Raw genomic sequence first — 132,685 nt, forward strand, 5'->3', positions numbered from 1 at the left:
CACAGCCCTGCTGTGTGAACCGCGTATCGCTTGCGATTACCGCGGTGCACGCATCCTCGGGCTTGGACCCCTAAAAATGAAACCACTTTACAAACGTGGCAGTAGATGTCTAAGTCATCTTTGCTGGAGTGCAAACACGCGAAAGTACCTTATCTTGGTCAACAGTGGAATACTGAAAATCCATACAAAGCTAAAATTACACTTGTATGAATGAGTAATGCAAATACCTCCACAAGAAGAGAGAGAGAGAGAGAATGACATGACACGTAATTATGGTTGACATTTCAGTGATAAATTAAGATTATTTTAGCTCACACAAAAAAAGTCTGGCACGAGGATGTAAAAGGATGAAGACTAAAAGAGTAATTTATGCTCAATTATTCAAATGCAACTGATCTGTTTCTAAAGGTTGAAAATGAGGTGAGAGGTCACAGGGAGCTGTAATGCATTATGGGTAGGGTAGGAGCTGTGAATCCTAATGATTAGTTGTAGGTTATTTACGGTAGAATGATGTTCCTTATATCAGGCATGTATCACTTGCTCCAGGATCATTCTTCCAACAAGTACAACTGATTCAGAAAGTAGAGAAATTACAGTATCTCCCTGCACAACTCCTCCACAGGTTCAATGAGTTGATTTGTTTGGCTGCTGCACAGTTTCTTAGTTTAAAAAAAAAAACTAAGACATTAAAACGAATAATATTGACATAAAACGAAGTGCGTGCATAGCAGATATCCGGCATCGCGGCTCCCAACTGATTACATACATCAACAACATCACAGCAGAGTTTGGGGAGTGACAAGTATCTCACATTTCAATTAACCACACTGACCACTATTATGTGTATTAGTGCAAAATTAGAACTGTGCCATCTCCTTGACAACTAAGACAACTTCACCTGCCCATGGAGAGCATGAGACAAGGTGGAACACTCCAGAAAAATCTAGTGAACGGACCTTGAGTTAAGCCTGTTTTGTGAAGACTAGTTTTCCACTGTATTAATCAACAGCAAGAAACCCGCACATGCAAAATAACAAAATCACCACAAGACATTAATTCACAATAAACACTAACAAAAACTCGACACAAACGTAGGTGGTAGCGGAGTAGCAGAAAGTTGTAATCAGCAAAGTTATTACATCAACCATACTTATATCACCAATGCACACAAAACACACCTGAACAGAGCCAAAACACCAGGTCACATATATGTTAACACATGAAGGACATTTTGGAACTTACCTTGGGGAAGTATGACAGTGAGTTGACATCAAAGACAGGAAAATCCCACATTGGGCTTGAATTAAATGGCATCTCTTGCCCAGAGTAGAAGTAACAACAGCCAACCAAAAGAGTCAGGGAATATTAGCAACAGCATGGGTAGTGTGGCACAAACAAACAGTCGTTTTCTTTAAAAGCTTCCTCAAAGCCACATTATCAAAGATAAACACGTTATTTTATGGAATGCTATATTAGCAGCAGCAAATGTTTGCAACAGAGTTGGTAAGTGTGGCTCAAAAAAGTAGGCAGGGCACTGACAGCTTGAATAGACCGCCCTCTACTAAAGGGTGCGTTAGATATATGTTGCAGCAACTAGAGTATGTCATGTGAGTGTGAGCAGCACCAGTTTGCAGGCCATAAGACCCCACCAGAGTGCTGAAAGGCCTCTGCTTTAATAAAACTAAAAAAGTATATTTATGTCTTGCTAAATATATCTCTCAGTGTAATCTATTGCATATAGCAACAATTTACGAGTTTGTCTTACAAACATTGGTATTGACCTTGCTGATAATGATGGCTGTCTAGAAGCTTAGGATTTTTTCTTAAGTACGTTTTTGTCCCTTTGTGTTGAAGTGGAATTTGATGTCATGGCCTCTAAAGCCCATTGGTACATTGTGTGCGATATTGGGGTGTACAATGTAAGCTCAGTCAGATTAAACTGCAGTGAAATGACCATATCTGAAGCACCCTCCGCTTTTGTGCTGCTGGCTTGGTGTTTGCTGTGGGGTTGTACATGCTGCTCTGATTTCATTCATTCCCATCAGCCCTACCGCCCTCTGTCCTTGCTGCAATTTCCCCATCTTAACCCTGACTGACCTCAAGCAATACCACCCAACACACTAAGGGAAAGTAGGCACACATAAACTCTGGTGCGCTCACACAGCTTTTTGTCCTTTCTCCCTCCGATTCACCTTTCTTCGTCTCTCCTGCTTTCGAACACGCCCACGCAGGCACATACAAACAGAGTATCTTGACCCGCGGCATTTACTCTGTCATGAGATTGAGAATCAGTTGGGGTGTACTCTGACTCTGGGTGATACAGAAGACTCTTTACACCCCTCTACACACACACACACACGTATGCATGCATCTGTAGTGCATGTCCCATCTGGCCGGTTAAATCTTTAATGACATATTCTACTTGTCTGTCTCGTGGTGAATTAAGGGTTTTATGCTTTGAAGGCCACAATAGATCTACAGAATGCAATCCCATTCAGACCTATCAGAGGCAGCTGCTGCCTCCCTGTAGCCCGGCTCCCTGTCAGTGCGACACAGGCCAGCCAGCCGTGTTTCCAGGACTGGGGAGCTCCGGGTGACAGCGACAGGTCTTTGATCAGGGACTTGGATCCCTGTTTATGACAGTTCTGGGTTGTCTGGGCCATCTCCGGAGTGCCGTTGTTTATTTTTAGTGGTAGACCTAGATATATGTAAGCACAGGGAATATGTCGGCCAAATTTAGGGTCTCGTTGCTTTTGCAGCAACATACAGTAGGTTTTAAACCGCGCATGTACGTTTGTGTGTCGCTGTTCATTAGAGATCGTCCATTACCACTTTTTTCTTCCAATACCTGAACTTGCGTATTGGCTGATTCCAAGTACTGATCCGATACAGGTGTGTTATATATTTTAGTATGTTTTAACAGCTGTATACTACTATTCCTATACGAATGTGATATGATTCCTATCTTGGTTGTTGGTCTGGCTCAAGTTAAACTGTTTGTGAAACATAAACAAACAAACAATGAATGCCACAGAACTTTCTTTTATCATCCAGTTTGACAGTCAGTTGAAACGGAAAAAGAGCATAAATAAACTACCTTAAAGTAGATTTTCTTTAGGGCTTTATTACATGGTATTGGATTGGTGCATAAACACCAGTACTTCCCGATACCAGCATTTTAGGCGATACCAACACTGGCATTGGTATCGGAACATCTCTACTGTGCATTGTTCAGTCTCTTTTTTAATTTTGTTTTTATTTTCATTCCTGTTCTTTGTCTGTTTCAATCTCAGTTGTTGACATGCAGCCGCTCAAAGTTTCTACATACCCACCACTATTATCACCTTCACCCGCTTAAGTGTCCACCTCAAATGCTGTTGCTTAGGTGTCAAGCCCAGCATACACACACAATTATGTAAGAGGATACTTCAAAGAGAAGCTGATCTTGTGGTCTGCAGCCCACAACAACTGTCACAGAGCCAGTGCATGGATCAGAGTGGAAAAAGGGAAGAACAGAAAAAAGGATGAAAAATGAAAATCTCTGAAAAGCAAAACTGAATCTGCATTGATTATGGATTGCTAGAGAGTAGGGCTGTAACGATATGGAAAATAAAACCAAAATCGCGACACTCAGTTCCACGAACCTGTGGTAGAACCTGTGGTGGTAGAAGGCAGAATTGCAACACACCCAGAGTTATCCTTCTCGTCCAGATCCAGTGCTACCACATCTTTCAATTAGTCCAGCACGCTGCTGTGACCTAACCCGACACACACACTGAACATTGAAGGTGGGTTGTTTTTGATTCTCGGCATGTTGCCACAGCCAGAAGGCAAATTAGTTTCTAATGAACCTGGAGGCAGCAAAAAGAAAAACATGATGGATAAACTATTTACCGGATAAACATGGCGGCTTTTGTACAGACCTCAGCTTGTTTGGAACCTCAAGGTAGTACTGCAAAAAGTACCTGTTTGAAGGTACCAGGAACTTTTTTTTTGTTATAAAAAAGAAATGCCATTAGTTTCTTCTCTATGCGCCGGCCATTGCAATTTGGATGAGTGAGTGAGAAACACTGCACAGGAAACCTTAAAAAAAGGAAGGACATGCGTAGTGTTGTTGTGTTTCTTGTTGCCACAGAGGATCTGTGAACAACTAGAAACCTCTTAATACTCTGTCTGGCACACACATCTCTCCCCATTCACCTCTACAAATCATCCAGTGCTGTGCTCTACTCGAGAATCAAAATAATAGCATTGGTACTTAGTCCGACCTCCATATCTCCTTCAGGTATTGTAACTACTGTTGATAGGCAGACTTATTCCTATTCCTCATTTCCACCGGATCACTGGGAACTCCGGATTTAAAGGTCACTATTTCAGATTTAAAAATATGTTGTTTATTTCATTACATGACATGGAAAATGGACCTTGAGTAAAACTACAAACGTAACTTTTTTTTTTCATTTAGTAGGCATGTGTGACCATCAAGATTTCGAGGTGTCTTAGTTCATAAGACAAAGTCAGCTGTTATATAACCAGCTTTTTATTGGATATGTCAGTCTTTCTTTATGAGTCGGAATCAATTGCACCAAGTGTTTTTTTCAAAGGGCACAGCTGAACACAAGACAGGTGGCAGTGCAGGGTTGTTAAACACACACACACACACACACATATAAGCGTACAGCACACCTGGTAAGGGAGGCTTTTCTCTAACCTGTTGATGCAATAAAGCCGGTTTCCATGGCGATTGCAGGGGTTGGCATGGTGATGGTGTCATTGACCTGGAGATTAAGCATGACAATGAGTATTGACTTTTTCCCCTTCTTCTTTCCTTTCCACTCTTCCTCCAACCAGCAGTCTCAAATTCCCTCATTTAGAAAAACACTAAAACTTGATAAATGCCTCAAGGACGCATTTCGTCAGCATCCACTTCTTCTACTGCTTTTTTTCTACTTGCCGGGCCATGTAGCAGGTTTATTGTATGTAAAAAAGTAGTTGATGATAGTGTAGCTCTTATTTTCTCTCTTCTTCTCCTCCATTCACTTAACATGTTAAGTAACTGGTAACGTGATAGCCCGAACTAGCTGGTTCATCTCTTATGGAGATGGACAAATGTGTCTTATGGAAAATGTGTCTGTTTTTATCCTTGTACTAAGATTGCTCTAATTCAAGGGTTGTATTTTGGCCAATCTGGAGCTTTTTCGCAAATCCATACGGCATCTACGTATAAATTCTAACTTTTAACCTGTGTGCTGTGGACACAATAAAATGCACAATGAAAATGGAGGAGCTACTCATAGCTGCAAAATAAATTGGCAATGGTGGTGTGACTGCTCATGGAATATCATGGAAATTAGAAAAAACAAAACAAAAAAAACAATAGTAGTTATGACAAAAATTCTTATTTCTTCATCTTTTATGTTTAAAGGGCATTATTCTTTTTTAATTAATCCCATGAAAAGGCTGAAACCAACACAGTGTTTGTACATACAGTATATTCATACCTAATACTTGTCTGACTTCCTCACAGCCCTTTCATCCACAATCCCATTTGTTCCTTCTGAAGGTGTAAATCTTTGAGAGCATGGCATTTCATTTGTATAAAAGGTCCATTATTTCCTAAAACAGCTGGGCACTGTAGTTTAAAAAAAAAAAAACATTGAACAGGAGGAGATATGGAAAAGTTTCAGTTTTGGATTAATACGTATTTGCTGATCTTGTGAGTATTTACAGTAACAACACAATGTATATAAGAATGAGTAAATATGAGTAACATTTCACATCATTTCATGTTAATAAAAAACTGTTACTGTTATACTATGCCAATTAGAGCCTACTGCAGAATGTCAGTATGTGAGTGTGTGTACATGTCACTGGAAATTAAATATTTCTTTGATCAGATCATCGGTTTCCTTTTAGAAACATTTCTCCCTCTGCAGTGCCAACGCTTACACAGCAAATATCAGAACGGTTGAACAGTGTGTTTCATTGATTGGCCACGTGAGTGATTGATTTGTTGATTCATACTGTAGCTTTGTACAATATCTCAGTCGCCACTACCGACAATCATCAGAGAAAGTGCACTTAGCCAGAGTATAAAACCCTGTTCCAGGGATAAAAAACCAGAGCAGAGAGGAATGAGGAAGGAGTGCAGGTAAAAATGGATTCGCATTTGGCCACTTTCTGCTTTGCTATTGTCACTTTAGCCTCTTGTGTTTCTTGGACCTGCGGCTGCTGTAATAAGAACTACTACAACCCCTTATTCCCCTTTTCAAAGCAACACATGGACATACTGTGCATTTGCACACATACACACGCACACACACACACACACACACACACACACACACAGAAGAGTGAAGTTTTGGCTTGTCAGCTGCCATGCTATAATCCACTTTAGATGGCCTCATTCCAGGCCTGCTCTCTGGCTAACACAGGGATGTTAAAACCACCCGGCAAATATTTGGACATCTTTTATAGTTTAGCTTTGGTAAATTGAGTGGATGACAGAAGTGACAGTAGATTACGCGCAATGGTGGACGGCTGTGGATGTGTGTGTTAGCATTTGAACACCTTATTTTGTCATTTTGATAGGAAAGGAAACACTAGCACTAACACACACACACAGCCGAGGCAACCTGACAGAGACTTTGTCAGCAATTTGGAGAGGGACTGTCTCTCTTTCTCTCTCTCTCACATACACACACACACACACATACACACACACACACACGCAACACAAACACTATTTCTCTTAGCATTACAGCAGTTTAGCCCAGTGTCTCCATCCTTTAAGGATACATCCCTGCAACACAGTGAGTCATAGAAGGCCATCTAAAGAGGAGAGGAAAGGTGACCTTAGAAGATATAAGGTGTCTCTAAACAGTCAAATGTTCCCTATGTTATGTTATAATATAGGTAGATTTAATATTACATAAAAATTGTAGAATTTAAGTGTTCAATGCCAAATAGATTATCCGTGTAGAAAAACAAATAATTTACTTAACCTCTTCCTGAAAGAGCCACCATGAGTAGGCATGTCCGGCTAGCTCACTACAAAAGTAGTGACTTAACCCAGCGTTACTTCAAAGGCCAATAGGTGCGTCTCACACTGCATTCATTTGTTGGGTTACAGGTTACGTAAACAAAGTGTAGGCTTAGTTTGCTCTTTATTTGATTTAGGGATGTTTACCTTCACATAACACCAGCCAATGTTACCTGAGAAAGAAATGTTCTGCGATATATTGCAATTTTATTTATTATTCTCAATTTCAAATTATGTCCCCAAAAGGAAACATTGTCAACATCTGCTTTGTCTAAAAAGATACATTTCTCTGTTTGTTCATCTCACTTTCATTTTATTGCTGCAAAATGGGATTATCAAGCAGAAAAAAATGACAGCATATAATAATAGCTAGATACTTGGCTTTTGTGTATCGATTGTATCTCGCAATACAATCGATATCTTTCCCCACCCCTAGTCCTTAACATAACACAAGGTTTTTGTTTTAAAAAGAGTCTGAAACATTAATTGCTCGAAATGGCATTTTCAACCAACTCATGGCTGGCTTAATTAGCAAATTAGCTAGTCATAGTTGATAAAATCTGGTTGTACTGGCAGCCGGCAAAAATGAGAGGGCTGCGTTTGTGTACATCTGTCTGAAATCAAGGTGGCATTGTTTAAAAAATTACTCCAAATGGCAAGTGGTTAAAATGTCGATGATAGAAACTGCTTCTGTGCCAGATTGAAACGCTTGACAGGCGTGTAACTAAGGGGAGCAAGGTTTAAATTGATTACAAAACTCAGTATAACCGTTTCCTTTTCAAAAATAACAAAAAACAAATGATTTGAATCATAGGTTGTGTGTTGGTTCTGGTGAGAAAAGCAAAACTAAAATTGTATGCAGCTAATTAGTTTATTTTCTGACCTAAATCGTGCCCCTGTCACTTGAAACACTTTGGTCTTGAATGTAGCTCATGACCTTTCCAGACAATCACTGAAGATAGTGAGCAGCTTGCCCCAATTATCTATGAAACTCCTTATTTTGATGGGAAGAGAGCCCAGTTACACACAAGAGGTAATTCCTATTCTTTCTTCCTGTCTTACAGATGCTTGGCTCGTTTTACTATGGCTTCTTGTTTTACTGAATGTATTTGAATATTCCAGTCACAGGAGGGTTCATTTATTAGCATCTAGCTTCATTTAAAATTCAACCACCTTGTTTTATTGCTAATAGTTTTATATTCAGGGGATTTTTTAATCTTTTCTGGTGCAGGACACATACAAATAATGTATTGTTTCACTGAATAAGTGGGTCAGCCACCTGTTTATATAATGCAGATGCTGGGATTGGAGCCAAATCGCAATACCCAACCTTGAAAGTGAAACCCCTATTTCTTCCAAAACAGCTGCTACCCTACATGGAAACCAGCTTCTAAATCCAAAAGAAGCTCCAAAGTGAAGCTTTGCTATCATATTTGCAACGTCGCCACAAAACTGTACAAATGGAAATAAATCCACCACGGACATGTGTGGGTTTTTAGAGTAGGCCGTCCTGCAGACCATGCCACATGCCATTTTCTGATTCCGCTTGTTCTCTGCATCTGTTCCCACTGCGAATGCCAAGGGAACGAGGAGTCCAGCATGGAATGGCTTTGAAGCGTCATTGCCGTGAGCGCACCAGCGTAGTTTTCCTGCTCATCGTAGCTCACAGTCATTTGGCTTGCTCCTCACTCGCTCTGCGTCTTCGCCCTGAGGTATCAGCTGCATCTGAATTATGACACATGGAGTAGAGATCAGCTGAGGGGGTTTCTGAGGGGGTTTCCAGTGATTTCTTTTTTGTTTCTCCCATTGTCCTCGAATGTGACTGATAGAGCACATCAGGGATGGAGAAAGGAAATCGCCCTGATCATATCCAGTGGTATTGAACCGGCTGTCATTCAAAAGCATGTGCGTATATGCCGAGGGGAAGATTGGAGACTCATTGGAGCTTACAGTAGATATGCCATGTGGAGTGGGAGATAATAAAAAGGCTAATCTTTAATTTGATGATGCCTAATTATGAAGCTACTGTGTTAAGTGTTCTAGTTTCTTACTAAAAGATGGTGGAAAGCAATTGTCGGTATTGGCTTTGGTGTATAAGACTGATGATGTTGATAATAATGATAATGTCAGTGATCGGGACAATAACGACAGGAACTTACAGCACGAAAGCACAATAATGTGAAATTTCATAGTCATAAATTCTAACAAATCTACATTCCTCTATATTTCTATCAATCTCCATTTTATTTAAAACAGTACCATCTGTTCTATATACACTCACCTAAAGGATCATTAGGAACACCTATAGGTGAGTGTATATATGAAGCAAATCTTTTTATTTCACTATTACTACTGATTAATGAGCATCACAAAATCTGGCAAAGGATTTTTATCTAAATAACATTTAAACAGAACAAATCAGAATGTTCTTGCTGAAAACAATGAACTATGAGAAGGGATTGGTATTGCGTCTCCGTGCTTTTGAGGTACTGACTGTACCTCAAGTGCTGAAATGCTGAAAGCATAAAATGTTTGGTCTTGTTTACTTATTATTTCCTTATTTAAAATCTTAAATGTGTGTGTGTGTGTGTGTGTGTGTGTGTGTGTGTGTGTGTGTGTGAGATTAGAATGAAAATGGCAATGAGACAGATGGATGAGCATCTGTGCTTGAGTGGTTGTCTGAGTTGCTTCTGAGTAATCGCCACTCTAAAGAGTAACGGGGCGTAAAGGCAGCTCTGTTTTTTATGTGTAACAAAATTCAAACAGTAACAACTTAAACCTTTTCTTATTCTTATTGTTATGTTGTGATATCCATGTGCTAGTGTGTGACTTATGGCAGGCTGATTTTTCATCAAACAAGCCCGGTCTTTTCTCGATTGTGTGCGATTATTTTTAACACTTACTGTTCCATGACTGTTTCTACATGGGAAGAGATGTGCAACATTTTCTTATTTAAACTGTTTAATGTGGCTTTTCGATAAAGCAATTTCCATTTAAAAGAGAGCTGTCAATATGCACCATAAGGCTTACAGAGTGGGAATCGAGGTGGCAGCTACACCCCTGATGTCACAATGTGGCTGGTAGATGTCCCAACTGCAGCAGATTTGCGCCTGTGGCTCTAAAATTGCCTTAAATAAGTCACACTGTGTGCATCATTGACTCTAATATTCACCCTGCACCACTGAGCCAAAAAATAGAGCCCCATAACAGATTTAAGGACCATGATTATACACATTTCACGTCTCTCTCTTTTTCACTTTCCCTGCCCTTTATCTTTCTTTTCTTCCTTTCCTCTCTTCAGGGTCTGGTGGGAGAAAAGTACGGCAGCATCCGAGTGCCGGGGGAGGTAGAATCAGCTGAGTTTGAGATGATCTTGGATGCAGCTGTGGAGGCAGGACTGGACACACACATTTTGGAAGAGTGGTACTGCAGGGATGAAAACTCTGTGCCACCCGCATACTACCTCAAACCCAAAGCCCAAATGCTGAAGAACTACCAGAACTCTGTGAGTCCAGCTATCATGCTATCACTACAGGAGCAAAAAAAGGGATTTGTTAGTGGATGGTAGAGATTTTAACAGTACTGATAATGGATTATTTTGCCGTGAGATATGTGGATCATGGATTCAATTATCCTGGGGGAATATATTTTATATGCACGTACAGAAAAGAAAAGCAGGTTGGTTCTGAGCTTGTGACAAAGTATTTCCAACTCACGCAGCTCTGGAGCCCTTTCAAAGTTCTGTGCTTTACTGTTTGCCAAATTCTTTTTAGTATAGATGTAAATGGGCCCATAAAATTAATTTAACCAAAATTCTGTCATTCATTTTATATAAAACAGTTGAGCTTCTGAGTTCCACCTTCTTAAAAAAATATCTGAATGAGTTTTGTTAAAGAATTGGATGTTAATGTTGCTTTGAGTTTTACTTTAGTCATAAACTGTACACATAGCCAGTGAAACCCTTTAACACACTTTAGGATGCTAAAAACATTCAGATATGAAGGTTCCATACTTGGAGAATCTGTTAAAATATCTACTAGATAGAATCACAAAAAAATAGATTTTAACAGGTCATTTGAAAATAATTTGAAAAAAAATGCAGCAATCCAGCCCACATAAAGCACTCGTTTACAATATACCTTTTGTTGTGGTATGTTTCTGCACAGTACTTAAAGGATAACACTCGCCAAAATGCAACCTAGGGTCTTTTTGTAAATGTACCCAAGTCAAACTTTCGTTTAAACGCATAGGTAGGACGGAAGCGCCCCTTTTAAGATTCATACTTACTGTAGCTGTTGGTTGTCCGGCCGCAGTCCATCTCGCCAGTCACAAATAGTCGAGGGGAGGGGGGGGGAGTAAAGATGGAATGCTCCTACAGCTTAGTTCCATATACCTGTGAGCGGAAACAACAACAGCTAAGTGAGTTGTTCAAAATTCTTTTTTAGTAAACACTGTGTATACAATGATTGCGTTCATGTTTAGAGCCCCTGGTGATACTATGAGCAAAGTTTCATGTTGTGTCAAACTTTCTTGGTGTTTTAAAAATAGTGATTTTGAAGCAACGATAGAAGTGTCCCTACTTCTCCCATTCCAAAGGCCATTCAACGCCATTCAAAATTCCGTCTTAATTATGTTTTTAAACAGGAGTTTGACTCAGGTACATTCGCAGAAACACCCTAGGTTGACTTTTGGCGAGAGTTCCGCTTTAAGAAAACGTGAATAACCACATTCCCTCAGTACATGATGGGAGTCTCTGTCTAAAGTGTAAAGTCAACTGTCCTCTCCCTGGCCCCTGTCCTGCCTAGATGGAGTCAAGCAGCGCAGCCAAGACCAAGAATGACAAGGCCTGGAGGAATGTGTCTGAGGAGATCAAGAGGATCTTTCGAACAGCGGTGCTGCAGCTTCAGGAGAAGGGGACCATGAAGAGCGCTCAGGCCAAGAAATTCCTTTGCTCTGGTTAGTTTTTTTCTTTTCCATCTTTTCATGTCACATCTTTTGATAACTTCTTTTGAAGTTGGGAAAAGTCTCACTGTCCAATGGGAAGCTGACTTCTATCTCTCAGGGTTTCTGTTTGGTTTTTGAAAATACTTATTCATTTTTACATATAATAAAATAAAAATTTGACCTTTAATTTATTGACACATACGTAAAGCTCTGACTGCAAATAATATAGTTCTATGAAAAGCGACAACCACTGCAATCGACAAGTAACCTTGAACCAGCTTAGTGCGGTTCCTTTAATGCCAATTAAATGTGAAGTCTCTGTAATAGGATGCTTTGGTGAATAGTGTCGAACGAAGCGTTAAGCTCTAATAAGACAAGTACAGAGACGACTCCCTTGTCTGAAGCAATTAGAAGCTCCTTTGTAATTTCCACCAATGTCGTCTCTGTGCAATAATGCCCTCTAAATCCTGACTGAAAATCCTCAAATAAACTATTGTCATGTAGAAAGTCACATAACCTATTAGCGACTACCTTCTCAAGGATCTTACGTCAATCAGTCATTACTAAATTGGCTCCAATTAGTGCGGCATGCAGCCCCTCGTCTTTAAACTGGTACAAGAAAACGGGAACATGTAACACTTGTCTTGGCCTCTCTTCATCGGCTTCCTGTACATTTCATTGATTTCAAGATATTATTTCTTGTCTTCAAGGCATTAAATGGTTTGGCCCCTTTGTAACTGTCTTAACTTTTACATTGCTGTACACTAGTCAGAACACTGAGATCCACCAACCACTTGCTTTTTAGCTGTGCCAATAGCTAGGCTAAAAAGTACAAGGTGCTCCCATCTTCTGGAATAGCCTTCCATTGTTTATTCAAGATGTGCAGACTGTATACTTTTAAGTCCTTGCTAAAGACACATCTTTTTACTCTGGCCTTTGTCCCTAGCTGAGTGTAGACCTCTCAAATCGCGAGATGAACTCTCTTTTTGGCCTAGCAAACTTTGTTGTTGTTTTTTTACATGCTGTTGCAACGACTTGTAACATTAGAAAAACTACAACACCACACCGGATCTAGCTACACCAGAAACAAAACAACAGGCAAGCCACACACACTCGTTTGGGCTTGCGATCAAGCCAAAGAGTAGTAACGTTACGTTTTTAGTGGATGGCGAGCGGGAGTCGCTGAAATGAATGCCAATAACATTCTGAATGGAAGGTCTACTTTTGTTGTTAATGCCATTGTTGTTTTCAATAAAAAACATTTGCACAAAGAAAGCCAATCCACTTTTCCATGTTGATAAGAGCCTTAAAATGAGAAAAAATAATGGGTCAAAAAGAAATCAAGGGACATTTAGAATAGTTAACTATGACATTAATGCGATTAATCAGGATTAAATGTTGTAATGAAATTAAATGTAATAATTTAACAGCACTAATTATTACATGAGCATTTTTGTATTTGATATTCTGTTTTTTTCCGCATTTTTGTCATCCACAGTTGTTTAAATGGGCTACATAAATAAATTTGAAATGTACATTGACATTAGAGAGAAAGGGGAGATTAGATATAGGGTTATAGTAATGAAAATAATAATTAGTTGTAGCCCTAGTTTCTACAGTTGATCAAACAAGTAAAGGTGATATACAGTCAGTTTATTTCACCTAAACAAAATCTAACAAATCATACCTTTTCTCAAAAAGTATGTCTGATTGTAACATTGCGTTACGGTGTATATCTGGTTAAAATAATTATACATACATGCATAATATATGAGAAAAAAATACAGATTTGAAAAATATCTAACATTCACCTTCAGGAGGGGACATCACATGGTGGTGGCAATATATTGAATGAGGGGGGTTGTGTTGTAGACCGACAGCTTGTCACTTTTTAACAAGAGATGAGACGCAATCAAGATGTGTCAGACTTAGCTCAGCAGATGACAGTGATTGATCGATCACGTTGTATGTTCACATCTCAGTAATTCATCCAAACCGTGTTTTGCAATGACAGGTAAAAACAGAAAGTTTTTTTTTTTTCATTTACAGTGATTGCCAGGCTAATTATTGAGGAACTTGTGTTTTTATTATTTTCTATTCAACAGGGTTCTAAAGAATACTAGTTATTTTCCACCAAAGGAGCCAATCTGAACTCTCCTATTAAGATCAAACATCCAATGTGAATCAAGTAAATGCATCTAAACAGTTATTTGCAGATTGTTATAATTCTACTGATGTAAAAGGTACAGTTTGAGAAAAAGCCAAAGGTACAACTCCAATATTTTAACAAATCCTCCCACTCTTTTATTCTCACTGTGAGGTTGATTTTGCTCTAAAACAGCTCCTGTCTGTAAAAGACTGTTTGGGCATAACCCAGTTATTACTGAGTAACTGTTTGAACAACACTGAATTAATCTTTCAAGACATCTCTTGTTCTTTTCTCAGGCTGTCATTGTGGGAGATAATTTAAGCATAATTCAATAACAAGTCCTTTTTTTATACACCTCGCCCTGTTCTTATAGAGCAGTCACAACATGTAGCTTTTTTATGGTGATAATAAAGAACAATACAAACCAAAAAAGGCAAGTTAAGCAGGTACCATGTAATGGAATAAAACACCATTTATGTAGCTCATTTTTACAGCATAAAAGAAGTTGTGCTGTTTCCTGGAACTTTACTTTCACACTTTTCTCTCTCCCACCTAATTAGTAAGCTACCATGTGAACTGAACTACACAGTAGATGCTGGCAGAATTTCAGAATTTCAAAGAAAACTCTTTGTTGGGGAGCCTGTGATACAGTTCAGTAGTGCTGGCTTTTATCTACTTTATTTCTTCTTAAATAAGGCTCAAGAGAAATCTAATTGCAGACTAAAGGGTTTTCAAATCTGTTCAGCTTTGCTCCTGAAAGAAATTTAAATCCTACATCTGTTATAGACATTTACGTTTTACATTGTAATCCAGGTGGTGGAGCTTATCTGCATTAGGCCAAACACAATGCTGTAATCTAAGTTTTCCAAAGATGATTTCATATAGAGAGTTAGACTTCTAAGTTGTATTTTTTTGTCTTATTTCAGCCTTGGAAGATGAATTAGACTTTGCCCTTGGAAAACAAACTCCTGCCTTTCTCAGGAAATGTGTCTGCTACATTCGCAAGATCGCCAACTTTGACCGCTTTGCCAAAATCCCTGAGATGACCCGATACATGGACATCGTGGTCGGCAGCGATCGCGTCATGCGCAACCAGGAAGCCTACGAACGCCTTCTAAAAGTACGGGACGAATTCATCCCCACAGTTGTTGCTGCCTCCAACCTCCGTGTCTATTCTTCAGTCACTCACTGCGACATGAAGTTAGGCTACTCCCAAGAAGTGGAGAGCCACTATGTAGAAGGTCTGTGTAAACAGTTCTACGAGGACATGGTGGATATCATCCAAGCCACGGTCCAGCAGAACTTTGACACAGAGACTGACCCGCTGTACGATGAGATCCTGCAACACCTCTCCCTATGTAAAAGCTACGCAGCACTCTACGAGTTCAAGGCCGAGTCTTTGGATTATGTACAAGAGTACCTTCTGACGTCCAAGGGGAGCAGAATAAGCCCTCTGGTGGTGTACGGGGGACCTTGCACTGGGAAGACACTGCTGCTGTCTGAGGTGGCCAAACAGGTGAGACATGATAGAGAGAATATTAAAAATGACGTCCTCTTTCTCTTTGTGTGTGACTCCTGCCAGTCTTTCTCTCTTGCTTTGGCTGGCTCTCGCAGTGTGGTCACGCTTGTGCTCGACTGTCTGTCAGATCTGAGCATGTGTCCATCTTTGTACCGCACAGTATGAGGGGGCGTGTAACTGTTCATCTTTTATCATCAAACGCTCGCTTGACCGTCTGTGTGTCTGCCAAAAAACAGTCCAGTCCATTGCCATGCACATGTCTCTAATTTCCTGTGAAGCCATGCGCTTGTGTGTGCGTTCCTGCTAGTGTGTGTGTGTGTGTGTGTGTGTGTTTCCGTGCACATCTGTACATAGGTTTGCTTTTTTAGGCGTTTGTGCGATAACATCTGTTGAGATTTCTGCAATGTCTGTGTACATTTGTTTTTTAAAGTGAGCATGCGTGTAGCTCTGTGTGTGTGGACATGCGCCACATTCGGTGTTAACTCTCTGGCTTTGTTTGTGCCATCTGGCTGCCCGGTTACATTTGGATCACACCATAGCCAAGATCACACAGCACACACACACACACACACACACACACACACACACACAGACATCACATTGATACACTGATTTATTGTATGTCAAATCATCAGTCATATCATCCAAGTTCATTGTATAGTTGCAGTAAAAAGCAGTAACACAATGATCAGAGCCTAAAACCTCAGCATTGAAAATTACCAGGGTGTGTAAGAGTAAAAGTAAAACTACACTTAATGTACATTCACACTCTCATAAAGCAGAGCCTAATGATAGAGGTGACAAGTGAGGAAGGAGGAGTGTAAGAGAAAATGGTAAAGGATTAAGGAGGAAAATGAGAAAAAGTGATATGATACAGAAGCTTCACTGCTACAGCATCATGTGTCTTGTTTCCATCAGGGGAGTTTGCCTGTTTTTTTAGAACCTGTCCTGATTTTCGTGCCATAAACGTCTTTGTTCGTTCTTGTTTTTAATTCCAGGTGGATCTTTCAAAGACTTCCCTGTAACATGCTGACAATCACACTGTGTGAGAGTGGAAATACACTTTTGTAAAGAAAATCTGCTTCCTTGAATCATCAGACACATTTTTTGTTTTTAATTGATCTAGTAATTATCCTTAAAAAACTAACAAAAAAATATAAATTACAGAATGTTTAAACTCTCCAGTTAACATTTATTCCGGTTTTACACGTGAAACTGCAGACTTTACCATTTAATTAAAGGCTAAATAAAGGACTAGCTCATGAACTACACTCCCAAAACCACTAGATGTAGTTTAACCCAGATGTTGGATATTAATCAGAGCTTTAGCATGACAATTGTAGTTGTTGTCCTGTGCATTAATCTCCAGCCATTTAGCACTTTTAGCACTAGCAAGTTAAAACAAAACATGATAGTTTGAAATCCTATGTTGTCCTGGTGATTGAAGGTCCGGAGAGAGGGGTATTATTAGAGTTGGTCAAGACTAAAAGAGGTGCAGGGCTTTCCAAACAATTCAAAGGGGGAAGTGGTCTGGGGCCACTGTGCAACAACTCTGTGCTTAAGTCCAAAGGGTGTAATTTACGCCTAACCTGTTTGGTTTGATTTGTTGTATCTGAACCCCGGATTCTTTATCTTTAAGCTCAGACCACTCCAGATCTTTCATAAATACAGGTCCTGTGCTCCTCTGAGTGGACTGAGTTGTGGTCTGTTTGTTGCGTAATGCAGTACAGACACAGAAATCGTCGATAGTAGATATTCAAAGCTAAAAATTGACAAATTCATCGGTATTAATCTTCCCTGGTAACCATTTTCTTCATCATAATATAGTACAGTTTGTAGATATATAGACAATATTCATATTCTGCAGAAAAGCCAGTGTTAATCTGTACAACGGGAAAAAAAGTGCAAAAATTTAAAACCATTTAATCTTCTTTACTAACTACAAACAAGGACACTCAATGTGGTTAGTAAAGAAGATAAAAGTGACTCACAGGTTAACACACTCCTTTTTGTCTGGTATTTGATATATAATTCAAACCAGTCCACCGAGACAAGAGGAATCCAGGTCAGAATGTCATCAAACATTTGTGGGACTCAGGGCAGAGCTCTGTGTCTCACAGTGATCTGCCTTTCAGTCGCAATGAACTTTAAAAAAATGTTTGTGTGAAAAGACTATGTATATACAACTTTCTTACCAAATTAACAGTTACTCCTCGCCTTAGGCTGTGTACCAGATACCCGGGGTGTTGGGTTGCAAAACAGATTTTCATGTCATCAGCCAAATTGTTCTCAGTTGCAGAATAAGAATAATACATGTCGGATGATGAATTACAAAAGCTGTTAAATAGACTCTTATGGCAAAATATACAGCAGTTTGGAATTGGTTCCTGGCTGCTTTGGCACAGTTAGAGAATATTGCCAATCTTAAGGGAGCCTACAGAATTCCGGGCCCATTATAATGCCTGGCATTTACTGCAGATAAGAATCAGGTTAATTAAAGTTATGCAGAGTTTCCTTTATTTGATTGCAATGGTAGGTGTTTGGCATACAAATTCCCCAAAACTATGTATTGTAGCTGTATTTAATGTAACATGAAACATTATTTAAAACACACACACACACACACACACACACACACACACACACACACACACACACACACACACACACACACACACACACACACACACACACACACACACACACACACACACACACACACACACACACAGCAAAATGTGAAATAGGCATCATCACTATTGTCCTAAATGTGTCAAATACCATCTTTATGCCCCCCTTGAAATCTCATATGGGCCGTTTAAAAAATTAATTATAGTGGGAATATAATTTCAATGAGGCCTCTTAATTACTAGTGCTCATTCTTCAAACTTTGTGGATTTAATCTATGTATTATGTTGAGAATATTTAAGGGCATCGCAAATGAACATTACTGAGATTTACACCTTTTGCTATGCCCAAGAGAAGTGATACATTTGGGGAATCACAGATTCTGTACTAAGGTAAAAATGTACCAAACCTCTACTCCTTGCTGTGCTAATGAGCCATGCGTCAGTTGTTGGAATAGCAATTCATTAAATCCCTGTGCCCTCCCTGTAGGGCTTTTTATTATTCTAGTTGTTTAACAGTTGTTTGTTTGACCAGACCAGGCAGCATACAAGTGCTCACAGTAAATATAAAAAATATTCTCCATCTTAAGATATTTATTTTACAGATTTGGTTTGCCTATGCCTAAATGCTTTTCAAATATTCAAAAAACATGTAAAAAAAGATTACTTTATATTTTCTAACAATCATTTCTCAATGCTGTTTTTCCAGGCGTACACATGGCTGCAGAAAGAGATGGGCCCTGAAACCGACCCAGTGGTTATTGTCCGTTTTATTGGCTCCAGCCAGCTCTCCACAGACCTACGCACCCTCCTCCAGAGCATTTGTGAACAGATTGCAATAAACTACCGCTGCCTGATTCACTTTTTGCCTAACAAGATCCAGGAGATGAGGGAGCTCCTGATCAACCTTCTAGGAGAGTCTTCATTCCACAGGCCCTTGGTCATTGTCCTGGATGCACTGGAGCAGCTCTCAGATGCCGATGAAGTACGCAAGCTGTGGTGGCTCCCCATACATCTGCCTCGGACAGTCCGTATTGTAGTCTCAACGTTACCCAATAAACATGGCATCCTGCAAAAGCTTCGACAGCTCATTCATGATGAGGGGTATTATGTGGAATTAATTCAGAGGGAACGCAAAGTTTGCAGCCAAACATTAAAACAGCAGTTGCTGGGGGTTAAAAGAAAGGTCACCTCAGGCCAGCAGATCTATGTCAATGAGGCACTTGCCAAGTGTACATTGCCAATGTTTGTCAACCTCATCTACAGAGAAGTAGTTCATTGGAGGTCTCACAAAGATGTGGATGACAGGTCACTGTGCTCAACAGTGCATGAAAGCATAGAACAGCTTTTCTACTCCGTGGAGAACAAGTTGGGCCAACGATTTGTCGTCCGAGCATTGGGGTATATCACCATGGCCAAGGCTGGGCTGACAGAGGTTGAACTGGAAGATATTCTGTCCCTTGATAATATAGTTCTTGGTGATGTCATTGTGGCAACATACCTCAAAAACCCCTTGAGGATCTCATATGATTTGGTTGCAAGGCTTAAAGAGGAGCTGGATGGTTATCTGGTGGAACGCCAGGTACGTAACGTCACCTTGATGGTTTGGGCAAACAGACACCTGCATCTCATTGCCCAGAAGCTGTATCTAAGCAACGAGGAAGACGTCCATCAAATGCACAGCCTACTAGCCGAGTACTTCCTGGGGGCATGGTCAGGAGGCAGGAAGAAGATCTTCACTTATGATAACAACCATTTCACTTCCCTGAATATATCTCACCACAAAAACCCCCACCAGCAGCAGTCCCATGAAAAAACGTCCTCTGACAAGTACTCATATGACAGACAGACTCCAGAGCAGCCTTGGGTCTTCCAGTGCAATCTTTTGGAGCCTGACATTTTCTTTGTCAACCATAGAAAGATGACAGAGCTGGTGTACCACCTTACCAGGAGTGGGCGCACTGATGACCTCATGTTTGGTGTCATCATGAACTTCAGTTGGCTGTACACAATGATCAAGATTGGGCAATTTGAAAAGGCTTTATCAGATATTGACCTAGCTTACAGCTACACCCAAGAAAAAGAACTAAAATTCCTGGCCACCACTCTCCGTAGCATTAAAGCAAAAGTGCTGAATAGCCCAGCATCACTGTCTGCGGAGCTGCAGCAACGGCTTTTGCCGGTTGTTACCTCCCTCCCCAAGCTTAGACACCTCCTCCTTGAGTGTGACAAAGATGGCCCGAAGTACTGCTCCATTGTGCCTCTCCACTCCTCTATGGACGTCACATACAGTCCAGAGAGGCTTCCTCTGTGCTCTAGCTACATGCAGATTGTAGAGATCTTGCCCACTCTAGCACCAAACATAGTCCTTGTAGCCCTCGAAGATGGATCTGTCAGCACCTGGGATGTAGAGAGCAGACAACTTCAAAGGCAGATCGACACAGCCAAATCCGTTGTGCTTGGAATCAGGCTAACCACTGATGAAAAGTATCTGGTCGTGGCCACAACCAAAAACACGCTGCTCATCTATGATAATCACAAATCCTGCCTTTTATCGGAGGTTGAAATCAAGGGATCCAAGCATGGTGGTGTCACGGGTGGGGTGGCCTTCATCAATGGTTTTACTCTGTCCACCCATCATGCTTTGGCTTGGCTTGAAGCTAGTAAAGACGTCAACGTTATTGACCTACTCTACGGTTGGCCTCTCTACCAATTTCATTGCTGGTACGAGGTGACTTGTGTTCAGTGCTCTCCGGATGGAATGTATGCCTTCTGTGGCCAGTACCTCAACACTGCATCCATCTTTCATCTGGGTAATGGGGACAAGTTGGCCACAGTGACCTCTGAGTTTTCTGGGGGATTCGTAAAGTCCATTCTAGTTCTGGACACCCTTCATCAAATGGTTATGGTTGACAATGAAGGAAGTTTGTCAGTATGGAACACCAAAGAGATCACCAACCCACGTCTGATGGAGGATTACGATTGTAGAGGGGATGACAGTGAAGTGGTGGGCATTGAGTTATCTGAGGACCAACGCTCCATTCTCATTTGCAAGGCCAGAAGTATCGAGGTTCTGGACACAAAAGTATGGAAAATGGTAGAGAAGTTCAAAGCCAAACGCACCGAACGCTTTGTGGCTGCTGTTCTCTCTAAGAATGGACAAAGCATCGTGGCCTCCATGGAGAACACCTCTTCCATCTTTGTCTGGAGGAGGGACAGTGGGCAATGCATGGCTAGCCTTATTGAGATCTCAGGGGCTATTGTCAAACTCATTAAATCAGCCCACCACAACCTGCTCCTTTCTGTTGCCAGCAGTGGAGTGCTGTCTGTTTGGGACATTGATATCATCACCGCCATGTCCAATATTGACAAAACAGGCAAGAAGATCCAGACCTTGCAGCTGACCGGCAGAGAGGACTATGTGTTTACCATGGACGGTTCAGAAGCTGTCCACAAGTGGAACTTTAGCACAGGCTTTATTGAGACCATCTTTAAGCACGAGGGCATAGTGGAGAACTGTGTCCTAACCTCCTCAGGGGATATCATGGTGACTTCAGATGATAAGTCTAGTCAGTACATCTGGCAAACTAACACAGGAGAAAACATCTTTCGCATCAATGGACAGAGAATATCACAGCTGTTAATCACCCACAACGACCAGTTTGTAGTGTCCCTCTGCGAGCAGAATGCCTCCAGAGTCTGGAGACTAGGGACCGGGCACAAGGTTTGCAACATTTTAGTCACCCTCCAGAATGCACTTGTCACCACAGCAAACACTTTCCTTGTGGGAACCACCAAAAACAAGCTCCTCGCTGTCAGCCTGTGGTCGGGCAGTGTATCCAAGAAGTTTGTCTGTGATGATGGCATTACCATCGTCAACTTCAAGCTCATTCCTGACTGCCCTGACTGTGTCGTGTTCATCACATCCACAGAGACCGTTTTCATCTGGAGTGTGGCAGATGAGTCAGTTTGCAGGCGAGTCCAGTTGCCAACCAATTTCCTCAAAAATCTAGAGGATTTCCAAATCTCGCCCAATGGGAAACTAGGAATTGTCTCCAAAGGTGATGAGAATATTAATGTCCTGGATCTTCACAGCGGAAAGCTGAGGCTAGTCCATGCTGCTGGTATAATCTGGCGTCAGAAATTATCAAGAGATGGACGTTATCTAGTATACGTCTGTTTCCGAAACTGTGATGAAGATGATGATGCTGGTGTAGTGTCCAATTTGATTGTGATGCGCCTGGCTGATGGTAAGAGCATTGGCACCTGCTCCTTATACAAGACACCCACCTCCCTGTCTCTCTCCCAGCGAGCACTTAACATCATCATTGGCTTCGAGGACGGCAGTATTGGCACATACACAGTAGTGGATCGTGTGGATGCAGCTCTCAAGATAAAGATAGCCACCTCTAACAGCCGACAGATTGTCAACAATGCCTCGCAGAAGGTGCGGCCAAAATGTGGCAACCATTCCTTTAAGACTGTTGCCGACTGCGTTTGGAGGGAGTCAACCGAGGTCTTCTCCAGGGACAGCCCTATCAATGTGTCTGACTCCGGGGAAGGTGAGTCAACCACGCCTACAAAAAAGACTGAACTTCTGCAGTGATAGGTGGAAATCAAAGAAGCAGGTGGGGATAGGACAAGCAGGTGAAGATAGGTGAAAAGGTTTAGAATCTCTGGGGTTGCAGTTGATACTTGTTTACAGCCATGTGATTCAGCTGCAGATGTCAGCCCTCTGGGTAGTTAATGGGCCGGCCGTTTTAACACTGCACTCAAATTATGTATTACTTACTTCCAACTTATAATACAGATTCTCTTTGTTTTTCACACGAAGACTGTTAGAAAAATTCTAAGTTTTTGAAAAAAAGAAAAAAAAGGTATATTCTGTGAGGTATTAGTTTGCCATTATGTGTCCTTTTGCATTTGAAGAACAAAGTTATTATTCAAATGTGTTGGTCAAACATTTTCAACGCCATTCCAGTGATCTTAAGCCACTTTCATTATAAACTATCATTCTTTACTTTGTGCACATTAAGCCATAATATTTAAGAATAGATTTATGTTTGTATTAACATCAGTCGGTACTGTACAAAAAAGGAATAACTATGAACATATGTACATATCCCTTTCTGGCTGCTGCAATTTGTGCAACTCCTTAAAAATGTTATGTTGTGCTTAATGCAATCAAAGTGAGTGCCTGGAATTTAAAATGTTCTTTATGTGCAGATAACAAGATTTATGAAAATGCAGGGAATTTGTAAACACAGTATACACACATTTACATAATACTTGCATTGATGTTAAATCTACACAATCAGTGTACTGAAATCCAGTCAACAACACGAGAGAACGACGGCATTGCACTTTGTAATGATAGTGTAATTTCTTTGAACAGTTTACGTTGGTGTGAATTTACCTGCAGTTCCATCAGTTTGTATGCTGTTTGTTTTAAGGGATCCACCACTATTGAGCATAGTGTAGCATAGCACCATACACATTCACGCCTTAACCAGTGTACTTACTGTAGGTTTAGTGGAGTTTGTTCAGATGGTCAGATAGAAAAGGAAGGAGGGATAAGCCCAATGTTTCACTGAAACAACTTGGCCATGTGGATATATTTAGAGGTTTAGACAGTGGGTGGAAGCACTTTATGAGTGGTTTGTGAAATTATTTAAATGTGTTCATATGAAAAGTTGTGTAAATTGTTTAAAGTGATTTAGAGTTGTCTTAAAATAGATATTGAATTTGCCTACAAAAATATCCAGGTACTTGCAGGCTACAGCTAGCTCACTTGCTGCTACAGTCTCTGTTTATATGCCTGGAAGCAGCTACAACAATGAGATGCTGCCATCTTAACCCCGGACAGCAGAGACAGGAACGTTTGGAAATATATGGGATCAAATAAGGGTCAATATAATTTTGAGCTTAAAAAAAAAAAAAGAAAAACTAAAATGATAATATCACAAATAATAAACAGATGTATAATAATAGCAAAATATGAAAAAAATAATAAAATTGTATCAACTGTGAGGTTACACAGAAGGAAAACTGCTTTTGTGACCATGCAAGTCCAGTTTTAAAGCAGAAATGTTACAGATGAACGCGTATTTAAGTTACATTTTTTGCTTTCATAGCCCAAAACTTGACCAAAATCTACATTTTAAATCACTTCTTCTTTTTTTTTTACATTTACTTGTACTTTGCACAGTGATATTTATACTCTCTTATCGAACAAAAGCTGATCTTTTTTTCTGAGTCTTTAAATTTCCTCACTGTTGATAATTTTTCCGCACAAATATTATTTAATCATTCTGAAGTTCTTTACCTGGTAATATCATGACAGGCTGAAATAAAAGATCTGGTTTGCTGACAATCTAAAGGAATAGATGAAATATTTACAGTAGGAGTTCATCTTTGAGGTTGTACCTTGCAGGGACCGCGATTGCTTTTGTTAAGCATGTCTGTAATAACCCAAAACACAATTTTGAGCTCGGATGAAACCAATCATCTTCCAGGCATGATTGAAAACCCCACACTTACACTTTGACATATACTTTTTAAGGGCTATTCCATCTTATTGTACGTTTACTAGTTTTGAACTGTTGAGAGAATGGCCCTTGGATAATTTCAAACCGGGTAGCAGCATCAAGCTTTAAAATACTTTATTTCCCTACAACTCTTTCTAAATTGAAAAAAAAACAACAATTATATTATGTAATTGCCAAAGTCCCGTTTCTAGTTCGTGTTTCATTTTGTTGACTCTTTTTTTTTAAGCTTGTACTGTAATTATATTGTCACCAAATGGTTTCAGTGTTCTACTGTGATTATGTTTATTATAGAGACAATGTGGTATCTTTGCTAAAAAGTTTGAAAAGAGTCCTCTTATAAAATATATTGGAATGCCAGTTTAAGAGTATATTTGAATGTGTCCATATGGAAGCCAGTAAACGGTATTATTGTATGTTAAGTAACTTGAATGACTTTTAATAACTTACATGTTTGCAACTCATAGTTGACATACTGGTATAATGAATGTTTCTATTGTATTCTTTGTATTGTCAGGACTGACTTACTTGTTTAGAGATTTATATTTTCATAAATGTTGTACTTACATTTTGTTACAGAGTTGTTTAACTGGAGTTCAAACAGAAAAGAAACTTATGTCTGAAGCAATATGAAACTAGTGTGTATGCATTGTTTGTATGAAACATTTTAATGTAATAAATCGGTTCACTTTTTGCCTCCACTGCATCGCCTCAGGCTTTTCACTGCGGTTAGAGGTTGCAGCAAGAAGCTGCGATCATGTTTCTGCTTTAAGTATTTACTGCCTTTGATTTCAGGGAAGATAATGACTGACGTGAACAACTCTCTTCTAATTGGCTACAATTAGCCCATTCCGGACGTATTGATATATCTATAAGTGAAGTTGCAGAGCATGCTGCGAAACAGGTAATTCATGTTTTTGGTTTTGTTTCCCCAACTCAGAAAACTCTGACAATGCTGACACCCTCACACACGCGCACACACACACAAAACAACACAACATAGCTGTAAAATGATTTGATAGGCCAGTAATTGCTCTTCTGCGCCTGATGCCGAATACCAGACAAGCGTGGTAAATATTTTTCCAACACTGGCTGTCATTGTCAACATAATTAGGCAATGCATGTGCAGTGCGCCTGTACAGTGCCCAGCGCTACACACACACACACACACACGCTCACACACAAACATGCAAGGCAAACACATTCAGGATCAAGCTGTGATTGGCCAATAAAAGCCGGTTGCTTTGGGCTACCATTTTAATTTCCCAGTGGTGCCACTCTAAGCCAAGTTGTGTGTGTGTGTGTGTGTGTGTGTGTGTGTGTGTGTGTGTGTGTGACTGTCCTGTCTCCACGGCAACATTAGGTCCAAAGCCGTCATGGTCTTGGACACGCCTCTCATTGTAATGATGGTGAGCTAATGTCTGTTGGCTATTGGGGCTGCTTCCATTCCTTATGACAACAAGGGCTTGACTATTGCTAGCACATTCCACCTGCATATAAGTGTGTGTGCGTGTGTGTGTGTGTGTCCTACAGTAGGTACAGTATGACATTGCATCTTATTTACTCAGCCCTAAAATAGCCTCTTCATTGTCAGCTGCGTTTACTCTATACGTTTTTTTTTTTTCCAACCGTAACCTGTATTTTGAGCAAAGGCTAAGCCTATGAGTCACCCATATTTCTCCCTCTCCCTTTCTACTCTGACAGGCCAGATGAACCAGCCACAACTAAACACCCTAACCTTGTGGAGAGATATTTCCTTCTTTAAAGAGCTGTGTAGATTACATTTTTACTTTATGTTATCACTATTATTATTACTTAACAATTTGCACAGCAAAATCATACCAATTTTAAGCTGCTTAAAGACAAAGCTTCAACTTTAAAAAGTACCATTACTTGTCTGTGAGGTGAGTTATAACAAATAGCATAATAGTAGTAATTATTCAGTACGCTGTTCTTTGGGACCAGTGGATGGTTAGTTAAACGTAGTATATCAATTAGTGTACATTTTAACAGCAGTATGGGTTTTTTCTTGTGTCTTTTTTTAATTTAACAGAAAAAAACAGTTTACACTTTGATGAAATCACATGCTCAGATGTTGCTTCAAAACTCCCCCTTTCTTGAGAAGCACAGAGGAGCATTGTGGGGGATTGTAAAGTGAACTTTCTGCACCAAATGTTCCTTACTATCATCTCTGAGTCTTACAAGACTTCAGGGTTCAGCTCAACATGAGTTTGAGCAGTTGACAACAGTCCTATTATTGCTACAATGCTTAAAGACTAAAAAGCAAGTCATATAAGTCATGCAAATAGCATGTGCTTAGCCAACACAATGTATATTCTCTGTTGAGAAGTCTGGTGATGCCCCTATGACCGTGTGGCTTATTATAGAGTGTGAGAGGAACAGGGTCTTTAATTAATTTGTCGCTCTCAGCTCCATTAGGGTCCTCAGATCATCCTTCTTTAAGATAATCAGATCCTGTTCTGGAGCACAATGCATTATATCATATATATTATTATATATTGTTATTTCTCCAGTCACAAAACACTCCTCTCTAACTCATCAGTGCAATCACTCTTATGAGCATCCACAGATAATTAGGTGATTATTTGGGATTTCCTTCCTCATACAAATTGAATCACTGAAACACAATTGTCGCTTATTCCTTTCCTTCTATCTTGTAGTCTTTCCCCACATTTCCCCAGTTTGGAAAGATAACTACCAAGAAGCCCTGACCTAATTCCTCTGCAGCATGCTGGGAGGAGAGACGCCGGTATGTGAAGGTTTCTGTGCTCTGTTTTGATTCCAGGTGAACAGTAGGAAACGGGAGATGTTAGAAGAGCTGTTTGCCTGTGATAGGTTGAAGAGATTGGAGCGTCCACTCTGTGCTGCTGCGTTTTCTGATCAGAACGAAAGAGGAAGTTACACATGGTAGGGGATACAGACAATGGCTACTGCACAACATGTTTAATCCAATGTGTTATCCTTTACTGACTAAGTTTTCATTACCCTAACATGCTTTTCTTTCTCTGTTGATATATACTGAGACTATTTTAAAATGCACCAGTCCAACAATGAGGATATTCAACAATGTGTCACATTGAACTTGCTAAAACTGTTTGACAACAGCAACAAAACCAAAAAGATTCAAATATGTTCTTGAGCTGGAAAACAGCAGTTGGGAAAATTATTTACCCACACGATCTATTTAGTTATTCTGGAGATTTATAGCCTGGATGCCAGCCGAATTTAGCCCAGCCCACAACATCTGAGTTTGGGAAGTTCATATTCTGACTAGAATCTGAGTATGACAACGTCAAGCTAGGAGATTTCAGTCATAACCACCAGCAGACGGAGGCAAACTTTGAGCATCAACTTTTCAGCAAATATAGACAAGAACCTCCGTAGAGTTTTCAAACAAATGGAAATTTTACTATATATAAAATTCAATAATTCTTCTTCACTTTCTTTCCAAGAGTGAGGTTGGAGTGAGGAGATGGTTAGCTTAGCCTAGCATAACAACTGGAAGCAGGGGGAAACTAGTTTGGCTCTGTCCAAAGGTTTCAAATCTTCCCTTACTTTCAAAGCTTACTAACTAACATGTCATATCTCTTTGTTCAACCTTTGCAAAAAATATGGAAGTGTAAAAGCAACAAGTTGTGGTTATACAGAAGGGTTTTATGTTTCCTTTGACCGTCTTAATGCTAAGCTAACAGTCTCCTGGCTGTTCAAATTGAACAGACACATATGCAAAAGAGTGGTATTTTCTTATTTCACTTTTTGCAACAAAGCCTATTAAACTATTTATTCATGTTTAAAACATTTAGAAACTCCCACAACTTTCCTTTTGGTCCACAGGAGGTCTTTTGCATAAAAAAAAAGTAAATAAGGAGAAAGCAGCGGAGTGAGAACTGTAGGCTATTCGTGCAGCACCACTGGCCGTGTCTTTGAAAATGCCAAGAGGGGATCTATTTAGCATTTGATGTGTCACATTGTTGTCATGTTTTGTATCTCCGCCAAAATGTTAGCTGCCATCCTGTCAGGAAAACACCTCCAGTGTTTTTCAATGATATTCTGTGTAGTTCCTCCTTCCAAAAGCCTGTGTCTGTGGTCAAGTTTTTATGCAGAAAGACAAGGTGACACACAGACACATTCTCACACCTATTGGAGTCAGAGTTGTTTAGATTAGTTTGCAGTAAAAGAAGAATTCCACTTGTTTTTTATTAAATAAATGATCTAATTTCCACTATACATCCAGTATAAGCACAACCCAGAGTAAAACAAGGCCATAAACTGCGACCACGGTGTTGTCTCTGCATCTACAAACACTCAATGTTTTTTCAGTTGTGGGTCATTCTCAGGGAAGTCATTGTCTATTACACGACACAGCAAAAGGGACACAAAAAATACATTGTTCAAGAACAGTTTTGATGGATAATTCCTGAAAACATTTTAAAAGTGCACATGCTGCATGACATTGCAATATCGCAGAGTTGTTTTCTTCATTTGCCAAAATATTCCCCTATTTATTATAAAAACGGATTTGTATATTGTTTCAATGTTGAATCAGACTCTCAGTCAGGGACTTACTGTATTTTTTTTCCCTTTTCTGGGTTTAAGCCAAGTAGGTCTAAGTGTTAAGGGGTGATTCCACCATAATCGCAGCCAAGCCACACGATCAACTGTGAAGAGGCCGGTCAGGTCAAGCTGAGTTAAGCTGGAAACAGTATGCCACATCAAGACAGGAAGTTAAATATACTAAAGCCTCATTCAATATCATCCTAATGTGTACTGTGAATTAATGTGGTAGAAATGTTGACTCCAGATGTTAATGGTTATTAGGCAGACATCCACCAGTATCACTAAAAATCAATTTAGGCGTGCTGCTTGTTACCGAACCTAATTTTAATTACTAACTTTCATTATTAATACTGCATCGTTTACAAAGTGGTTTCTAACATTCTTTATTTGGAATTTCTGCATGTGAAGCAACCCCTCTATTCAAGTTATGGCTTTACAAGTGTGGACAGGATTTGTGAAAAGTTCAACTAAAGTTTGACTTGACTTGTGCATGGGACCTTCCACATTCCAAGAATTATGTCTGTTTCAAAATGTAAAATCTATTCTTTGAAGATAAAGGCACACGTTTAGTGAGGATAACATCCTGACCACCTTAAATCTTGATTGAGATATTCAAAACATTGTTAATTGTCTTTTGTTTGTTGTGTTTTACTTATTCAACCATTTGCTCCTTGTAAAGCTCTCCATCAATTTTAGTTTATGATAACAACTTAGCAGTGGTGGAAGAAATATTTAAGTCTTTTAGTGAAGCATAAACTAGCAATACCACAGTGTTTAAATACTCTGTTACAGGTAAACATCCTGCATTCAAAATGTTATATATGTAAAACTGCAAGTATAAACATCAAACTATACTTAGAGTACCAAAAGTAACATTTGAAAATAATTTATATATTATTGCATTTATTAGCAATGCATTAGTGTGTGCACTACTTTGATATTGCAGCAGGTAAAGTTGGGGTGTATTTCAACTGAAAACTGGGTATTTTACAGTATTCTATAATAATAAATAATTATTTATTATTATTTATCCAAATCTGCAAAGTAACTAGAAGCTAAAGTTATCAAACTTATGAAAAAGTACAATATTTGCCACTAAAAATGTAGTGGAGTAAAAGCATGTATAGTGTAAAATGGAAAAAACTCAAGTAAAAAAATACCTCCAAATTGTATTCAAGTAAAGTACTGAAGTGAAATTACTTATTTTTAGTTATAGTTAGATTTCACCATCATAAATATTGTAAATAATGTAGTTTTTGCCGGGTTTCATGTGTTTTATTTTGACAGTCGTGACAGGAAACAGTTTCAGTTAACTATGTGCTACTTGACAGTATTTAACTCGTTTCCCAGGCTAACCAACCATCAGACGGCTGTTCAAACAGGAGACATGGGACTGTGGTCACCGAGGGGGAGGAGAGGAGGGGGGAGACACTCTTCCCCACAACAAGTCCAACTAAAGGAAGGAAGGCATATCCAGCTGAAGCTGTTCAATGGAGCCACTACCTTTTCACCTGTACTTCTAATTTCTACTCAAAAATGGACCGGAAGAGAGAAAACTTAAATGAGAACTGAAGTTAACCGTGCACTTTTGATACCTTAGGGCAAAGTGCCACACCTTCGCTTATAGCAGCCTTAACAGGTAAGTTGAAACAACATTTGCTAGTGTTTATGGCTCTCTTCCATGAAAAATAATACTCTAAATTAACTTTGAAGAGTGTGCAAAGTGTTGTTGATGCGTTATTAAACCGCTGTGGGCACAGCTTCGACGGCTATTCACAGCAACAGGTGAACGTTGAGTAGCTGGTGATGTCAGCCATATGGCGCGTGCACGCTTTAAATAACAAAGATACACTTCAATGGCATCGTGCTACTACGTTAATTTAAATAGTTATGAGTAATTTTTAATGTTAAAATAGTGCCACAGTAAATAAGGATGAAGTGTATTAGATCGTTTAAGCTAATGTTTTAATGAAAGGTAGTTTATGGAGACGTGCGTTTACACCTGTTGCGCACAATGACATAGGCTTTAAACAAATGATACATATGTGTGTAGGCTACAGGTAATGTATGAACCGTAGGTATATGCATGGCTGTACATAGGAAAAAAGGTATCTTTTCATATTTTAAATAGTAATTTAAGTGTACAATACTTTGTTTATTTCCCTGCATACAGGTCTATGTTGTTTCCAAACCCTTTACTCCTTATCTGAAGTACAATTCTGGTGGAGAAATACAGACTTTTTAGAAGTTTTTCTCAGCCTACAGATAGTGAAATTTATAAATAAACAATCACTGAAATCACCCTGTAAAATACCCACCATGTGTACATTTTAAAATCTTGGTAAAGTTTTTTTGTTTTGTTTTTTCATTATTGATTTAGTTCTTTATCAAAAAGTTTCATTTTATCAATCCGCTAATTCATTGTTTTGCCTCCAAAAGGGTCTGAAAAATACCCGTTATAATTTCCCAGAGCCACCTTTCGTACGACTAACATTACAGAAACCCAATTATATTAAATGTAAATATTAACACTAACGGCAATCTAAAACCGACTCTTCGCATTCATAAAGCTGGAACCAGCAGATGTTTGCCATTTTTGCTTATAAAGTGACTCAAACAAACACCTAACCAATTCATAGAGTGATTGTTTGAATGTAAATGGGCATCTGTGTAAAAACAAAACTAGACACTGCGCCTCTTTGTTTGTCACACACAGTGCTTTAAATGTGACGTACTGAAGCTGAAAGTTTCCATTATACCCTGCACACACTGCACATGCAGGCAGGTGAAGTTAATGAGTGAATGGAGGCCTGTTATTGGGGACATTCGTTCTTTGTTTGGATGGAGTGGAGAGGTGGAGGAGGAGTGGTCTCAATAAGTTCACCAGAACTCATGTACACAGCCTTGGGGCTTTGTTTGCACATCTGACACACACACACACACCCACACACACACACCCCCACTAAACTCAGGGTCGCTTCAGGCAGCATACAAACTTTATGCCTGAGCCAAAACCTGTCCTGTCTGGCGTTTATCACCCTTAAACATGATGTAAACAGCTGGGAACGAGCAGCTAGCATACATCAAGTGTCTCTTAAAGGCCTTTGATGGTTGTCTGACTTGTGTTTTAGCTCCAGGCATGTTGGTTTTTTTTAACATCCTGACAACGACTTTCCCAAGTTGCTAAGTTTTGTCTTGTCTGTAGTAGCGGTGGTAATCACCAGACGCCTCCCGATCCGACATCATCACGATACAATATTGTTGCGATTTTAAACATATTGCAATATATTGCCATTTATAACCTTTTTCCAACTTCTCATTTTTCCCCAGTTTCAAATGATGTCCCCAAAAGGAAACTTTGTCAACATCTGTTTTATCTAAAAAGATAAATGTATCTGTTCATATCACTTTAAGTTTTTTGCTGCAAGATGGGAGTGTCGAGCAGACAAACTGAGCATCACATACAGTATATAATAAAAGATCGATACTTGGCGCCTGTGTAGCGATACAGTATTTCCACTGAAAATATCACGATTCTATGCTGTATCGATTTTTTCAACCCCTATAACCTGTACTAACATACTCCACCCATGTTGCAGCCTATTAGACAAAACAAGCCATTAAAAGTGTATGCAAATAATATTTGCCCATGGTCTAGTTTGCTTTGCACCAGGGCTGCTGTTGTAGGACGACTCAATACGTAACAGGATGTGAACATTAAAACAAAGCTCAGTGCTATTGTATGGGTTGCGTTGTTTTCAATCCATCTAAAATCAGATATATACGTATTACATTTAACTTTGTTGGCCTTTGTAATGATTAGAATCGTTGTTGGGTAATAAAGAGGCTGCTGGGTAACAGAGAGGAGACAGGACTTGTTTTCATCCGACTGCTGCCCAAAGCTATCTGAAAAGGATGTTGGACGCATCGTATTACACGAAACACACACACACTCACACTTGGCTTCATGATATAATCTGAAATTAGAGAAGGTATTTTGGCACTTCTTATTGGACCAGCTGATCAATATCATGTCAATTAATTGACCTCCATAAACGTACATTGAGTAGTTCGAAGAGAACACCAGCAGTTCCATAAAGTTCAAACCTGGTGTTCAAAATGTAATGCTGTGGATCGATCCATAACGCAGACTGACTTTATATAAATTGGTCACCATGACAACTCATCACGGATACACTTGCCTTATTACAACAGGCTTATTCAAATCAGACAGCTCTAGGTCAGCTCGTTAAGTCTCATATTGAATTGATTTTTTCTTTCCTTCTGTTGGATAACAGATATTTACGAGTGTTTCTTTAAGCCACAATTGAAAAAGTTACACGACATCGTCACTGGGATGACTAGCTCGAGTTCTTTTACGGGAAGCGTTATCAGGTGTGGAAGGTTATCTCATTTACTGTATATGCAGATTATTTAAAGCTGGATAAAGCAGTGGGTGTGACAGCACCAATTTTTTTGTCATTACACAGACTTTGAAATCGTGTATTGACTTTTCAGCTGGATTTTAAAAGCCTCAGACCTGATGAGAGACCTAAATCGACCGCCTTATCAAATCCTGCAGCTCTCTTTCAGCAGAGAAATGCAGAGGGTCACACCAGTCACTGATTACTACGAGGAAATCCGGTTAAATTGCTTTTTTTCCTTTATCTTTTTTACTTTATTTTCATGAGCACTTGTATGAGATTAAAGCCAGTTGCAGGTTGATAGAATCGAATTAATCTAGGTCATCTTTAATTTAGCACCCGGAAAAGAGACAGATATATCACAAAAACAAGGCCGCACGTTGGTATTAAATAAAGAACTATATTATTTGTAAATCAGTATCAGAAAACGCAGATCTGATTAACCAACTGTGTGCATTTTAAATATCGATATATCTTGTTGGTGGAAGTAGTACCAGTGGATTAGCCATTCTGAAAAGTTTTCAGCATTTCATAAAGATAATTATCCATACAGATGGCACAATCACATCTTTAAGGGAAGAAATTGATTACGGATTTAAAGTGTTTAGAACTGGCTGATCCGATACTGATCACTGATGGTAGGTGGTTTCTGTTCTTTAACATCTCAATAAAGTTTTGACTCACTACTCCAAAATGTTACTTTCTAGCTAATTTCGTGGCTCTAATGGCCGACAGCTGAACAGTGCTCCAACAGCCAGCTAAGTGAAAAATGTCTCTATCGATGAGGACCTGAGGGTTAGGTTGGCCGTCCTACAAACATAGTATGCCCGGCAGACACACAGCTGACTGACAACCTTTAAGGTGGATCCGGTGAAAACACGCTTGGACATACTGTACGCTCAGAAGCTGCAGATTTTTGTCAGTCGCATGGAGCAGTTCCAGGAAAGTGGCTGCATGTGTCCACGATAAAGCATGCAACACTGTTGCAACCGGTATAAGGCTGCTGTCCTCAGTCTTGTATCTATGTCTACACAGGATGCGTTCAGGTACATTGCTTGTTGTGGGTCACCCGCCGTACATAGAAAAAACATTTTTTTTTACATTTCTATTTTTTATTATTGCTGTCTATTTGTTCAGGTACACTGCTTGTTGTAGGTCACCCGCATTTTGCCAGCTCTAGAGACCAACACACATAAAAGTGAGAAATCCCTGAGAGTTAAATTGTTCAAATTTACAACTGTTCTGAACGCTCCAGTTTCAAAGATTTTTTTTTTTACTCTCTGCTCCATGTCACATAACACTTAACCGGCCTTCTATGGCACATGGGGTTGGTCATCTGAACCGGGCAGGAACTACTGGAGTGTTTTTTGCACTCATTGTCCCTTGTAGTTGCACGCTAACTGCAGTAAAAGATAAAATCTTGGCTGCCAGTGTTGTTAAATTCTCCCCAATTCCGAGTCACATTAATCCTGAAACATTTACGGTTATGTAGTATTTGGTTTAAAAGCCTTTATTTTTGACGGTAGAAAGTGCTGGTCTATAATATTGGCGTCCGCTGCTAATAACAGTAACGTAAACTGTATGCTAACGCCAGATTGCTGTAACCTTTGCGGGCAATGTTGGTCATTTCTCCCCAGTTTTGGGTCAAGTTACTGCCAAAACTATTCGGTTTAGAAGCCTTTATCCTTTTGACGTTAAAAAGTGCTGCTATATTGTATTAGTGTCCACCGCTAACAAGAGTAGCTTTGTGAGAAAACGTGCCAGAATAATCCTTACAATACTGTTTTTGCTTATAAAATAACTTAGGCCACAGTGGTTGATGGAGATGCAACTAATAAATATTCATTAATGATTAATCTGCAGATTTATTTCTCAATCAATGAACTAATCATTTTGTCTATAAAATGTCAACAAAAAGTGTCCGGTTACAACTTTCATGAGCTGGAATATATGTCTTTAATGGCTTGTTTTGTCCTACCAACAGTCCAAAACCTAATGACATTCATTTCACAGTGATATACCAAATAGAAAAGTGAAATTCTCTCATTTGAGAAGCTAGAAATCAGTTTCTATTTGGCACATTTGCCTGATAAATAACCTTAAATCATTTTATTAAAAATTTAAATAATTGCAGATTAATTTTCTACCTATCGAATAACTAGACAACACTTGAACTAAAGAATGGAGAATAAAAATGTGTTAAATTTATAACATTTAAATTTATAAAAATAAGTAATAATTATTAATTTACTAAATATTGGTTCAAACTTGACCCGCAGTTTCCCTTTTATCATAACAGACATGCACATCCACTGCAGCAAAGAAAATTCCTGCTGCGTTGTCTTTGCAGATGTCTGCGGCTGGGTACCAAATGTAATACTTTTTAGGCACCAACTGAAGTGCCTCTGAAGTATTGGGTATCGGAAAATGCCTCGTCATTCAATACCCAATTTCAATACCTAAGGAGAAAATCTCATCAGTGTCAGTGATCCAATAAACATTCAGCATGCCTCTACCAAGATTCAATAATGCTGCTGATTGTCTGTCTAACGTTACATGTCGAAAAACTATGTTACACAGAGACGGTTCACGTAGAAGGGGCTAAATAATTTGTGTGCCTTAATGCCTATGGTTGCAATTTATTCTTGTATTATAAAATTGGTATTGACAACAGTATTGTTTAGGAACCGGCATCAAATTCCCGGGATTGGTATCGGTACCAAACATCTTTTAACAAAACCAAGCGCTACAGATGTGACAAATACACCGTAGATGAAGAAGAATATAAAGAACAATAAACAAATACAACAGTCAGACCAGTTGGCCTACTTTTCGTCACCTCACCTCTCCCTTGTCACCCACATGAACATAATCTCCCTTCTCACTGTCCCTTCACTCACACACAGTCTGACCAAGTACTTGTCAAGCTATACATTATGACTTTATAATGTTACACACAGCTTACATAAGCAGAACAGATCTTTCAGGTGACCGAGCTATGTAGTGACAGCAGTCTGTGAAAGACTTGTCTCCTTTTGTTGAAAAGTTCACCAAGTGTCTCTAGAGAAATACTCATATCAACACCTCAGGCAACAACTCTCGGAATGTGCATTCATTTACCGTCAGTAGATAAGAGAAGATGGATTTTTGTGATCTATTAGCGAGTTTCAAGCTCTCTGTTTTTGTCTCTTAGCCTTGACTACCTGTATGTGGTTTCATGGAGGGCAGTGTTTAGACCAGCAACTCAAACCCACACTTACACAGAAAGGGTTGTGGAAAGATTTCACTTGTCTAAGGGTACAACAAAAACAACTACTATCAGATATGGGACACTGAAGGAGAACTACCTTGAGGAGGGTTTGTTTGTGTTTCCAGGTGGTATAAGAGGCCAGAGATCAAATCTATACATTTTTAAAGACCTATTTATGTGTAGTTTTGCATGTTAAAGATGCCCTGTGTTTTCTTGGTAACCCAAAAAAGTTATGTTTACATTCAGTGCTTCTTACCAAAATGCAATGCTTGGATCCTTTTGTTTACGCGTGCAGTCTTCCAGGAAGCAATGTGTTTGACATCAAAACGCCTATTACTTCATCGCAAAGTGTAAGATGACACTATTGATACCACTCTTATGTCTGTTTTTTCAATAAGAAGCTACAGCCAGCTAGCTCAGCCTAACCAACCACTTCTCCCCCACACAATAACTCCTGTTTTCAAACAACTATTTCAACTGGACTCTTTTAAGCCTTTCCAGATGAAATTTTCCACCTGCAGCAATTGTTCCAAAACGGCACTGATTGCCAGTTCCGAGGGTATCTTTTGGATTTTTTTACAGTCCACTTTTAGGGGACACTCTACAGCAATTCCACTTTTATTGCACCCGTTTCTACAAGATGAAATGTTTCAATTCCCCTGGAGAAAACTCAGAAAGGGGAAAAAAAGGGAGCTCAGCCAAGCTGCCAGTGCGAAAATATCTCTCCCCTTCAGTAATCGTCCTCCAATCTTTCCTATCATAGAAAACAGGAGCAATATATTAATGAATGGCACAGGGCGCAGATGAAGCACTATTATTGCCGGCCAACAATGGCCAATAGCTGAATGAATTACAGTCATTTGATGCACAGATAGAATCCTTGATCTCATTATGATTTTGGAAAGTCATCAGGGGAAGAACATGATTGGTCATTTAAATGTTGTTGTGTGATAGCTGCTGTTGGTTACTGTAAAGCCTGTAACCTCATTACTGACAGGTTTCCAAGGCGCTCAGTTTCTCATGAATCCTCTAAATTACTGTATCTACAGGGATATTCCGCCTTCCTTAATCTTTTTTGATTTTTATGCCTTCCTTAATCTTGACAAACTTTGTCATTACTCATTACGTATAAGGTGCATTAACGTTTTATTGTAGCTCAATTTAATAATACAATACAATGTGCAGTGGTGGAAGATTTACTCCAGTAAAAGTGCCAATTCAACCACATGTAGTTGTTTTGGATCAAAAACGTAATCCGGAAAATTAATACAATATAATTTAAGTCAATGGAGGCCAACCGGTATTGATAAACACGCTAAAATGTGAGGATGCATCTAGATAACGCGCCAATAATAACATACGAATTGGCGTGTCTTACATTCGCCATTTTATGAGACAAGTTGGATTATTTGAGCATTATTATTTTTCAAGCAAGAATGTCAAAAATAGCCCTTTTCCGGCCCCTAAGTTGTGAGATTATGTTGCTTTTCTTTGTATCTTATATGATAATACAATGAATATGTTTAGAATATGATATGTTGATCGGCCCAAGAAAGTGATTTAAAGACTTAATCTTGGGCTTTATGAAACTGTTGTGTGGGCGCTCTATAAATCAATCGAGTCCGATGCAGAAATAAAGCAAGACCATAGCTCTAGTACTCAGGTTCAAAACTCAGAGCCAGTTGCATTCAGCCGGGTTGGGTCTTAAAGATGTTCGGCTATGACTTTTAGGACCCCGGGGAACTCCAAAGATCAATATTAAAACACGCCACACTGGGTTTTCCACTTCTTACTGTGTATCTATAGCTATTTACTCTGTGAACACAGTGTGACAAAGCTGAAGGAGACAAACTGGAGCCAGAACATACATCAACCTGCCCTGTTAGTCATGTTTGGATAGTGCTTAAGACTTGTCTTTAACGTTTAATGCCAATGTCACTTAGTTATCAGCAGAGTGACATAACTTGAGACTCGAGTAGTGAGCTCGCGCCGTTCGGAGGTTGTGAGCTGTGTCATCTCTAACTGTGAGCTGTTTCTGCTGACCTACAGCACAATGGTTTGCAGGCAGGTAACACTACAATCACATTGTCAGCACTCGGGCCTCCCAGAGACAGTTTTTGCCTTGCAAATTTGCAACCCAGCTCCATGCTGATGCAAACCAGCTTTTTCCGAGCCAGTCAGCCAACCATCAGTCAGTCTGCCTAATGGTGTGTCCTCACTAGATGTTAGAAGTCAGCCCGAACACACCACAACATGCATATGCACCTTACATGTGACAATGCAATACACATTCCTGGTGGAAAGAAATAAAAGAAATATTGAATTTGTATAATTTTACATTTAATTGAAGCCATTTTAGTAAGTAGGAACAGTCTGTCATGGTAAAAACTTGCTATACCAACAGAGTAAACACGCAAAAATTATAAAAAGTTACATAAACTTTGAATTCTGGAGGCAGGCCCTCTTGACATTTGTCTGCTTTATTTTATTCATTTTGTTAGGATTATTTTTTGGGACATTTTAGGCCTTTAATTCCACAGGATAGATGAAGACATGAAATGGGAGAGAGAAGGGGGGGATGACACTTCTATCATAGTTTACTATTTGCCATGTACAGTTTAATTGAACACAACCGTGTTTTCCAGCTTTGGCAAAAGCTTATTCTATTCCCATGATTTGACACATGACAGGGAAAGTCATGAGATTGACCGCAGGGGTAAATAATCTGGCAAAGATCATCTCGTGCCATTTTCTCTTGGACATGTTATATCGTTGCAATGATCTCGACTGTGTTAATAATAAACACGTTTTAGTGTTATCAGCCAAAAGGAACTAACAGTTAATGCATAACGCCTATACTTGTGTGTTGTATATAGAAAAATAGTTTCCCAGCAGATTTAATATTAGAGAAATATAAATTATTTGCTACTGGTGGACCATTTTGTTTGTACTCATTTTGTTGCCTCCCTAGCAACATTAGAAAGAAACAAATTAGAAAGTGACCACCATGCACCATTTACAGGGTCTAGTTTGAACCGTGTATAGTTGTTCAGGAATGACATTCTAATTAAAAATCAATTCCTTTAAATTGAAGCATGTCTATAGCTTTCAAATGACCATATTTGATCATTTTATAAAGAAAAATGTGGAGTGAGTCATTTAACTTACAGTAAGTTATTTCTTAATTACCTCCCAGTCACAACACGTAATAATCCGGGAACTGTCAAAGTGTTTTATCTTGAATGAAAACAGGTTGCCAGGAAGGAAGTAAACCTATTCATACTCATAATTAATTCACGACAGTTAAGTCAGAGATACTTCAGTCTAAAGGATTTAGGACCATTAATTGCGACAAATAGAGATGCAGTTGTACTTGGCAGAGCAAGCTCTGAGCTTAAGGATGTTTCCCAAACAAATCGAAGCAGCCTGCAAGCCCATTAAAACACCCCTGTGGGTACAGAAAGCCGATAGCAGCAGCAACGTACCACTGAGATATGGAATATACATAATGCACAAGGCACGAAGCAACACAACAAGAGTAGGAGGAAGCTGGTGGCAATGGAGGGAGAAATCAGCATCGGAGTTGGAGATGATTATTGGCCTGCTTGTAAAAGTCAGCTGATAGTTACTTAGTCCGGCAGTAATACAACGCTCCATTTATGTGATATTTCTGTCAGCTGGAAAATGACCTCTTGGAAGATAAGGGACACTGGGTGGGGGTGCTTGTCAGGGCAACAGTGTGGAAAACAGGGTTTTCTGTTTGAAGCAAATCGAATCACTGGTGCTCTGAATTACACTTGTCATGATACACCCTCTTGGCTTTTTCAGAAATAGCTTTGTCTGTGTTGGAGGTCCCAGTGTGAAAATGCAGATTAATCTGTGGTGGGGTTTTTTTCAGCTCGGTTACAGTCAAATCCACCTCAAATTACAAGAGATCGTTTCCATGGAGGAGACAGAGAGAATAGAGGACACTCAAAGACCACGCTGCATCTTCAGCGACTACACCCACCTCTAGTAGGGGGGATAATTAGACGCCTTGGGATAGCAAAGTCATGCTCTGCTGCTTTTTCCACAAAGAATACCGCCTTTCATGTAAAAAAAAAAAGAAAAGTGTCCCGGTCATAATGGTCCTGTTCACAGCATTGGATTGATAGCGTTGTATTTCACCTTGTAATATTACATACCTCAGCAGACCCTCATGACATGTATTTTACAAGATTATTTTTGGGGCATTTTAGGTCTTTAATTCCACAGGACAGATAAAGACATGAAAGGGGAGAGAGAAGGGGAATGACATGCAGCAAAGGGCTGCAGGTCAGAGTCAAACCCATGATGAGTACTGAACATCAAGAGTGTATTTGTCGTTTTTCCTTTTCCATACGAATCCCCCAAGCAGAGCCCACCTAGACCTCTTAGCTCGTTCCCTCCAGGACTTTGCACAAAGATGTATGAAGCCCCACCGCATAGCTAAAGCCTGTCACATTCTTGTTGCCTGTCCTTACTTTGTCTTGAAATATAGTACATAGTACACATCTTTTTCTAAGAAAAATCAAAAATTTGTTCATCCAACTAACAAGTACTGGCCTAAAGCTTGATTTATCTTTTTAGGCAGTTGCGGTAAGGACTCATGCCTTAATGGTACGTGCTCTACGTGGTGAGCTACTGGAGCGCCCCAAGCCTGATATATCTTAATCAGATTAAAAAATGGAGCATTGAGTGCAAAAGATGGCCCTAAAGTTACAAAACAATGTCAAAGAACTTATTGCTTCTGTTCCTCAAACCATGAACAAAACTGCTAAAAATGACGTCAGCAATAGATATTTCTTCCCTGAAAGCAGTAATTGGAATAAATGCAATGTTTTTATAATTATTATCTACAGTTCTGTTAAAGATGTGTGGCAAAAACAGCCTTATGTTCCCGGGAAGTAGTCATTTTAAAATCCTTGAAAAACCTTCCTGCTATCGTAAATACTCACGAGAGCACCAAATGTGTATTATTCCGCCGCTGAAAATAGTCCCCAACTAATGCGGTGTTTACTCCTGTTTGAGCTACTTTTGGTAAAAACTATAGTGCCCAGGTGTTTGAAATAATTATTTACTACTTTTATAAAGAAAAACAACATAGTTGTGACTTATTTTTAAATATGTATTTGACATCCTCAACAGGAATAAATGGGCTGGCTTAGACAAAGTCATAAGAGACCAACTAGCACATTTTTACGTTCGTGAAATTTGTTGTAAAAATTAAATATATAGAAAAACACCAGACTTATCCTTTTAAAGAAATCTAGTTCCCTATTCCCTATTTATGATCATTTGTAATGACATTAAGCTAAAAGTTATGTTACTTTACCCATTCTGTTCAAACATTCAACCAAAGGTAATGGCTGCGTGTCAGAGAGTTAAGGTTAAGAATAGAAACGGTTGGTCGGTGTTGTGGGCACACATCCTTTCTAATATTTCACAACGAGACACAGTGTCCTCTGTCTTTGTCGCTCTCTTTCTCCTTCGCTCCCAGACAAACCCATTCAAGACTTACTGATTAATTATTTACCCAGGCAATGAAATGCCAAAGCCTAGAGAAACACACCACCAGGAGAGAAAAGGTCACTCCCATCCTGCCAGTAGATACAGGCTCACACACACACACACACACACACACACACACCAGTGATGGATGGCCATAGCATTTTTATCGGTTCTACAGGCAGACAGAGTTTTCATCCTTGTGTCCAAACACCTTCGAAACCAAGGGCAAAGCCAAAACTTGACTGATGAGATGGAATGTTCAAGAGAGCCCTCATTTAAAAACCACTTACATGTCAGAGGTGGTGAACTATCTGATCAATACCAGTATCGGACACCTTCTGAAAACAATATGTGCATGATTCTAAGGAGGTTTTAGATTTTGTCAGCGCTGTTTAGTCAAAGGGTGTCTGTGTGATTAAAGTTTAATGTGTGATTAAACTTTAATGTCTTTGTTAATGTCCCTCCACAGCTCTACCACACAGCTGGCCAAATGGGGTGCCAATGCTGCAGGATGATAAAAAGGTAAGTCATTACTACCTCTTCTTGTTTGTTTCGGGATCCTTCTCGTGAATGTTGACATGACACAATATTACAATCACTGTTTTTTTTCTTCGATCGGTATCTAGCCAGTTATGGTTGTATGTGTCAAACCTGTGAGATATACAACCTAGGTTTTTTTTTTTGTTTACCCCAAGACATGTGGAGGTGAATGGATTTTTGTTCTGTGGAATTTACAATGTTGAAAGAAAATCTATAAATAAAGTATACTAAAAGATTCAACAACAACATCACTTTCTAAAAAACATTGTCCCTGCCATTCTGTGTAATTCACAGACCTTACAGATGTCATTGATTTCTTTCTACTGAAGAAATAGTAAGTAATGTGCTTTTCTGTTTAGAAACTTACTCTTTCATAATCTTCCTTTTTTGTTAATCAGTTAATCATCATCATCAGTTACTTTCTGAATTGCCGCTATTCTTAGACCCTCGACCCAGACAAGAAATAAAACTTGCACAAATTTCTTTTTTTTAACAGTTATCGGTTCAGTTACTAGAATACGCCCAAAACAACAGCCACACACATCAAATAATATACGGCCTTTGCTGTGTGAAACAACTCCTCTGTCCTTTTTTCGTTTAAAGTTTAAATTTGGATTTTGTAGAAAGGAATTTATTTTTATAATGTAATTGGAGGTGGTCTATATTTCAGCCTCTCTGGCTTTATAGTACCATCAACTGGTTTTATGGCAAAAACACCTGCAAAACCTGTCATTTCCATCAGCCTCAGCTGTACTACATGTTAGCATGCTTACAGGCTAAACTAAATTGGTAAACATGGTAAATATAACTGCTCGTCTGCAGTTTATCATTGTCGCTGGAAGCATGTTAGCATGTTGAGGTTAGCATTTCTCTTCATAGTATGGCTGCAGCCTGTAAAAATCTTTTCTGCCTGTCAACTATCTGATCAATCCACTAGTTCCAGTCCACCTTCTCTGGAACAGCCTCTCACTGTAGAGTTACTTATCTACAGGTCCACAGTGACAATTTAAATGTCTCCTTGCCAACATAATGATTTCTTGTCTTGTTTCATCCATTTATAATATGTCTGCACTCTCAGCCTCACGTGGGCTCTTTGTGCAAACTGTGAGTCAATATGCCAATAGCCATCACCCTTGGAAACTGTATTTCTCTGCAGGGCTGTCTATTCATTAAACGCCTACAAGGCTCAGCATCATTGTGCTTTTTGAGGTGAACACGGAGACAGCACAGGGCCGGGAAACGAGATTCTGATTGCAGATTAATGAAAGGGCACGCTGTGATTCGCATACCAGAGCCGTAATCCCCCTCCACTTTTTTTTCTTTCCCATGTCAAAGACACACATGTGAATGATTGTGGCAGGCACACACACATACCTCCCTAATTGTCTGGAGGGTCACATTTCTGGACTTAGTGGTGTTTAGGGTTTGGCAGGGTGTGTCTGTAGGTTAGTGGGTCAGCAGTGCGGCCTCAGTAGGCTGACGTTGCGCTTCTTTTATTTTGAAAACTGGTTCAAAAAAGTTAAATGAAATGGTGTACTGCACATATGTGCGGAAATCTGAATGTTTTCCTACTACTTAATTACAACTCTGGCACATGATCAGAAGTTCACTTAAGCTTTCTCCAAATACTAGGTATATTTCATTGAAATAGAAATTAAGATTTAAGGGTTCATTATGCTTCAAATGAACTTGTTTGTACCAAACATGTGGATTGAACTCATCAAAATGTAGATGTAAAAGTAGATACACTCACCTATAGGATTATTAGGAACACTATACTAATACTGTGTTTGACTCCCTTTCGCCTTCAGAACTGCCTTAATTCTACGTGGCATTGATTCAACAAGGTGCTGAAAGCATTCTTTAGAAGTGTTGCCCATATTGATTGGATAGCATCTTGCAGTTGGAGATTTGTGGGATGCACATCCAGGGCACAAAGCTCCCGTTCCACCACATCCCAAAGATGCTCTATTGGGTTGAGATCTGGTGACTGTGGGGGCCATTTTAGTACAGTGAACTCATTGTCATGTTCAAGAAATCAATTTGAAATGATCGGAGCTTTGTGACAGGGTGCATTATCCTGCTGGAAGTAGCCATCAGAGGATGGGTACATTTTGGCCATAAAGGGATGGACATGGTCAGAAACAATGCTCAGGTAGGCCGTGGCATTTAAACCGTGCCCAATTGGCACTAAGGGGCCTAAATTGTGCCAAGAAAACATCCCCCACACCATTACACCACCACCAGCCTGCACAGTGGTAACAAGGCCTGATGGATCCATGTTCTCATTCTGTTTACGCCAAATTCTGACTCTACCATCTGAATGTCTCAACAGAAATCGAGACTCATCAGACCAGGCAACATTTACCCAGTCTTCAACTGTCCCATTTTGGTAAGCTCATGCAAATCTTAGCCTCTTTTTCCTATTTGTAGTGGAGATAAGTGGTACCCGGTGGGGTCTTCTGCTGTTCTAGCCCATCCGCCTCAAGGTTGTGAGTGTTGTGGCTTCACAAATGCTTTGCTGCATACCTCGGTTGTAACGAGTGGTCATTTCAGTTAAAGTTGCTCTTCTATCAGCTTGAATTAGTCGGCCCATTCTCCTCTGACTTCTAGCATCAACAAGGTATTTTCGCCCACAGGACTGCCGCATACTGTATGTTTTTCCCTTTTCACACCATTCTTTGTAAACCCTAGAAATGGTTGTGCGTGAAAATCCCTGTAACTGAGCAGATTGTGAAATACTTAGACTGGCCCGTCTGGCACCAACAAAAATTGCTTAAATCACCTTTCTTTCCCATTCTGACATTCAGTTTGGAGTTCAGGAGATTGTCTTGACCAGGACCACACCCCTAAATGCATTGAAGGTTGATTGGTTGATTAGATCATTGCATTAATGAGAAATTGAACAGGTGTTCCTAATAATCCTTTAGGTGAGTGTATACCTTGAGCTGCTAGGCAACACTTGAAAGCAGGGCAAAGAGCCTGTCCCCCAACTAATGAAGTTCCTTTTCAAGCAAGTCCCATTGTAATATTGAGCATTTTTAACAAAAGCAGAATGTACTACAAAATTACAATACAATTTATTCTTATAATTATTCCACTTTAACTTGATTAGAAATAAAACATTCAGAGTTACTTTACACTTTTTAGCTTTGCCACTTAGGGTGGAAATGTCCATTCACTTAAGAGGACAGGCTGTGTGCTAGCGATAAGGCGGTTCACCACAGGTTTAATGGTGTTGTCGGCATAAAATCCATCGGTACCACTGCACCCTGCATTACATTTAAACCAATATAATCATCTTAAATGTGTGTAGCACAAGACGTGAGTTGGTATTTTCCTTACACACGGAAGGCGTGGCTAATCATATTAGCTCAAAGGAATCTTCTCCTGTAACATAAACACCATTTGACTTAACATGACGCAGTCAACGGCATCTTATCTGGTGCAGCATCACATTTAAAATATATGCAAATAGCACCTTCCATGGTAGAGGTGCTTCCTTAATAAACTCTTTAACATAAACAAAATGCCATGTGATGTAGCCTGGCCAGAGTGGCTAAGGGTGTAGGAAGGCAGACTCAGACATGGTGGGTTTCACTCCTCTCCCACTGACTTCAAAACAGGTCAGGGTTATTCACACATTTTTGTTTAATAACCGAAAACAACCAAAATAAACATTCCTATAAAGAAAGACAACCCTCTACTTGGTTTGGTCCAGTGTTGTCATCCATGACCACCCTATTCCTATAAAATAGGAAATGCTTAGGCCGGCCCCTCCCCTAATGATTGTCCTGCATGGTGGAACTGAACAAAGGAACAAACAATTGTAGTTTAATTTAATACTACTGAAACTAACGTATGACTGTGTGTCTAATTACTATAGTTAACGACCTGTATGGGACAAGTGGTGAGCAAACCTACTTTGTCACACGCTGCCAAAAGCCAGATAGAGCGGAAAACAGGAATTCCTCAGAATCAATTTACTTACTGTATAAGAATAAAAATACTCTTTTCCAATGCAAGCCTAACACTGGAAGCGCCTCCTTTGTCTCTGTCTGTATGACATTTTAAGCTTGGAGAAATTTGAATTAGGTCCAATAAACACAGACACTCACACGTTTCTTACATAGACATAAAATTGGTATATTTTTATTCAATATACCCCAAAATTTGACATTTCTTTACTGTCTGTTTTGTCTCCATCATAAAAACGAAAAAGGCAAAATTGCAGCAACATTTTTTAAGTGTGTGCGTGCGTGCGTCTTTTCTGAAAGCAAGCCTCAGATTTCACCTTGGCACACCGGCGGCGCTGCCCAGGAGCAAAATAAATGGAAGACATTCATTTTCTCAGCTTTCCACTGTGAGGAGAGACAGACTAAAGGATGTAGGGTGAAAGAGAGAGAGAGGTGCTTAAGTCAAAGGGTGAGCATGTTAGCTTGTGACTATACAAATGTGTAGGCGGGGGAGGTTATTGTGTGTCTGCTTACCAGGAGGGGATTTATAATAAAAAACATATATCTGAAAGTTTTAAATCTCAAGACTTCTTAAGAACATGAATACTGATAAGTGGGAAGTAAAATCCAAAAGGGGGGTAAGAGGAAAAACTCAGCGAGCACAGAAAAGAGTGAAGAGGACAAGTTAAGACAGAAGGAGGAGGTAGCGATTGAGACAGTAGATGCAATAAACTTTAAGGAGAGCGCTCATACCCAGGAGAAGTCGAGTGCAAAGGGATAGTAGATTTGTGAGCTGCAAATACATAACAACAATGCTGAAAGAGAGACACAGAGGAGGTTTGTGTCGAGGCACCTGGCGAGGTGTGAGATGGAGTGAACTCTATTGGGGTTGCGAGGCTCAGAGGAAAAACAAATAAAAGGACGAAACATGAGGCTCTCGCGGCAGGCGATGTCTGACAGCCGGTTACACTGCCCACACAATAAAGCCCACCTGCCAACACTCCTAATACCTGTCGAGGTGTGTGTGTGTACGTGTCATCCTGTGTTTATATGCCCTTGTAAGAAAATCCTACAGAAGGAGGTATCAGGCTGTCCTTACAGCCTACAAGGAACTATGTAAAAGGTATGGAGCTTAAATGAGCATTAATTAGTCTCAGACCTTCATCGACCTCAACCATCCTACGAGGAATTGGGACATCGACGGATCTCTTGGAAAGAGAATATGGCGGTCGGTAATTTACACAATAGAAGACTCAGCAGAAGAGTGAGCAGGGATTCAAAAGACTTCAAACATCACAGTGATGTTAAATTATGTATCAGTGCTGCTTATTATTTATGTGATTGAGAATGGAAAGGGAAGTGAAGAGAGTGGAAATGGCCCCTTAGCATTCAACTTTTGTCACTCATTTCAATGAGCTGAACTCTTTGGCATAACTAGGGCTCATTATTTTTTGAAAAAACTAAATGTTAATTTATTTGTGTTTACTATCATTTATTGTTTGTTTTTTTTGTTCTTATTGAGACTCGGCACATAACCAGCTGCCCATTTCTTTCTATAGTCACTATCACCAGAAAACCATACACTTATAATGTATGCTGATTAGTGTCTTGTCACAGCAGGAAACAGCTCATTTTATAGTGCACATTAAATCAAGGTGAAATTTTATGAGCCTAAGGATCGAACTCAGTATTATAGGATGGAATTTTGGTCCCCAGTTTGGTAACCACTGACCTAGTGATCGTTAGCCTCTACCATACTAAAAACTAGGGTTATTGTTATTAGGCTGAATGAGATAGTCTCCTTTAATTGAAAAATATGCTTGTTTATTTTCCATTGTTAGCTAGATCAGAAGATTAATAGAAGATTGGGAGCGGTTGATCATGCACAAAAATACCAAGCATTTGGAGAAGATTACAGTCCGAGGCCTGTGACACCTCCCTGTCATCTTTTCTCTGCTCCTTCAATAACTGTCTGCATAATATATCTGACATTCACACGGGCAGTGCAAACATTAGCACAGCCACGGCATGATGCAGTGTAAACATCAAGCGAAGACACTGCCATTTAGAAGGTGTATTGACTGCACAATGAGGTATCCTTGTTTCCGTCAGTGTACGTGAGAGTGTTTTCATCGATCGCCGCGGGAACATCTGACTCCTGGAGCTCAGTCAGACAAATAGACACTCCAGGAAATCAAATGGGCAAGTCAAATGTAACGCTGACCCTTCCTTTCTCTGTAACACCCGTTCCGTCTGTCTCCCTCACAGCTACATCTATGACCCCTCGGTGGCGGTGGATGCAAGGAAGACCGACTCTGCAGCCAACTCGCTCTACCAGCCCCAACGCCGTCCCGGCAGCGACCTGCTCCCCGGCCTCAACCAGCAGAAGCAGGGCTTCAACAACCTGGGTTACAGCAAGTCCAACGAGAGCACACTAAAACTAGAGGTGGACAACAACCACGTCAACTACGTCAAGCACGCGGCCCCCGCAAAGGAGCTGCTCCGGCAGGGGAGCACACCACCTGCAGACGGAGGCCTGTACATCATCCAGCCAGAGGCATTGGGACCGAGATGGGTCAGTCAGGAAAAAGGCCCGATCCAGGTGCCCATTTACCCCAACATACAAGACGAGTACGAGGACCAGAGGAGCCATGGCCAGCGGGGATGCAGAGCAATGACAAATGAGTGGGACAGCTCCGTCATCGAGTGTGTGATTGGCAGAGAAAGCCTGTCAGCAGATGAGACAGACGAGGGCGTGGGAGGGACACCGGAGCCCCCGTGCGACACGGGGGACGATTGTAGCGCCCTGTCGGTGGACGTCCACACCAGCACCACCAGCCTTTCCTCGGCGGACACCAGGGATGAGCCCACACTGCCAAAGAGTCTGGATGTATCCACCATCGAGAGCGGGATCTCGGTGATGAAGAGCGATGACGAGGAGGAGGTGCACAGCGTTACGGACTCCATGGTGGCCGAGGCTCTCGCTGCTTTGGAGGCCGCCACCGCCGGGGAGGACTGTGAGTGACAGACCCCTGCGCTGCCTCTCGCTTATCACCAAATAAGACCCGAGTGTGACTTGATGGAGCATTCAAACCCGCTTTGTGTTTTTATCAAAGAGCATGGAACGAATGAAGGAAAACTCTCCCTACAAAAATAAGTACAGATGTATTTTTTGAACTCAAAATGTTAGATATTTTTTTATTGTGGTTATACTGACAGAAGATGATGTCCGCCTTGTGAATAAGGCAACTTTTTCCAATACCACACATGAATGGATGTGTAGACTGCAGCCATATCGGCCTGTTTTGTATCAAGTGTATTTACCACTCCACGGTCCTAATGGCCCTGTATGTGCTCACTCACTACTTTGCCATGTCCATACTGCCCTTGTTAGAAGTTAGAAAAAACCAACATGTTGCTACTATCACATTTTGGCTCATTTTCGGAGCAAAGCTTTGATAATTGCAAGCATAGAGACAATATTTCCTTTGTAAACAGATTATGCCATGGCTTGCTTACTCTTCAGGAACCTCGCCCTCGCTTCACCGAGCAGGCGTAAGACTAAAGGTCATTTTTGTATACCTATTTTGTCTCTATCTCTTGTTATTTATATCTTCACTTGTCATCCTTTTTTGATTCACTGTGAGAAGAAACTGGATGTTGTTGGAGAGAGACTGAGGAAGCAGTTCTTATTTATATCTTCTTGTTTTCATCCATATTGTATCTACTTTGAAATTTAGAAAAATTTGTGTACACACTGTTCTTACACACAGTCAGTGTAAACACATGTACACTGACAACTCTTTCCTTTTTTTGTCAATTAAAAATAATGTAACTTGTTGCACAACATTACAGTGTAAGACCATATCAGATCTATTCACATTTAAATCTTCTGCACGTTACCAATGTGAAATGTAACACCTGTACATTTCTCTCACTTTGCCTTCGTTTTTCAACTTTAGCTGAATTTTGAATTAATGGTAAATAAACCACAAAGAGTCCATCAATTTACACAACTAACTGTTTTTTTATATTAAAAGCCAGGCTTTGTGTTCTTTAGTCTGGCCATCGACATTAGTTCAATCCGAAGCTTGCCTAAGAACTATGTGCCTAATAACGAACTAACTGAGGCTAGATGGTGCAGAGAAAAGAGTGTGTTAAAGCTTAATGAGCTGTTGTGAATTATGACGTTCTTATTTTCTTTCACCGCATCTCACCTTTACACTCATTGTATGCCTGCCAAATCATTTCTACTTAATATATATGTATGGTGAAATAAAGAAATGTACTTTAGAGAAATTTGGCCATGTCAGGTACTTTGTGTTGCATACGTATGGTTGAGAATGTGAGAGAATGGATATACATAAGAAATAGTGACGGGTATTAGCTAGGCAGCTAACCGCTAGGCCGCTACTTTCAAAAGACTTTAATTGAACCTTTTCCCTTTTTGTCTTCTTTGGAGACCTGCAGATTGGTTTTGATGTGGCTGTACTTTTCTCTGGGTCTAATCAGTAAATCTCCAGTAATTTTCTCTGTTAGCTTGGCAAGCTAGTGGTTTGCCATACGGAAAATGTCAATAGTTTTTGCTCTTTTACATAGACTGCATAAGGCAATGGACTAAGAGTGGCTTAAACCTGCATTATATCTTAATTTTCTGCAGGAGTGACCCCACTGGCTCCCAAAAAATGAAAATTGGCAACTTTCCCTCTTTATCTGCTTTATTTGCTCAATTTACTGGAGGACAGTGTTAAGTTTATTTTATATTTTGAGTTAGTCTTCCAAAAAAATGATGTATTAAAGTGTTCATATTATGCTTTTTTTGGCTCTCCTCTTTCCTTTATTTTATTATATTTCTTTTTTGTGCAAGTAATACGTTCCCAAATTCCCAAAGTCCACCCCAAAGGGACTTCCCATCTCCAACAGAAAACACTGTTCACAAACTGCTCCCAACAGCTCTATTGGAGTCCAGCCTTTACTGCCGTGATGAACGGGTGTCTCTTCGTAATACACAATGCTTGGCACGTCCTCATACTCTGCTTCTGACTGGCTAGTAGTCCTTACCTAGCTACTGAGCATATGCAACTCCCAACAAAGATTGAACAGAAGGGAGATGCCTCACTCTGTAGCTAAAACAGAGAAGAGCTCAACACACAGCAATGCGCAGTACAACAAAAATATGCAGTGTTTTTTTTTACTTAAACCATGTAATATTCTTATACAACAATGAGCATAATATGAGCACTTTAAATCTTTAAAATGTCAAAACAAAAAGCAAATCACTGTGGGGACTGTGGTGATTAAACCTCGTCATCACAGCATTTAGAGCCTCGGCGGGCAGCGTCCTGGGCCTCGGGGCCTCGGATAATGAGCACCGCAGGGCTTTTTGCTTGAACTATTAAGACTCACCCTGAGCACCGTGGACATTTCCACAACAACCATGACTAGGGAAAAAAGGCCAGCTCCTCGCGGCAGGAGAGGCTGTTAGTGTGTCTGTCTCCGTGTCTCTGTCAGTGCAGGAGGTGGAACGGAGCCCCGGTAATACCAAATTATCCTTTTCTTTGGACACTTTTCTATTCCTCTCACCCACTCCCTTCTATCTTCATCTCTCTTGCTTTGCCCTCGTGTCTGCAATCGCTCGCCATGAGTCTCACAATTACTGTGTACTCTCTTCAGGGCTGAAACTGGGTTCTCTCTGTAGTTGGAGTTTTTGTTTTTAGGCATGGCAGGGTTGAATGTTTTTCACAAGGTATATTGATTTTTAAATAAAGGAATTTTATGAACAGTCTTTGGTCAAATAGCCTTGGCAACACACTTGGTTTTACTTGCAAGAGGATTTTTCATGTATATTTTTCAAGCTAATTCCATGTCAATACAGCACAGTGTCACAGGGACAGACTGCCAGCCTCCAGGCCACGCTGAGGCCTGTGGGTCTGTGAAAATATTCAGTTCTTTTGAGCATTTCTCGCAAAATGAGTGAACAAGTAGGAATATGTCTCTATGGGCTGGTTTTTTATTTTGTTTTTCCCCCCATGATGGACAAGGTAACTATTGGATACAGTGGCATGGCTGTTTAAGTCAGCAGTCAAATCACAAGCTGGAGAACAGATTAGCTCTTCCTCTGACTTCTTCCAAAAAAGCAAAACCACATTGAAAACATGGCTGATTCAACAAGACATCTGTCAAGAATCAAATCACACCAACGCTATGGTAGGTCTTATTCCAACAACTAGTCAAAGACAATTTTCAGAATATGCTTTTTCCTTTACGAGGTTCTAAAGGGACATCTTATGTTTGCAGTACAAGAAAAAAAGTCACAGCTGCACCAAAGATTGTGATGAGTGTGCATGAGAGAAAATGCGATAACGGAACATTTCCATATTTCCATGAAGTGTGATGACAACAGGATCGGCTGTCAAAATAGTGCTCAATCAAAATAATGACTCATCTTTTCATCAATTCACAAGTGACAACAGAGCTGGGCGCCGCTTGTGCGTCACCAGATTACTTTGATCCTTTCAAAGATCCACAGATTATGCAAAGAGAGATAGATACAGTAGATAGATCAACAAAGATTTCAACCGCCGGGGATTTATTTTGGCACTCAAATGTTTGAAAACAAGTGCTGGGATATGAGCAATAAATGCATGTATGATAATAAAACTAGTCAGGTGACATTAAACCACAATCCAAGGTTGGTTTGCAACTTCTTCAAAATAACAGCCTTCAAGTTGAGCAAAACATAAACGCCTTATTGTTCACAGGGACATGTAGATAATCGCCTCTCTGAAAATCGATTATCTCCGGAGAGTCACCTGATCGGCTGGGCAGAGATGGCGGCTTAAGGTATGGCTCCTGGCCCAAATATGTACACATTTACTTTTATTTGGAACGCAGCTTTTTTGATAATGGGTCATCTTTAAATTTTAGTTTGGAATTGTGGCGGACTGAACGCTCCTCATAAGTGAGCCGGCAATCTTGGCTAGCTAAGAAAGAGAATTGTTGACATTGCATTGTAACAGGAGATTTGCTGCAGATGGATACTGGCCATTTACAGAGCCTTGGTGACTCCATGACGTTCTTTTTGCCAATGTTTCTAACAAACTGTGTCAGCTATGCTTGGCTCCATTATCTCGCATCTTATCAAGACTGCCATATAGCTTGTAACTGGCACACTTTCACCCCATGTTCAATAATACAGCACTTCTGATTGGGGGGGAGGGGCAATAACAGCCCCACAATGGGAACAAGGGGGACTTCATTGTCTCAAAGACATTTTTAGCGAGGTTGGTTTGTTACCTTTTTCTGACTTACAGAACGCATTCAGTCTACCGCATTCCTTTTATCTTCAATTAGGATCAGCAGTCAAGGCATACGGTGTCCCCTGGCAGAGGGCTCGGCCCATCCATCCTACCCGGACATTATTTACAGTGCAGCCTAAAAACTGTAGTATCAAGGCTTCATCTGATGCTTGGTGATATCTTGCCACTCGGCCGTTCCTATTGAGAGGATCTGGGTGTGCGATTACCCAGGCCTGGGGATCGATCTCGACTGGTATGATGTATGGTCTAGCATTCCGGAAGTATCACACAATCTAAACCATCAGCAGATTCACTACAATTTTATTCATAGGACATGTCTAACCCCTGTGAAAATGCATCACATGGAAATAATTGAAAGCCCCTTACGCACTCTCTGCGTTTTTTTTTTTTTTAAAGCACAAGGTACATATCTTCACATTATCTGGGAGTGCTCCCCCACAGATGGTCAGTTCTGGAGCAGTAAAATTCACTTTAAAGCTTAAGGCTGGCCTTAGATTATATATTTTCTACTGTCCACAAATGCCATTAAAGGCCAAAATAAAAAGGTGTCTCATCTCTCAATACTTTTTGTCGTCTCTATCTTTTTTTTGGGGGGGGGGGGCAATTTCTCTTTTTCCACACTCACAACTCTTTGCTAATGTGCAAGACCCAAAAACATTACATTTTAAAGAAGAAAACCTTCAGTCACTCAGGTATTGAATTAAAAAGCTTCAAGTCTCCTGTCTTTCATCAGGGCAAATGTTTAACAAATGGGCAATTTTGAGGCCTATGATGACGTCAAATAGAGCGCACCTGTGCTTGATCTTGCACAAGTACACATGGGAAGTGTAGTTCACAAAGGCACTAAACAAAAAGTAGGCCTACAGCAAGAAAAGAAGCGGTAAAGAAATCTCATTAACAGAAATAAGTAACAAAAGTTGTCATTCTCAGTTTGTGTGACATAAATATTGAGCTTGCTATATATTTAAACATGGGGAACAACAATTGTAAACTACATTTCCCATGTAAACTTCAGTGAACAAACACAGGTGTGCTCTATTTGTTGTCATTATCATTCCCTATGGTCAAACACTTACCCTTATGAATTTCTGGAGACCCACACCTGGCTTTTTGATTAGATCGGGGATCTTTTTAAACCAAGGACCCCTTAACTGAAAGAGAGATGGAGCAGGGACGCCCTACTACATATATTGTATAAAATGAAGTTTCATATTAACCTGCGCCTACAATAACGTGTAAGGCTGCATACAGCTTTTAAATATAATTGTGTTTGCATAGAATACTAAGCTATTAAAATAATAATTGTTGGCATGACTTTAATGCTTCACATACATGTGGCGCAGTGAATCTTTACGTTTAACTATCTGTGTGTGGCTATCACCAGTAAGTCTACCATTAGTGGGGAATTATATTTGCTAACAATATGTTAAAACATTTTAAAGTATGATTATAAAATTTGACAATAACTTGGAGGCCCCCCCTGCAGTGACTTTGAGGACCCCCTAGGGGTCCCTGACCCCCTATTGAAGATCTCTGGATTAGATGATTGATCAAGATTGTCTAGATGCGTTTTAAAGGTTTTTTTCTGTCATGTTAATTAAACAAACACATCCAATGTACCTCGACTCCATGTATAGTCTTTAAGCCTTAAACATGAACTAGTGCAGCAGACGTGTGTTATTTCCACAGTAAAAAAGAAAGGTACTTATCAAATGGTCTATTTCCTAGTCTTTGTGTAACATTTGCTAAAAGCTTTACACTGCGACCTACAGGTTTGGCATGCTCTTGACTGCATTGGCGGTGTCACTACCCAATGTGAGTCGTGCATGCTCAGATTTAAACGGTTTATGGCGTAACATGTCATACTAAAATTTGTGAAATCCATAAAAAGAATAAACTTCTCATTACAAACAAGAACAGAAATCATTTCAAAAACATCTTAGCCATCTGTGATTGTTTGAATGCTAACATTAGCTCAAAACGCCATGTAATTGACAACCAGTGTTGTGTTTGATGCTAACTTGCAGCCAGCAGTGAGCACACTTCATTATATAGATCCATATTTACTGTATTGACATTCTAGAAGTCTCTCATTATCATCTTGTAGGCTACTTGTCGCAAAGTGACGCATGCTCAACTCACATCTGCACTCGACTCACATCAGGTAGTGACAGACGGCATATACATAAATACATGTAAATAAACACTTTTCTGAAAACATGGTTTGCACGATGTTAGTTTTAAAACTGGAAAGGTTAAAATGTCCATTTAAGAAAATAGCCACCCACGTGTAAACTTAGTTTTAGCATGCATCTGGGCCTTAAAAAAAACTACAGTTCTAATTTACATCTTATTTACAGCTGCATGTGTACTTGCCCGAGTGTGCTGTAGGCCTGGGACACCCACAGGTGTTTTCAGTTAACCAGGCTGGTTAGACCTCTTCCCTGGACCGTGTGGGTATGGCTGGACTGATTGATTGAGATCTTCCTGAGTCTCCTGTTGGGTCTGTGGCACCTGTTAGGGCAGGACACATGACACTTTCATCAATATTATTGGCAGATAAAGATGTGTATAAATTGCCATCTAAGCTCCGGCCCACCTTTAACCTGGGCGGAGGTCTAATCTGACACAATAACTGAAGACACCTGTGTGGGTGTCCAGGGCCTAGAGATTGACTTGTTAGCAGGATAAATCCATTGCAGGTTTTTGGTATTTTCATAGAATTTCTTTATAATACAACCATATAATGTTATCCTTTACTTATTCTTCAATGTTTTAACTTATTTGAAAGCATTAAAATACCAAAAAAGTCCATAAAAGTGTCATCAGATGGACAGATATGGTAATCATGACATCCCTGTCTGAAAGCAGGAAATAGAGTTCACCTATTCTGTCTAGTTTCCCATTTAGTTACCTCCCAGTATCCTTCACTTCAGCTGTCATCCCAGTGACTCACAGTAATCAATCCACCTCACCCTGCCTCGAGATAACAGCACAAAAGTAGTTTTGCAACAAGATAATTTGTGCCACAACCTGCTGTGTGTTAAATGGAGATTGAGGCAAATAAAGAGCACTTGTGTGTCGGATTCCTTCATGTTGTTTTTATTAGGTCCATTAGGCAGCCTGCTGTAGAGTCCCCGAGGTGTGTGTGCTCGGTTAACGTGTTTGTTTTTCTCAAGGCTTTGTTGGAGTTAATGATGTCACCCTTAATTGTGCCAAACACACACACACGTCCCTGTCTCAGAGGAATGGCTAAGACTATATTTAAAGAGGAAAAAATCCATTTAAAACGGGATCATTCTAATGAATAATTGTCCTCAAAATGCGTGAATCAGTATTGATATTAAATGGTATGCTTCCCCTTTAAAATGTCTGAGAAACAGCCCAAATAGTCCACCTTGTTTTGGAATTTGCCCTGGGAATTAGCAAATGTTTTCACTCTGGTTAAATATTACACTCCTCACTTGGAAACAGAATTCGGTTTAGTGATCACTGCTCAACTAGCATATCTTATAGCACAAATAAAGAAGATCATTAGCTAAACATAGGCACCATGCTGTAAGCTACTGGTCATACCTAACCAAGAAAGGCTGTGGCTGCAAATCTATCAAGGGTTTTGAATTGAGCAGAGGTGAGTATATCACTTATGTGATATAAAAATAAAAATAAAAATGTCTTTTTGTAATTTCAGAAGCTAACATAGAGCTGCTTTAACTTTGGGTACAGATACTTTGTAAGCCAATTTCCAGCCAATGCTATCATGTGTAAAATGTGTGAGTATATCATGTTGAGTTAAGTAAAGGTGGGAGGTTAGCGATTTCACAAGGTCAACATTGACTAGACTGACTCCCTCTGGTCCCAAATATTTCCCTGAAAAAAAAAAAAAAACACGGCTGTACCCCACTCCTCAAGACAGAGCTCCATCTTCTTGTCTGATATCCAGCCACCAAGATAAGATGTAGGGCACTTAGCCTGGCATTGGTGCGGGAACTCTGTCGCCTGGAGGCCTGAATAATTCAGTGCCCGAGATAAATGTACTGCTTATGAAGTCATTCAAAAGAGACAGACCAGAGCTTTATTGTTATCTATAGCCTTTTTTTATGTGCATACCTAATTTTGGAATTTGTAGTCGCTTAAATGGAGTGTGAGAAACCTTTCATAACGCTGGTGACACCGTCACCCAGAGAGAGCTAAAGTAAACACATGGAGTCGATATCTGCACCATGTAAACATGCTGCTTATTTCAGACGCTCACTCAAACACCCCAAAGCTATCTTCTCTCTCTCTCTCTCTGCATGTGTGTGTGTGTGTGTGTGTGTGTGTCACTGGTGGGTGGACTGCACCTTGTGTGGTGTCAAGGTTTCTTTTCCAATGCATGTAAATGTCTCTTCCTCCCGGTCAACATTGAAAGTCAAGCCTCCCAGCAGCGTTGAAGTTCAAGTTTGGCACCCGTTAGTAACTTAGTGTAAATTAACAGAGTTGTATCTTTTCTTCTAGTGTTTTCTGCGGTGTCTTTAAGGTCAGACGCTTGTGTGTCCTGCATGAGTGAACCAAGGTCAAGAGGAGACAAAAGGAGTCAAGGATTGTTAATGTTTAAAACACCTCTCCATCTCGTCTCCTTTATCGGGAAATAATATGATACGGACCACCTACTCGAGATGAATGAGACAAATCATCTTTCCATTACAGCGCGGAAAGGGAGAGAAGGAGTGAGGAGGGTGCAGAGATGAGGAATGGAAATGAGAAAGAATAGAATATGAAGACGGATGGGTGGCTCACGTGAGGGAGAAGTTAGCCTGCAGGACAGTGAACTCTCGTGCACCAGTGTCTCAACTTCCATGCAGTGTATGATTAAATGACAACGACAAAGTTAATTTTTATGGTTTGATATGCATTAGTCGTCTTTATTTCTTTCATTACAAAGTGATAAAAACACAGCAAACTGTCGCAAAATATGAATAACAGGTATATGTATGTCTTTTTTTATTTTTTAAATGAGTAACATTGAAATGACATTCACAAAGTGGGAAAAATTGGGGGAAATACATCTTTGGTTAATTGTCTTACTTCATGAGGGCTACTCCGGTGATTTAGTACTGCACCTCCATAAAGCTGAAGGACTTACAGGAGACAAATTTGAAAAAGGAGTGAGCTTACTTTAAAAATATCAAAGCAGCAAATGCTGAGATATAATGACTTTTAGTCACAAGAATGTGCCAAGCTTCAAAAACTTTTGGCTCTACATTTCCCACAATGCCACCAAATGCATCTTTTTATGCGACATTCTCCGCCTGGTTAACGCCTACGTGGAGAACCAAACACAGGTAAAAGAAGAAGTATAATAAATACATAACTGCTAACGTTGCTCAATGTCTGCTGGATATTTAAACAGGAAACCTTTTGCAACTACAAAAAAAACTTTATAAAGCTGATATGTCCAACAAAACAATAATATTTAACAATTTAGTAATACCTATCTGACACATGGGAAACTGTTAAAGGGAAATGTGGCACCTTGAAGGGTTGGAGCAGACGGACCTGCCTGAGGATGTGGGCAATGTGGTTTTCTGTCCAAATAAAACTTTGATAAAAAACACATGGTAGTGTCGACCATGTTTCTTCTTTATTAGAGGTCAGATTGGAAGAGAATAAAAACGCACCATCTGACATCACATTAACACTATTACAGTATATGGCTTTATCACCTCTGCTAATATTCCAATCTACTTCCTGGTTCTCTGACCACTGTTATCGGCTTGTTCCTCATTCCTGTTTGGGAATGACAAACCCACAACTTAATCTCAGATTGGCTGTATCTGTTTCTGTGGTGGAGTTTTACCAATTAACTGATTGATGACTTTTCCTAGCCTCCACATACAAAAACATATGTAGACACATCATCTGCATATTGAGTAACTAAGCCGTGGCTCAGGCTTCCTCTGCATTAAGCAGCCGCTTTGCTTAAAGGTCCTTAAGCAAGGCACTACTGTGTCATTTTTAGAGGAAATGGAGTGTGTCAGAAATAGACACAAATTTCCCCTTTCTCCTTGTAAAATAACTGGCTGGTGTGACTCTGTATGTCACTCTCACCACCGTCGTCCTCATCAGCAGCGGCACTTTGGCTCCCCGTGGAGCAGGAATGAGAAGGGGACGACTCCCTGGCCCACTTCGTTCCTCCAGCGCGGATGTTTTAATGTTCTTGTTTGGGTTTTTGGAAAGTGGCCAGATTGTTGATTTCCTCCTCTCTGTAGAACAGGGGGGGGGGGGACTGTTAGGACACAGAAATGGAACGCGAACATGTAGCTGATGAAGACGTGACACGTTACCGGGATTTCTATCGTTTCTCTTTGTCCATGTTGTTGGTCTGCTCCTGTACAAGGAAATAATATGGATTTAACACAGGAAATAGTCAATAATCTTAAGAGTAGGCGTGTTCTGCCATCAGGCTTGTTTACTTTCTTTGGCTAAAGGCCCCCCCCCCCTTTCTTTCACAGTCAATACGGGAAAGCTGAAAGTCAAGGGCTGAACGTATGAAACGAAACAAACACGGGTGTTAAATGTGTTTCTTTCTTTGTGAATGGGTTATTTGCATTTGTAACTTCTATGAAACATGAGTGTAATGATTCTCCACCTTAAAACAAATTTGGTTATGACATGTTTTCGGTCAAGGCTGGTGAATCTAAACAGACTCTAACCTTGCATATTCCTTCTGAATTTCAGAATCCGTAGAAAACAAACTAGGATAGAACACAGGGTGATTTCAACTACACCCATCATGTCACTAAGTAAATATGAGTGTAAGCCCATACACCAACATCCTTTTCAGGCTTATATGTTGACAAGGTTTGTGAAATTGTGTCATTGCATTGCATCCACACCATCGTGTTTAACGTGTCTAACATGTGACACACAGCTCCTGCTGCAGGATTACTGCTGTTGTGTACAGAAGATGCAGAACTTACCAAACGGGTAAGCTGTCATCTCGGTCTGTTTTCTTACAAACCAAAGCGACTGCTACACAAACAGTAAAGCTCCACAGCGTAACGTTTCCCTAACTGCTAAATGTAACCACGTTTTCAGAGCTATTCTCCTTTGTCAAACTCTGTTTAACATGCCATAGAAAAACATTTTGTGCATGTAATGTTTCAAAACGTTAAAAAAATGTTTAAATTTGTTTTTGGGAAAAAAGTTGTGCAGTTGTGCACACTCCAGCAAACAATAAATTGAACGCTGAGGAGAGACGAGCGGAGGCTGTCCACCCCGAGCGTTGCAATATGATAACCAGAGTTCCTGTAATGTAAACAGAAAACAGCATAGCTGGAGGCTATTTATTGTTGTGACTGATTTTTCAGTGGATCTTCACGATGATAATTTTGCTAGAATCACATTAACTTTACCCAAAACAATAAAGAGCTTGTTGTGTTCACATCTCTTAATTGTAAATCAGTTTTTCTTTTTGTTTTAAGGTTGGGATGTTTGGATTATTTGCAATAAAGTTGACTTTACTTCTGCTTTCTCTCACACACACCCACACCCACACACACAGCACATTTTAGTGCAGTTGAGATAACTTAATTGATCGACAGAAAGTGAATGGACTGCATATTGTGGTTATGTTTTATTACTCGATTATTCGTCTACGCCATTTTTGGGGGGAAATAAAATAAACTTGTCATAGTTTCAGCTGCTTAGGTCATAGTGAAGTGAATATTTTAGGGTTTTGGAGTGTGTGTTGGACAGAAGAAGACATTTAAAGAAGTCACATTGGGCTTTAGAATATTATAATAGGCATGTTTTACAAATTTCTGACATTATATAGAGCAAACAATTGAAAGTTTGGTCAAGAAAATGATCCAGAGATTAAGAGTACTGCTAAATGTTGTGTGCTATTAATTATCAAAGATGTAACATTTGTGATTTTGAACAATTGGTCAGCCAATGCATGAAAAGCCTAAATGTCACTACGAGCTGTATATGCAACACTTATTTATACACAGGGTGGTAGCTAAGAAGCGCCTGATGGGAGACAAAGAGAGAGCAGGACACAGGTGAAGTTTCCAGGATACAGACCTGCCGGGACTCAGACGTTGTCCGACTCTTTGGCCCCACCTCCGTAGGTAATGCAGGAACGCTCCCATTGGAGTCCGTTATTAGCAGGGTCCGCCTCTCCCTGGTCGGCTTTTCACACTTAGTCACCCGGAACCTGAGAAATGACAACAAAAGGAAAAGGTTTTTAAATGTTTGCGGTCTGGCAAATGAGGAAAAAGGTCTCGCGCACTGCGGGTTTGGCTCATTAAAACAAACTCCTGCTCTTCTTTGGGAACCAGAGGCCAAAATGTACACAGCATGCTGTTGTACTCTTTTTAGGAAAGTTTTTTTTTAAAGTGATTTTTTTTTTTCTAGGCCAAAATAAAATACAACTTATCCAATTATCATTGCTGCTGATTTATTCACTTTATAAATAGTATATTCATATCAAGAACAATATAAATAACCTACGGAAAACGGTCCTTTAATAAATACTCAGTGGGTATCAGCCCTTCTCATTCGTGCCACAGTACTCACCCACTCAAAGGTGCACGTGCGCACACACACGCACACAAAAGCTTTATTAAATCAGTAAATGAATATTCATATCCCGGTCGTGCTGCCCTGTGCGCACGCCGCCATTCATCGGGGTTTGCAAATGAAAAGCAACCGCTCTGCATCCCAATCAGCTCGCAGCGGGACATTACAGAGGGGAAGAGGCCGAACACGTTCCTGGGTTCACTAGTGGCCGGACAAAGGTTCTCTTTACTTTAAACTTTAAACACAGTGTTATTATGGTAGCATACATGCCAGGGTGTAAATCAAAATGGGGTGTCCTAAACCCCCTTTTAGAAACTGGGGAGCATTGGAAAAGTCTATCTTCAGCGCCAGTTTCACATCACAAACAAGAATGATTTCTTAAAGTTATATTCCTTAAGATCAAACCCATATTTTAAGCAATAGCCATATTATGTATGTTCAGTAATTGTCTTTAGTGCCAGATTCTGACCGATTCACGAGTAAGAGGTAAACACAGGGAGAATATGCATGTACTGACTCACCTTGACTGTCCACATGTGCATTTTCCAGGTCACTGCTCTGGTGTCAAAGTGCACAGCAGTATTAGTCGGTATAATTAAGTGTGGATGTTTTTAGGGTTAATGTTTGATTGTTAATGTTTTGTGGGTAATTAATATCTAATATCCCTCTGGGGCAAACTGTTTTATTTATTAAAGCACCTTGTGTGGTATGATTCTAAGAAAGAATTAAAGAATCATCATAAAGCGGCAAAAACTATTGTTTTGTTTCACACACGCATGCACGCACACGCACACACACACACACACACACACACGCACGCACACCTGCCCACAGCCAGGACCGTGACCTCTCCGATGAGGCTGCGTCGCTGCTCCGCCTTACGGGCCGACGGCCTCCTCATCAGCGGCCATTTCTTCTGGCTGCAGCGGTTGCAGATGTTCTTCTGCCCACCCAGGCCGCCAATGGTGTGCAGGTGGTTGCAGGTGTGCTTGGCGGCTCCGGGGGGTGCACCCGGCGATATGGGAGGCACCAGAGGGGGAGGGGTGCCCGGAGAGGTGGGGGTGGCTGGAAGACTGAAGTCAGAGAACCAGAAATTTGTGTTTAACTTGCAAGTTTGACATTTTGCTTCAGTAATGACATTATACATTACAGTATTCAACTGCACTATATATGAGTGTGTAATCAAGCTCGCTGCTGATGATTATGGCCTATTATTACTAGCAGAGCACACGCAAAATGATGTAAATCAGCCCCTGAACAATAATTATGCAACAAAGAGTGAAATCAACCAAGACATACTGTATAGGTCAGAAGAATGTTGCAGCACCATTCACCATTTAAATATTAAATAAAACAAAAAACAAGGTTTGGTTTTTATAGGTCGGCGGCCAAAAGTGCACCTTTGAGAACTGAGACCTTTCACAATCTGACCTACATTCAGTCCGAAACATTTTAATTTTACAGAAAATAATTCAATGTCTTTGAATTTGCACTTCTTTTATTGCAGCCCAGCCCTGCAGAAAGGACACATTAACATCTCATCTTTAAAGAAACAAATACTTTGAAAACGTTCAATTTGAATGAGATCTATGTTCAAAGTACTAATGGAGGAAATTTCCTGTACATGCAGGCACCAGGTGATCAGTAGGGAATTAGCTGTGAAAAGAAGTCAAACTGATACAACACATACTTTCCACTTTCACACAGTATTCTTCTGAGAAATGTGCTAACAGCGACTTATTGAGGCCAGCTTCGGCGTCTGTTTTGTGTTTTATGACCCTGGAGAGCAGCTCTTCACATTGTTTACCCACAAAGGTAGAATAAACACCATTTCTACTCACTGACATGCACATTTAAGATGCAGTACGTAGAAGGATTCATGTGTGTCAAGGGACAGACAGCATAAAGAGTTAGGTCTCTTTGATGTGTCTGAGGAGGCACCACAGCAATCGACACTTACTGTAAGACACTGGGCAAGGAAAGGATGGATGCTAAGTTACAGTATATGGCCACAAGTATGTAGATAGCTGAACATTGCACCCATATGTGATTATTGAACACCTAATGTTGTGCTATAACAGCCTCCACTCTTCTGGGAAGGTTTTTCGTGACACCTGGAGGCTGAATGCATAGAGATGTGCTTTCATTCAGCCACACAAGTAAGAGATCACGTTCAGACTGGCTTCAGCCTTGTGTTAAAGTCAGCGGCAGCCCCTTAACCCTCGGATTCGTTTGAAGGAGTCCGCTTGCAGCAGGGGTGCCAACACAGAGGGCTCCCGGACCAAAAACAACGCCACATCCTAAGATCAATCCTGGTCCCAGGGACCAAGTACTTCCTCATTGTGGTTGCTGTTGTCTGCACTTGAATAATCAGCGAAGTTCAGCCCTGCAAACGCCACTCGGCAGTTCCTGAACCACTGGAAAGTTCTACCACGGAGCAGGTACTTTTATTTGCCACCTGCTACAGGCCTTTTTTCAAACAGGCCTCGACTTTCCCCTCACATTTGCAAACTTTCAAGGATTTTAAGGGGAACCATATATTACAAGGCCATGGCTGAGGTAGCCAGCAGCATACTGCATCTTAATTAGAACAAGAATAGAATTTTGATAGAATTTAAGATATTCATAATTATAATGGAGAGTAATTGGGCAAATGTATGCAAAGCTGAGGTCAATGAACTCTCATGTTACCAGAGGTCAGATGTAAAGTGCCTCCATGTCTGAAATAAAACCCTGGGGTCTCTTTAAATTGGATTATAAACAGGATAGGAAGAATAAAAAACATATTTGTGCAACACAAAATTCAGTTTCATTTTTCTTGATTTTCTCTAATCTTTCTTCCCCCCCTATGATTGACTGACTATGTGTAGTTGTTTCAGGCCTTTTAAAAAAAGTGGGGGAGGAAAAATCTGTCTTCTGATGAACTAGTCATAACTGGCGGACATGTGCAACCTGTACGATGGGGATACACAAGCAGACATCACTTTGGTTTAAGGTTTCACAAGCCACACAGGTTGGAAACCACTGGTGTAAACAATGTGCGCGTATATGCATGTGAAATGCAATATGTATTATGCTCATGTACAGTGTGTACAGCAGAGGTATGAATCAGGAGTTTGATCCACAGGAGGAAAATGGAGAGATCAACTGATGTGAACAGAGGAAAGGGGGCTAATGGAAGGTGCACAGGTGGAGGCTGGAGTACTGACGGGGGGAGCAGCACTGCTGCGAGGGGAAGTTAAGTACCAAATCTGGAGAGGCAGATAGCGACGCCTGGCCACACTACAGTCACTCTCCTTCTGGTAGTCTCTCTCCATCCCTCTCTCCTTTTTCCTCCCTCTCTCCTGTCTTTCTCCCCCCATTAAGTGTCAGATAAATTACCCCCGCCCTATTCCACCATCTCTAAGTGATCCACTGGCAGAGTGCCCAACTTGGCTCAGGAAAAGAAAGAAAGATATTACGAGTAACACAGGGAGAGAGGAGTAATACATGGAGCGATTTTGAACATGAAAGTGCAGGGAAACAGGAGAGGGGGGTTATGTAGATAGAGATTTGGAGAGAGAATGAAAAATTGAAACACATGAAAGTGACGCCGGGCAAAATGTGTGCGAATGCAGATTTCTGCTGATCTTTCCATGTGACTAGGCAGTGTACCTCTATAGCTAATCCTTGGCAGAGGCATCGGTCCTCCCATTCATCCACACTGATTCTTCCTGACAAAGGAGAACATCCCTCCTCTCTTCATCTCTCTCCTTTCCTCCCAGAACAATATGTAGCAGGACGAGGAAGATGACAGGAGGAGAGAGCGAGGGGGGAAACATACTACACTAACTCGATTTACTCATACTGCTCTTCTGTCACAGGCTTCTCCTCCTCCAATCTGTCTATCAGCCTAACTCCGTCTCTTCTTATCTCACCGGCAAAGCGAAGACGTCTAATCTCCGCTCACACCATCAGTTCTTATGATGCAGGGTTGTTTCAAAGTGACAAGCAGGCGGCCTTTGATTTGAGATGTGACCGTCAAAATGTGAATGAAATTAAATCAATTTTGAGACCCATTCAATGTTTGTGCTATTAATAAAATGCAGGCTAGGGCTGCAACTAACAAGTGAAACTTCGCTATTAATTGTTCTATTAATCGTTCCGCTCAGTCATTGTTGGTATGTCAAGGTTTTTGTTCTCGCATGGTAGTTTACAAATGACCACAGGCAGATTTACCATTAATGTTCATTAACATTTTTTAAACAATAGGTCCTTAATTTCACAAAGAGGTAGACAAAACAAGCTAATCGTTTCAAGCCAATAATCGTGGCTAGTTACAATTTGAAAATGTCAACAGAAAAAAGTCTGAAACTGCAACTAGCTTTTTTTTTTAATCAGCTGTAGCTTAGCTAAGCTATAGGCTAAGCTATAGGTGTATCTATGAGTTGAGCAAACTCCATCTCGGGTAACAAATTGTCTGGGGTCGCTTGAGTGTAAACTTCCCAAATCCAGTCCAATCCAAATGCAAGCCAAAAAGCAGGACAGATGTTACCCTTCACATGCTGAGAAATTAAAATCTTGTGCCAAGTAAAACTATTTAAATTATCGATTACTGTTTTGATTCATTTTTTAAAAATTTAATGAATGTTTTGGTCTAAAAAATAAGTCTAAGTCTAAAAAAAAGCCCAAGGTCCCAGAGCAGATACATCCAAACTGCTTTTTTTGTCGACAACAGTCGACAACTCAAAGTTTATTAATTTGCAGAAATATAAAACAGGGGGAAGCATCAAATAATTACATTTAAGAAGCTGGAACCGGCACACATTTGGGATTTTTGCATAACAAATCCTCTGAAGCTGCCGTATTCAAAATGCCTCTGCTATAAAGATACCTACAGATTCTTGCACAACTCTTATTAAGTGGAGTCGCGCTCACTGTGTTCTGGCTAAGAATCAACAACTGTGCACAATAGGCTTAAATAACCCCACAATTCAGTAATATGGGGCATGGTGGCTATTCAGAAAGAGTCCCCAGCTGCTCGCCCTCAATCAAACCTTGCCAATCTGGAAAGGTATCAGAAGAGATATGTGGCCTGATTGCGTGGTGTGTTCATGTCCTGCTCTGGCTGCTCTCATTTCAGTCACTTCAGCAGGGACACAAACAGGCTTCCAAAGAGGCCTCTGGGGCCATCTGGTGGTTGAGATAGTTAATAGTTAACAGCTAGTAAAAACAACATGAGGACAATTACCCATCAGAGTCAATGCTGTTTTCTTGAACCATGGCTTTTAGGGCATCCGAGTTTGCTGAGGGAGAGAGAAAGAGAGAGAGTTACACACTTACACAGATAGAAGAAAGGAACCGGGAGAGGAGGAGATAAAGGTAGGTTTGGAATTAGCGAGAAGAACGCTCCAATGACTTCAAACGCAGAGCGCTTATTGAAAGATGATTACAACTGATTAATCCTTAACTAAATTAAATGGCACACATGAGTTCACTAAGCAGAATTACTGTAGACAAAAACAAAAGAATGTACCAGACCAGCAAAAAAAAAAAACTTTGTAGGAGCAAACAAACTCCAGAATATGACTCTGAAAACCCTAATTTATGTGTAATGGTTGAGAATTTGGCCTAGGGGTGTACAGTTGTTTAGATTTTTTTTAAACATCCACAACAACACCAACTTCTGCTCCCAGACAAAGTCGCATCAACTCAGTTCAGACATAGATTTGCATAATTTGTTCCCAGGCAAAGATTTCCCTAAGGCCCGGCGCTGATGCATTCACTGACTTCCCATAAGCACACTGCATGCACAGATAATGGTGGGAGATGTATTGAGCGTGGTGCTGAGACGGGGATGAATCACGTAGGTGAACGTTGGGGTTTCAGGTTATGATTTTATCTGAACGTGCGCAGGCATCTGACTCAATCCGCGGTTGTCCTCCTCTCCCCGGATCATCCTCCCATCATGAGGCTGTGCAGGTTTTTACGACAACAAGCTGGATAACAGCTAAACAGATATTTAACTCAGTCAATGAGTATTATGAACTTGTAACTGCTTTGACGGTAATTTCACTTTTAAAAGTCTACCCTTTGAGGACTGCGGCACTGGGTTTTGGTTATTTCACATCGAATTTTTTGTGTTTTTGTTTTGTTTTTGTCCTTGCTTTTCTCACTGGTTTGAAAGTAGGGACGGATCATTTAAAAAAAGATGATATCGCGTGTTCCTGTGCACCAATCAGTGTCAAGAAATATTTAAATCAAATCAAACCACGACCCCACAGTTTCTGATGAAGACGATTAGTCAAATTATTGAGTGTTCTACTAAAATGTAATAACATTTAAAACTTTTATTTTTGTTTATTGGTCATATATCTTGTCATACAATGTTATAGAGAAGCGTTTCAAACAGAAGTTTCAGGTGTTTTAAAAGGGAAATAAGGTCCCCTTTAGATGTTTTTTCATTTATTTTTCAAAATATACTGTATCCCAACACAGCTCCTTCTATACAAAACTCTTCAAAATGAGTCAGTTTTATGGCCACTTTAAACAAACATTTTAAAAAGTAACTGTAATGTGCTGTATATTTCTGGACCCATTTAATTATTTCTTTCGTTCCTACATACACTATACCTGGCTAAATGTAGATAAATGTTGACAATGCAGCTACAGTAAAGCTTGACTACAAGCAAATGTAAGCAATTTTCAATCCAATGGGTTTAGTAGTAGTAATGTCAGTAGTAATGGGCTACTTTAGCCTTTAAAACACAACGCAATGTGGTCAAAAGCCAGAGTATACTAGCCTAGAAATGTAGACGCACCCTAGCAGCAGCAAATATAATTTGCAGCTAGGGTCAGTTTAGCAACTCTCCGTTGGCTTGTGAGCTGGAAAAAACAAATTCTGGTCAAGCCAATCACATCGTCTACAGAGTTGGTGGGATGGCTTAACATGAGGACATGAGGACATAAGGACATAAGGACATAAGGACATGAGAGACGGTTTTGCGTAAATTCCCTGCTACTTAAAAACAAAGAAGATGGCTTTGGCCACAACTCTTGAAGACTTGGAGTTAAGCACTGAAGTCACTCTTAAAAAAGGAAGATGTGTTTGGAGTTTTGCCGACGGGATACGGCAAAGTTTAATCTATCAACTTGTAGTATTAACCTTTTGAGTGCAAAGGGAATTTGAAAGACAACCGTTTATCCTATGGCTTGTCAAGCCATCAGCCTTTTAAGTAATAACTAAGTATATCTTCCTTTTTACCATTCAGACATTTTTAATTATTGAGTAAATTACAAACACACAAGAACAGAAAAGTGACAGGTAATTTATCCTTCAGTATAATTTTATTTTTTTACTGTCACGCTTTTATTTTGAGATTATCTGTAGATGGCAGTTTTTGCTCAGCCACAAAAGATGGCTACTGCTCCTCACAGTGACATGTCTATTTATAGACAAACTGCTACTTGTGGAAAATCCCTTCCAGTGTTCCAGATAATTATTTCCATGAAAAATAACAATGTAGGTTTTTAGAGTAGCCAGTAGAGAAGCGTACATACATTATCCCAGTTGAATGGTTAAGGAGGAGTATGAGGATGAGTCACAGTTAACTGAGTCCAACTCTGCAAACACTGTTACGAGGAAAACGGTGATAAGTCAGTTCAAAGTTTTGCATCTTGTTGGTGGAACAAAAAAATCAACCCAGCCACAACACAAACAGGACAACGCAGCCTTCGTGTGTCATACAGTCTGTCTTGAGGATAAGATATGAAGGATGGTGTATACTGCAGCTTTAGGGATCAATACTCACAGATAAGCTTTGTCTGTTTACTTCTTGTATTTCAAAAGATTTTAGCTCAACAATATGACCTTGGCATGTCTCATTTTTTTAAGTAAATTGATCCCTTTGATTAATTTTTCAAATAAATGAAATTCGTAAGAAGACATTAACATGGTAAACGGAAGCTGCATTAAATCTGTTTTCTTTATGTTTTTGAAAATCTAAATTCATGTATTGCTAGTGTTAGCACTGCACTTTATCCATTATCTATGAATAATAATGTAGTTATAAGCTGATATTTTCAAGTGTTTAGTATTTTTAAGTCTTCACCTAACAATGTGCAGTATCCATCAACACTTACTATCTTTCTTTGAAGACATATTTTGCATAATTACAAATGTCACAGTATAATGTCATGTATTTTCTGTTTATAAACCAAGAGGCGCTTAACGTCTTGACAACCACCTCAAACAACACTTAAAAAGTCCCACTACATCAGTGTATTTAGACTATTTATTGGATGTTTATATAATGTGAATAGGTCCTAGAGAGAGTGTAGGGGTATAAATGTTACTGCAGAGATAGAAAGTATGCATGCTGGGTTTAAAACTGAGGCATTTGAGCCATGTTTTTCCCAATGTAGAGCTACATTTTCGGGTGTTGCATAACACACCGTATTCTAAACAGATGGCGTGGCATCCAATAAAAATGACAAAAAAAATAATAAAAAAAGTCAAGTAATCTTGAATCTACTGTGTAATTGTCATACGCCTTCTTTTTCCCACCTTACACTTCTGTCTCTTTCCATGCTTCTGTATGATTTAGATTTATTTATATTACGTTAAAAAAATAAAAGTTGTTGAAAACTATATATTGCTCTCAATGTGCACAGGCATAAAAACCCACGGCCAGCCCAAGCTCTTTTCTGCCATAACACATTTCCCAACTATTGCTGGGAGAAGCTATAATGGAACTAAACACTGAACCAGCACGCTATCCAAGTGCCAAGCAAAATGCAACAAATACACTGCTCAAGTGAAACAGTCTTCCTCTATTTCCCTTAAATATCAAAACATACCTACAAATAGTTTGAACAGTTATTAACCTGATTTCAACAGAACTCCACTGCTGCGGGAGGTTTATTAGCACTGATGGAAATGCTGTAATCTACACTGTCAGGAAAGCCATGTGTGTTCGTACTAATCAAACTAAGACAATACGAGCACCGATCTCTAGCTCTTCTGTTGCCACTTATAAACTCAGCTGAACAAACAACTGCCATTCCTTGGAGTAAGGAGAGTGCTGTGATTTATTACAAATTTAACTGCATGTTCCAGCTCAGTGAAATCAGTTCAATTCACAGAAATAAAAGCAATTTTAATTTTAATGACAGCCAAGACACTGCTGGGACTTCACTGGGAAACAGTGACGTAAGCGCCCATGTTGTTTAAACCACATTCATTAGTAATTTCCTGTAATAGCTAGATTGTCTCAGTGTTGAACAAACATGAAGATCCTCATTCCACAGTCTTACACACACACTCACACACACACTTCCCAAATAGTGTGTGACAATGAACTTGCAGCTGTTATAATGACTTCATGGAAGAAACAGAAACAGTACATTGTGTAATCGACATGCAGGTTTCTAAAAGGTGGAAAAAAAGAAATTGATTGAGTGTTTGTCGTTAAGTACGTCTGGACACATACCTTCATTTTTCATGATGTAGTGGACAATCTGCCCGACTGTGTCATTGTTTTCACTGATGGTGTCATTCATATCTGGAAGATAAGCAGAAAATGATACACACAATTAGAAAGACGTATTAAGTGTATCATAATTTCTGTTACATGTTAAAAGTCACAAATATTTAGACTTTATATTTTGGAATCCAGTACTCACTAATCTAAAGACTATTGTAACTGATGAATGGTGTTTTGAGAGGAAAAACCCTCTTTGGGCATTAGCTAAGGGCCACCTTTAACATAAACGCATCGTAAACGCTGAACATGATACAAAGAACTCATAATTCAAGAGCATTTGTTAATATTACAACTTGACTGTACTCCAATACTGTAGGTTTCACTGAAGCAGGTTTGCAATTCATTATTTAAATTGGCAACCCACATATAGAGTGCATTTTCTTTGCGTATAACCTTAAATACAAGCTTGGCAATATACTGATATAAGAGTAGATATTGTCTGTAAAAATAATATTATGAAATTGTTTGTTTCTTAAAGTCTTAAATTTGCATTCATGGCATGTTTTTGCCACTTGGGGGCAACGCAACAAGCTGTAAACAACACAACAATTTCCATATGAAAGAATTTTGATATTCTTATCAATGTATTTGTTACAGCAATAGGTAGCAAGTTTTGTGATATTTTGTTTTGTTAACAAACCTCACTTCTGCCCTCATGTGATCATGTGATCATGTGATTTTAAGACCCGAGGAGACAGATCTTTTAAAGCTGTGGCGCCTCGCCTCTGGAATGAGCTACCTTGTACCATTCGTTCCCTTGTTTGTATAGACACTTTTAGGAAACAACTAAAGACCCACTTTTTTAAACTTGTTTTTTAGTTCAATACTGTGTTTTACTGTATCCGTTTGTTGTTTTAATTTATTTTATTTTTATTTTCATTTTATAAACTTGTGCAGCACTTTGTGATCCTGGTCTGTGAAAAGTGCTATAGAAATAATGTTTACTTACTTGATCATCATATCTCTACACATACAGTCATTAACTGTTCTCCTTATGTATGAGCCCCGTCCACTCAGCACACACACCCCTATGAGGCACTGACTACAGCTTCCTGTGATCTGTTTCCTGAGCTTTTCCACACTTCTGATAAACATAATACTCTTCCAAAAGACTACAGCCAGTGTTGGAGAACTCAAGTCCTGGACTCAGACTCAAGTCTCTATTCTCTGGACACAAGTCAGACTTAAGACCCCATTCTCTGGATTTGTGACTTGACTTGGACTCGCGGACAAATGACTTATACTTGGACTCATAATATATAATATCGGACTTGAGGAGTCATGAAAAAGGACTCAGAAGTTGGATGAAGTTTCGGATTAAATAGGTTATAAAAATGAGATTTAACATGTTACACTTTTCCCGTTTTGGGCTCCAAATCTGGCCTTGAAGCAGCTGGGGAGACGTTCCATCCTGGGCTGATGTTCTTTTGGTGTAACACCCTTTATTTCACCAATAATATTAGCAAAGGATGAAGTCACCATGTCTTGAGAAGCTTTTTGTTTATTGTTAACTGTTAACTCACTTTGCATCATCTTTGGGTCTCTTTTTTTCCCCCCCTCACAGCCACACATACGCTTTTTGGTCCGACACCGCAACCTCTCGCTCTCCTTGCTTGACAACACACTCACTTAACGCTTCATTCTCGCTCTTACTTTCACTACTCTGGTAGTGCAAGATTCCCAGACTCCCTACTACATGATCACATTTGGAAAATGCAGAGATGTTGTGCTGTGTGGCAGAAAAAGAAGTCAGTAAATAAACTTGCTATAGTAACAGTGGTGTCTTTTTTGTTGACTGTAGATGCTCTGTTATATAAGCTCTTTAAAATGTGCTAGAGTGGGGAAATGTAGGCAGTCTTAAGATATAACACAGACTCAACCTTTTGGACTTGTACTCAGACTTGAACATTTGGGACTGGAGACTAGACAGTTGGTGACTGGACTGCAGCACTTCTTACAGCAAATTAATGGGAGTCTTCCGGTGTGTCATGGCTGAGTTTAAACCTGTCCACTGTAAAGGAAGCTGCTGAGATCACATTAACTGCACAAGAAAAAAACAACGTTATGCCTGTCCTTTTCCAATACTTAACTCCACTAAACACATAAGGTAATAATAAACATGGTTCAATGGAGGGGTTCAGGGCTATGGCAAACATGTGAAATAGGGGAGATGTGATGTATCAGGAGGAAAACTGTGCAGAGGTTTGTCGTATGATAACAGATAAATGAGAAAGGCAGTTGGCAACAACTCTCATCCATTTTAGCAGCATGGTGTAAACAGTTCATTCTTTCCATAACATTTCTCATGCCTATGATGTACCCAAGGGCAACTCAGTGATGCCAGAGGTTTCCTATCTGCACACAACAATTAATAGAAGGGAAGGCAAGGAAGCACTAACATCCCCTCTCTCTGTGTGTTCATGCCGCATACCGTCTTTGCAACAAGTAAAGACGCAACACATGCAAACGGAGGGGAAACCAGGCGAGTTTACCTTTGTTTTCAGTATGCTGAAGTTCAGGAAGTCAACAACTTTTTCTGAGAGGCCAGAAACCTCATCCTCACAAACACAATGGTCTTGGGAATTTAGCATTATCTGCAGTTATCATTACGAGCCGAGGGAAATTAAACCGGTTCTTTGCAGAGGATGTCTTCGTTTCCCGTTGTGTCACAACTTACTATAAGTATGTAGTACTATATAATCTCTTAAATGAGGGTGCATAAAATAAATAACTATTCTTGAAAGGAACTCTGACAAATATTGGTTTCTAGCATGTTTTAATGTGTATTTAAAATCTTTTTTTTCTGCAAAGAAACGAGCCATTCACATGATCACACAAGTATATTCTTATCAACATCTGTCTGCACATACACTAGAGCTGTGTAATTAATCAAAATTTAAATAACTATTACCATTTTGGCTCCTAATGATTACAAAAACAAACAAAAAAATCGGGAAAAGCAATTATTTTGCACATTACGTTTAGCAATTAAACTTTGTCTTATGTTCTAAAGGAAAAACATTTCAAATGGGAAACTTTACAGCTCTAGGTGTTTTCACTGTTGATATGTTTAACTGTTTCACTGCTTTTAAAGTATAATAAATGCAACAACTTTCCAAAAGTGTACAGAATAATCCTATCAAAACTGACCAAACAAATTGTGACTATGATTTTGATAGAGCAGCCATAACCTACACTACCGGGCACACTGAGTAATGATTGTAATGCATTTCACCATCACATGACAGGAAAATGGAAAACGTCCAGCAGACTAATGACTCATTTGGAAAACAACTCATAAAAATAATCTATGCTTCTTCTGCATTTAGTTTTCCATTGGCTAAGACACAGTCAGACTGACTGCGAGAGAATTCGGACTGATAATGATTAAGTTCATGTGCTGCAGTTGTGAAAAAAGGAGGGAGACAAGGTGAAAAAAATTGTAATCCTTAAAATTTTCAATGAATCAAATCCCATCTTGGATGGATTTATGGTCGGCATTTTTCTCTGAATTAGCCATTTAATGCATCTACATACTGCAATTGCCCAGTCTCCATATAGTAATCTACATTGTTAGTGTCAGCAGCCGCCTTTCCTGCACTGGATTCAAATTGCCTTCACACAAACGAGGGGAAAAGAAGAAACGAGGCAGCATGTACTCTAGCGTAGTTTTATTTTATTTTATTTTTTTAATTTCAGCTGTTTCACAGCTGTATCAGAGCTAGATTACTGCTAATGCAAACTCAACATCCTACTGCCGCTGTCTGTCGTCTGGTGACATAGAGGTGGCTTTTATTGTGAGGAAGTCACAGGAAGCCATCATTTGAGTTAACCGCCGAAAATGGCCGTTTTCTGCAGTTTTCCTGGATGAATTTTAAATATCGTAAGGGAGTAACAAAACAAGTCAGAGCAGTCCCAGTGAGTGGCAAACTTCCAACTCTAGAAAGGAACCAGATTGCAATGCGATAATTATTGACTGAGCTTTTTTTCCCAAAACTGGAGATTGTGCTGCACTGTAAACACGTGCAACAATTGTTCTTCAAATTGCCTTTCTCACAGAGAAGTGTTTCCTGCCTCTACAATTCTAGGACCTGTAATATTAAAATGCACTTGATGTTACCACGGTAACCTTTGATGGGTCTTTCCGGTGCGTTTATTTATAAAAGCCATGACAGGTTTAATCCACATCCTCACATTTGTTTTTTTAGTTTTTAATAATTCTTCAATGTGATTTGTATTCATGTGTGTAAACAAATATAAAAATAATTTTTTTTGCATAAAACTAAAAATTATCATTAAAACACATCAATGAATTGACCTGTATCTGACCTGGTACTGCATCTTAAAATTCTGCATGCTTCCAAGTCATAGCATCTTTTCTGTCAAACAATTTTCCCTTCCCTCTTTTACCACCTCAGTAACGTATTGTCCATCTACTTAGATAAACATGACCCTGATTTAGCGATAATCTTGGGTGTGTACTGTATATGGATGCCTGGAAACAATGAGCACATTGATGCAATAAACACATAAAACTAGTCATAATGGTGTCAAACAGCAACACATTACTATGAGTCTGCAATGTCACAAACACCCAAAAGTTTTGGGAGTTTGCTTCAACTCCCTCCCTCTTTAATTCAGATTGCCTTACCGTCGCCCAACTCAGGATCCTTTTCTTCCTCCTTAAACTCCCCTTCCTCCCCATCATGGGCGTCAGTGGTGCACCGGTAGCCCTTCCTCTTCAACACGTGGCAGATGACCACCCCCAACAGGCCCAGAAGGAAGAAAACAGGCACCAGAATGAAAGCGATGTACTCTGGGTTGCTCACGGCTGCACCTTCTCCAGTAGCTGTTGGCTGACCTGCTAGAAGATAAAGAGACATAAAAAACCCAAAATGATTCTAAATGTTGAAACAGAACACGCAGAAGATCAAAATAATGGATTGTCATCATAACGCCCCTTGATGGCTACCCGATATCCACAGTGAGTCAGAGGGTGCATTTGGGACCGAGCAGCTGAGGGGATTTAAATGCTATCAGCTGCATGACAGAGATTTCATGTTCCCTTCCTGGATCAATAGTCTGCTGCTGCTGTCTCTGCCCTCTAACTGCTTGATCTGGTGCAAGACGCCCCCGATTTCACAGCTTATGAGGCAGAGAGAGTAAAAAGGCAAAAACTATAAACATCCATTCTACATGTTGGTCATATCATAGTATTTTTTATAGAAATTTATAGCAGCAAAAAATGGCACAAGGACCATAAACTTTACCAAGTTATAGCTCTAGCTTTGCTCTCCCACTTCCATCTGCCCACCCACCTACACACAGGACTTTAGACCCATTAGGGTGCAACAGGACTGAGAAGAGTGCTGATCTTAGGTCATTCATTATTTGTCTATAATAAGTGACAAAGTGGTGTAAACTCCAATCCCACCTTCCCTGAGTCAAAAGTAATGTCTTCATATTGATTGTCTAGTCTGAGCAACAGTCCACAATTTCAGAATATTTAGTTTACAATTAATAAATGCCTAACAAACGGAGAAAATAATCACTTAGCAGCAAATATTTCCCTTTTTTGCTTAAAATAATCCAATAATCTATTATAAAATTACCAAAATACTGCCAAATTATTTTTCTTTCAAAATGATGATGTTTAAGGTCAAGGGATAGACAGTGACCTGTGGTCAGCTAAAAGCGAAGGCTCTCCTGGCTCCTGCAGTCAGGGCACCACGCGAGGAGGAATTCCAGCACAACACACAAGAAGCCTTTTGTTTTCCTGTTCGCATCAGGGTGTCTGTGGCTGTGTGTGTGTGTGTGTGTGTGTGTGTGTGTGTGTGTGTGTGCGTGCGTGCGTGCATGCGTGGTCTTGTTTAACTATATTCGTGGAGTCCAGTACACTTGTGGGGCCCTGACTGCTTTGTGGGGCCAAAATGCCAGACCCCACAACTTTAAAAGGGCTGTTTGAGGGATAAGACTTAAGAGAGAGAGAGTAAGGGTTAGACTAAGGTTATGGTTAGGGTGAGAGTAATGGTTAAGGTTAGCCATTTAGTTGTGAGGGTTAAGGTCAGGGTAAGTGGCTAGGGAATGCATTATGTCAATGAGGGGTCACATAAAGATAGTCCCACAAACTTATGTGTTTGTGTGTGTAAGTGAGAGTGAGGGGCACACATAGAGAGAGAGAGAGACAACCAAAGACAGAAATGGTAGCTCACAGTTTGAACAGAATCTCATATCATATCAGAATCAAATGAGATGTTGATGCCATTTTGAAATTTTACCACAACAGTGCGTATGCTGTAGGCGTGTATCTGCATAGCTAACCCTGTGCCTCCTGATGCATACAGGCATGTGTGCTCCCCCATTGTTCCAGTTCCCTGACGCATCAGACTGAACACACTGGTTGAGGCCAATTGTCTGCTTAGTGACAATCCTATGGCCGTGTGCTTATACACCAGTAGGCTGGCCTGGCACGTGCCCATGCCCATGCCTCTCCACGAGTAATCACAGGCCAATTAGAAGATTGTATTAAAAAGCATCAAGAAAAAAAGACGGGAGACTGCCAAATAGGTTGAGTACAATCAACTTTGAGGAGGATTTACATTTGAGTCATAAAAATCTCTTAGCAACCACTGCTGCTACCATGATGAAAGTCATCAAAGTGACAGACAGAAAATAAAGAGATATCTGAGACACATGCACATTACGTGTGGATTTATATAGTAATCATGTGGATTCACACAGTACATAGGGTTGGGAATCGATTAAATGTTTTGTGTACTGAGGTTTTTATTTTGTAGTCCTTCCACTCTTAAGCCCTAAACATGCTTGTAAAAGTCACCTTCTCTCACAGTAATGACACAGTAAACCATGTCAGAGGCTCAGTCAGGTTTAAAGGTGGAGAATTGGCTTCTTAGAACATGAAACATGAGGTGGTCAGATGTAATGTAATAAAGTAGATGAACAGCCTATTAGTGCACTATTTGTGTGTTTTGCCTAATTATTTTATGTATGTGATATTAGATGACGTGTATATACACACACAACATTACATTTTTCAGCACTCTTGCCTAAACTTTAACTTGTTGTCCATTGTCCCATCATCTTTCAGTCACTCTGTTTTCTGATTTGTACATGTCTGGTGACAGGGATTTTTAAATAAAAATCAACACATTTAAAAAAAAACACACACACAATGAGTATTAACTTATCAGAATCGAGCATTGAATCATTCTAGAGAATTGCGATGCATCTAAGAATCAATCATTTTTCCCATCACTAATTGATACAATAAATTCTGATATTTATAAGCAACTTTTGGGCTTTGGTAAGCTTTAATTAGATACTTTGTACGAATATAAATAGGGCTACTGAACGTCATACAGGGATCTAAAACCAGAAGTTAAAATCAAATCTCAGGCTGCAACTAGCTTATATTTTTGTTATGGAGTAATCCGTCCACTACTTTATTTTAAATATCTTGATCTTGAAGTCAATAACATTTCAGAAAATACCAAATATACCAAATATTTTTGCATTTTAACTTGATCTTTTTTGTTAAACATTCAATTGATTATCGAAATTGTAACTAATCAACTAATAGTTTCACATGTTTTGTCTGATCGTAAAACACATCATTTGATCAGATTGCCCAATTTAAATCATAACTTTTTATTTTATTTTAGTTTATTTTATTTTATTTTATTTTATAGCGGGGTTGACATTAGGTCCACTAAAAATAAACTGGAGAAGAAAAACAACTGTGTTTATTTTGACTTTTTGAGATTATGAGAGGTGAATCTGGGCGAGAGAAAATGTTTCTCAGCACCATACTGTGTTACACACGAGGTTGCAACATCCAATGAATCTCCGGATTTTAGATAGAGGAGCAAAAGTATTTCTGTCGACACAGTCAAATCCCTCAATTGAAACATCCTGTGGAGCTGAGTGCAGGCTGGATAGGTCAGCATTACTGTTCTGCTGCTTTAATTCCCTGCAGTTTTTATCTGCCTAAAGGTTATCGACTTCTCTACTGCAAAAGCTTCTTTCACAGAATGATGTAAAATCAATCTCTGCAAAAAACACACAAAAGCAGATTTGTGATTGAATTGTTTGGCTTTATCCTTTCTTTTGCTGCTCTTCCCCTTCCTTGGTCTCTTATCTTGTGTGTTGAACATCAGATGCAATAATGAGACACATTTTTTTAGCCGTTAGTTAGGAAAAGTCCATTTCAACTCTGCTTGTGTGGGCTGGACTATTTAAATCTTGAACTTTGCATTTTTTCCTGCCTCAAGATTGGAACATGGAAATCAGTCATTACCACCAGTATCAGTGGATAATGCTGATGAGCACACCACAACACCAAATGGCAAAAAGGAGGATGTTACTGTACCTGTGATCAGCAAAAGACCTCGGGACACCAGACAGCATGACATGTGTTCCCTACCCTAAATAATATTTACCGTTTCAATTTATGTTTCAGATTAGAGCTGCATGATATGAGGAAAATATGCAACAACGTTGTAGAATATCGCGATAACAATATAACTAAGATATAACGCGATAAATGAACAGGAAGCACAAATTGAACATTGAATTAATTATATGTATATTACGCACCACCACCACTCAAAAAAGAATGACAGTTACATTATTCAGTTCGGTGTTCTAATGATTTTTTCTTTTACCTACCACAAAAAACTCAGTGTTTTTCATGATATGTTGCAACCTTTCTCTGTGTTTATTGCACCAGTGGATATTGCAAAGCCTGTAAAATATATGTACACACACATATATAGGTATGTATATTGTGCAGCCCCATTTCCGATCATTTCAAACTTTGCGAGTCACTTCTTGGCAAATATTGCAATAAATAAGAATAGCTTGAGCAAAATTAGGAATTCAGAAACAACTGTTGATGATGGAAAGGGCAGCCTCTGCTTTACAGGGACTATGCAGGGATGATGGGTTAGATGGACCATGGACATTCATTAAAGATGATATCAACAACAGTCATTTAGCCCAAGTTCTTTATTTGTTTTGACTGACCAAGCTCAGGCGATGCAACGTCATCCTAAGTCTACGTGTATGTATGTGTGTATGTATGTACATGTGTATGTATGTGCTCGCATATACAGTATGTGTGTATATACACCCTTTTTTTCTGTAACCTCTGATGTAGTGTCCTTGTGTGTTTGTTGTATTGGTGTTTGTTTTGTTTGCTTTATAATTAAAATATTGGCTGCAAGACTTCTGCCCTTTATTTGATCCGTGACCTCTCAGCCACAGCCAGTCAGTAATCTGATCCTCAACCAGATGTAACCGCATTATTACTCTCCCTTTATTCATCTCGGGAAGGAGAGAGAACAGAAATGGAAACCGCTTTGAGGTCCGCTCATTGACCACCGTTTGGCTAGTCGATAACCTCTCCTTGTTTTCCAACATCTATTTCCACATTCACCTTCCCCGACTATCATTCGCAGAGAATTCCCCCCAGGAGGTAAATCTTTCTTTCTCTATTCATAATCTCCCCAAGACGTAGAGTTAGAGAAGTCAATTAAAAGTTACTGAATAGCTGTAAATACACTTCATAACTTTCAATCAAAACTGTTAAGAAAGTGAAAAAATAAAAGGTTTTCATTTCACCACAACAACACATTAGAAGGGGTTTGTGTTCATGTGTTTAAAAGGATCTGCCCATTTGTGGCTTACCCATTTCCTTGTATTCAGGAAATCATGTGCAGCTAGGAAAGCGGATCTAAGACCCTCAGACCTAAACTAATCACATCTCATTTTAAATTACACAAGTCAGTCTTTTCTTTCCAACCCTCTGTCCTTTATTGATTTAGTCCCTAAGAGAGCGTGTTCACGAGTGGAGAAGAAATCTCTTTCAATCACTGTTTCACGTGCAGATACAGCTCTGACACTGTGAGAGATGCCTGTACTCGCTGGTAATGGCACAACAAAACAGCTACAATTTGCAGTGAATGTCTGCATTTATACAGCCCAGCTCAGCCATGGCAAACGTGCACTTCACTTGTTGTGTGAAAAGTGGCTCAACTGCATTCTCATGCTGCACACTGATCAGTGAGAAGAACATTTTAATTTGTCATAAGCAGTGATGGGAATAATGGCATTACAAATAATGACGTTATAAATAATGGTGTTAGGGGGCAGTGCACAAGACAAGCGCATAAATGTTGACCATTGACCTTTTTCACGGCAGACATGTTGACATGTCATAGAAGGAAAAGCACAAGTGTGTTCAAAAGCCTTAATGACGGCTGCATTCCACTTAGGAGAGGCCATGGTGTGTGTGCTGACTCACTGAAATAGCTCACTAGGACACTTGATGAAATTGGGCCATTGTTAAGGTTATTCATTTCAGCTGTGCTTTTCGTACAATGACAAGTCACAATGTCTGCTGTGAAAAAGGTCCATTGGCTGAGGTTGAGTAAACTTTCATGGTAAGCCAATCAGAGGTAGAGTTTAGGCCTGCACAATTAATTGTTCTAAAATCGCAATCTTGAGTCACCCTTTTTTTATAACTTTGATTCTCATTTAATTTTTACGAGCCAACTGCATTACAAATGTTACTACTTTCTTCCGTGAGTTTTAAACATAGACTATATAAAATAGGATTTAAAGCGCTCCCAAGCGCTGCAGTGCTCTCCCTTCTCTTCATTGAAGCCTCTATGTCAACAGGCTTGTGTGGTAATGAGCAATGTGCTTTAGGTGCTAAAAAAAAATCTGTCTGGTACTGCCAATTTGTTTTGTTTTGACGTGGTCTAAAAAAAATGGCGGCAGAGAATCGTGACAACGATTCCAAGCCCAAAAAATCGTTACTCATATTTCCCCCCCAAATCGTGCAGCCCTAGTAGAGTTGGGCAGGTGTTCGAAAGCACGCACAGTCGGACACACAACAAATACAAATGAGGCAACCCACATTATGTGAACCAGTGACTGAGACCACAATAAGTCCTTCAGCCTGCCAATGAGTGTCAGGCTCAACTGGTAGTATGTTCAAGGTGTGTACGCTGCCGACAGCTAGAACAATCTGAGCGATATACAACATGTTTGCATTGTAAACACACGCTATTACTACCAAACTAACGTACTGAATGCCTAGGTCTAATTGAATAAGCATGATGATTCAGCCTTGGCTTTTTTCGCATGCCACAGACGCCAGTAGACTCTCCGTGGAAAATTTGAAGAGGCCTAGAATTTTAAAGGTTATAAAGAAAAGGAAAGAGTAACATGGAACTAAAGAATGCTGGCTTGAGTATTTCTTGATGCAAAGACACATACAGTACTCTTCTCTCACATTAGTCCTTTGTCCTAGGAGTATTTCAAGATATCCACAGACTCTTACTAAAGTCTCCGACATTTGTGTACTGTGAAACATCTATTGTTTGTAAGGCTTTTATCCTGACAAGACAATAAAAGACTCATTGCTAACCAGGCCAACAGCCTGTTCAAACATACACTTCTGAATTGACAAAGATGTGTGCTGTTTACATTCATTGTCCTACTCCAGTAGGATTACACTGAGGCAGTACGTTCCTGTCATGTATGTACTTTAGAATATGTTATTAAAGCAGAGACCATATTTTTTACAGTTACTAAGTACATGACGTTACTCAAATATTACAGTTCCACCTTAAAATGTTATATTCTGTAGTTTTGGCTGCTGCACTGAAAAGAATCACTGAACTTCACTGATGTGTTTATATAAGCCTTGCGGATATTGAAACTACTGACGAGTTCACTTGGTTAGTGAGGCAATTAAGTTTATTTATGTTCAAGTTTCATGAGCTTTTCAAATTCGACTTTACATGTTTAGTACAGGGAAATAATAGGATTTTTAAGAAGGAAACATACAGTGTAAGCTGGTAAAATAAAGTCTGCAGCAAACATCTCTTAAATAATTGGACAATTCATTAGACAAAAATCTTGAAAAATATGTAACTACCGGATATTAAGCCATAAGTGCCGTATAAACTCGAGATAGAAGGCTTAATTCCATTAATATTACTAAATTAAAGATACCTTGGGAAACATTTCATTAGAACAAGCTACAAAAACATAACAAAGTGTAAGTCATTAAACATCTTTATAACGTGCCTGTTGTTTATATGTTTACGGTGGCATTTTATGGCAGTTTGTCGTTTTTTTTTATGGTATCTTGCCCTAAATGCTCAATATGTTTTCTTCCTTCCTTCACTAACATCTTAATACATGGGCTGCATTATATCTTAAAGTTCGACTGTAACGCAGTAACTTGTGTGTTATGTGTATGTAATGTCTAATGTGTAGTAAGTAGCTAACGTTAATTAGTTTTTCAAAAAGATTGGCATCAACCACCTAGCCAGTATGATTTAGCGTTAGTAAACTCAACGATTTTTAAATGAGAGCATACTTTTCTAAAAGGATGACAAAATATAAAAGGACTCGGATTGTGCAGCACTGCTAACCTTACAACTTCCCACAGACGGTAAAATGCTTGGAAACTTACATGCATTGGCGGTGGAATTAGCCATTGAAGGACAGTTGTTACCGGGAGGCGTGGCGGTGATGTTCTGCAGAGCCGGCCGTTGAACCGTTAAACCGTGGTTAAACAGTCAAACTCATAGATATATACATCCGTACGGGTCAAAATAAACCAAGGGAGGGACTTGCCATGGCTCCTTACAAACATTAACGTATTTCCTGATTTCCGAAGGGTATACGCCCTGATTTTAAAGTGATACTCCCTCCAACAAAGAACCGTACACAGGAAAGAGAGTTCAGTTACTGCTACTTCCGTCTTAGTTAGCTTTTCATAAAAAAAGAGGTTTCAGTCAATGGTTTAAGTACTTTACTACTCTACTAAGTAGGCTACACGTATATGTCCATTGTATGCAACTTTATACTTCTTCTCCACTAGAATTCAGAAGGAGATGTTCTACCTTTATTTACTTTGCAAACTCATACTACAAAATCTCATCAACGGATTGTCATTAAAGATAAAACTTGGTAGTTTTTGTCAATTTTGATACTTATACTTAGACTTTTATACCTTTTCTCAAGTTAATACGTCTTTTACTTGTGACAGATTCTACACAGTGGTATTACTTATACTTAAGTTAGAGATGTGGTACTCTTTACCACCAGGTTTCAGTAAAGGATTATGTAAAGTATATAAAATGTAGGGCTTTTGTGCACTGATCCACAAATCCGTTATCCAACAATTTCCTCCAAGATGCAAAAAAAGTTATAAACCAAACACTTTGACAAAGTGACCTCTGTTTCCAGAAAAACAATAAAATATCAGGTTTGCAGCAAAGTATGGTGTTGATCCCATTTCTTTACTCCAAACAAAGATTCCAACCAGAAACATTCATGCCTACTAACTAGCTAACAGTAGTACAAAACCAAGCCCGAAGCATAGATAAGGTCGTAACGTTGAGTTGTACTTTTTTGACAGAAAAAAGACTTGAATAGCCTACTAATACAGACGTGGTAATTCATTTTAAAAACACAAAAAAGTGTGAGAAGAGCTATTTTGAGGGGGAAACAATCTGAATGTTTTGAATGTTGTTAACATTACCTTAGCTAGCTAACGGTAAATCAGTGGTGTCTATTTTGAGTGCATGGAGTTTGGCCACATGATTGTAATATAAGCGCATTTTCTCGTGTTCTGTTATTTATGTGTGGTTCTGACTCTTTTCCAGCTAGCTGGAAAATAGAAAAAAAAAGCTGTGACTATAGCTAGCTAGCTAGCCAGATAAAATGCTAACACCTTTGTTGTTAACACTGTAATTTCAGAGCCTTCAGTTGTGAGATTTCTACAGTACCTTGTGCTTTTCACATGAGTTTCTAAGCTCGAGGACGCAGTGGGCGGGAAAAGGATTTGAAATGTCCAAGTAGGTAAGTAAACCAAGTGTAGGCTACTTTTATTGAAATATGTTGCCTCAAGTTAAAATGGAAGTAACAAGATTTTCTTCTTGGGGAACTGCATTAACCCACTGCTTTAGGGACTTATACAGTGCGGTTTACACATTATATTTTTGATGTTATGTTTTCAGATTATCTTACTGCTTTTGGAACATCAACAACAAAAACAAACCGTTGGCAGCACATTTATGAACTTGATGTACGTTTACCCTAAATATTGGATTTTTTTAGACCATTTTGCATTTGTAAACACAAACTTAATTTGCCCAAGTTGATTTCCTGTTGCACACCATATGACAGAAAAATAACAAGTTTCCAGGCCGTTGCCTACAATGGAATGTCATTATGGCATCACAGATTCTAATTTAATAAAATTCTTTATGATATGATTCACTATGATGTCATAATGGCCACATTCTAAACACTAGTCTTTAAATAGAACACATTTACAGAAATTCACATTCACACCCTGACCTTAGGTATCGCAGCCTGATAGAGAAGGGCTTTCCAAATATTAATAAAGAAGACTTGTTATTTAGAGAAAGGTCAATTACCTGTGAAGATGTTTTGCGGACTTTGCAGACGAAAGGAGGTATACACCTAATTAACTGCTTGTTTGACGTTCTGCATTGAGAGGATGAGCACTAAATTTTGACGATTGTCATGTTTTTTGATTGTATTTTTCTGTAATGCAACTGATTATGTGTCTGTCGTATCTAATCACATGTGGTTTCATATATTTTAAATAGATTGAATCTGAAGATGATGAGGAAGTTGGAGACAAGCAGTTCTCCAGCCCACAGAGGAGGTAAGATGGTCACAATCACAGACTCAGGGTCCAGAAAAAAGACAAAACATGAGACAGAAAAAAATACCTAAAAAGCACAATAAAGTACTAAAAAAAGCAAAAGGACACGGTTAAAAACAAGATGTACAAATGAGAGACATCTATACCACTGTCTCTTCAGTGTATGATGTTGAACGTTATGCTTGATAAGGCCAAGATGACAAATTTTCAGTCAAATTTCAGCAAATACATTTATAGCCTATAAGGTTTCTTAAGACAGTTTGTAAAGTTTTCACTCCTGCAGGGACAAAAATGTCTCTTGCACTACATCTAGGTCTTTTCAGTAATATTCTCATAGCATCATTATGAGCTACTTTGAATGTCTTGCTGTAGTTTAACCACAAGTCTACAATATGCTCTCAACAGAGACAACTCCACTCCATCTTTACACACACTAAACTTGTGTAAGAGATTGTTTGCCTGTGATATGAATATCGTCATTTGTTCGGTAATAAAATGTCCAATATATTTTACCTTATTATTACTGACACTAAGATTATTATCAGACAGTTTTAATTCAGGACATTTATTCTCGGTCTGTGATTACTAAGGCGGCCTACTTTAGCAGCTTTGTCCTTAATAACGGGCACTTAAAAGAACACTAAGTCACTATCCTCAAACTAGCATTTGTAAAACGTTCAGCAGAAATATGATCGAAACCACTTGCTTTGTTGTAAAGCAACACCTTTTTAAAATCTTGGTGCACCTCATGTGACATGATCACTATTGAATCCTTGCTTTCAGTTTTGTCTACACTATTTTCAATAATGAGTCATAAATATATTAATGTTCTTCTTCTTGTTAATTAACATTTGTTTTATTCTCAATGGTATCATGAATGCCATTTTTATTCAATTTGTTAGGCAATAGAGACTTTGTTGTCATAATGTCTAAATACATTTCAAGACTTCTCAAAAAGAATAGGGATTACTGTCTTTCCCGAAGATCCAAAATCCAATATTGTAAGAAGTTCACAGCATACAGTTGAATAATCATCTGCATTTTCTCCTTGTTATCAGAGTCATTGTTCAGGAGGACAACACTGTTTCAGCTCTTCCTGAGGCTCCGAAGAAAAAAGCCAAGGAGGCTTCCTGGCGTAGGTTGTTCCATCGTAAGAAGGTAGGTTTATCAAAGCTGAATATCGGAAACAATAACCTTTGACCAAACTGGTGCAGCCATTTGTGTCTCTTTTCTGGGTTTAACTGGGTTTATGTTTGTGTCCCTAACAGAAAACCAAGCAGCAGACTGCCGTAAAGGAAGATGTGTCAGAAGCCACGAACCTGCCTTCTTCTGCCACAGAAAAGACGTAAGCGTTTTAAGTCGATTCAACACATTATGTTGTTGTTTTCTTAAGATGTTTCCTTCTTTTGCCTTTATCGCTGTGACCGGACTATACTGTAGAATAAACGTCTGTGTTTCCTTTTATCACCAGTGTCAACACCACCGAGGAACCCGCAGCAGAAGCTGATGTGCAGGAAGCTTTAGCCATCCCCGACACTCCACTCCCAGCTGCAGCTGAGGGTGAGGTGAAGAATACGGATGTGGCAGAAATTCCCGAACTGCCCTCTTCTGCCACAGAAAAGAGGTATGAGATTATTTTAATGTTAATTATATCTCCACTTATTAATTATTTTCCAACCAATTATGTTTGTTTAAAGGCAGTCTGGATCATGCAGTAGAATAACCGTCTGTGTTTCCCCTGATCACCAGTGTCAACACCACCGAGGAGCCTGGAGAAGAAGCTGTCCAGGAAGATGTACCTGCCCCTGACACTCCAGTCCCAGCTGCCGCTGAGGATGAAGATCTGGCAGCTTCTTCCTCAGAAACAATGTATGAAATGTTTTCCTGTCTGTTCCTGTTTTAGTCAATTGAACAAATTATATTGGTGTCACTTAATGTTGGTCACCTCCCTTGGCTTCATCACTGTGGCCGAAAAAGCAGTAGAATAACAATCTGTGTTTCCTCTCATCACCAGTGTCAACACCACCGAGGAGTCCGAGGGAGAAGCTGATGTCCAGGAAGCTTCAGCCATTGCTGACACTTCAGTCTCAGCTGCAGCTGAGAATGAGGTGAAGGTACAAGATGAGGCAGAAAGCCCAGAACTGCCCTCTTCTGCCACAGAAAACAGGTATGACATTGTTTTACTGTCTATTACATATCTTTTTATTCATTATCTTCCCACCAATTACATTTGTTTAAAGGCAGTCTGGCCTATGCAGAAGAATAACCGTCTGTGTTTCCCCTGATCACCAGTGTCAACACCACCGAGGAGCCTGGAGAAGAAGCTGTCCAGGAAGATGTACCTGCCCCTGACACTCCAGTCCCAGCTACAGCTGAGGATGAAGATCTGGCAGCTTCTTCCTCAGAAACAATGTATGAAATGTTTTCCTCTCCGTTCCTGTTTTAGTCAATTGAACAAATTATATTGGTGTCACTTAATGTTGGTCATCTCCCTTGGCTTCATTGTTGTGGCCAAACACTGCAGTAAAAAAAACGTCTGTGTTTCCTCTCATCACCAGTGTCAACACCACCGAGGAGTCCGAGGGAGAAGCTGATGTCCAGGAAGCTTCAGCCATCGCTGACACTTCAGTCCCATCTGCAGCTGAGAATGAGGTGAAGGTTCAGGATGAGGCAGAAAGCCCAGAACTGCCCTCTTCTGCCACAGAAAACAGGTATGATATTGGTTTACTGTCTCTTAAATCTCTTCTTATTCATTATCTTCCTACCAATTACATTTGTCTAAAGGCAATCTGTCTATAATCACGCAAACAATTTGGGATCAAAAAATAGAAAAAAACAACAACAGCAACCACACAAACTGGATCATGCAGTAGAATAACCGTCTGTGTTTCCTTTTGATCACCAGTGTCAACACCACCGAGGAGCCTGGAGAAGAAGCTGTCCAGGAAGATGTACCTGCCCCTGACACTCCAGTCCCAGCTGCCGCTGAGGATGAAGATCTGGCTGCTTCTTCTTCAGAAACAATGTATGAAATGTTTTCCTGTCTGTTCCTGTTTTAGTTAATTGAACAAATTATATTGGTGTCACTTAATGTTGGTCACCTCCCTTGGCTTCATCACTGTGGCCGAAAAAGCAGTAGAATAACAATCTGTGTTTCCTCTTATCACCAGTGTCAACACCACCGAGGAGTCCGAGGGAGAAGCTGATGTCCCGGAAGCTTCAGCCATCGCTGACACTTCAGTCTCAGCTGAAGCTGAGAATGAGATGAAGGTTCAAGATGAGGCAGAAAGCCCAGAACTGCCCTCTTCTGCCACAGAAAACAGGTATGATATTATTTCACTGTCTATTGCATCTCTTCTCATTCATTATGTTTCCACTAATTCTCAAAAAAAAAGATTGCATTCTGTGAATAATTACACACACAATTTGGGAGCAAATAATAGGAAAACAAACCACAGCAACTACACATACTGGACCATGCAGTAAAATAACAGTCTGTTTCTTCTCATCACCAGCGTCAACACCACCGAGGAGTCCGAGGGAGAAGCTGATGTCCAGGAAGCTTCAGCCATCGCTGACACTTCAGTCCCAGCTGCAGCTGAGAATGAGGTGAAGGTTCAAGATGAGGCAGAAAGCCCAGAACTGCCCTCTTCTGCCACAGAAAACAGGTATGATATTGTTTTACTGTCTATTACATCTCTTCTTATTCATTATCTTCCCACCAATTACATTTGTTGAAAGGCAGTATGGCCCATGCCTGTTTCCTCTGATCACCAGTGTCAACACCACCGAGGAGCCTGGAGAAGAAGCTGTCCAGGAAGATGTACCTGCCCCTGACACTCCAGTCCCAGCTGCAGCTGAGGATGAACATCTGGCAGCTTCTTCCTCAGAAACAATGTATGTAATGTTTTCCTCTCCGTTCCTGTTTTAGTTAATAGAAGAAATTATGTGGTTTCACTTAATGTTGGTCACCTCCCTTGGCTTCATCACTGTGGTCGAAAAAGCAGTAGAATAACAATCTGTGTTTCCTCTCATCACCAGTGTCAACACCACCGAGGAGTCAGAGGGAGAAGCTGATGTCCCGGAAGCTTCAGCCATCGCTGACACTTCAGTCTCAGCTGCAGCTGAGAATGAGGTGAAGGTACAAGATGAGGCAGAAAGCCCAGAACTGCCCTCTTCTGCCACAGAAAACAGGTATGATATTGGTTTACTGTCTATTACATCTCTTCTTATTCATTATTTTCCCACAAATTCTCAATTTAAAGGAAATGATGAAAAATGTATTTGTCTGTTAATGATTGTCTCTGTCTCCTTTTATCACCAGTGTCAGCACCACCAAGGAGCCAGAGGAGGCTTCACCCACCCATGACACTGGAAAAACAACAGCTGGAAAGAAGAAAGTAAAGGCGCATCATTGGCTCATATTTTGGCAAAAGGTATGTTCCACAGAGCCGAATGTTGCTACCAGACCACAGAAACGTGGATTCTGCATATAAGTGAATATAATCTTCAAACATGTGGTTGTGTTTGCTGTATTCACCTTCTTTTTTTGTGCAAACAACCAACAGAAACAGAAGGTTCAGTGTCCCACCTCTCCAAGAGTTTATGGTGGGAGACTAAAGGTCAAACCCATCATCGACGATCTGAGCACGAATGTAGGCAGAAAAATTCGAAACATCATCAAAGGAAAGCTGCCCAAAGATGAGCTTGTTGCCCTAGGGTAAGCACCTGCAAATAGACTCATATACACACACTGCATGCTCATATATTTTTCTTAGACTTGCATATAAAGTTATTCCAGGTTTAAAAATGTAGAAAAAAAAGAAATAATAAAAAGCTCCAGTCTGACTTTTGCCCTCTGTGATGTGTTTAAAGATTCCCCAACCTGGCGCGGACATGCTACATGAACTCCATTCTGCAAGGCCTCCTGACGATTACCGATTTCATTCAGGATATCTGCAACCAGGAGAGTGTGTGGAGTTCTCTCCCCAACTCGGAGCTCCTCAGGTACAACACCTCACACACACACTCTCACTCTTTGGTTTCTCCTCTAACTTTGCAGGTCAACATACTAACAAAAACTAAAATATATCTATATTTTTCCTCTTTGTTTATGCTCTTTCCAGAGGATTTGTAAAAATCAAACTCTCCAGGTGCACTAGGAGCAAGGCAGTGAAAAAACAAGCACTGACTGCCTTTAAAAGGACTGTTGCTGAGTTCAACTCAGAGTTTGAGGATGACAGACAGAAAGTTAGTAAGCTTTTTAGTTACACACACACACACACACACACACACCACAGTACCACACGGATCTTTAGATAAATACTTTTACACTTTTTGCAAAAATGTACACCTTCTAATAACTCTTGTTCCTGTATGTTTCTGTGCAGGACGCCCATGAGTTCCTCAGCTGTGTTCTGAATCAGCTGAGGTGTGTGTCCGCCGACCTGCAGGCAGAAGCATTTAAAAAGGGCTGCAGTTACACCTGCCCTGTTGATGCTAACATCACCTTCCAGATGTTGAGCACCAGGACCTGCAATGGGTATAAATAAACAGCTGCAGATAGTTTTATACATAGGGTGTAGAGATTCCCCAAGTTGACAATGCAATTGATTTTTTTCCATGTATGGGGGTGGTAGAAAACCTCACAATCGGGATTTGTGATATCCATGGCTGTATTTTAATTTGAATGTTACCTTTATTCTGCAGATGTGGTATGCAGTCTACCCGCAAGGAGGACTACATCAACCTGTCACTGGACCTGGTGCCTGGAGGCACAGTTAGCCAGTGTCTGCAGGATTACTTAAAAGTAAGTGGCGCATCTGCTCATTTACTCAGTTTAGTGTGATTTCCATCAACCCTAAACACTCCCTATTGTCACGCTCGACCAAACGTGATTTTGACATCATCCATAAAAAGATCTAAATCAAAACTCGCTTCTCACTCCTGTTCCCCGCTAGGAGAATCAGCTGGAGTATCAATGTGAGTGTGGTGCTGAGACGTCATCGCAGCAGGGGTCATTTTTGACACTGCCAAAGTGAGTAAAATCAGCCATCATCATAGTTCAGTCAGGTATCAGGCTAAGCAGTTTCACCTCTGTCTGTCTTCCTCCGTCAATCTGTGATCTGACTCTCCTTCCTGTCAACAGTGCACTGATCATCCAGCTGAAGAGGTTTAATTACACCGAATGCCTAGATCTGGAGATCAAGATCAACAGCCACATCACTTTATCAAGACAGCTAGTGCTGAATACTGAGTCCAGCGCCAGTGAACAGGTAGAGAAGACGTATAGTAAAGAAAGGGCAACTTTTACTGTCTAACAGCTTTATTTGCTGTACAAGTAAAGATGACTTATAAACTGCATATAAACTGACTTAGAACAAATATTTAAAGTATAACATGTAAAGATCAGCCTGTCAAATATACAGTTACTGTAGTGTAGTCCAATGTCTGCATGTATAACTTATTGGTGGTAACTGTGTTCTTTTCTAGACACCGTCTTGCTACTCCTTAATGAGCATCGTCAGCCATTTGGGTTCCTCAGCTCACTTTGGTAAGTGTGCTGTAGCACTTGGCCGCCGCAAATTTCGACGTTTAAGAACCGACAGCTTCTTCAGCTGTACCATTAACACACGTGTCCTTTCCTCTCAGGCCATTACATCTGTGACGGAGCTCACGGGGATGAGAAACCGCAGGACATGTCTGACAACTGGCTAACATACAATGACAAGGACGTCCGTGAGACAACCAGCACTTTTGTTTGTCACCTGCGGCAGCAAACAGCATACCTGCTGTTCTACATGAAACATGTAAGAAAAACACCTCTGTCTAAACACTGTACAAAAAACCAACAATGAATGCAAGACGCAGATAGACACACAAACATGTTCTATCCCATAGATGTTTAATGTGATGTTTTGTGTAAATGAGCAATATATATAGCATTACTAAAAACAATTACACTGTGCTAATGTGTGTTTTGCCATTTTAGCAGTAGAAGAGCAGAAGAGGAGAGGACCGGAGAAGAAGACGAGAGGACAGAAGAAGAAAAAGGGGCAGGAGAAGAAGAGCTTTCGGTTTTCAAAGTCCCTTCATTGGACCATTTTCAAATAAGATCCATAATCAAAGAAATTCAACATACATAAAACAAGACAAAGAAAACAAACTTGAAAAATTTGAAACCAAATGTTATCAATACAAACTTTGTGCTTTTTCCTATCAGCAACGGGACGAGAGGAGAGGACAGGAGGAGAAGAGGAGAAGAGGAGAGAAGAGCCCAACACCCGCGGACCAGCCAGCGAATTCGGATGTGCTCGGCCTACGACATCGGCTTGGGGTCCTGCGTTTACACATGATTTGAAAAAAACCTGCCTAAATTAGTGAAATTGAAACACTTTATCCACACTCTTGCCACAGCATGCCGTGACAGCATGTTGTGGCAAGAATGTGTGGCTAAAGCATTTCCCAATGCCATCGCTGTAATAGTACTGTCTGACGTACAGTCAGGTAAATTGTGTTAATAGGATACGGCATCTGTAAAACGCAGGACCCCGAGCCGATCTGACAGACCGAGCACATCTTTGTGCACATCACATTTTTGCTAATTTTTTATAATTAATACAAAAATTAAAAAATATTTTTTATACTTTTGTATTTTACATTTTTTATATTTTATATTTATTTAAATACAAACATTGATAACGTTTTGTTGTGTAACTTTTTAGAATAGAAGGTAATGTCATTTTATTTTTTATATTTATTTATTTTATTAAAACAAATAGTTTTATTAAAAAAAGTGAAGTATGTTGTGTCATGTTTCAGTATAAAGTGCAGTAGATTGGTTGACAATGAAAAACTTAAAGGAGCTGTTTAAAGAGGAAACCCCTGCAGCCTCACAGCAACCTGCTACCTACTGTGCTACTACTATAAAGCACTGACTGGCCTGTTGCCTTAAACCTACCGTACCATCTGCTTTGCTGGGGGCAAGCTACACATTCAAAGTGAACAGAACAACACAATTTCTCTGTCAATGCAAACAATGTATCTTTGGGCACACATACGCACCTATTATGTCTATCGTGCTTTGACAGAAAGTCATTTTTCCTCTCATTCTCTGCTTAGAGGAGGTAATGAGCCACACCTATTATTCTATATATAATTAGAAGATAATCTGATATGATACCACAGTAAAGATGAGTCCTTTAACAGATGATAATCTAGTGAAATAAATAAAATTACAAATGAATCAATTTTGGGAATAACTGGACACCATTTATAGCAACTAATTTAATTGAAGTCAATGAATTGCAGTTTCGCTTGTGATTGCACTATAGTTCAGTCATGTATTTCAGTGTCTTCCATCCTGTGGCATCAACTGTATGCAATGTTGTCCTCTATCATACACATTCATGCTTACATTTGCATCTGCTGATCTGCATTCCTTATAATGTGTTTCTTCATATCTAATTTAGATTTTTGTTATGAAATGTTTGTGTGAATAACTAGCATATTAATACTAAAAAATGAAGTGGTTCCATTTCCATGTCCTTTGACCTCTATTTATTTTATCTTTTGTTCAATGGATTTAGATATCTCACGCACATTTACACATAATTAACGTGTGTTTTTTCCCCCAGAGACATGACATACAGTAAATATTGTATGTAGCTTGAATTATGTAGTATTAGGTCAATTTAAAGTGGTAAGCATGACAATAAGATGCAGTTAACTGGTCTGACTGTTTGCAACAAGAAGTAGACACAAGCACCTGCCAGTAGCTGGTGCCAAACACCAGACTACTGGTCGGGTGGCTCTGTACAGCTCAACCAACCAAATACTTTAAATCCAGACTCTTCTCTTCAGAGTCATTCAATTCCATGTTAATATACAGATATTCATTAATGAAGGTTTAATATTCTATTTCAGATATTAACATTAAACTCTTGTCAGACTAACTGGTAAGTATATCTATGCAGCTGCACAAAAACAGTGGCTAAATCTTACTGCAGTTTCCAGCAAACAAGCTCAGACCAGCCAAGTGCAGGCTAGTAAACACCAAATGAGAGAAAGATCAAGTAAACCAGTAACTGCTAAAGTGTTGTCAAGAATGTCAAAAATGGTGCATCCTAGTGGTGGCACTGTGAAGAATCGTGTGTTTATATGTGCATACAATATGTATGTTTATTTTAAATATTTCACTACACTTGCATTTATATTTAGGTAACATTTTAAACATACGCAGTGGGATGTACATTCTTTACTGTACTTGAGTAGGCTACAATTTTGAGGTAGGCCTACTTACTAGTATTCCACTTTTACTCCACTAAATTTTAGAGGTAAATATTGTGTTTTTTACTCCCCTGTATTATTGGGACAGCTTTAGTTAGGCTTCTAGTTACATTGCAGAGTCCTATTATTAATACAAAATATAATCAACTAATAACTGATGATGATTAACACAGTGGCTGGCATGTGCCCTACAACTGCCTGCACTGTTTACAGCCTTCACCAACAACACCGTCGGCCACGTGCCTTCTGAGAGGCCACACAGTGCAAACGACGTCACCATCTCAGAACACGTTGAACTGTGCATGCAGACTTTGCCGCAGCCGTAAGTACTAGGCAAAACGCGCAGCAGAAATAGCCTCGTGTTGTTTACTGCATGGTAGAGAGATACAGTCGACGAGATGTGGCAAATTTCTTGACTTCTTGGCAATATCAATATAGTTAAATTAATGTATAATATGAGTGGTTTCAAATAGCTTACTACTGGCTTTCCTATTTTATGCTTGAGAACAAAATTATTTAGAGTTAATACACATATGATTTGAAAATATCAACAAAACTTGCTACAGCATAGTTAAGGCTGCTGCGTAGTTAGGGAATTACAAGATACATATTACTTCATATTACTTACAAGATACATATTGCTCAAGTCAAAATGGCCTCTTAAACAGTAGCGGTTACAGTTTCAGTGGTGCCAGTGAAACTGTAACTTACGCTAGCTAGACTTTGAACAAACTGCTGACTGGAACAATATAATGGTGCTATTACCCGTATTACGGTTGAACAAATAGGCCACATCGAGTTTTGGCACTGGCTACGGATACGCCCTCTCATGTATGTTTGGAAAAGAGCTTAGGACCAGTCACTCCGAAACGTGACCACTGAGCCCCGTGCAGATAGCCCCGCCCTTCTCAGCCAATCGAAACGCGCTGGGTTGGGTTTAGGCGGGGACATTGACTCGGGCTGTCCAATCACGGTAGTTGCCCACTTGCTAGACCGTGGACTTTCACGTGTGTCTCTGCGTGTAAACTGCTGTTGGGGTGTACGGGCAAACATATCAAGTACATACTGTAATTACAGACCGAACAGCAAAGACAGTTGTTGCTACAATTATTTGTGTGCTTCCTTTTTGACTTACAAGAAACCTCATCGTGGAATATCAAAGTTGTTATCGGTTTGAAGCATATCTAAGGTAAGCTGTTCGCGTTTGGGTTGTAAATAACGTTTAGTCGTGTTAGTCGTAGCAGCTTTGTAGCTAGCTATGCTAGCTGTCACTTCGGTATCAGTGTAGCTAGCTAACGCTAGCTAATGTACAAACGGCAAATACCCATTTTTTAAAGCTACTCAGACGTCTCACAATTTAGCTACAGTGAAACTAAGCTCTGGTTTAACTCTCTAGCTACCTGTCGCTTAATGTAAATGACACCATCACGAGTCACAACAAGAAAATATTAATTATTTTGCGTAAATGTATCGTAACGTTAGATAGACACGAATTGTATTAACTGTGCATACGAGACACAATTGCACTTGTAACAGTAGTTTAACAAGCCTCCTTAAATCATGGGCGCAATACCACTTCACCTCTATGTTTAATTACTATTGTTACTTTTTTATTCACAGCTTTGACTGAACTATTGAAGCAATAGCAAATATTTTCCAGTTTGTTTTGATTAAGTTTACATGAGTTTAAACTACAGTTTTGCATTGCGCACCACACATCACCTACACAGGCTGCATCTAAACATTCCTTTGTACGTTATTTATACTAAAACATGATCAAAATCATTCATCACACAACCCTAGCAAAACCTGCTTACAATGCATAGTTATAAATCAGCTATACAGAGTTGTAGTTACGTGTGCATAAGCAAATACAACTTGATACAGTGTTGCCACCATTAAGCAGCATTAATTGTGCATGGATGACAGAAGAGGTAAGATGGTAGTTTCAGAGGTGGTGCAATCCACATTTAAACTAGACAATCACACATATGGTGGGGACTGAATCATCACTTGAGACGGGACAAGTAACCAGCTTATAGTTTTATCACCGTGACACTTTAAGATGAGAATGATGATTCACCACCGGTACTTAGTTTGGACCCCAATGGGTGAAGCAGCAAAGTATCAACACAATATGTCTCCTGTTTTTCCTAGAATATAGCTTTTATTTGTAACTTCACGGGCCACAAAAAGTCACACAGCGTTGTCCCTCTCGATTTGGGAAGAATAGGAAGGTAACACGTCTGATCTGGTTCCGTTTCTGTTGTTCTAATCAATGAGGGTCGCTTTGCAAGTCAAAGTTGTTAATCCTAGGGCTAGTGGTTACTTTCAAACTGTCTCTCATTTGAGTTTTAAACACATTCGTTTTCTGCAGCTGTACACTGGTTGCTCAACAAAGTTATATGGACAAAATATAATATTTTGCTGGTGGGCTAACCAGACATAGCATACTATATTGTTTTTCTACTCGCACACTTATAGAAAAGCTGGTTTAGTGGATCATGTTGTTAACACTAGAAATATGTGATGTAGACCAAGGATACTAAGGTTGACTAAGTCTGGATTGTGCATTGAGTCTGGTTGAATTGTCTTGGTATATTGTAAAGTCATTCTTACTAAGAAGTCATGTGGCCATGCAGTTTTTCCCTCCCCCGCATCTGCCAGTCATTTTAAGACAAACCTCGAGGCGGAGCTGAGACCAGACAGAGCCTATGAGCAGGAGCTCTGTTGTAGGTACTCCCACTATGCAGGGCGCGCTCCCTTATTGGTTCAGAGATCCGACCAATCAGCGGCCGGTACGGCTGGGAGAAAGCACTGCTGCGGACACGTGCAGTTTTATAGAAAAGCCATGAGGGCAGAGCTGCTGTGCATGCGCTGTTGTGTACTAGGCAATGATATGTAGAGCAATTTGCGTTTCTGCTACGGATGTTCAGACAAGGAAATGAAACGGCACTGCTTACCGTGATTGAAATATATTAACATGTGATGCTGGGTGTTGGGATGGTGCAAATCGGGGTAGGTTCTCTTTGAGAAAATCACACATGATCATGCATGGTACTATGCCACACCTTCCTGCAGTAGGCTATCTATGTCCTGCAGCCTTCAGTTCATTGCAGCAGGGAGGTGTGGTCTCTCAGGTTATCTTGGAGTTAAGGTGACTTGTTTTGTACAAGTTGCATCTTACTCATATCTTTTGTTTGGTGATATTGTGTTGGTATAGCCTAGAGTATGAAACTGTGACTGTTATTGATCTTAAATAACAGGCCAACACACTGTCCTTCATAATATATTATTTCTTAGAACCTGTTTGTGTGTAAATGCATTACAATTCACAAGTTATATCACATTCAGTAAAATTGACTGCAAGTGGTGCTGCCACTGTTTGTTTTCATTATACATTTTTCTAATTATTATATTTGCATTAACTGTCATTGCAGACGTCATTTTCAAGCAATACATTTTTATTTGTCACAAGAAATTGTAAGAGGTACAATTCCAGTGACATGTTATTCATCAGCTCCTTAAACTTGATGATTCATCATTAAGCAGAATGTGGCCGTCAGATCAACATACAAAAAAGGTTGGCAACACCGGCGCTCCAGGATCCAGCTAAGTCCCAACGAAAGGACACTACAGCTCCCAAATTCCTGTTGAATAGACAGTTCAGTATACATTTTGTGGAGCTGGCAGAGAGGCTACTGGAGAGGTCACAACAATAAATATATATATATATATATAAAACAACATTAAGCCCCCAATAAGAAACAAATTTAAGACAGTGGAACCAGTTAATGTTTTTTTAAATACATTTGAGTAACAACACAATACACTGGATCAGTTGATTTCACATTGATCATTATCCTGTAATAATTGCAGTCATTGTTCTGAATAAGTCACTTCCTTGTCTCTGTGTGAGATCATTTGGAGCTTTACAGATAGACATCAGATGAACACTTGTTTTTGCATTAGCATTGTGAGCAGATTTGTGACCGACTGTTGGAGCAGAGCCCAGACAATGTTAAGTTAAAGGAGGGCCGTTTAACCGGTAATAATGCCATGTGACTTCTCTAGATTCAGGGGTGTCTTGGGTGTTTGTTGTTTTGCTAATCAGACAAAGTGAATGCATTTTTTAGTTAATTTGATTATTGACTAAACTGCCAATTGTTTTCTAGATTAATCTGTTAGTGGTTTATCCTTAAAAAAGCAAGAAATAGTGAAACCAAGTGATGATGCATATATTCCTTTTCATACTGAGAGACATTGTCCGCATCACATGAAATTGTTAAAACTCAGATCAGTTGTTGTCCAAGTTGTCTTGTTTGCTTTAGTTATTTGTCATTAGCTGTGGCACCTGTTGTCCTCTTGTCAGATCTAATGAGCAATCTCTAGCTGGTGGTGACGGCAGTGAACCGGTCCACTTAGCTGTATTGGGTCATTGCGTCAGGAAAGGAAGCTTAAGTTTTTCTGAGCTGTCCGTGCAGGAACATAACATGTCCTGAACAATTTCAAACTGTGCCATGATGCTTTTGGTCAAGGAAAGCAGGTAAATTGGGTTGTTGGGCAGCTGGGTGTCTAAAATTGAAAGAATTGACAACCGAGGACTGGCTTGCGTTAGGGGTTGGAATCACCAGACGCCTCCCTACTCGATATCATCAAGATACTTGTGCCAGAATACGATATTATTGTGATTTTAAACATATTGCAACATTTTGCGATATTGCAATTTATAACTTTTTCCCAACTTCTAATTTTTCCCAATGTCAAATGATGTCCCCAAAAGAAAACTTTGTCAACATCTTTTTTATCTAAAAAAATACATTTCTCTGTTCATATCACTTATATTTTAATGTTTCAAAATGGGATTGTCAAGCAGACAAACTGAGCAACACATATATAATAAAAGATTGATACTTGGCGCCTGTGTTTTCGAGTATTGCCACTGAAAATATCGCGATACTATGCTGTATCAATCTTTCCCCCACCCCTAGCTTGCGTCTTCTTCTGTGTGCGTCTGCAGGGCTTATAGGATTAAAAGATATCTCCCTTGCCCAGGAACTAAATAGCACTAGACTTTTACTTGCGTAGGTGCTGGCCTGATAAATACTTTCACATACTTTACACAAGCAATCCTTAATTTGTAACAATCCTATTATGTTTAGCTTTGTTGCGTCCTTTAGATAAAAAGGGACTAACTAAGCTATGACGAAAGTCAAATTGCCCATTTAATTTCGGCATTAACAGAGGATCACCTGTTATACCCAGCATGCATACGCACAAGCTGCTTGCAGATAGGACAAGGAGATTATTGTCAATCTGTGTTCAAAAGGGGGTGACGGTTTATTCTAGATAAAAAGCCATGTTTGAACCTTCCTTGGACAACAACACAAACGGATGATCAGCATTCCTTTTTTTTTAGTGTTTTCGTAGCTATAGTCCTTGAAAGATAATTGCAAGACCATGACAAGCATTTAGTAAGATAATATTGTTCCTTCTCTTTCTCTGAACATCTTTCTCTTTATCTATATTCTCAGGTAGCACCTAGAGCATCACATCTCTGAAGAGACAAGAGGACCAGATACAGAGTGAAGAGAGTGTGTTTGTTTTACTCTCACCCACAATCTCTCATCCCATCTTCTGGAGCACTGGTGCCAAGGCCGTTTCACAAACTGAAAATCCTCTCTTATTTGCATTACTTTGAGTAAAACCTTTTCTCAAGATAATTGCTGTCTTTTTTGGAAAGGCAGCCTTCCCATTTTTGGTCTGAAAACCTTCAAAGAAGGGCTCAGAGCAACAAACAATTTTTGCTGGAGAAGCAATGAATTTCTCACCTTAGTTCTTTAAACTACCAGCAAAAAAACATGATTCACCTGTGTGTAAATAGTAGTCCCACTTAAATTTAAGTTCCTCCTGTTATCACCTTGGCTGACATCTTAGTAAAGCTGTTCCAGCCTCATCCTACACTAGTATGAGTTATGACAACTCAAAATCAATGCCCAACCGCAGCATTCAGGGGAGAGTGTCAAGGGCCGATGAGGAAGATAATGAACAGGAAGCAGAGTCAGAAGGGTTAAACTCTCTGAAAACCAGCAGTGGTCACCCCAGTGCCAGTGTCACCACTCAGGAGCAGGGAAGTGGAAATGAAGGCGGCTCCATTGGCAGCGCATCTCCCAGTGTGGGGTCTGAAGGCTTGTCTCGAGACCAGAGGGGGCCCAACTCTGATGATATGGATGGACTCTCCAGTGGGAATGACTCCGGTGAGAGGGAAAGTGGGTCACGTGGGCGCCAGTCCATACGCAGCTCCCATAGCTCTTCAAACGGCAAAGACTCTGGCATGCTGGAAACCACGGAGAGCAACAAGAGGTAAGAGAAGTTAGGAGACAAAAATCCACATATACACAAAAGTAAGCAACCGTTTCTTAAATCAAAAAAGCTCTCCTCGCATCAGTTGCTAACACACGCTATTGGTGTAGACAGCATTATACAGATATCTATATCATTAGATATAATCGGATATATTAGATTTCTTGTTCTGGGCAGTCCTACACGTGCATTTGCGCATGCTAACAATACATGCATATGCATCTGTTCATCTGTGTGTCAAATTGTCATTGATCATCCACTGTAATCTTGTTTCCCAGCTCCAACTCCCAGAGTCTCTCACCTCCCAGCAGCTCCCTGGCCTACAGCCTGCTGTCGACCAGCTCAGAGCATGACCCCCCCTCCACCTCTGGCTGCAGCAGCAACCAGTCTGCGAGGGTCCAGACCCAGAAAGAGTTGATGAAGGCCATCAAGGAGCTGAAGCTCCGCCTACCAACGGAGCGCAAGGCCAAGGGCCATGGCAGCACTATAAATGCACTAAAATACGCACTTCAGTGTGTCAAACAAGTCAGAGGTGAGAGCGTGTTTTTGTTTATATCTTCTTAATATATATATATATATATATATATATATATATATATAGACACACACACACACACACACACACACACACACACACACACACACACACACACACAAACACTGACTCGGTTATGTTTAACAATTTCAGCCAACAAGGAGTACTATCATCAGTGGAGCGTAGAGGAGTGTCATGGCTGCAGTCTGGACTTGTCTGCCTTCACAATTGAGGAGCTTGACAACATCACATCAGAATACACCCTCAAAAACACTGTAAGTTTATACCGTTATTCCTGCAATAGTTCCTGGATGTCCGCTTTGAGCAGCTACCCGCCAGCACCCCAGACTAACAGGAATGTGCGAGGGCTTGCAGCTTTGATTTATATTCTGAGATCCAATTCACTTGACCTGGTTGTGTTAGACAAATAAGATGCTAACATTCACTACAAAGGTTTATTTTTTCCCCCCCTTTAGGACACTTTCTCCATGGCCGTGTCATTCTTATCAGGAAAGGTCGTTTACGTATCACCCCAGGGCTCGTCCCTGCTGCGCTGTAAGCCAGAGCGTCTCCAGGGGACCATGTTTTCTGAGCTTTTGGCCCCTCAGGACGTCAGCACTTTCTACAGCGGCACAGCACCCTGCCGCCTGCCAAACTGGGCCTCCTGCATCGGGTTTGGTGAGTAGGCAGAGTGAAATTGGGAAAGGGTTAGAAAAAGGGCAGATGGTATTGTAGAAAGTGTTTCACAGGCAGTGAAATTTCAAGGGGATGTGATATCTCACAGAAAGTATTGCCCATATCTGACTTTCTCCAACTCTTTCCTCTCAGCTTCTCCTCCAGTCGATTGCACTCAGGAGAAGTCCATGTTCTGTCGAATCAGTGCCGACCGGGCACAGGGTGGTGAGTTGCGCTACTACCCGTTTCGCCTCACGCCCTACCAGCTCACCATCAAAGACTCAGATGATGCTGAGCCACAGCCCTGCTGCCTACTCATCTCAGAGAGGGTCCACTCCGGATACGAGGGTATTTGCCATTTTACTGTATGTTGCACAACTGCATGCTGTATTCATGTGAGCGACAGAGATAGCAAAGATGGAAATAACTCCAATCTCCTGTCTTATTTAAGTCAAGTCACGTTAATGGACTATCCCTTTTGTTATAAATTAACCAATGTCCACAGATAAGCTTGTTCAATCAGTGAGTTAAAGAAAGCGGAGCCACAAAGCTACTTCTTGTCTTAAACACTGAATGACTGGATGCCTTTCCAAATTGAAAATCAACATTTATCATATCTATTTAAACTTATTATGTCAGTCTGTCCTCCAAAACATGCTTTTAATCTGTTGTATGTGTGTCCTTTGTGCCTCTCAGCTCCTCGTATCCCTGCAGACAAGAGGATCTTCACCACCAGTCACACTCCCAGCTGCCTCTTCCAGGAAGTTGATGAGAGGTCAGTTTCTTCAAATCTCTAAGACGATTATTTGTTTTCATAATAATCAAACATGTCCAAGTGAAAACACAAACTCTTCTATTCATAAACAAATTTAGTTGTAAACTTCTAGCTGTTCTAGGACAAATATGTAAATGTACAAATATACAGTAAATATATATATATATATATATATATATATTGTGTTTTCAGGGCAGTGCCACTGTTGGGCTACCTGCCCCAGGACTTGGTGGGAACCCCCACCTTGCTCTACATCCATCCTGAAGACAGGCCTATGATGGTGGCAATACATGAGAAAAGTGAGTATATTTACACTGGACTCTGTAACTGCGGCCCAAATGTGCCAGATACAGGAGAACAGACTTTTGTCTGTCTTTAATTTCTACAAGACTCATTTACTTTTTCTTTATTTTAGCCCTTATTATGCATTTACATTTATATTGTACTATGGAGTCAGAATGCATATAGAAAGTATAGGATTTTATATAAAAGATCATGACCTTTGTCTTCCGTTTCCATTTCTTTAATCCATCTCAAGTTTCTTATATATGTCTGCACTTGTCTCCCTTCAGTCTTTCAGTTTGCAGGGCAGCCGTTTGACTCTTCACCTTTTAGGATGTGTGCCCGCAGTGGGGAATATGTGACCATCGACACTAGTTGGTCTTCCTTTGTCAACCCCTGGAGCCGGAAGGTGGCCTTCATTGTGGGGCGCCACAAAGTCAGAACGTAAGAGAACTAGTTTGCTCATTCAAAAACAATTGCTGCCAGAGCATTGATTATTTGTAAGTTTAAGTATTTGTAAAAAGTTTATCTTAAGCTCTTCCAAAGCCTGAGCACATGTAGAGTTTCAATCTGGGCAGTGGTCCTTTTAATCTAAAGCTTGAGTGCACCGTCCTCAAGTGGGGCTCTAACGTTGTACCCGTCTCTAGGAGCCCTCTGAATGAAGACGTCTTCACGACACCGCAGGGCTGCGACACTCGGACCACCACGCCTGACGTCGTGCAGCTGAGCGAGCAGATCCACCGGCTCCTGGTGCAGCCGGTGCACAGCGGCAGCTCTCAGGGCTACAGCTCAATCGGGTCCAGTGGCTCACGAGGATCCCGCCGCTCACACCAACAGCATCTCAGTGCCGCCTCATCCAGCGACAGCAACGGCCCCGCAATGAGAAAAGCTGCTGCCGCGGCCCCTTTGCACAAACCTGTGAGTCTGAGCAACCAGTGATTTTAGGTCTAGATACATTTGAGCCAGTCATGTAGGAAATCTCAACATAAACCTGAGATATTGCTAGGACTAAGATAAACAAAGCAGAGTAAAACAAGTAGTGGTTATCCTCTGAAAAACGGTATTTTAAAATAATATATGGAATTCACAGCCATGCCATGCCATGCCATGTCATGCCATGCCTATTAAACAAGTCCGATGTTGTTATTTTTCCAGATGACATTCCAGCAGATCTGCAAAAATGTCCACATGGTCAAGACTAATGGGCAGCAGGTTTTCATTGAGTCGCGTAACCGGCTACCACCCAGAAAAATCCCCCCCACAGGTAAAGTAAAAGGACAGTTACATTATATAGTATTGTTATATGATGTGACAGTCAAATAACAATGGATGATTGTGGAACTTGAAAGGGCCAGTAATTAAAACTGTTGGAAGATTTCTGTAACAGACGAGTAAGGAAATGAGAAATATGAGGCATGTTGATGTTTTTTTAATTTCCTGTTCCTCTCTTTTCTCCATCCAGGCACAGCAAGCATCAGCGCATTCAGCAGTGACCCGGTCAGAGGTTTTATACCTGACATGACAATACCAGCCAAAGCTTTGATCCCTGCACCACTTGTACCGACGGAACCCCCGACTGGCTACTCCTACCAGCAGATCAACTGTCTGGACAGCATCATAAGGTGTGTGTGCAAGCCTAAAGCTGATTCTATTATATCTTTATTTTTTAAATTAATTTACTCATCCAACAATGCTCTGACTTTACGCAGGTACTTGGATAGCTGTAACATTCCTAACACGGTTAAAAGGAAGTGTGGCTCCTACACTGCCTCCTCCACGTCTGATGAGGACAAACAACAGGAGGCCAGCAACAACACAGGTACGTTTTGATAATTAACTACAACATATTTGGTTCATTATTTAGTAATTAGCCAGGCTTGATTTACATACATATCTACTTATTGACTTATTACATATCTCTGATCCACTTATTTAAGAGTTATTATTCAAGTTTTTTCCCAGTTGTTTTTGGTTTTGGTTCTTTATGCAGCATCCTTGATTTGTCTCATGACAACTTCCTAGATTACCAATAGGCATGTTTTTACATGTGTCTGTCTGTGCTTGTCTGGACGGAATACGATCATTTACAGCAACTTGTTTTCTCTGCAGGTGGTTCAGTTAACCTTGTAAGTGAACCACCTCCTCTCCCTCCCCTGACCATGGCCACAAAGGCAGAGAGTGTAGCCTCAGTCACGTCGCAGTGTAGCTTCAGCAGCACCATCGTGCATGTTGGAGACAAGAAGCCTCCTGAGTCAGGTGGGAATCCTCAACACTCACACTCTCTGAACCCTGCAGTCTGTCACTCAGCAGGGTGTTTCTTTGAACTGAATTTAAAAGACTTCAACACAAATTAGGCTTGAATGTACAATCCTCTTTTTCTTTTGAGCCCTACTTTTTATGTTGACCAGTCTGTTGTATTATTTTGTCTTCCTTGCTTGTTTTGCAAAGAAACTGACGAAAAAGTGCTTTTATTACTGCCAGTCTTACAGGTTTATGCAAATTAATTCTTTATGTTGCAGAAGCCTGTAGCAGGTAATCTGATTTATTAGGGGTGTGTAAAACAAATAAATATTAATAATAATAATAATAATAATTAATTTACAGTCATATCGGCATTCAAGCTCTACAGATTAAAATTGATTCATAGAATTCCAAAAATCGGTTTTGTAACAGCATGTCTACTATCACATGGAAAAAATAACTACATTTACGTACTGTGAATCGTTTTTTGAATCCAAAATTAATTTTGAATTAGATATTGAGCCTAAAAATGTATATCGTACACCCCTATGATTTATGTTTTTTTCACATCTTGGTTCATTTTTGTACATTTTGTCTTCTATTTCTGGCCTCGCCTCTTTTACTTTGCAGTCTCCTCTTTCGCTCTACTTAAATGTTTTTTTTTTTGTCTTTTACTGTGAAAGTGTGTACAGTGAACTGACACAGTACTGTCTATCTACATCATTAGCCACCATAAGCTACTGGTCATACTAGACCAAATAAGGCTGGAGCGACAAAATCCATGAGTGAATTGAATTGAGTGCATTCTATGTATGTTCTACTTTTCATTTGTCAGAAAAGGAATGTGCCATTTCTTCATTCAGAAGTTACAGCCTTACTTCACAGCTTTAACTCTCCTTTGTGCTTTTTTCTCCATCACAGACATCATCATGGAGGAGGCCCCAACAACTCCCACTCTTGCTCCTCCTACATTTACACCAACTCCTCCCACCAGTGGTCTGACACCTCCCGCTAACGCAGCCGTCACCTTTTCTCCTCTCCCTCCCCCGCCTCCTCCTCTTCAAGCCACTCAGCCAGAGAGGGAGAGCCGGAGAAGTGGAAGTGTAGGAGGAGGGAGCCGCATGGGTCTCACAAAGGAGGTGCTGTCCACCCACACCCAGCAGGAGGAGCAGGCATTCCTTGACCGCTTCAAGGACCTCAGCAAGCTGCATGTTTTCGATCAGACGGTATCTTCGACTCCGCGCTGTCAGACCCCAGCTGCCAACCCTCTGTCACGAGGTAGGGGAACGCTGCTCCCACCAGCTAAACACACACTCACACTGTCATGTGCACACAATAATACATGAATTGTTTATTCGCAATAGCTAAAATTGCAAACATTTAGTTTAATTCAGTGTCTCCTCTTTCCCAGGAGTGCGTTGTTCTCGGGATTACCCAGCCGCGGGAAGCAGCACCAGTAAAAGACGTGGTCGCGGCGGTAAGAGACTCAAGCAACAGGAGTCATCTGACCAGCACAGCTCTTTGAACCGGAGCGGGACCCGTTGTGACCCCAGAACCAGCACAGCACCCATGCCCCTTGGCATGCCTATCAGACCCCCAACAAACTCTTCCTCCTGGCCGTCTGTAGGGTCCCAGGCAAGCATTCCCGGCGCCCCTTTCGCTCCGGGTATGCTGCCAATATACCCGGTCTACCCACCACTCGCACAGCCCTTACCCATGCCAGATCCATCACGTTTCCCATCTACCCAGATGGTACCTCCAATGATGGCCCTGGTTCTGCCAAACTACATGTTCCCCCAGATGGGAGCAGCAATCCCTCAGCCAGGCCCCACCCCAGGACACTTTTACAATCCTAACTTCACAGAAGGATACACTGTAAACCCAGCAGCTGTCCCCAATGTTATTTCCAACACCGTACCCAATTTGGCCACCTGCGGCCCGTCTCGTAGCAGCACCCCCCAGTCCTACATCCAGACACCTGCTGACCATGAGGGTGCAGAGTCCCCCCTCTTCCAGTCCCGATGCTCCTCACCTCTCAACCTGTTGCAGCTGGAGGAATCACCAAGCAACCGCTTAGAGGTGGCCACGGCCCTGGCAGCATCACAGCAAGCCACGCCTTCTGTGCAGGGAAGTGTGGCTGCGGGACAGAGCTCAGTCAATCAGAGTTCTGATGATACCTCCAAGGAGAATGAGAACGTAAGTACACAGGCATTCAAGACAAGATGTTGAGCTTTAAAAACCATTACATTTCATCTAAAATGTTTCTTTATTTCATTTCCCTCTTTAGGGTGAAGCTAATGAGTCAAACAATGATGCCATGTCCACCTCCAGCGACCTGCTGGACATGTTGCTGCAGGAAGACTCTCGCTCAGGCACCGGCTCAGCTGCCTCTGGGTCAGGGTCCTCTGGCACGAGGTCCTCTGGTTCAGGCTCTGGCTCCAATGGTTGCAGCTCCTTTGGCACCAGTGGCATGAGTAAGTCATATCATTTTACCATCACAGAGATTTTAAATCAACACCCAATTTTCTTTTTACAGAATTATGGGTCCCCCCGACAGTGTCATGGCCTCCTTTACACAGAGTAATAGATGTCAAAAGGCCTTTTCCCTGAGAGAAATCTTTTTTTAAAAACACTCGCACTTGCATTTCAAGCATTTTAATTATCCAAAATGAAACAAAATATTTTTGTGTTGCTTTCCTCTTTATGTAAGATTTTGAGTTGACTGTATCCATATAACATGTAGTGAATCCAATCCACTTTATTTACTTTATTTAGTTAAATGTGAGGCCATAAATTTGGGGTTTTGAGCATAAAGGCCTACTGCAAACAAAATCCCACTTGACAAGTCTTCTCACAAATCATTCTCAAATGTCACTTCCTTGTCCCTTCAGGCAGCAGCCAGGGCAGCCACACCAGCAAGTACTTTGGCAGTATCGACTCATCAGAGAACGATCGTTCCCGCAAACAGCCAGCAGGGGGTAGCAGTAGTGCTGGAGGGGATGGTGGAGAGGAGCAGTTTATCAAGTGTGTCCTGCAGGACCCCATCTGGCTGCTAATGGCTAACACTGACAACAAAGTCATGATGACCTATCAGCTGCCTGTCAGGTAGGACCCTAGGCAACATGTGACCAGACAACACAGCTTATATAGTTTAGTGTCACACTTCTTGCGACTTAGCAGCCTCAAGGTGGGACCTACCGTGACCTGTTTTCCCTGTGCCTGTACAACAGAGACATGGAGACTTTGCTGCGAGAAGACCGCGAGGCCTTGAGGAGCATGCAGAAACACCAGCCACGCTTCACCGAGGACCAGAAGAGGGAGCTGAGCCAGGTGCACCCCTGGATCCGCACAGGGCGCCTGCCCCGAGCCATCAACATTTCTGTAAGTACACTGCAACTCAACCCTACACTGTGAATGGTTGCAAAATGAATTACGGTTTAGCTACATCAAGTAGCAACACACCGGAAAAAGAAGATCACGTGTGGTCTCTCTGGTGTCTTTCAGGGCTGTGAGGGCTGCAAGTCTCCCCCCTCTGTACCTCCCGCCGCTCCGTTTGATGTGGAGATCCACGACATCGAGCTGTGCAGTGTGCTGAAAGCTCAGGACGAGAGCGCCAGAAAGGACGATCAAGATCTGACAGAGACAGCCATGGATGAAGCTCACCCAGAGGATGAGGATGATGACGAGGAAGAAGAGAAAAGAACTAAACTACAAGACAGCAACCATGACATGACAGCAGTAGAGCTGAGGGCGGCCCCGGAAGAAGTGAAAGAGAAGTCTCACATGACCCACTAAGGAGTTGGCCAAAGACAAAGAACGTTACTACCCTGATATGCAGAACATGTGCACCTTCCAGGACGTCTGTGCCAAAAAACATTACACAGGGTTTTAAAGTTGCCAGGACATTAAAAATGATGCATATTGATCAAGACAACTTCAATGTATTGTTGGACATATCAGACAGGACACTTCAGTCTGACTTTGATGACAACACGCCCGGCATGTTGTATGGAAACCACAGGACATGCACACTCCGTTTAGAGAAGGAATTAGTACTTTACTTTCCTTGTTCTTGTAGTTCTTGGCATATTTATTGAAGTTGTAAGATAATCAGAGAGGACTAAAGTGAATGTGTTACAAAAAGGCGCCTTTACCTAAAGATGGATGTGCTTCACCACTGTGTCCTCCGTCAGGTGTCCCCTCCTGTTCAGGGTTCAGCTTATGAGGAAAAGAAGGGAGCTTATGTGGGACTTATCTTCTTGTGGAATGTTGTCTGGGATCCTGCTCCCAACTCCATCCTGTTTGTCTCAATTACTACATTTTTGTTTTGTATAGTTTTTGTTTTTTTAAGTAAAAGGTTTTCCCCGATTATAAAAACTAAAAAAATCTTTCACCCAATAGACAAAATGTACAGTTAGATCCATGCTATTTTTTGTAAACAATGTCATTTATTTTTATACTTTCATCCACTGCAAGCAAAAGATAAAATCCCCAAAGAGTGTCTACTGTAATAGGTGAAAAATGTGAAAATCCAGGATTAACATCTTCATCCTCAGTCTTTTAAACAAAGATGGTTATTGTCGTGACTTGAGGGATGTACAGTTAATCGTGGGGCAACTTGGCAACTGCCGGGAGACTAAGATGGACTCCTTAGGTTTCTCCTTGGCCAGGTATTAGTCTGTGCATTGGTGTGGGCTCCCCACAGGGGACAAAATGGACAATGACTCAGAAATCACGGACAGTAGCTCCTTAAGGAGCTGTAAGACCTTCAGCAGAGGCAGAGCTCTTGTGCTTGCCTCTGTGTTAAGTGGATTTGAACAAAGTGGACGTACCTCTAAAAAGTCTAAAAGTGTTTACTATCTTTTATGCTTTGTCCTTTTCACTATTCCTCAGTGGCACTGTTCTGGTCATGTGATATCTGTTGCTTTATGATGTCAGTTTCTAAATATTTTTGTGAAATTCTTTGTACATCAAAATACAATAAAAAATGACTTTTAATCATTTAAGTGTGAAGTCCGACATGCTTTTTTCTTCTTCTGCAGTTAGTTTCATGATTACATCTCAGAAGTGTCCCGAATGAACTGGAAGCAGAGAGCAGATCAGGGCAGCAGCTTTCCTGACCAAACCACAGTCTGCTTCTATTCAGCTGCGGTTTCTACCCAGAGTGGTCACCGCAGCTTAAAAAAGACAAAGGCATGCCCTCGTTTAGACAAACACAAAGCGGCAAAGTTGACTCCGTTGCACTTTATCATTATAATAATGAAGACAATGATTGTTATGCATGTGGCTCACTGTGTGAGAGCTGATAAACTAGCCACAAATGAGCAGGTGGGTCTTACCCTTCCAAAACAAAATGCATTTTGCTGTAGAATTTAGCATATTTAAAGAGTATGCTCTGTTTTGGTTGAGCCTCGTGCATTTTTTTCCCTTTCCTTCCTGCCTTTAGACTTTTTTTACTACTTACTTACTGTGAATTCTCCGGGAAAGAATTCAATCCACATAACCTTCACTTGTTAAAGTAAATTGTGCACGTGTGACCAGATAGTCTACAGTCAAGCTCGCAGCAGTACAAGCTCTACTGAGGCTGTCCTTTCAGCTGAAAGCTTTAATTAGCGCAAACACAAAGCACATCTGACACTAATGCCTTTGGTTTATGACTACATATCTGCAAAGTATTGGACAAATTAAAAATGTACTTTTTTGGAAGAACATACAACGAGCAACAACACCTCAAAATCACAAAAGATACTCAATAAATAAATAACTTACATTTCAGAGTTTTATCAGAAACTGCTTAATTGGCCAAGTAAGTGTAAACACAAGGGAATTCTTTGTGTTTTATGTTATAAATGTCCGGCAACAACTCTTAGGCGTGGCAGCGTTCTTATCAACTACGATATACACTGGCGATTGTGTAGTCTCTAAAAAATTAGCTTGAAATTTAGAAGTGAAAAACTACAGAACTATTAAACCTCAGAAATAATTTGACATGGCCTTAATGACATTGCTACATTACATTAATTTGTGAATTTCTTTTACATTTTTGTGAAGTTAAAATGATTTACAAAGTCATCATGATTTGTCCTCTGGTGAACATGAATGCATTTATAACAAGCCATCCAGTGGTTGTTGAGATATTTCTGTCAGAGCCAGTGTGGTGGACCGACCAACCAACTGGCAGACCAACATTGCCAAATACAGATGCCTTGCTGCTAGCCGGCGGCTCAGTTAATACATCAATACACGCACGCAGGCACGCACGCACGCATGCACGCACGGGTACTCTGTCCATTAGCACGCACCTGCATAAACATACATTTTCCAGATATTATGCTATGCCCTACCTGTTAAACAACAACACAGAGCTGGAACATAACAAGCACACTGTACTCTGAACTGTACATACATTGCTTTTGGGCATAAGTCAGTGTAATTCATGTTTTCCCTGTATCAAACAGCCTTCTGTCCTCTCAATATTACATTCATTAACCTTTTCCTTTCTTTTCATTACACACCTCCTCACCCGTCACTTCCCTCTTCATCCTCTATCCACTCCCTGTTTTGAACCTTGCGTCTCTCCACGCCTCTACTCTTGATTCTCCCTCCTTCCTCTCCTCTCCCGTCTTTTCCTACCCTCTGAGGACAGCAGGATGGAGGACAGCGTGTGGACTGTGTGCTTTCTTGTCATTCTGACCCTGGGATGGACTAACGCTCAGAGTCACAACAACATCACCAGGTAAACAGAGATTTGAGATATTATCCAAGTGTTTGTGTGGCAACTCCGTGGCTATCAATGTCCCTCTTGTGCATCTGTTTTTTTTTTGCCTACATCCTGCATGTGCACATGTGGCATGCCATTTTCAAGCCCACATCTGTCTAGATTAACTACTGTGTGTGTGTGTGTTTTCCTCTGGTTGCAGTATTATGATTACAGAAAGCACAGTAGAAATAGAAGGTTGCAGTGGAAGATGTGGTTGGCATCCCGTAAACACACAAAATGATAGCATGCTGTAATTGATGTAGTGATTTAACTGTGGAGGTGCACAGTAGCTGGCCCTCATGATGTTTTTGTCAAAGCTGGAATTAAATTCTGACTTTTAGCCTCTAAATCCACAGTTTTGACTCTGTAAATTTTGAATTTCTTTTTTGGAGACGCTTGTTAAATCTGCCGTGTGCACTGCTATGGCCACACACACACACACACACACACACACACACACACACACACACACACGTACACAGGAATTGAACACGAGAAACAAACAAATGCCTGTGGGCTGTTCAGCTCCAGCGGGTCAGAAGGGAGGGACTCCACTGCCGCTGGGTTTTTCTGACCAAATTCGGCCTTACAGTACTTCAGCGGAAACATATTGTATGCTTGAAGACCATGACAGAAAAGAAAAAAGGGCCGCTTAATGGGTTGATGATCACAGAAAGGTAACAGATTACAAATTTGGACCTTTGTTTCTACCAGAAACAAGCACAAAACAACAAAAATGTAGCCACAAAGTCGAGTTTGATGAAAAAACACTTTAAGCCATTTTAAAGACTCTAACTGACAAGATTCCAAAGGAGCCAACATCTAAATTAACAAGTCTGCTGCCAAATTAAAAGTTAAGGTTTTCCCTGCTTTGATCGGTTTATTTGAGTTTGTGTCACCAAACTCCATGTGATCGGGCTGTTGAAAGTGCCTGCCTGCTAAAAGTAAATATGTGTTACTGACAACTTTCTTGTGGCACAGCCAGTGTGTAAAGAAATCTCACAGCACATATACTGTATATTGACAGTCTTCCTGGCTTGGTTTGACCAACTTTTAAAGAAAACCAAACAAACCAGGAGAGTTCATTGGGAACCTCCCCAGACTCTGGGAACAGAGACCGACTGTGCCCCTGTGGTTTTAAGCGTTGATGTAAAAGTGTGTGGATGCGCTCTGCCTTACTACTCTCTGTAAAATTGTGTTCTCTTCCAATGCAGCAAGTTAAACGCAGTCAATGGTGGTTCTGTATTACTCTTTTTAGGCCTATCTTCCAATGTGGAGGCCACCTGGTCACAGACACAGGCATCGTGGCCAGTGAAGGATTCCCCAGTCACTACAAACCCAACAGTAAATGCACCTGGTACATCACTGTGAGTCATTTTTGAATAACTACACCATTACATTGGACACAAACTCAACAAAGTGGCTGGTAATTGTCATCTGACCGAGGTGTGTATCAAAAATAAAATCCAATTCATTCACAATAAGTGTATGAAATTAAGGGGAACAAAGGACAAAAATGCCCCATCAAACCTGGAAATGCCCCCATAAAAATGTATCTAAAGGGCAAGCATTGCCACCAAGATTTCAATTAAAATATATATGTATTATATTTAGAAACAAACAAACAGTGCTGTTACATATAAATGCACTGATAAAAGTATGCTTTGTATTTATTCATGTTGGAGGTGCTGAACACTGAATGCTTTTAATCTGTGTTCATTTTATCAGCCCAAATAAGAGAAAACACCTCCATTGGTGTACAACTAAGGATAATGGTAAACATATTGTAACAGTAGCACAAGAATACCACATTCATAAAGTCAGCAAACTAAATAAATCCCATTAGTTATACAAGCAGCAGCTAAATTACTCATGCTAGCATTAGCCACCATTAGCAACTGGTCATATCAGGCTAAGTGAGGCTGTAGCGACAAAATGCTCTGAATTTATTAAACTGAGCAAGGTAGCATTTTTTACTGTTGGTGAGTTGATCTACTCGTGTAAATGTCTTTGTGCTTATGTAACTGTATTGTTGTTTAAGTTGTCCAAATTTGTCTAGTCCATATCGACGTCCAGTAGCCTACAAGTAGTCCCGACGTGCTGTAACCATGTTTTACGTTTCCGCAGAACAGGAACCTGCTGAAAACCAGTTCTTTAACCGAGTCAGGCCCGTTTATATTGTAATGTAACTTTCATTTTTCCTGTACAATAAACATTAATGAATGAGTGTGAACTAATAATATCGCTTCAAGGGGCTCCTTATACATTTATGTATTCATTGACAACAGCTTGGGGGACTTTTGTGAGCTGTGTTGAGTTCCAGTTTTAATTATCAGTTTCCAACATTTAATGCTAATCTTTAAACGTACAGAAATGTGGACTAGAAATGTTCCCCTTTAGATTTGAAAGAGCAAGCATAAAACACACAAAGATTCCAGCCTCACAGCAGCTGCCTCCAAGACTTCTGCTGATGTGATTGTCCTTATACGTTCTCAGCTTGATCTGGAACATACCATCTGCTCAGGTAAACACAGGGTGAGCTAGACTAATACAAAGCTCATAAGGAGTACTGAATAACAAACAAAACCTTAATTTAAGATTCCTTTGTTGACTGCAGACAATCACATTTTATCTTTGGGCACACAGACACTTCAACAGACACGCTCAACTTTTAAAGAAAGTAAATCACTGCAGAACAGTTTTACTGCTTCTTTCACAACTTGGCAGAGCCCAATCACTGCCTGCATAGAGGACCGAATGATAAACACCTGTTGTTACTTTAACTAATTAAGCCGATGATCATCACTAACGTGACAAGCAGGACACCAACGAAACTATCCTCTTTTACACTTTTTATAAGCTTTATGTGGTTTCTTTTAAAACAAAAATGACTGATAAATTATTAGATTATTTCAAACGTTGAATCTAAAATTAATTATTGAGAAATATGGGCTGGTAAGGCAGCCTTTTTAAAAACTCATAACTCCATCCATGTATTTTAAGACTGTGCCCATTACACTACATTTAACAATCTAAATATTTGTTGTGCATCATTTTATACACCTTTCCCCAAAAATTTGAGATATTGACTGGAATTTAAACAGAAGTTCTGCTGCTTTTATGAAATAGGGGCAGGACCAAATACGCTTAAAGCATCACCTGTCGCCCCCTCCAGGTTCCAGAGGGCCACGTGGTCATGCTGGCTTTCCGCCTCTTCGACATGGAGGCCGACCCCACCTGTCGGTACGACTACCTGGATGTCTACAATGGTCACACCCGCTTGGTGCAGAAGCTGGGTCGTTTCTGTGGGACGTTCCGGCCTGGAGCCCTCATCTCCACCTCCAACACCATGATGTTAGACATGGTGTCAGACGATGCTACTGGAGGAAGAGGCTTTCTCGCTTCCTTTAGTGCAGGGAAGCCACATGTGGAAGGTGTGGACATGTAGTCCCACAGAAACACACAATGAGCTTCTGAAGATGAGGCTAGGCAGTTTTGTGCAGTGATTTTCTAATAATAGATGGCAGCACTGTGGTTATATTGGCTGATGTTCCTACATATTTTTATTGTCTTTGAAAAAGGGTAACAATCATCTCTGGAATTAACAAAACACTACTATCTGTCAGATATATGAAAGCTCATCAGCACACCCCTAAAAAGCATGTGTTTCTTTCTGCCTTGAATACGGTACCACAGGCTAAAAATATCCTTCTCTTATTTGAAAAAAGGTGCATTAGCATTTCCTATTATTTTCTATTCCCATAGAGAATCAGTTCTGTGGAGGACGTCTGACCAAATCGCAGGGCTCTGTGAAGACGCCCAACTGGCCCAACTCTAATTACCCAGCAGGCATCAGCTGCTCCTGGCACATCTCTGTAGAACCAAGCAATGTGAGCTATTGCACTTTTTATTTCTTACTTTTTTATTATTCATTTTATTTTTTACGGACCATGTAAAAAATGTTACATAAACTTTACCATTTGATGCATTGTACCAGAGTTAGCCTTAGGCTAATTTACAGTTACTAGTGTATCTAAAATGTCCCCTTTCAAAGACTCAGACAGTGACATCTCAGAATATCCTTATAAACGTAAGGATTTTAAGTTAGTTGTCAACAGACTGATGATATCAAGGTAGGCTAAGTAGCTAGTCTAGTTACTAGTCCACCTCAAATGAAATACAAACTTAACAGCAGGTCGACACAAAAGCTGAGAAAACATCTAAAATGAACATGTTGCTAGGTTAGCTAGCTAGTTTTTTCTAGCTTGCTAGCTTTGAATAGAAAAAAATGTTGACTGTGGAACAGAAGGCTGAAATCTGTTCAATAGAAAGCACTGTACAGGCTTGTCGTAATAGGGTAAGAAACCATTCATCCGTTGACAGGTTGAAAGATTTCCACAATATTAATATTATAGATTTTAGATTATCTAGGTGTGTTGAATAAGTTTAGTTGTTGCAGGAGAAGAATACATTAAAATAGAAGTGAAGAGGCCCGTCACAAGGAAATGTTCAACCTCAGTTCCCTGATCTAGTGTGTGTGCAAGTTTGTGACAGTGGCCTTTAGACGAAGTTCAAATGAAAGACTTCATTGAGTGCCTGAAGGTGTGTTCATGTGTACCAAGAGATTGAACGCAAGGAAAGAGGGAAGGAAGCACGAGTGAGGGAGAGAGTAAATGCCCTTCTGTATTTCAGAAGTCTTGCCCTTCTCCTCCACCACTAGTAGCTATTCTACTGCACTGTGCTGGATTCATGAAAACCAGTCAGGATTAAACATGTACCAGCTTTTATCATTCATTCCCCGTTATACATTTCATAGTTTGTGCTGGCATGTTTGTGTGTTCATTGCCACCTCTTCCCCAGGTGATCGAGGTGAAGTTTGTGAAGCTGGACTTGGAGGCTGACATGTACTGTCGCTACGACTATGTGGCATTGTTCAATGGGGGCGAGAGGGATAACTCGCGGCGGATTGGTAAATTCTGCGGAGATAGTTCACCAGGGTGAGATTACTGATCAGGAATGGGTGGAAAAAGAAGCCAAACACTAAAGGTTCTTTGCATTTCCACATGTGTCTCTCCCCTTTGCTAATCTTCCTCCTTCACACCTTTTTTTTCTGGCTATTTTCCCTTTCCTTCACATAGAACAATAGTGACAAACGGGAACGAGCTCCTTGTCCAGTTCATCTCTGACCTCAGCGTAACGTCAGATGGCTTCATGGCCCACTATTCCAGCGTGCCCCGTGGGTCTCGGACGCCCACCGTCGGGGGAGACTTCATCTTTCGACCTGAGACAACCTCAGCGCCACAAAGAACAGTTGTGAAGCCAAGCAAACCAACCAAACCAACCAAACCAACCCCCAAACCTAGGCCTGGCCTCCAGCCTAAACCCACCCCAAAACCGTCCAAAAGGCCACCGGTCAAGAAACCGCTGAAACCTCCACCACGCAAACCTATTGTCAAGCCTACAGTCAAGCCCACGGCTAAACCCAAACCAGCTAAACCTACACCTAAAGCACCTGTGAAAAAACCTATGCCTAAACCGGGAACTAAACCTACACTCAAACCTAAGATTAATAAGCTCAAACCATTCTTTAAGCCTAAACCCACACGTAAGCCTGCACTAAAGATCAAGCCCACCTTAAAACCTGGTGTCAAGCAGGTAAAGCCAACCTCCAAGAGTGGCGTTAAACCAACAGCCAAACCCAAGATTAAGCCTAAAGTGACACCTAAATCTGGAGTTAGCAAGACAGTAACAAAGAAGCCTTTTGTGAGCAAGAAACGTAAGTGGAAGTAATTGATTTCTAAGTTAACAATCTGCACTTAGCTTTCATGTACTGAACATGTGCACCCCCGTATCGAGAAGCAAGTTAATGTGCTCATCATGTGTTTGTTGATGTTTGTGTGTCTGTGTGTTGTCTTCAGCTTTACAACTAAACCCACTGTGTATACAAGCCTGTAAGAGGACAGGAACTCTCCAATCCAGCTTCTGCCTTCATGACTTTGGTGAGCAACATCAGCTGCACATCTAGTCTGTAGAAAACATAAACATAACTTGAATATTTATGTTAAAATGATTTAGTTTCACAATAATTGGTGTATAATTTGTAAAAGAAATACCATTCAACTACTTTCTCTTTCTTGACATTTTTTCAAATTTGTATCTATTGTACTTCTTTCTATCTCTTTCAGTGGTTACGGGTAAGGTTACATCTGTGACCACTGGTCCGAGGGGCTCAGCAACAGTTGAGGTATCCATAATTAAGGCCTATAAGGCAGGACAACTGAACATCACCAAATCAGGGCTGATCATGTCAGTCACACTGACCTCCACCTGCAAGAGATGTCCTGGGCTGCTCAAAGGTACAGTGGAATTAGCTGTATTTACAGCCTTTCTCTGCATATCACACACATCTTTTGTAGTGACTGTCAGGTAGTGAGAGTTGAAATCAAATGCTAGATCAGGAAACTTTGCTACAGACAGTACACAACTACTTTGCATTGATATAGCAATTTACCGTCTGATGCATAAGGAAGGTAAAGACTGTGCTTCATACCATGGAATATATTAAAATATTTTAAAAAAATCAGTTCTTGCAAATACACAAAATATATAAACTCAGGTCAGTTTCCCCTCCTTTTCAAATGTATTACTATAAAGACATTGTATGCAGATGATAGGATTCTTTATTTAACCGACATACCCCTATCATAAAAGTCAGTCAATGTTGGAAATAAAACTGTCTGATTACAGATGGAATATGCAATGCAATGTTGTTGTTGTTTGGTTCTTTTTGGAAGTAATTAGGGTAATAAATAATAAATAATTACCATTATCGAGAGTATAACAAAGAAAAGAGTATTTCAGTATTACTTGTTAATTGATTTGCTACAGTTTATGCATTTTCAAATTATATTTTTCCATAATTTAACCCACCCAGCTCCTCTGATGTGGGTGAGCTGATATTTAATATATTTTGAAACATTTTTTTCTTGTTTAGGCCGGAATTACGTGTTGATGGGAAATGTCGACGCACAGGGCAACGGCCTTCTCAGCCCCTCCAGCTTCACTCTCCTCTATAAGCCCGTCCACGCCAAAGCACTGGCCAACCTCTCAAGCAAATCATGTTAACAGTACAGGCCAGCCCACCAAAGATGGACAGCCCTGACTATCTGTCTGAAAACATGAAACTTATAACACATCTAGAGTGGAAATATTATCCAAACCTAATTTTTCACTGTCTTGAAAATTATTTAATAGAATAAGCATACATCATTAAGTATAATATTTTGTATGTAAATTGTAATATTTCTTTGATAAAACATTCACATTAATAACCATGATTTTAATATTTCCTTCCTGGTATTTTCTATTACGTTTAACATGAAAAACAAATGTATATCAGACACAGATCAAAACACAGATGAAGTACAGTATATTCTCATGAAATCCACCAACCACCCTGAATTACTGTGTAGGTTTGTTGTCTTTCAGTTCAATCCAACTGTATTTTGGGCGTGGCATAATCATCATCATCATCGTCATCATTATCATTACCATGATCAGTCTTGCTTTGAATCATATCCTAAATGTTTAGAAAGAGAAACCCAACTCATGAATCAGGTTGTATTTTTTATTTTTTCTGCTGGAAAAATATACGCACCTTGCAGATATGAGTTCCCCTTCCCCCTGTTTCTAGTCTTTGTGCTAAGCTAAGCTAGGCTAAGCTAACCAACTGCTAGTTATAGTTTCATTTTAACAGTACAGACATGTGAATAGTGTCATTCTTCTCATCAAACTCTTGGCAATATAACAATTGGCATTGCCCTTCAAGAGTTAACAGGATTCTATCTCTTTTGCAATTTCCCATGCATATCATTTCGCAGCTTTTTTGCTTTGCCTATTTTTGTTGATTTTGTATCAAGTTTTTGTTCTTTTGCTGCAACTGTTTTGCTTTGTCTGTTTGTATTACTGCTTGTGTATGCTATCTTGTTTATGATATGATTCTTGTGTGCTAGCATGTCATGTAGCCTATGTAGGTGGTGGATGTGTTGGAACTGTTTAGATATGTCTTTCTAATTTTTGACATTTCTGTTTTAACCCCCACCCCACTCCTTCAAGACGGTTTGTCTTTTGTCAGGCTGCCACTGTAAATAAGAATGATTTCTTCAATTTGTTAGTAAATAAAAAATAAAAGGCAAACCGGTGGCGTGTCTTGTTGCAGTAGTCTGTTATGGCTTTATTGTACTGATTGAGTAGATTCACACTTTACCTACAGTAGAGAAAAAGAAGCCTGTGTTCACTTTTTCACATTTTTTGTTACAGCCTCCTGCTAAAATTGTTTAAAAAAACCTTCACCCCTAATCAATACCTCATAATGACAAATCAAAAACTGAAATTTAATGGTGTAGTGTTATTTTTAAAATGTATTAAAAAGAAAAAACTAAAATATCACATTAACATTTAGACACATTTCGGACACTTGAAATGTAGCTCAGCTGCTTCTAATCTGATGTTTCTACACCTTGATAGAATCCACCTGTGGTAAATTCAGTTGATTGGACATGATTAGGAAAGGCACACACCTAGGTCTGACTGACAATTAAGTACTTTGTCATGATCTTTCTTCTAAGCTTTGCATTTTTATTTTGAAAGTTTATGCACCTCAAAACAATTTAAATAACTAAAAACTATTACTCTATATAAACTATATCATACAGTGAGGAGTGTGTGACTCTGTATTGAGACAAAACAGATAGTTTTGATTTCAGTAATTTATTACTCAAAACTGCAACATCACTGACAATGTGTGTATGTGTGTGTTAGGAGTGTCACAATTCTCCAAAGGGCAACTGGACTTGGTCAAAGGTGCTTTAAAGATGAGTTTTCAATCATCCGAGAGATTTCTTTAGTTCTGACTGAACGGTAGGAAAACCCAGCTATTTAACCTCTGTCAGGTCGTTGTCACCCTGGCAACAAGGCCACATCAAGAGACACTAGATGGCAGAAGAGTTCTTTGCAACAACAGTTGAGTTTCTCAGAGTTTACAAGGTACAATTTAACGAGGTGCATCTACAGGCACATAAAGGCACCATTGTTCCAGTTTCTTCCTGCTCCGAGCTGACAAAGCCAAGCCCTTGGACACCTTCTTTACACAAACCCGTTTTTATATTTCACTCAATCTGTCACATACACACACACATACAGCATGTTGCTGCAGCTATTGTTGGAGGAGGTACTGTACATCTTGGTTCTTATGGTGTGTAAGCGAAGGTTAGCGTCTAATGAACATTCTTGGTCTCCAACCCTGCAAAGTTTGAGACCAGCAAGAGGCAGATACCAGCTGAACCAGTACTGGTCCTGCTTCCTGGAAGAATACATGCAGTGTTACAAACTGCTGGAGTCACGTGATCGGCTTGACAGAGATGATGGCTTAAGGTTTAGCTCTTGGACCAATTTTGCCAAATAGTTGTTTTATATGGTTCCAACTCCGGTATTCTATCACTTTTGTGCTCGTTTGGTATTTAAAGCACAATGGCAAACAAGAACAAAACCCAACACTATAATACGGACGTCATTGCAGAGGCATTACTGGAGAAATAGAAAAGCTACCTCAAACACGTTTTTCTCACATTCAACAGATGGGGATTGACAATGACAAGAAGCTAACTGCCATTCCTGCCCAGCTAGCATCTCTGACTGCAAGCCTTGGCTCTATCAGATCTGATGTGGACAATCTAAAAACTGCCTTGGAAAGCAACTCAGGTACTCTTACCAGGCATGGCCATGCTTTTCAAGAGCTGGAGGGGAAGCTAGCAAATATGAAAGACAGAAACATGATGCAACATCCTCATTGTCGGGCTCAAAGAGGGTCTAGAAAGTGCTAAGGCTCCTGAAGCTGGCAGATAAACAGATCGAGATTATGTGAGCCAACCAACTCCAAAGTAATAGCCAAAAGAAGAACACTAGCCGCACATTGATTTTTCAAAGTGCTTTGCTACACAATCAGGCAGGTGGTCCTGGTGCGCGTAAATCTCCGCCCATGGTTGGGGCAGAAAGATTTGCTTTTCCCCGGACTACAGCAACTTCACGGTCAAGCAGCACCAAGCCTACTATCAAACCATGGATTCAGCACAAGTCAAGGGTCTGGATTTTTTCCTGCTTTTTCATCATTAGTCAAGAAAGAACACAACATTCTGAAACAGAAATCTGAATTCTAATTCACAGAGCAAGACAGCGCTAACACTTTCAGGGTGCTAGGCCTAGTCACCTTCTCACTATGAGATTAGGGTCCAGTGATTATTTTGCAGATATTCCCGCCATTAAATCTTCGATGGTAATATAAGAACTGACCCTGTCAATCCTTTCAGACGTTTTATTTCACTCTGTATGACTGAATCTGAGGTTACTTTGGATAAATCTCACGGTGACAGCTGATTGACTTGATCAGCTTGACTTGCTTCAGTTTTAAACAGAGGAATCAGCTAGCTTGGACAGATTGATTCCTATTGAAGAATTAAAGTTGTCAGTACAGAATATGCCACAAGGAAAATCACCGGGCTTGTATGGGATTCCCCCTGAATTCTAAGTAACTTTTTGGGAACAGTTGGGCCCTTTCCTTCTTGACACGATTAACTTCTCTATTGAAAAGGGTGAATTATCAAGGAGTGTTAACACAGCTTTAATTTCCTTACTCCTGAAAAAAGATAAGGAACCTACAGAGTGTTCTAGCTATCAACCTCTGAGCCTGCTTAACACTGACATAAAATTCTTTGCAAAGCTCCTAGTCCGTTGTTTGGAGTCTCATGTGGCAAAATTAGTGAACCCTGACCAAACAGGATTCATAAAAATGAGACTAGCAGCAGACACCTTCTCCACATTGTTGATGCGGAAGAGGACCGTAAGACTCCAATGTCACTTCTGTCTATTGATGCAATGAGTGGATGCAGTGGTCATTTCTATGGTCAGTCTTAGAGGTGATGGGCTTTGGTAACACTTTCATTGGTATAATATAAAATTTTGTATTCTAATCCCTCAGCCCGAGTCTTTGACGGATGCGCCTCCTCTTTATTTCCAGTTTCTTACCCCTTGAGTCCTGCATTATTTGTCATTTCTATAGAGCCGCTGGCGCAAGCCATTTACCAATCGATTATGGTGTCACTGGTATGCATTCCTAGTACACAGCATCATCTATTATTTGCGGACGATGTTTTGTTTTTTTAGAAAACCCACCTCAGTCTTGTCCTGACCTTCTATAATTAAGTGAGGATTATGGAAGCTTATCATACGGTGTCCCTTGGCAGAGGCCTTTGCCCATCCATCCTATCTGGATTTTTTTTTTTTACTGTGCTGCCTAAAATCTGTTGTATGTTATTTAGGCTTTATCAGTTCTTACTGATATCTGGCCACTCTGCCCTTCCTATTAAGAGGATCTGGGCACGCGATTGCCCAGGCATGAGTATCGATACTCTCCCTCCCTCCCAGCTTTCCTCTTTTTGGTTTTTGGCTTTTTTTTCACAAAAAAGTGTTGTAAACTGTCTCTTAAAATGTAGACCACAAATCCCACAAGCCCCCACAAGTGCTTTCTCTGGCTGCACTCACCCTCTGGTTGCCGGTTTGAATCTGGTGCACAGCAGAAGGTCTGTGTAAAGGAAGAGATGACACAAGCTGTCTTCCCCTTCGCTCCAACCAGGAGGTCCCAAAAGATCACAGAGGTTGCTTTAAAAAAAAAAAAAGAACCCAAGTAGGAAGAAAAAAGTAGCAAAAGATCCAACTCCAGGCTAAGTCCTGGTACTGTGCGCCACTTACACTCCCTGAGATGTATATATCACACACAGCACAAGTGTGGTCTTGGTTACTCTGTCCAAAAGGTTGTAGGGTTATTTTAGGCTGAAGCTGATTCTTCAGATTAAATATCTCTAAATGTGACAGTTTTTAGGCGACGATGACATCCCTGACATTTGCTTGAAAAATAAATAGGGAGTATTGGTGCTAGGTTGAAGATTTCTTAGGGTGATCTGGACTCATGGCACTGTTCAGATCATGAACGTTATGGATGTTATCATACTTCATTTATATTTATTCATTTACTGCCTTCATCTGGACTACCGTGGCGCTGCTACTACATGCACTTTAGCAAATAGGGGTTTAGCTAGCTGGAACAAGGAGATATTTTATGTACCTGGAGTATGAAAATGTGTCTAAAAATGCAACAAGTAAGGCACTCACTATGCTCCTGTGATGCCAACAAATCTGGCATGGTGATCCAGACATGTACACAGGATTGCATCCTTCTCAAGTACACAGTGTACCTGGCACCCTCTAGTGTTAAACTGTGGTCCGTGTGCTTCTGGATGGACAGCTCTGAAATTTGTAGCTGGTTTGAGATGGCACTTCCCCTCTTAAAATACAGTGGCTTGAATAAGTTTACACAGCCATGCTAAAGTTTATTAAAAAGAGGAATAAAAAAAAACATCTTTTGGAAATTGATCTTAATGCCTTAATTCAAAAAATGTACCTTCAGCAAACATACCAATAGGGATGGGGGAACTTTCCATAAGATCACCTCTCAATGCAAATCAAACCGGTCATTAAGCAAACTGAAATAACACCATGTGTTATCTCTAGGTATGGTGAAGGGTATGTGATGGTATTGGCTATTTTAATTCCAAAGGCCAAGGGAACTTTATCAAGATGCATCGTAACCCGGATCCATGAAATAACTGGCCTTTAAAAATTAAAATGTGCCTGCCTCTTTGGGAATTTAACATAGGGGGGTGTTTACTTATGCCCCCTATATTTTAAGGAAGAACATTTGTTTATTTACAATACATTATTCAGTCACTAAGACAATTGGTGTCCCTAAAAGGATGGATTTCCCTAAATGTTATTGAATTAAGGCGTTAAGATCAATTTGCAAAGATTTTTTAGTCCTCTTTTTAATCAACTGTAGTATGAGTGTGTAAACCTATGCAAGCCACTGTATTATATTTCATGTTGAAGATTGCAGAAACTGGACTCCCCTTTCTTTTTGAGAAATACAAGCTCACTACAGAGATAACCAGACTTTGAAGACATAAAGTCAGACCAAATCCCACATTGTGTTTTTATATTGCCTTATTTTCTTTGTTGCTGTTATACCCTGTTGTCACCAAATTTGTAACAAGTGCCCTCAATCCAATAGGCCCTCAAAAAGCTCAAAAAGCTATCACCTGATCCTGATCAGTACAAGTGGAAACCGTACACTATGTTCACATGAATGGTCACACCTAGACAGACAAACTACATGAACTACATGAAACCACAAAAGGACTCCATGGCCAGGTGGAACGACTGGGGGTACGGCGCCTAGGTCACAGGTTGGCGGGGCTCCTGGAGGCCCCCCTGAAGTGGAGGAGGGGGGCAGGGCGGGGCTAGAGCCGGGTGCATGACTGCTGTGGCCATCTGCTGGTTGCCATGGCCGGGTGTGGGTGCTGGGGTGCAATCGTCACCATCTTGGGGTTGTAAGGCATGATATCTGGTGGGTACAGAGACATGTGGGGGGGGCTGTGAAATGCGGTGATGTGAGGACTGGGAGGAGGCGTGACCGTGCTCACCTGGGGGCAGCTGAACCGTGGCCACGATGCAAGCTGCTGCGGGTAGAGTATTCCGATTCACTTCCACTGCCGGAGCGTGAGTCGGCCCCACCACCTTCTCCACTGCTCCGGCTCCCTGAGGGCAGAAAGAAATTGCTGTTAGAGAAGATGTTCACTAGTATCCTGGTCAGTCAAACAAACAAGGACACCTAAAGGAGCCTGTAGGACACCTGTATGATGGGGAGATTTCCATATCATTGGTTTGTATCATTTATCTCAATGGCTACAAACAGGGTCGTAGCACAAAATCCTGGGCCCAGTAGAAAGGCATTTTCTAAGGGCCCCTTCCCGCATCCACAGCTATTCATTCTAGTATCTTTTTGGGCCCTTCTTACATGAGGCCCCTGATACTCAGTCCCATTTTCCCCCAGTCCGACGCCCCTGGCTACAAATCATTTGTTCTGTCAGCAGTTGCGAGCGATGATCTTAAATATACAGGATTTCATAGTTTGTGGGCAGATGCATGCAATTTAACAAGTATGGTCAACTGGACACTCATTTAACTCATTTAGTACCTTCAAGTGGCACATGCTCCTCAGCAGGGTGACATCTAGTTGCAGTCTGTGCTCACCTTAGCTGTGCTTGCTGCCGGTGCGGCTGGGGGCGTAGGTGTAGCTGGTGAGCTCGTGGTACGGGGGTGGCTGGCTGGAGAAGGCATGTGTCGGGTAGGGCTGATAGGGGAAGGTGTCTGTTTAACGACCCTCGCTGCTGCTGAGCTTAATAACATTAGTCCCACAATCACATGCCGTAGCAGGAATTCCACAGATATACTGACACAGGGAGAGGTTTAATGAAGCGATTTATCATTTTGTGCTATTTCATTCTTAATGCCTTAACAAGAGGGAATCTGCACTAATATTCATGGTTCTCGTATGCAAGTCTATGTAAAATGGAAAGTGACGTCACCAGTAAAAATAGCTGTACCACCCGAAGCTCACGGTATAATTCGAACACTGGGTGAGACCATGGCCTTGGCAACTGACGCCATGTCAGAGTGCAGTGATAAGATGAAGTCATCAAAACCTGGAGACAGAGAAAAATCCTTTTTAAGAAAGTTAACACGGAAGTACAGACATGCAAGGATAAATGAAAGATTACTATAGGTGACATCTAGGTCAAAACAAGAAGGCCAGGATTGTAACTTGGAGGCAATAAAAAGGCAGGAGTGCTGCAGACATCATTTATCACATAACATAACAGCAGCGACAAAGGCAGAAAAACAGATGTGAAAGATGATTCTTGCGCCAATGCTGTTAGAAGAGAAAGAGAGAAGGAGACGGTAACAGGAAAAAGATACTTAGAATATGAGTAACGATCATCCAGGCTCTGAACATTGACACTGACACATAATCTGGGTTTAAAAGTTAAAGATATACTTTAGTTTTTTTTTTAAAGATTATTTTTTGGGCATTTTTAGAGCTGTATTTGACAAGACAGCTAAAGACATGAAAGGGGAGGGAGAGCATGAACAGACACGGCAGTGCTGAACTTACAGAGTGAAGTAGCCCTGGGGAGGAGGGTCCCAGCACTTAGCCACTGTGGCACCAAAAGAATAAGTCAGTATCATCATTGTTGACCACTTGTGTAAAGAAAGAACTTAAAAATGTGTGTCTGATAAAATCTAAAATAAGAAAAGCACCAACTCACCCTGGCTCGAGTACAATGTCCCTCCGTAACCGCACTGAATCATCATTACTCATATTCTCAAAGTGGATGTCATTCACCTTGGAGGGTATTCTACAATAGGAAAAAGATTTTAGTTAGACTGACATTGGTACAGCTGAAATTAGATTCTGTAATATTCATTTCAGTAAACATAGAAAAGAGCTGTGTTCATATGTCCCAGGCACACCAGAGGGAATTCATTATAAAGGAAACTAACTTCTTTCTAAGTTCCCAAAAAGATCCCGCAATGTGCAACACAATGTCTAAAAACAAGAAAAACGTATTCAGCAAGATTCATATTAACAGTCATTGAAAGTAAAAAAAAGAAATCCCTTTGCTGTAGGATTAACCCTTTATTCTCCCTCACCTGCAACGTGTCACCCTGTTCGATGCGTATGTCTGCAGCCACGGCTCCTCCTTAGATGCCTCCATCCCCCCGCTCGCTGCTGTGGCCCACAATGCTGATGCCCAAGAAATTGCGGGAAGCTGAGCAGTTCCCCCCGCGACTGATGTGCACACACACAAACACTCATGGTGGATGCAGAAAAAAAATCTGATGATACATACATACACAACTACGCTCGTCATTGTTAGTGCAATAAGTTAAAGTCCAATAAGTACTTTTGCAAAACCGTATGATTGTGCGTCCCAGCCAAGGATAGGAAATTAATAATCAACAAGTCACTAACAGATGTTTTCATATTTGATTCAATGTTATTATTTTTGTCTTAAATCCACCAGCCATTTTCATACAGTAATACCATCTGCAGCATTCTGAGCCTTTTCGCTAAGGTTCCTAGGAAATCTCAGCCTAGAGTATATTCTCTCCGAAACAAGTTTCCTTTTTGTTTAAAAAAATATGCAAAAAAATTGTAACGTACCGCAGACCTTGCAGCTCATACCTCCCGATATTTGCTGACGTTTGCCTCCCCACTTTTACGCTTTGGGTCGCGATTTCGCACACTCCCTGGGTCGTCAGGGGCAACTGGCACCGGGAGGCTTGGACCCCGTCCTAACTGCTTGCAGTTCTAGTTTACTTTATCTTTCTTGTCTTGTCAAATTTTTTTCCCTTGAGAATGCATTTTCACTCGTACAGATGTGAGAACTGGACCCTTATATAAGCTGAAGCTTCTGACCCTACCCTTTGGTTACTACCAATAAAATAAATTCATTAATTCATTCATTCAATTTCCCATTGACACATTATCTGAGATGCAGTAGCTCATTCATATGTTTGTGCCTTTTAAACACACGCACAGGCAGTCCTCACATATTTGAGCATATATTTCAATTAATTATTGTTAAAGTTGGAATGAAAAAAGACCAAATAAAATATATGTGATGATAGTTTTGTTAAAAATACTTTATGTAACAATTCAAAAGTCATAACACAGACATTCAAATAAACATGAGCGATTGAGGTGTGTCCTGTAAGTCCCAAGCAGTCATCAACTCCTCCACCATGTAAACAGTGTTAAAAAGAAGCTGCTGTGTGATTGGCTCTTCTTCCTGTCGATAGGCCACAGTATCTCCAGATTTGTATTTTAGACATTCCTCATTCATTACAATAAATTATAAAAACCTAAAAATATGGAGGAGTTGACTTGCTGTAAACTTAACGTGACATAAGAAGATTTTCAAACCTTCAGGACACACCCCAGGTATGAAGAGACCTCTTTGGCACATAACATAAATCATAAAACAAGACATAAAACAAATTGTAAACAAAACAAGAGTCATTACAAAAAATGTTTACTTTTTTATACACAGACAGCATTAACAGATTAAAAAACAAACTAATCATAAAAAAATTTGGCAAATGTGACTGACACCCAGCGATAACACTTGTCTCAGTCTGCAAGGCCGCCGTGCAAAACCGCGTCGTGGTGGTTCATGTGAGCTCGCTGGGAGGAGGTGGGGCGGAGGGGGTCAAAACTGAGAAGGGGGGGGGGGGGGGGGGGGGGGGGGGGGGGGGGTTCATTTTAAAGTCTGAACTGTTAAGAGTCCTGTTTGTTCTTTCGTGTCTCAGGTTTTTACTTTGTGTTCGTCCTGCTCTGGAATGGTCGACAGCTCTGTGGTTTACAAGTCAAGTCTCTTTAGTGCAAAGGCTGTCAGCTGCGGCGTCCTCTGAGGGGGGAGGAGAAGGTCATTTTCGTGGCGGCGGCGAGGCTGTGTTTGGTTTGGCACCTGGGACCGGTCTGGAAGAAGGACAACAAAAAATAGTCTAGCTTAAAGTTAAACAGCATATGAGAACAGTGTTGTGTGTGAATAAAACGTTGATACATCTTCTTCTTTTGTGCCATATAACTCTATTGTTGTCTAAACTATTAAAGACACTGATGCAGTGGGTGACATGTTCCTTTACCAGGAAAAAACACACACAGAGAGAGAGAGAGAGAGAGAGAGAGAGAGAGAGAGAGAGAGAGAGAGAGAGAGAGAGAGAGAGAGAGAGAGAGAGAGAGAGAGAGAGAGAGAGAGAGAGAGAGAGAGTGTGTCAAATCAGATCTTTGTGTGGCCAGAGAGAACCAGATATAGAGTCACTTTGATCGATCTGCTCGATTACACGAGCAGAACCATAAACCCTGAAGAACAATCATCACCTTGCGCTTTCCTGCCTGACTTTTAATACATTCACAGATAAACTCCATGGAACAAAAAACACGACTGCTGCATCTAAAGAAACCAAGTTACAAGCCTTTAGACGGAAGGCCTGTCACTTAAAAAAAAATCTAAATTGATTGCTGATGAAGATCTGAGTGGATGCATTTCATGGTTTGTAAGCTCGGAGTGTTTATGTGCACACACCACCCCGAACGGAAGAAAAAAAAGAAAAAAGAAAAGAAGGGAATGTCCTGAGGCAGTATTTCTCACAGCCCACACCTCTTGGAAAAATTGGCGGATTCCTTCTGATCAAATTATGTGTTTAAATTGTAAAATCACATTACATTTAATTGTGATGAAAGGGAGTAGGTTGATACCAAAAATCAATTCATTAAAATAAATGTATGTCATTTTGAATTATGGTTGTAGTTTGTCTACCTTTCGCTACCTCTAGTAACACTCGGTTGTTTGAATCGATTGTGCGAGTGGCAGTTACTATCTGCTCATGTGGAAAAATATAATTTGCCTGTATCCTCGGTTTTGCACATACAGTGGGTACGGAAAGTATTCAGACCCCTTTAAATTTTTCACTCTTTGTTTCATTGCAGCCATTTTCCA

General features: G+C 40.3%; 7 protein-coding genes and 1 long non-coding RNA gene across 14 annotated transcripts in view; 5 read left to right on the plus strand and 3 right to left on the minus strand.

Moving 5' to 3' along the window:
* Nucleotides 1–25,527, plus strand: part of LOC117934740 (NACHT and WD repeat domain-containing protein 2) — a 46,764-nt gene extending 21,237 nt beyond the window's left edge. For all 3 annotated transcript variants that reach the window (XM_034856679.1, XM_034856678.1, XM_034856680.1), the window contains exons 5-8: nt 10,344–10,547; nt 11,848–11,998; nt 15,062–15,651; nt 18,991–25,527. In XM_034856679.1, coding sequence (XP_034712570.1) covers nt 10,344–10,547; nt 11,848–11,998; nt 15,062–15,651; nt 18,991–22,887 — 4,842 coding nt within the window. In that variant the 3' untranslated portion in view covers nt 22,888–25,527. The remainder of the gene's footprint in view (nt 1–10,343; nt 10,548–11,847; nt 11,999–15,061; nt 15,652–18,990) is intronic.
* Nucleotides 25,528–30,840: 5,313 nt separating this feature from the next.
* zgc:194930 (uncharacterized protein LOC557813 homolog) lies at nt 30,841–51,402 on the plus strand. Of its 2 annotated transcripts, none has more exons than XM_034856863.1 (3): nt 30,841–31,043; nt 43,077–43,129; nt 49,372–51,402. In XM_034856863.1, the coding sequence occupies exons 2-3, from the start codon at nt 43,098–43,100 to the stop codon at nt 50,126–50,128; spliced, it is 789 nt and encodes a 262-aa protein (XP_034712754.1). In that variant the 5' UTR covers nt 30,841–31,043; nt 43,077–43,097; the 3' UTR covers nt 50,129–51,402. The 2 variants fall into 2 exon arrangements, with proteins under 2 accessions (XP_034712754.1, XP_034712755.1); XM_034856864.1 differs by having other exon boundaries at nt 30,948–31,033; nt 43,073–43,129.
* Nucleotides 51,403–59,296: 7,894 nt separating this feature from the next.
* Nucleotides 59,297–85,293, minus strand: rell1 (RELT like 1). 2 transcript variants are annotated; one of them, XM_034856867.1, is made up of 8 exons: nt 85,026–85,293; nt 77,166–77,378; nt 72,461–72,532; nt 68,221–68,275; nt 63,815–64,063; nt 62,493–62,625; nt 60,749–60,792; nt 59,297–60,667 (listed from the first exon to the last, which is right to left on the minus strand). In XM_034856867.1, the coding sequence occupies exons 1-7, from the start codon at nt 85,048–85,050 to the stop codon at nt 60,757–60,759; spliced, it is 783 nt and encodes a 260-aa protein (XP_034712758.1). In that variant the 5' UTR covers nt 85,051–85,293; the 3' UTR covers nt 59,297–60,667; nt 60,749–60,756. The 2 variants fall into 2 exon arrangements, with proteins under 2 accessions (XP_034712758.1, XP_034712757.1); XM_034856866.1 differs by having other exon boundaries at nt 59,297–60,678.
* A 1,612-nt stretch (nt 85,294–86,905) lies between these two features.
* Nucleotides 86,906–94,825, plus strand: LOC117934755 (ubiquitin carboxyl-terminal hydrolase 37-like). The gene is made up of 25 exons (XM_034856713.1): nt 86,906–87,038; nt 87,196–87,254; nt 88,313–88,412; nt 88,523–88,599; nt 88,726–88,878; nt 89,004–89,123; nt 89,269–89,421; nt 89,547–89,666; nt 89,813–89,965; nt 90,160–90,279; nt 90,425–90,577; nt 90,770–90,922; nt 91,032–91,151; nt 91,296–91,448; nt 91,579–91,690; nt 91,823–91,974; nt 92,130–92,261; nt 92,381–92,504; nt 92,645–92,796; nt 92,964–93,063; nt 93,215–93,291; nt 93,403–93,529; nt 93,747–93,807; nt 93,906–94,063; nt 94,246–94,825. The coding sequence occupies exons 1-25, from the start codon at nt 87,009–87,011 to the stop codon at nt 94,249–94,251; spliced, it is 2,865 nt and encodes a 954-aa protein (XP_034712604.1). The 5' UTR covers nt 86,906–87,008; the 3' UTR covers nt 94,252–94,825.
* A 7,499-nt stretch (nt 94,826–102,324) lies between these two features.
* Nucleotides 102,325–112,122, plus strand: per1b (period circadian clock 1b). Of its 2 annotated transcripts, XM_034856693.1 has the most exons (19): nt 102,511–102,905; nt 103,184–103,437; nt 103,594–103,715; nt 103,917–104,118; nt 104,269–104,463; nt 104,812–104,890; nt 105,083–105,189; nt 105,463–105,616; nt 105,820–106,090; nt 106,328–106,436; nt 106,635–106,794; nt 106,882–106,991; nt 107,282–107,428; nt 108,335–108,691; nt 108,825–109,609; nt 109,701–109,887; nt 110,305–110,518; nt 110,644–110,794; nt 110,918–112,122. In XM_034856693.1, the coding sequence occupies exons 1-19, from the start codon at nt 102,511–102,513 to the stop codon at nt 111,206–111,208; spliced, it is 4,290 nt and encodes a 1,429-aa protein (XP_034712584.1). In that variant the 3' UTR covers nt 111,209–112,122. The 2 variants fall into 2 exon arrangements, with proteins under 2 accessions (XP_034712585.1, XP_034712584.1); XM_034856694.1 differs by lacking the exon at nt 107,282–107,428 and having other exon boundaries at nt 102,325–102,905; nt 110,918–111,208.
* A 1,824-nt stretch (nt 112,123–113,946) lies between these two features.
* pcolceb (procollagen C-endopeptidase enhancer b) lies at nt 113,947–121,983 on the plus strand. Its single transcript, XM_034856768.1, has 9 exons — nt 113,947–114,149; nt 115,432–115,540; nt 117,349–117,607; nt 117,939–118,063; nt 119,034–119,170; nt 119,312–119,949; nt 120,092–120,172; nt 120,359–120,529; nt 121,168–121,983. Exons 1-9 carry the CDS (start codon nt 114,064–114,066, stop codon nt 121,296–121,298), a joined length of 1,737 nt encoding a protein of 578 aa, XP_034712659.1. The 5' UTR covers nt 113,947–114,063; the 3' UTR covers nt 121,299–121,983.
* A 1,277-nt stretch (nt 121,984–123,260) lies between these two features.
* LOC117934892 lies at nt 123,261–125,839 on the minus strand. The gene is made up of 3 exons (XR_004654593.1): nt 125,703–125,839; nt 123,373–123,564; nt 123,261–123,315 (listed from the first exon to the last, which is right to left on the minus strand). It is a non-coding gene; the product is annotated as an uncharacterized LOC117934892 (long non-coding RNA).
* Nucleotides 125,840–130,811: 4,972 nt separating this feature from the next.
* The window catches only part of adam19a (ADAM metallopeptidase domain 19a), a 145,333-nt gene continuing 143,459 nt past the window's right edge, over nt 130,812–132,685 (minus strand). For both annotated transcript variants that reach the window (XM_034856711.1, XM_034856712.1), the window contains one exon: nt 130,812–131,664. In XM_034856711.1, coding sequence (XP_034712602.1) covers nt 131,613–131,664 — 52 coding nt within the window. In that variant the 3' untranslated portion in view covers nt 130,812–131,612. The remainder of the gene's footprint in view (nt 131,665–132,685) is intronic.

Source organism: Etheostoma cragini, chromosome 19 (assembly GCF_013103735.1).
Source record: "Etheostoma cragini isolate CJK2018 chromosome 19, CSU_Ecrag_1.0, whole genome shotgun sequence".
Classification (NCBI taxonomy): Eukaryota; Metazoa; Chordata; class Actinopteri; order Perciformes; family Percidae; genus Etheostoma; species Etheostoma cragini.

What these genes read in the sequence shown, in the direction of transcription:
- zgc:194930 (XM_034856863.1), top strand. Translation starts at nt 43,098, where the DNA reads ATGGGGTGCCAATGCTGCAGGATGATAAAAAG. An exon ending in TGCTGCAGGATGATAAAAAG is followed by an intron (nt 43,130 to 49,371) that starts GTAAGTCATTAC and finishes TCTCCCTCACAG; the next exon opens with CTACATCTATGACCCCTCGG.
- rell1 (XM_034856867.1), bottom strand. Translation starts at nt 85,050, where the DNA reads ATGGCTAATTCCACCGCCAATGCAT. An exon ending in CTACATCATGAAAAATGAAG is followed by an intron (nt 68,276 to 72,460) that starts GTATGTGTCCAG and finishes TCTCTCCCTCAG; the next exon opens with CAAACTCGGATGCCCTAAAA. An exon ending in ACGGTCCTGGCTGTGGGCAG is followed by an intron (nt 62,626 to 63,814) that starts GTGTGCGTGCGT and finishes GTCATTTCTCAG; the next exon opens with GTTCCGGGTGACTAAGTGTG.
- LOC117934755 (XM_034856713.1), top strand. Translation starts at nt 87,009, where the DNA reads ATGTTTTGCGGACTTTGCAGACGAAAGGAG. An exon ending in TCTTCTGCCACAGAAAACAG is followed by an intron (nt 89,422 to 89,546) that starts GTATGACATTGT and finishes CCTGATCACCAG; the next exon opens with TGTCAACACCACCGAGGAGC. An exon ending in AGTCCAGCGCCAGTGAACAG is followed by an intron (nt 93,530 to 93,746) that starts GTAGAGAAGACG and finishes GTTCTTTTCTAG; the next exon opens with ACACCGTCTTGCTACTCCTT.
- per1b (XM_034856693.1), top strand. Translation starts at nt 102,511, where the DNA reads ATGAGTTATGACAACTCAAAATCAATGCCCAACCGCAGCATTCAGGGG. An exon ending in TGCCAACCCTCTGTCACGAG is followed by an intron (nt 108,692 to 108,824) that starts GTAGGGGAACGC and finishes CCTCTTTCCCAG; the next exon opens with GAGTGCGTTGTTCTCGGGAT. An exon ending in CCTCCAAGGAGAATGAGAAC is followed by an intron (nt 109,610 to 109,700) that starts GTAAGTACACAG and finishes TTCCCTCTTTAG; the next exon opens with GGTGAAGCTAATGAGTCAAA.
- pcolceb (XM_034856768.1), top strand. Translation starts at nt 114,064, where the DNA reads ATGGAGGACAGCGTGTGGACTGTGTGCTTTCTTGTCATTCTGACCCTG. An exon ending in AGGGAAGCCACATGTGGAAG is followed by an intron (nt 117,608 to 117,938) that starts GTGTGGACATGT and finishes CTATTCCCATAG; the next exon opens with AGAATCAGTTCTGTGGAGGA. An exon ending in ATGTCCTGGGCTGCTCAAAG is followed by an intron (nt 120,530 to 121,167) that starts GTACAGTGGAAT and finishes TTTCTTGTTTAG; the next exon opens with GCCGGAATTACGTGTTGATG.